This window comes from Trichosurus vulpecula, chromosome 7 (genome assembly GCF_011100635.1).
Source record: "Trichosurus vulpecula isolate mTriVul1 chromosome 7, mTriVul1.pri, whole genome shotgun sequence".
Taxonomy (NCBI): Eukaryota; Metazoa; Chordata; class Mammalia; order Diprotodontia; family Phalangeridae; genus Trichosurus; species Trichosurus vulpecula.
In genome coordinates this window covers 54,942,401-55,075,627 of record NC_050579.1, presented here as the reverse complement: position 1 = coordinate 55,075,627, position 133,227 = coordinate 54,942,401, and the positions used below count along the sequence as shown (strand labels likewise).

The 133,227-nt window shown below is 40.2% G+C and overlaps 2 protein-coding genes across 3 annotated transcripts; both read right to left on the bottom strand.

Moving 5' to 3' along the window:
- Positions 1-21,667: 21,667 nt before the first annotated feature.
- On the bottom strand, positions 21,668-37,418 carry BCAS2 (BCAS2 pre-mRNA processing factor). The gene is made up of 7 exons (XM_036765834.1): positions 36,989-37,418; positions 35,303-35,395; positions 30,896-30,966; positions 29,240-29,401; positions 27,352-27,402; positions 25,373-25,453; positions 21,668-22,127 (listed from the first exon to the last, which is right to left on the bottom strand). Exons 1-7 carry the CDS (start codon positions 37,079-37,081, stop codon positions 22,001-22,003), a joined length of 678 nt encoding a protein of 225 aa, XP_036621729.1. The 5' UTR covers positions 37,082-37,418; the 3' UTR covers positions 21,668-22,000.
- Positions 37,419-39,094: 1,676 nt separating this feature from the next.
- Positions 39,095-78,609, bottom strand: DENND2C (DENN domain containing 2C). Of its 2 annotated transcripts, none has more exons than XM_036765836.1 (18): positions 77,623-78,609; positions 76,851-76,987; positions 75,839-75,951; positions 75,340-75,510; positions 70,209-70,305; positions 65,708-65,752; positions 62,925-63,112; positions 60,944-61,053; positions 59,895-59,964; positions 59,360-59,437; positions 56,614-56,754; positions 49,712-49,860; positions 48,977-49,154; positions 48,554-48,595; positions 47,750-47,855; positions 42,793-43,032; positions 41,615-41,701; positions 39,095-40,503 (listed from the first exon to the last, which is right to left on the bottom strand). In XM_036765836.1, exons 1-18 carry the CDS (start codon positions 78,456-78,458, stop codon positions 40,472-40,474), a joined length of 2,820 nt encoding a protein of 939 aa, XP_036621731.1. In that variant the 5' UTR covers positions 78,459-78,609; the 3' UTR covers positions 39,095-40,471. The 2 variants fall into 2 exon arrangements, with proteins under 2 accessions (XP_036621731.1, XP_036621732.1); XM_036765837.1 differs by having other exon boundaries at positions 42,793-43,029.
- Positions 78,610-133,227: the final 54,618 nt, after the last annotated feature.

The window sequence follows — 133,227 nt, the reverse complement described above, 5'->3', positions numbered from 1 at the left end:
TATAATAATCATTCTTTATGGTGGAATTCTTTTTTGTTTGCTCATTCTTCCAGCCTACTTCCTGACTTAAGACTTGCTGTTTGTTGAGATTGGACTCTGAAGCACTTCTGGAGGGAAGGTCCACACTGATCCTCTTGCTGCTTTCTTGGAATATTGAATATTGTGTTATTTCAGGATCTCAGGGACAAGCTGGGGACTTGTAAGCTTTCAGTGCTCTTAAAGTGGTCTGATCCACAGCAGAGTCTGCTTGCTGCTTCCCTGATCTGAGCTGTGAGAGTTCCTGACCTGGGTTTGGGCCTGAGCAACAACAAATAACTGCTAGACTCTGACCCCATCAGCCAGCTGGAAAGCTCTGTTGGTTCAGAGTGGCAGAACTGTAGTCTCCCCTTTGATCTAGGATTCCCGCCATGATTAGTCCTCTGCTAGTGGGGCTAGATGCTGAAACTAAGATCCTGCTCCGTTCCTGGGTTCTGAGTCACAATGCGGCTACTGGCTTCGGAACTTCCTCCTTTCTTAGTGCACAGTTACATGGCACAGGGCCTCCCTGCCAGAGTATACCTCCTCCAAGTGCAAGTTCTCTTCTCAGTCCACCACCTGTCAGTTCACACCTACCCACTATGCATGAGTATAGATATGAGGGTGCTGTGGCATGGGTCCTCTTGCCTTGGTTCACAGCCTCTCCCTGGGAACTACACTGCTCCTGGCTTTTCTGATCCTTAGTCTCCACAGATGTCTCTAGCTTTTACTATATATCAAGTTGGGCTGCACAAATAACTCATTGTGACTTTTTCTGGATTTCCCCGTCAGGATTCGCTCTGGTTTGTTTTTCTAGATCTGTTTGGATGAGTTTTGTTGTGGGGCAGAGCTTGACTCTACTGTTTTCTACTACTCTGCCATCTTGGCTCTACTTTTAGCAAATAATGTTGTGTCCTAGGAAAAAACATAGGCTAAACTATGTTTTTGACTTTGTTTATGACTAAGGCCTGAACCACTGACATAATCTTTTAGTTTTCTAAATAAAAAGGTGAGTACATGAGGAATCGGGGGCTCTCCTCTTGGGCTTGACACATGCCTTCTTTTTAAAGGGTCAATGCAAATTTGACAGTGCTTCTGACTGGTATCAATCACCATGGCAATTCTGAAGTCAGAGAAGCTGCCCCAACTGAATCAATGTTGAATCTTTGTTGATTACTCCCTCTGCTTAAATTCTAAACAAACTTCCTTTTGTTAACTGTTAGCTTGTCTACATGCATCTCATTTTATTTCAGTACCAAATCCGAACCATCAGATTAGCCTGACACAGGTCCTTCCCCCTTCTGTCTCATAACTGTGAAGCTTCCATAAGGCTGTGTCTTTGATCCCATTCTCTTCTCTCTTGGCAATCTCATTTACTCCCTTGAATTTATTATCCCCTATATGCAGACAACTCTTTCATCTATGTCTCCAATCCCAGCCTCTCCTCTGACCCTAGTTCCCTGCTTCTAACTGCCTCCACTCCGACATTTTGCTGAGAGCTCAAACTCAGCATGTCTAAAATTGAACTATTATCTCTTCTCCAAAACCTCCTCCTGCTAATTTTCCTATTTCTCTTGATGGTCTCACTGTTCTCTCAGTATTTTAACCCTGGGGTCATTTTTGATTATTCATTCACATATTCTCCATATCATTCAGTTCCCAAATACTACTCTGATACATCCATTTTCTCCTCTCCATTCCCACCACCGCTGTTGATTCAGCCTCATCACTGTAATACAGACCAAAATAAAAGCCTTCTGGCAGGTCTGTCTACTACTCTTTGTTTCCCCCCTGCAAGCCACAGAATCATAGAATCTGAGAGCTGGAAGGGACCTCAGATATGTAGTCCAACATATATCTCAATAGGAATCTCCTTTATACTATCCCCTACATTTAATCATCCAATCATAACTTCAAACTTCCAGTGACAGGTAACTTACTACTTCCGGACATAACACATTCCATGGTAGAATAGTTGTAACTATTAGAAAAGTCTTTTCTTAAATGGATCAGAAATCTGTTTTTTTATATCTTCTGCCCATTGTTCCATAGTCTGACTTCCAGGGCCAAGAAATACAAGTATAATCCTGTTCTGCCAGACAGCCCTTCAGATTCATGAAGACATCTCTGACGTTCTCAGTAAATGATCTTCCTATGAAGGCTAAACCTTCCTATATAGTTCCTTCTCTACCTTCTCAATTGCTTCCTAAAATGTGAATATTCCAGTTGTGACATAAAATTGTAAGTAGCCCAGATAATTCAGATAAACTTATTTCTTAGGCTACGCATCCCTGGTGATCACTTGCATATACCCTGCAACCAATAACTGTTCCTGAAATGTGACAATTTGCATATGTACCTATTCTCAGAATATTTAACCCTATTCCTGGAGAGGTCTGCAGCTATTTACCACTTTTCAAGAGAAATTACTCCCTCATAGCTGACCCCTGTACCTCGGAGATAAGGGGGTATAATAAACCTCTGTGGGTCAAGTTTGCTGTCTGAGGGAACAGCTCAGCACCATACATGACTGAACCCTTCTCCAGGTATGTATGACTGTAAACCTAACTATTCCTGTCTTTGTTGCTTATTTCCTTGAGGCTGTTGGCTGTGCCCAGCTTCAGCCCCAAGCTCTTACCTCCTCCCCTGACCTCACTCTATCAATAAGCCACTAGCTGAAGCATCAATCCAGCTTGTTGCTCTCATTTCACTGGAACCAGAAACTCCAGACTCTTCCCAGAGCACCAGGGCAGAATATATCAGGATTGTCATCTGTTAAGGGACATTAAGATCACATTAGCTGTTTTGTCTTCCCCCTCATATTGCTGACTGATATACAGCTTGTGGTCCATTAAAAACCTACAAGTCTTTTTCACATGAACTGTTAATTTTATCTTTCTTTTTGTGTTACTATGGACATTTGTCACCTGACAACTATAACTATAATCTGTCTTTCACAGTACTATCTTCCTAAGGTGCATGTCTGATCATTACATTCCCTTTGGTGACTACCCACTGCTTTTGCTCAAACCAACCCACCCCCATAGCTAGAATGTACTTCCCTCCTTTACCCTAGAGCTTCTACCAGTTGACGCATTTTATTTTTTTCAAAGCTTAGCTTAGGTGTTAGCTTTTCCTTAAAGCTTTACCTGATATTTTCTCATACCCTCCATTTGGAAGTGATTCCTCCTTCTTTAAATCTTTCAGAACGCTCTGTATTATCCTGTATGCTAAAAAATTTTCTAACTTGTTTAGCCCCATTGGAAGGGGGTCAGAATGGTCCTCATGAGAAAGGGTAGGGGGTGTGTGCCTGTGTAGGAGCAGCAGCAGTCTACGACATGGCAGCACCGAGGTTCCCTTAGGTGAAAAGCGTCTCAGCCCCCACACTGCTCAGTTATCTGCTCAATTCCTTATAAGTCTCTCTTCTCCCCTTCATCTTTTTCCCTTCCTTCACTCCCACCCTTTCTCTTTCCTTCTCCCTCTCCCCTGCCCCCACACTCCTAAAGGAATAGTCTAAGGCATGATCTAAATATACCTATATGCACTCTGGCAATTATTAAAATAGCAGAAGCTCCTTTCATTGTCTTGATCACCCTCACCCCAGCTTGCGCTGAGGAAAAATGTCTCTCCCTTAATCTCCCTCTGCATTTTTATAAACAGACAGAATCATGGTAGGTAGCCATATAGTTTACTAGCAGTTTCAAGTAACATAGAAATGTGAATAACCAATGTAAAGGGTTACCAAATACCAGCTGTATTAGCCTTAGCCAAGAGGGCATAACTGTTTCCTCCTTCCCAGGCCCTCCTTACTGACTGAAGGAGAAACAGGAAGTGAGTATATAGGTAAACAGAGAGTGGCTTGCCCATTCCAGGAATGGAGGGAGGGAAAAGATTTTGTGGACTGAATCTGGGCATCTCACCAATCACATGTTTGCGGTTTTGGCCCAATTTCTTCTCACCACCTCAGTTCCCACCCCAGTCCCTCTGCTCCTTGATGCCTTCTGGTCACTACCTTAGCCCTCGTCCTAGTCTTGGTTTCCACTGTCCTCCATCAGGCAGGTGATGGCTGCTGGTCATTACCCCCCTCCCGTCCTGGTTGGTGCAAAATGGAGGGGAAGGTGCTCTGCCCTGTTTATGTATGCCATGCAGCTGCCTCCTCTTCCAAGGCAGTAGAAATTTGAAGGGCCTGCAGCTTCTGGAGTGATGACCTATGCCCTTTAGTCTCATCCTCTTGCATTTTTAACATCTGTGGGAGGAGGGGTTACATACGAATTATTATTATATGTTATATGTTATGTTATAGTTATTCGTGTGCATAACTCATCCCCTGTATGACTGCAAGATCTTTGTAGTTAGGGACTGTGTAAGATCCACAGTGCTTGGCACATAGTAGAATCATTGGAATTATAAAAGACCTCAGAGACCATCTAGTTGTTGGTATAAAAACTTATACCAGCTAGAAACAGTGTTAACATTGAGGAATGAATAGCTGAATAAATTACAATATATAATGGAATATCATTGCACAGTAGGAAAAAAAAGGCACGATCATGTTAATTTGAAAGGTATCTGTGGATTTGAGTGATTGGAAGCTCAATATAAGTAAACATTGGTATGGAAGTCAAGAAATATGATGATGATGATAGGTCTTTGCTCTAACTGATTTTCACGTGGTCAGAAATTACCCCCCACCCCCACCCCACCCGCATGCTGTGCTCTTTCCCTCAGGTTTGGTGGAATGCTGCACAGCTCCCCACGTGCCAGGTGTCCTTCCCTGGCTACCTTTCCCCCTCCCTCTGTTCCTCAGTTGTCTGACCTGGCACCAGTAGTTCAGAACCTGTTTTCCCCCAGCGCAGGCACTTCAGAACTTTCTAGCACATGTGCTTCTGGACTGCAGCACCTGGCAGGCTTTTGCTCCTGAAGGGTTGTGAGCAAGCTGACTGTGTAACCTCGAACAAACTTCAGCAGCCTGAAGCGGGGGTCTCCAGAGCACTGGGAAGAGATAGAGGGGATCAGAATACTAGGGTGGGTTTGGATGTAAGCCTGTGTTACGTCCTTGGGTCTGCTAGTGCTCCTTTGCTCCTTGTACAGTAGAAGATGAGGGAGGGACGCTGAGCGAGCTCAGGTCAGTGAGCATCAATCAGTTCCTGGCTTTGGGGATTTTTTCATCTTTTACTTTCTTTTCAATTCTGGTCCTAGACCCTGGAAACAGCTGAAGTTTCTTTATCTTTGGTGCATAATTTCTGTTTTGGAGAGGTTGGAGAAGTCATGGGGATTGGAAAATGTCTAGTCCTCCATCTTGTTGCCCTCATCCATTAGATCTCTTCTTTGTCTGCTTTCAGTTTTTGTGCTTCAGTAATACCAGTTTGTACGTTCTATTTTTCCTATTGTTTTCTTTAGCTTCCTCTTAGATTAAAAACACTTTTCCAACAGCAAAGCACTTTGTAAACAAATGTAAGGGAGAATTATTATTCCCCAGAGGACTTTAAGACAGTTCTATACTTTTTTGAAGTTATTTATCCACACTATTTAAAAATTGTTTCAAAACACTAAAGAATTTTAGTGCTCACATAGCACTTTTTATGAAACACATCAATTCCAAAAAGGGAAGCCTACATCAAAAATGCTAGGCTTGTAATTGCTACACTGCCAAAGAATAAATTACGTTCTACGCTATAATTATGTATTTGGCTATGATGAATACAAGGAGAAAACAGCAAAGTAATAATAATTGTAATAATTACTTTTGATTAGCTGGTATAAAGAGATGTGATCATTTTATTACACTCTCATAGGCCTATAAAAAAGCTGATGTTAAGAGGTCCGATCTTTGTTAGAGATTATATTCATACATTTTGCAAGTTTTAAAATAAAAAGCATTAGCAGTTAGACAATATTCACCAAGCTGTTAACTGGAGACTGAGGGGAGCAATATTTACAATTACATTACATAAAATTTCATTTGGTTATACCCCTTGTTCAATATCAACTCAAGCAAGTAGTATATGCAGCATGGCACTTACCTCTGGAATTAGACAGCTGGGTGAAATGGACAGTGTTGGACCTGAAATTAGGAAGTCTTGAGTTCATATTCTACCTCAACATTTAATTAGCTGTATGACCCTGTGCAAGTCACTTGACCTTTGTCTGCCTTAATTTCTGCATCTGTAAAATGGGGATAATAATAGTATCTATTTTCCAGGGTTGTTATAAGGATAAAATGAAATAATATGTATTTGTAAAGTGCTTTACAAACCTTAAAGCACTATATAAATGTGAGCTGTTATCATGTAAAACAGAAACTATGTTCCTAGGCAGCTTTCTGAACTGGAGGCTTGGCATTTTAACAAGAGTGAGATAATGGATATCCATTCTTTTTCTTTTTCTAAATTATGGACTTAACAAATATTCTATATTACCTAACAAACATTCAAATTAAAACTTTTTTTCAATTAACAAGCATTTTTTCCTTCCCCCTCCCCATTGGGAAAAAAGAAAAATGAAAAGAAAAATAAACTCTAGAAACAAATGTGAATAGTCAAACAAAATAAATTCCTTTATTGGCCATATTAAAAAATGTATGTCTTATTCTGCACCCTGGTTGACTTACACCCTTTAAGATATCCTTTACTGTATAGACAGGGACCTGTGTATGCTTCTTTGCAAATAGGCATTGTTTCGTTAATGGTGTCTGTATATGCAGGGCCTAGCACAAGTGCCTTTTGCATAGCAGTTAACAAATAGTTATTAATTGATTTATTATTTAAGTTTTTTTCCTGTTGTGCCTAACACAATACTCTTTGGTTAAATTGAATACAAAAAAAGATAAGCATTATCTGGGATAAAATGAAGCCCAGAATTACAAAACATACAGTCTGTAAGCCACTAGAACAAACTTGATAATGCTTACTTTCTTAAATTTTGGGAATACTTAGGAGCCAGCAATGCTGGGAAGTTACCAGGTTATATTTTATGGCACCCTCTAGTGGTTACTATAAAGTCAATCCAGAACAACACTATAGGAAGATAAAACTAAAAAGATTCGTGTTTTCTAAGTTTTCCAAGTAAAGTAAAACCTGGCCAATTTGAGCTAATTGTGCAAGCAGTTTGCACTGCTGAAGAATACAAACAAGTCCCAGCATAGTTTAAAATTAATGAGGTTTTGTTACTTCTAAATACACGTAACAGATGCCTCTTCAGACATTTGTAAGTAGAGCTCTTTAGGGTCTGCTGTAATGAATAGTTAAGGCTCAGTTATAATTACAGGTACAGTCCTATTACAGTTAATATCTTTTACAAATAATTCTGTGTGCCAAAACTATTTTCTATGTGCTGTCCACCAATATTCACCATATTTGGGAGAACTTAATCATAGAATGTGGAGCCTGGAAAGGACTTTAGGTAGAGATTGTGTAAGCAAGCATTTGACAACTTCATTTTACAAATTAAAAAAAAAAAACAACAGACAGGATAGAGGTTACAAAAGATAAAATAGTTTCAATTACATAAAATTAAAAAGCTTTTGCATGAACAAAATATAATGCAAATTAGGATAAGGAGGAAAACAGTTAAATGGGGGGAGCGAAGTCTATGTCAAATGGCTTCGATGAAACTCTAATATCCAAGATACACATATAATTTATGTAAGATCATAAGCTATTCTCTAAAGAAATGTGAACAAACGTATGAAAGTATATGAACAGTTCTGAAAAACAGTGCAAACTGTTAATAACCATCTGAAAGAATGCTTTGAATCACTAATAGTAAGAGAAATACAAATTAAAACAACTAACTAAACTGTCAATAACCAACTAAAATGTCAATATTTTTTGATTCAGAGAAAACACTGCCAGGCATATTCCGTAGGAAATCAGAGACAAAAGAGAAAGCTCCATATAGACAAAATTATTAACAAAAGTATTTTTTGTAGTAGCAAAGTAGATGTCCGTCAAGAATGTCCTTTTGTAAAAGATTTTACAGATTTCGAACTGTGTGGGGTGAGACCACCCGCCAGCAATTAATTAAAAGAATCAGAGGTCTCTCAAATTCAGAAACAGAAAACTTCTTTATTACGATCTCTCGAGAAAGGGCAGTAGACAATTGGTAGGGAGAGGCAGGGTACAGGAAGTGAAGCGTAACTATATACCTTAGCAGTTCCATCCTCCTCTCACCACTGACTTTCACCCTCATTGGTGGAGTTCAGGCTCACAATCTCGCGAGAAATCTAACGCAGGAACCAGGAAATGAAAAACACCTTTTTCCTTATTTGGCGAGGCTCATGCTGAGGTGGTAGTGGGGAGGAAGTGGGTCCAGATACTCTAAGTTCCAGATTCCTATAGGTCAGGTGATTTGAAACTTAGGCCTGACAATCAGAAGCCCTGAGCCACGCTGAAAAATCCCCACCCCCATTCATCCCGCTCAACTCACAGAAAGGCCAAGATCCAAATTCCATGAAAGAGCTTCACCATCCCACTCAATGTGGATACTGTTAATAGACTTTCTTTTCTCTTAAATTGGTTAAACATGCTGTTTAATTTTATTTTTTGAAGACCATGAAAAGAAAATTGGTTTTATACCAATCTGAACTATGGGGAATTCTAAATAGAGGTTTACTTTCCAGGAAGAGTCCTATGTGAGGAGCTCTCAATTGCTCTATTGTCTTCAAACCTCATTAAAATGGAAACTACTATTGCCATGTACTTTAAACTTTTATTCAATTAAAGCAGCTCAACACACACTGCACATAGTAGGCAGTTATGTTTGTTAAGTGATACAAATGTACATTGTATTTGCAACAAAAAAGTGGAGATAGTCATTTAAAGAGTGTTTTATTTGCTTCAAAGCAGTAGTCCCAAGAGGCTGGTGCTGTTCTGATATGAATGCACTGTAAGATATTTCCTCAGCATTTAATTGTGTGAGGTAAATAAAAGGTGAAGACTTCACAGGGAAGATATGTATAAATATACTAAGAAATGGTTAAAAATCAAGAAATAGGGAAATAGGGAAGTGGAAAAATCCTGAGGCTGTGAGAGTCTGATGGCTCAGCCTCTGGGAAAGTTTACCCTGAAACTTTTTGTTCTTTCTTCTGGTTCTCGTTTAAAGATTTGCTCAGTAAGAATAGGGTCACTGTGACCTGCTTTCCTTTACTGTAAAAGTGCCGTAGAAGAATGAAGAGGGTCTCCCCCTCCCCTTATCCTGTTCTCCTTCTTTAGATTTATAGATGTCACCTCAGTTGTAATCATTAACTAAGGGAATGGGAATTAGAGTTTCTGTGCCTCGATTTCCCGGTTCTTTGTCTAGCTTATCCAAAGAGATGAGACACAAAGAGAGCTGCTATAAATAATTTAGAACATATACGTTTTCTTCCTTTTTTCCCTAATCACCTTGGGAAATAGATCTAATAGTGTTGTGGCTTGGCCAAATGGTATGCAAAATTTTATAACACTTTGGGCATCATTCCAGATTGCCCTCCAAAATGGTTGGATCAGTTCAGTTTCACCAACAGTGAATTAGTGTCCCAATTTTTCATATCCTCTCCAACATTTGTCACTTTCCCCTTCTATCATTTTAACTAATTTGATAGGTGTAAGACTATATCTCAAAGTAATTTGCATTTCTCTAATCATGATCTAGAATATTTTTTCATATAATTACATATAGTTTTGATTTCATAAAAAAACTACCTATTCATATCCTTTGACCACTTATCAATCAGGGAATGACTTGTATTTTTATAATTTGACAAAGTTCTTTATATATTCAAGATATGAGACCTTTACCTGAGAAACTGCTATAAAATTTTCTCCCAGTTTTCTGTTCTCTTTCTAATCTTAACTACATTGGTTTTATTTGTACAAAATCTTTTTAATTTAATGTAGTCGAAATTACCTATTGTTTACCTCACAATGTTCTCTATCTCTTGTTTATTCCTAAATTGTTCTCTTTTTTCCTTTTCTTCCCCCCTTTTAAATTTTTTTTTTATTTTTAGTTTACAACACACGGTTCTACATAATTTTGAGCTCCAGATTTTCTTCCCTCCCTCCCATCCTCCCTCCCCAAGGAGGGAGGCATGGAATCCCATATAACTTCCACGTATAATTAATTTACACACTAGTCAAGTTGTGGAGAAGAATTATGACCAATGGAATGAATCATGAGAAAGAAGAAACAGAACCCCCCAAAAAACACAACCTAAAAACAAAAACAAAAGAGAGAAAAAAGGGGGGGGAGAAAACGGCAAGCATGAAGTGTGCCTCAATCTGCATTCATACTTCATAGTTCTTTCTCTGGATGTAGATAGCATTCTCCACCATGAATCCTTTGGAGTTGTCTTTGCACATTGTGTTGCTGAGAAGAGCAAAGTCTGTCAGGGTTAGTCCTCACAGAATCCATATATCTGTGGTTGTGCGTAATGTTCTCCTGGCTCTGCTCCTCTCACTCAGCGTTATGTCATGTAGGTTTTTCCAGGTTGTTATGAAGTCTTTATCATCCCCATTTCTTATAGCACAATAGTATTCCATTACCTTCATATACCACAGCTTGTTCAGCCATTCCCCAATTGATGGGCATCCCTTTGATTTCCAATTCTTAGCTACCACAAAAAGAGCCATTATAAATATTTTTGTACATATGGGTCCTTTTCCCACTTGTGTGATCTCTTTGGGATACAACCCTAGAAGTGGTATTGCTGGGTCAAAGGGTATGAACATTTTTTTATTTTAAATTTATTTATTTAACATATTTAGTTTTCAGCATTGATTTTCACAAGAGTTTGAATTACAAATTTTCTCCCCATTTCTACCCTCCCCCCTACTCCAAGATGGTGTATATTCTGGTTGCCCTGTTCTCCAGTCAGCCCTCCCTTCTGTCATCCCACTCCCCTCCCATCCCCTTTTCTCTTCTTTTCTTGTAGGGCAAGATAAATTTCTACGCCCCATTGCCTGTGTATCTTATTTTCTAGTTGCATGCAAAAACTTTTTTTTTTGTTTTTGAACATCTGTTTTTAAAACTTTGAGTTCCAAATTCTCTCCCCTCTTCCCTTCCCACCCACCCTCCCTAAGAAGTCAAGCAATTCAACATAGGCCACATGTGTATCATTATATATAACCCTTCCACAATACTCATGTTGTGGGTATGAACATTTTTATAGCCCTTTGGGCATAGTTCCAAATTGCTCTCCAAAATGGCTGGATCAGTTCACAACTCCACCAGCAATGTAACAGTGTTCCAATTTTCCCACATCCTCTCCAACATTTATCATTTTCCTGTTTTGTTATTTTAGCCAATCTGACAGGAGAGATATCTAAGAGTTGTTTTGATTTGCATTTCTCTAATCAGTAGTGACTAAATTGTTCTCTTATCTCTAAGTCTGATAGGTAATATGTTCCATATTCTTCTAATTTACTTTATCTCTCTTTAGGTCTAGATCATATATCCATTTTGACCTTATCTTGGTAAATGGTTTAAGATACTGGTCTATGCCCAGTTTCTGTCAGACTGCTTTCTAGCTAGTGAAGGGCTTTCAAAGCTAGAGGAATTTATATTTTACGTAGAGGCAACAGGAAGCCACTGGAGGGGTGTGTGTGTGTGTGTGTGTGTGTGTGTGTGAGAGAGAGAGAGAGAGAGAGAGAGAGAGAGAGAGAAGGAGAGAGAGAGAGAGAGATGGTCAGATTTGCACTTAAGAAAAATTACTTTGGCAGCTTCATGGTGAAGGGACTGGAGTAGGGAGAGACTTGAGGCAGGGGCATCAATTAGAAAATCATTACAATAATCTATGTGATGAGGAATGAGCAGCTGAACTAAGATGGTGACCAAGTAAAAAGAAGGGATTGAATGCAAGTGCTAAAGAAGTAGAAACAGCAAGTTTAACAATTTATTGGATATGTGGGAAAAGAGAGAGAAGAATTGAAATGAATGCCAAGCTGATGAAATTGAGAGATTGGAAGAATAATGGTGCCTTTGACAGAAATAGAAAGGTCTGGAAGAAAGGGAGGTTGTTAGGGGAATGATAACTCAGGACATGTTGAGTTTCAGCTCCCCCCAGGACTTCTAATTTGAAATGTCCAATAAGCAACTGGTATTGTGGGATGAAAGTTCAAGGGAGACCAAGACTGGATAGATATATGAGTCATTTGTACATAGATAATCATTAAACCCATGGAAGCTGATGAGGTGTTGCAACAATTCAGCTAACACCTGCTGTGGGAGTAAAAGACCAGCACAAGCCCAACAACAAGAATGCTGCCAGCACAGCATTCTTTTGATGATTCTTTGATCTGCTTTACTAAGGAAAGCAATGTTAGGGGGTTAACAGTCTTATTTCAATCCAACATACAAATATCATTCACTTAGTTCAGGTGGAAAAAGCCAGCACCCTGAACTTCAGAGCAAACAAATTACAAATTACAAACAAATTACAAACACACATTATAAACAGACCAAATACAATTCATAGTTACCAAGAAACCATCAACATCTGGGTGAGCCAGGAGGCTCTTAGAGCATCTGCCCAGAGTCCCCCGCCTCCTGGAGTGAGAGCCTCTAGCAAATAGCTCTGTTCTCTCTTTTTATACAGTCTTTGGATGTCATCAAACGTCATTTGAGCAACCAGAACTTAGGCGCATACTATTGGCTCTGGTCTTAGCAATTCCCCTTAGGACCCTGAGGGCTTCACTCCCACATCAGCTTAGCACCTAGTAATTAGGGGTTTGGGCCTGGGATTTAGCACCTAGTTAGACTTAATCAAAGAGACTTAATTAATTTATCATTCTAAAACAGTAAAAAAATCCCAACTTAATTTATATTACATGAGGTTACCAAGAAAGAATGTGTAGAGGGAAAAAAGCCTAGAACAGCCACTGGGGAACACCCACAGTTAAGAGTCTGGAGTCATATGGATGATGAATTAGCAAAGGAGACTGCAAAGGAGTGGTTAAAGAGGTAGGAGAAACCAGGAAAGTAGTGTTGGAAAAACCCAGAGAATATACAGGAGAATGTGGGCATCAGTGTCAAATACAGAAGACATGTAGAAAAGGGTGATGGTTAAGACACTTCATTTGACAATGAAGAGATCATTTGTAACTTTGGATTTTAAAAAATCCTTATTCTGAACTTAAATACAAAAAAAGGATTGTAAGCATTTATATATATACAATAGAACACAAAAAGAGGGTCTCCATGAAGTCTCCATTTCATATCATTTTATTTCAAAAAAATTGTACAATAAATTCTACACATTACTTTCAAAATTGTCCTGTTTTTGCTTCCTTCTGAACTTATTTATGAGGACTACGGAGGGAGGGAGAAAATTTGGAAAAATCTGGAAACTGAAAATTTTATTAAAAATGGATGTTAAAAATTATCTTTACATGTAATTGGAAAATCAAATAGTATTTCTAAAAAGGTTTTACATCATTGCACATATATAACCTACATTAAATTACTGTCTTAAGAGAGGAGGGTAAGGAGGGAAGGAGAAAAATTTGGAACTCAAAATTTTATTAAAAAATGTTAAAAATTCTTTACATGTAATAAAATACTATCAAACAGTTCTTTTCTGTGCACTTTTTAGAGAACTATAATGGTTCTTTTTTCCACCATAATTGCTAACCCCTCCACACCTTCTCTCTTCCAAATAAAAAAAATGAAAGCCGTGCAACATGGTCAAACAAAATAAATCTATACATGTTCAAAAACATATGTCTCTGAATCTTGTGTTCATCACCTCTCTACCAGGAAGTGAGTAACACCAGAGATCCTCTGGAGACATGGTTGGACACTGCACTGATCAGAGTTCTTAAGTCTTTCAAAGTGATGCATTGGGCAAGAGTTCTGGACTTGGAATTAGGAACACCCAAGTTCTAATCCTACCTCAGACGCTTACTGGATGTGTGACCCTAGGCAGGTCACTTAACCTTTATTAGACTCAGTTTCCATATCATAACAATAGCACCCACCTCCCAAGGTTGTTGTGAGGATAAAATGAGAAACTGTGTGGACAGAGCTTTGCAAACTCTAAAGTGCTATATAAATACTAGCTACTATTATAGTACCAGCATTCTTCTGATTCTGCTCACTTCCGGGTTAGTTCATATACCCAGGATTCTCTGGAGTCATCTTTTTTCACTTCTTACAGTGTAATAATAATATTCCATTACATTCATACATTTGTTCAGCCATTCCCCAATTGTCTAAGATTATTATAACTTTGGAGAGAGCAATTTCAATTGAGTGATGAAGTAGGAAGCAAGATTTCTAGGGCTTGAGGAAGGAGCGAAAGGAAGCAGAGAGAAAAACAAAGGAGACCTTATAGGACAATAGTTTGAGGAGATAATGGAGTCTAGTGAAGGTCTTGGGGGGATGTGAGAAGGAAAGGAATGAGTTGATAGGGAGAGACTGAAGATTAGAAAAGGGATGGTCAAGGGGGCAGTCTGCTGGAGAAGATGGGAAGGGATGCTTCAAAAGCACACGTAGAGAGATTGGCCTTGGCAAGAAAATTCACCTCATTATCAGAAGGAAAGGAAGTGGAAGTGGGGGATGATGTCATGGAATTTTCAGATGAAGACAAGGGAAAGATAATGGTGAATGGTCTTGATTTTCTCAGCAAATTAAGAGGCAAGGTCCTCAGCTAAGAGTATGGGCCAGTGGAGGACTGGAAAGCTTGAGAAGAATAGATGTTTGGAATTGCTTCTGTGATGAGTGAGATTATCATTCAAGAAGGAGTAAAAAGGCTGCTTTTGCGAGATTACGTAACAGATCTACATTGGACCCAGTGGGCACATTTTTATGTCTTCCTCCAGTTCTTTCCAGCCACATGTGTGTGAGGGAAGTAGATGGATAGTGAGTGATCCAACAATGGGATTTGGTAAGAATGAGCATTTGTGAGACAAGGGATGTGAGAGTAGAGGACATTGTAATGTTGAAGTAGTTAATTATATGTTCGAGATTAGGGAATAGAGAAAAGAGAAATCAAATCTGGGAGAGTACTGAGGAATTGAGGGACTGGAGATCATTGTGAGGTCAAAGGGTTGTTTTAAGAGGGGTGAGGCACAGGAAGAGATAGAAGGGTTATAGTCAGATTAAGGAACGTCATTTTTTGATCAAGAAAGTGGAACACTTGTGAGTAATGGTGAGAACTACAGTGCAGCAATTCCTGTTTGACTGAGGTAAAGCTGGAGTAGAACATGGGATTTAAGGAGATTGTGGGACCACTAACATGAATGTTGAAGTCCTCTGATCCTGGCATAAAGGCAGGAGATGGGAAGGAGAGGAAGACAGTGGGCTGCGTGCTTAAAATCCTTTAGTAAAGGAGGGAGAATGACCTGAGGCCAGCAGGCAATGGCTATCATGATATAGATAGGACCAGGCCTGTGATTTATTGGTATGGAGAATTTCCAGGTGTCAGTCACTAGGCCAGTCCTCTACTATGCCATTACTGCCGTGCTGCCTTTCATGATGTGTACAGGGTGAAAAGCTTTAATAAAGTGAACTTTAGTAAGTGAATGAAGGAGGAGAGGTTGCTGAATGGTGGCAGCTAAGGCACAGTTCAGAAGTGCCAACAGGGGACAAGGAATATTCCAACTCCTCTTTCCAATACCAGTGGGTTGTGAGTGAAGTTAGAGCAGGTGCTATTGAGGAGGGCTGGGGATATAGGAAGCCAGGTCTCAGTGAGAACAAGTAGATGGAAAGAAAGTTCCAGAATGAAGGGAAATTTGTTCATTATGGAACAGGAATTCCAGAGTGCACAGTGGTAAGGTGTGGGCAGAATTGGAGTGGGACATGGGTGGAAGGTTGAGGATAGGAGAGAATGAGAGATGGGAGTTGGAGAGAGGAGATAGTTTACTCCTAAGCAGTCAGTGATTAAAGAATTTAGAGACAGGGAAAGTAAAGAGTGGTAGGAGTTTGATAGCTACAGGGATAGCATTGGTTAGCAGAGTCCTACCCTCTGACACATACTGACAGTGTGGCTGTGAACAATTCATTTTACCTCTCAAGGCCCTAGACACTTCTCCAGTCAGACTATAAATTACAGATTAATTGCAGAGCTAGATCAGGCACAGAGGGTTTGGAGTTTAGAGTGTAGAGACAAACTGAAGTCACAAGTCCAGAATAAAAGAATGTTCCTATCACTTAAGGTTGCTGTGAGAAATGTTGGCTGTCATAACATTTTTCCCCAACTAGGCTGTGTTTGAGAATTGACTGTCTTTGCTGCTCCCTGTAACACAGTATTTACAAATAAATGCTTGATGAAGTTATTACGCAAATTGTTTCTATTTAGAAGTTAAAGTATTTTTGCTAAATAAACTAGAGACAAAACATCAGACTACTTCTACTAGGTAACAAAAGAAGAAACATTTTCCACTTCCTACATTATCAGAACATTTGGGATATTTTCTTGCCTTCCAATTCCCCAGAGTTTAGAAGCTTAGTTGCACCAGTAAAACAAGTTACTTTATATCTAGCACACCAGAGTAAAAAAGCATTTATAAAGTATTTTTTGCCCCATTTGTCCCATAGAGTTGTATACCTGCATCATCATTTCATAGACTGATATTTGGAGCTAGTAGAGATCTTGGAGGTCACCTAGGGCAGCTCCTGCATTTTACAGATGAATAAACTAAGGTATAGAAATTAACTCATCTGCCCAGGTTCACACAGGTAGGGAGGGACAAGTAGGACTCCAGACTTTTGACTAAATCCAGTCTTGGGCCCTAACACCCTGCTCATAACAAAGAAGCAGCAGTAACTAATTCACTTTTTGGGAAGCTGCAGGATTAAGTAGACACTTTGTCTGCGCTACAACTACTTAGAGGCAAAAATACAAAAAAGAAATCTCTAATAATTTAATTCACTGGTAAGGGAGTTTAATAAATCTTTTGGTGAATAAATGGAAGAGCTCAGTTGAGAATCAGGGAGTTTAATAAATCTTTTGGTGAATAAATGGAAGAGCTCAGTTGAGAATCAGATCTGGGATTCAAGTTCATGTCTTGGGGGGAGGGGAGGAGGAAAACAATCCATGTGGAACTTTACTTATGTAAGCTATCAGAAACTTTCGGTGTCCCATTGGCTTTAACTGGACTGTTTCTTGGTGTTTTTTTCCAATTAAAAAATAAATTTATTATTGATGTATTTTCAACATTCATTTTAAAAAAAATCTGAGTTCTGAATTCTCTCCATCGCTCCTGCCCCTTCCCTACCCAGTGAGAAAACAAGAAATGTGATATTAATCATACATGTGAAATCAAGCAAAATACATTAACCATGTTGAAAAAAAAGCAAGAAAAAGAAAGTGAAAAAATCATGCTTCCATTTGCACTCAGACTCCATCAGTTTTCTCTCTGGAGGTGAACAGCATTTTTCATCATAAATTCTTAATAATTGTCTTAGATCATTGTACTAATCAGAATAACTAAGTCATCCACAATTGATCATTATAATATTGCTATTACTGTGTACAGTGTTCTCTTGGTTCTGCTCACTTCACTCTGCAACAGTTCATATAAGTCTTTCTAGGATTTTTTGAAACCATGTTGTTCATCATTTCTTATAGCACAATAGTATTCCATCACAATCATTTGCCACAGTTTGTTCAGCCATCCCTCAATTGATGGGCATTCCCCTCAATTTTCAATTCTTTGCCAATACAAGAAGAGCTGCTATAAATATTTTTGGTTCTTTTTCCTTTTATATTTGGGATATAGACCGAGTGGGGATACTGCTGAGTCACAAGGTATGTATAGCCCTTTGGGTACAGTTCCAAATTGCCCTCCAGAATGGTTGGACTGGTTTACAATTCTACCAACAGTGCATTAGTGTCTTGATTTTTCCAATTCTCCTCCAACATGTCATTTTTTCTGTCTTGTTAGCCAATCTGATAGGCATGAGATGGTAAATGAGTTGTTTTAATCTGCATTTCTCTAATCAATAGTGATTTAGAGCATTTTTATTATGACTATAGATAGCTTTGATTTCTATTGCAGAAAACTGCCTGTTCATACCCTTTGACCATTTATCAATTGGGGAAACTTAAATTTGACTCAGTTCCCTATATATCTGAGATATGAGGCCTTTATTTGAGAAGCTTGTAAAAAAATCCTATTTCCCACCCCCCACCCTCCCCCCTGCCGTTTTCTGTTGTCCTTCCAATCTTGGCTACATTAGTTTTGTTTGTACAAAACCTTTTTAACTTAATGTAATCAAAATTATCCATTTTACTTCTGTTGATCCTCTCTAACTCATTTGGTCATAAATTCTTCCCTTATCTTTAGATGACAGGTCAAATTTTCCATACTCCCCTAAATTTCCCCTACTCATCCTTTATGTCTAAAACTACGTACCCATTTTGATCTTATTTCAGATGTTGGTTTCAGCTAAACTGCTTTCCAGTTTTCCCAGAAATTTTTGTCTGAGTTCTTTTCCCAAACTCTTGTATCTTTGGGTTTATGAAACACTATATCACTATGGTCATTTTCTACTATTATGTACCTAATCTATTCCACTGATCTACCAACCTATTTCTTAGCCCGTACTGGATCATTCTGATGATTAGGGCTTTATTAATACCATTTGAGACCACCTTCCCTCACATTTTTAAAAATGATTCCCTGGATATTCCTGACCTTTTGTTCTTCCAGAGGAATTTTATTATTTTTCTAGCTCTATAAGTTTTTGGTATTTTGATTGGTACGGTGCTGAATAAGTAAATTAATTTAGGTAGAATTTTCATTTTTATTATATTGGCCTAGCCTATCCATGAGCAATTAATGTATCTCCAATTGTTAGTATCATTATTTCTGTGAAAAGTTTTGTAATTTTGTTCATCCTGTGTGCGCTGTGGCAGGTTGACTGCCAAGTATTTTATAGTCTGCAGTTATTTTAAATATGTTTCTCTTTCTGCTTGACTTTGTTAGTAACATATAGAAATGGTGATAATTTATCTGGTTTATTTTATATCCTGCAACTTTGCTAAAGTTAATTGTTTTAGCTAGTTTTGTTGATTTTCTAGGATTATCTAGGCATACCATCATATCACCTGCAACGTGTGATAGTTTTATTTCCTCACTGCCTATTTTTCATGTCTTACAGCTATAGCTAGCATTTCTAGTACAATATTGAATTATAGTGGTAATGATGGACATCCTTGCTTCGAGCTATTGGGAAGGCCTATAGCTTATCCTCTCTACAGATAATGCTTTCTAATAGTTTTAAATAGATAATACTTAAAGAAAAGCTCCATTTATTCCTATTCTTTCTAGTGTTTTTAATAAGAATGAATGTTCTGCTTTGTCAAAAGCTTCTTCTGCATATATTAAGTTCATCATATGGTTTTTGTTATTTGATATAGTCAATTATGTTAATAGTTTTCTTAATATTGAATCAGCCCTGCATTCCTAGTATAAATCCTACCTGGTCATAGTATATCACCTTTGTGATATATTGCTGTAATCTCCTTGATAATGTTATTTACACTTTTTGCATCAATATTCATTAGGGAAATTGTTCTATAGTTGTTTATGCTCTTCCTGGTTTAGGTATAGAAACCGTATTTGTAAAAGGAATTTGGTAGAACTCTTGCTCGGCATATTTTTCCAAATAGTTTATATAGTATTGGAATTAATTATTCTTTAAATATTTGTCAGAAATCACTTGTGAATCCATCTGGTCCTGGGGATTTCTTCTTAGGGAGCTCTTTTATTGGCTTGCTCAATTTCTTTTCCTAAGATAGGGTTATTTAAGTATTCTATTTCCTCTTCCCTTAATCTGGGCAATTTATATATTCATAAATATTCATCCATTTCACTGAGATTGTCAGACTTATTAGCATATAACTGGGCAAAATAATTGCTTTAATTTCATCTTCATTGGTAGATACATTCACCCTACTCATTTTTAATATTGGCAATTTGGTTTTCTTTTTTTTTAATCAAATTAGCCAATGTCATCTATTTTATTAGTTTTTTCATAAAACCAGTTCCCAGGGATGGAGCCAAGATGGTGGCTGGAAAGCAGGGACTAGCTTAAGCTCTCCCCTAGGTCCCTCCAAACACCTGTAAAAAATGGCTCTGAACAAATTCTAGAGCTGCAGAACCCATGAAATAGCAGAGGGAAGCAGGTCTCCAGCCCAGGAGAGCCTGGATGGTTGCTGGGAAGAGTCAAAGGAGCTAGGATTAAAACCAAGAATCACCTACCCAGCAAAACTGAGTATAATGCACCAAGGCAAAATATGCACTTTCAATAAAACAGAGGACTTTCAAGCTTTCTCAATGAAAAGACCAGAGCTGAATAGAAAATTTGACTTTCAAATACAAGAATCAAGAGAAGCATGAAAAGGTAAACAAGAAAGAGAAATCATAAGGGACTTACTAAAGTTGAACTGTTTTGTTTACATTCCTACGTGGAAAGATGATGTCTGTAATGCATGAGACCTTTTTCTCAGTATTAGGGTAGTTGAAGTGAATATACACATATATATAAACAGAGGGCACAGGGTGAGTTGAATATGAAGGGATGATATCTAAAAAAATAAAATTAAAGGATGAGAGAGAAATATATTGAGAGGGGCAGAAAGGGAGAGATAGAATGGGGTAAATTATCTCACATAAAAGTGGCAAGAAAAAGCAGTTCTGTTGAAAGGGAAGAGGGGGCAGGTGAGGGGGAATGAGTGAATCTTGCACTCATCGGATTTGACTTGAGGAGGGCATACACACTCAATTGTGTGTCTTAACCCACAGGAAAGTAGGGGGAAGGGGATAAGAAAGGGGGGATGACAGAAGGGAGGGCAGATTGGGGGAAGAGATAATCAAAAGCAAACACTTTTGAAAAGGGACAGGGTCTAGGGAGAAAATTGAATAAAGGGGGACAGGATAGGGTGGAGGGCAATATATTTAGTCTTTTACAACATGATTATTATGGAAGTGTTTTACATAATACTACATGTGTGGCCTATGTCGAACTGCTTGCCTTCTTAGGGGGGGTGGGGAGGGAAGAGCAGAGAGAATTTGGAACTCAGAGTTCTAAAAGCGGATGCTCAAAAAAAAAAAAGTTGTTTTGCATGCAACTGGAAAATAAAATATACAGACAATGAGGTACAGAAATCTATCTTGCCCTACAAGAAAGGGGAAAGGGGATGGAGGGGAGTGGGGTGACAGAACGAAGGGCTGACTGGGGAACAGGGCAATCAGAATATGTGCCATCTTGGAGTGGGGGTAGGGTAGAAATGGGGAGAAAATTTGTAACTCAAAATGTTGTGGAAATCTATGTTGAAAACTAAAAATATCAAATAATTTTAAAAAAACAGTTCCTAGTTTTATTACTTACTTTCAATTTTTATTAACGTCTCCTTTTACACTTTCAATTTTATTAGTATCACCTTTGATTTTCAGGATTTCCAATTTGGTGTTTAATTGGGGATTTTTGTTTTTTTTCTCGTTTTTTTTCCCTTTTTCTTGTTTTTTAAATTGCATGCCCAACAGTGATCTGCTACTTCTCTACTTTATTGATATAAACATTTATAGAGATATAAATTTTGCCCTAGATGCTTCTTTGGCTGTATTCCACAAAAGTTTGGTATGCTATCTCATTGTTGTTATTATCTTTACTGAAATTGTTGATTTGAATTTTTTATTCCTTATCATCTTTATTGAAGGATAGGGGAGAAGTGGTATGTATACTTAGAGATACTGTGATATAAAAACCAAAGGCATTATTAAAATTCCCACTCAAGTTCAAGTTATCAAAATTTTTTCAAGGTAAAAATTTATTTATCAAAGAAATATACAAATAGAATTAAATATAGTACAAACAACCATTAATTCACACAGTCTGCAGAGTTTCTAAGTTTCCATTATACTCCTAAGCATTCAGCCAGGCTACTCAAGTCATTACACTCCCTCAGCAAGTTCTTACCATAATTTGAGGATCATTCAACTTCCTGATGCCTTAAGAATTCCTAAGATGCCCTTCTCTCCCTTCCCTAAAGTCCATTTTTTCAGAAATCCTGCTGGATGTTTTCTTTGTTTGCCTCCCCATGCTGTTGCTTGATTTGGAAGATTTCATTTTCTAGCTGTACAATAGTCCGTTCAATTTCATAATTTTTACTGACGAGGGAGACCCAGCTAGAAAATACAAACAGGAGAAAAAAATAATAGCACCAGGTTCAATGTTCTTTGAAGATTTTATAGTACATTCTCAATGATAGGACACTAGCTTTAGAGTTGGAAGGGACCTCAGAGAGCCCTGAATCCAACTCACTGAGGCAAAAAGAGATTAAGTGACTCAACCAGGATCACATTAACTATTAAGTAACTGAGAGGATTCTGGGAAGATGGTGGATAGGTCAGAAAATTCCAAGCTCTCAAGACTTTCCTCCATAAAAGAGTTAAAATAGCACTTCAGGGTGAACAAAGTGTGGGTGGAGACAAAGAAGAATAGGGGCACAACCAGGATCTTCCTGGGACAATATGAGAAGATCTGAAGAAAAATCCCAGGACTCCCAGGATGATGTTAGGTCCCTGCAAAGGGTAAACACCTCTAGGCTAGGTTCCATTTTAATACAAGCAGCAAGCCAAAGGAACTAGTGCCAAGTCCTGGGGTTAGTTGGTTTGAGAGGCTTGAGAAGCCCAGGAAGATTGAAGGAGCCTCTGCTGATGAGGAACATCAGACCCAGCTGTGCTGCGAGGGCGAGAAGGAACCAGAATAGACCCGGTGAGTGCAGGAGCAATGGGGCAGAAAGCTCCTGGCTGTGGGCACTTACAGGAGGTTGGAGATTTGGCTTTGGTTCCAGGCTAGGGGGCAGAAATGACAATCTGGGGCAAGAGGCACCATTTCCCATACCCCAGGGGTAGAGGTGACTACAAAAATCAAGCTATTACCACCAAAAAGAAGCATAAGCAAAGGAGAAAGAATCCAACCAGAGAAAGCTATTATGGGAATAGAGATGACCAAGGTTCATCTTCAGAGGAGGATACTGAAGTAAAGAAACCCACAAAAAATAACGTCAAATGGTCACTTGCCCAAAAAGAATTTGTAGAAGATCTTAAAAAAGACTTTAAAAATCAAATGACAGAGATGGAGGAAAAATTTAAAAAAATTTTAAAATCCAAGAAAAATAAGAAGGTTATGAAAGGAAAGTCAACCAATTAGAAAAGGAGATCCAGAATCTTAAGGAGAAGAATGACACCTTGAAAATTAGAATTGGACAAAGTGAAGCCAGTGAAATTGTAAAAGATCAAGAAATAATTAAACAAAACATGAATAATGAAAAAGTAGAAGAGAAAGTGAAACATCTTATAAGAAAAACAACAGATTTGGAGAATAAAGAATTACATATATATATAAAATTGAACTAACTGAAAATTATGATCAAAAAAAGAATATTGTTACAATAATACAAGAAATAATTAAAGAAAATTGTCCTGAAGCATTAGAACAAGGCAGGGAAGCAGAAACAGAAAAAATCCATGAAACACCACTTAAAAGAGATCCTATGAGGAAAACTCATAGGAATAGCATAGTCAAATTCCAAAAAACCCAGCTCAAGGATAAAATATAAAAAGCATCAAGATTAAATATGATGGTGCCACAATTAGAATTACACAAGACCGAGCAGCAGAGACATTAAAGGACCACAGGTCTTAGAACACAATATATCAAAGAGCAAAAGACCCGGGGCTCCAGCTGAAAATATCATACCCTGCAAATTTAAGTATTATCTGGAATGAAAAAAAAATGGACATTTGATAAACTCTCAGACTTTCAAGACTTTGTTAAAAAAAATCCTTAATAGAAGATTCGACATACAAGAACCAAGAGAAACATAACGTACATACATATCAAAGACTGACTATAAGGGATTCATAAGGACAGACTGTTTACCTTTTATAAAACACATGCCTAAGATTCTTATTAATAATTGGTGAGCTCATAAGAGGGGGGTAAACCTGACTGATATGAATTTAAAAAGTAAAACCATTTAGAAATAGCTAAAAAGAGTAACTTTTATACAAATGAGGTGCAAGAGGAAGAAAGGATACAGAGGAATTAGATGGGGAAGGAGGGCTGGTAGGTCTGGTAACCTACTTTCATTGGGAATGGGTTTAAGAGGGAACAATACATATATGTTTAGAAAAGTATGGAAGTCTTCTAAATTTAGAAGAAAATGGTAGGGGTCTAGAGAGGGGGGAGAGGAGAAGAGAGGGATTTTTAGAGGGGAGAATGAGGGAATAGGTAAAAGGGGGGTATAGAAGGGTGTTGAGAGTTATGGGAATGGGAGGATAGGGGAGGGATCCTTGGAGGGGAGTAGGCAAGTAATAGGAGGGCAAGGTAGTCAGTAGAAGTAAAGTAGAGGAATCGGGAGGGACAGGAAACAAGAGATATGCACAAATATAAAAACAAAGATCAGGAGTAGAGTATGTTTGGGAAAGTATATGTCTATATATGTTTATGTGTATTTATATATCTATAGCTATAAAGAAACATATCTAAACTTTATTGTAGCCTTCAGGGGAGGTGTGGGGAGGAAAAAGTGAAAAAGTAAAAAAGTACACAGCAGAGAACAACAGAAAGCTCACAAGGAAGCAAAGGAAAGATGGACAACATACAACATTTATTATTTATCATATAGGCTTTCTTGAAATGAAAATCTATTGTTATATATTTTGAAACATCTCTCACGTTCTGCTATGCCCATGCTTTTTTTTTCCCTTTTTTACTTTGTATTTAAAAGTTTCAGTATTTAAGTTTATGATACATTTTGTTCCTTTTCTCTATTCTATTTGTGTTCTGGCCCTTGAGTCTAAAATTAAATTAAATAAAAAAAAAACCTATTAAGTAACTGAGGCAGGATTCAAACTTAGGTCCTCCTGACTTCCAAGTTCAGTGTTCTATCCTCTATGCCATCTAGCAGATAAAGAATAATAGTCACTAAAGTTCTTTCTTGAAATATTCTGAAAAGGCAGAGAAGCTCTTTCAGGGGATGACAGATAGGCACAGTATTATCCCGAAGTAGATGAACACTCAAAGCACTTTTTAGTTCAGTTATTTTATAACCTTTGAGTTTACATCAATAGCACAGAGCCACTGAAAACAGATGCACACTGATAGTGGATAAACCTTTTGCTGACAGCACCCTGAAAATGGCAGGAGTCTTCCTTCCCCTTGGTTTCTACTGACTACTGGTTCCCTTCTCTGTCACTGATTCTCACCCTCCCCAAAGAGGGGCTGGGACAGGATAGGCGAAGGGCCTCAAGACTGGCAAAGGACTCCTGAGATCAGCTGGGCCATGTCATCTGAGAATTGATTCAAAGGTTTATCAAAATTTTGTGAAGGAGTTTGGGACAAAGATGAAATCTTGGATACTTACGTCGACTCCATTTCTCGTAATTTAGACCCAGCAGTGAGTTGCATGTTTTTCCTCTGCCAGTTTAAGTCCTGAATATGTTTTCTGTTAAAGAGAAATATAAATTAGTTTTGCTTTTAGATACTAATTTTGCTATTCAGTCATCCTATACAATAGCAGCCAGTAAATTCTTATAGGATATTTAACGGCCTGTGCCAACTTGTCCTGACAGGCTTTTTTCTCAGAACTTTTTCAACAGTAAAATGGATTTGTGATAGTAACAATCAGCAAGACAGGCTATAAGTCATTCATGTCTACTCACACTGTCCATCTCTTATCCACGTCCTCCTGTAAGTTTACCATGAGGTCCACCCAATGTACTACAAAGTGCCCGGAAAACATTCACGCTATCCGCCTTCATCCCTCCCCTTTGCCATCTGACCAACCCTTCTTCTCTCTACTACTAGTTCTTCAAAGTTCCTCATTTTGCATTCCCCATGTTACAAACTTGCTCATACCTTCCATACACCTTTCCATTGCTTTTGGTGTATATTAATTTAAAATCCTTAGAGACTGTTGTGCTTTGTTTCAGAGCCATTTAACAGTAGTAGAATATTAGTATATGTTTAAAAATAAGCCTTGTAATTTCCTGAAAGCAGTTCAGCCTGTTCTCCTTAATTCCGGGGTCAACTCACTATCCATCTGTCACACATATATGTAATAAACACATACAGACAGACACACATAGACACATATCTGTCACGCATATATGTAATGGACAAGCTCTGTAGGCTGTATAGCCACCTCATGTCATAATTTAGGCAACAGATATGCTTCATCAACTTGATTTTAACTGTGTAGATGGTCAAGCCAACCTCCTCAATGTTCCAGGGCTCAATGTAACCAGCACAATATCACCCACAAACAGAACATCTGAAGCACCTCGCCATCCACAATCTGAATTCTGCTTTGGCTCTCTCCATTTACAGCGGCAATGCTGGCAAGCATTTATTTTCGTTTTATACCTTGACTCATGTTTATGTTCAGAGGGTCAATGAACAAATACTGCTACATCTTTCAAGGAATACCAAATGATTTTTTAAAATACAAACAGAAGACTGGTTTTGGGGAAAAAAAAAAACCTTTAGGGCAGCATTTTGCTCTCCCAGATCAAATGCTTTTAAAATAATAAACAAATAAGCACTGTGGGTTCCTGTATACTCTACATCTTTTTGTTGATTTTGTGATGGTAAAGATGCAGTCCACTATGGAACGTCAACTACAAAAGCCTAACTATTCCTGAATGACAAAATGGGGATGGTATTGATGTGTCTGTGGAAATAATTCCAGGTAGCAGATATAGACACACAGACACACAAACACACACAATGGGTTTTGAGCAGACTGGTGACACGATCAGTTATGACCAGCCACAGCAAGTAAGACAGAAAGAAACAGAAGTTAAGACTGGAGATTATTAAAATAGTCTTCTTCTCGTTGTTCAGTCGTGTCTGACTCTTCGTGACCCCATTTGGGATCTTCTTGGCAAAGATACTGGAGTGGTTTGCCATTTCCTTCTCCAGCTTAGAGATGAGGAAATTGAGGCAAGCAGGGTTAAGTGGCTTGCCCAGGGTCACACAGCTAGTAGGTGTCTGAGGCCAGATTTTAACTCAGGAAGACTGGTCTTCAGGACTCCAAGCCCAGCACTCTATCCACTGTGCCACCTATAGTCTAGGAAAAAAAATATTCTTTCTATGTTATAGCTAAGAAAATCTCCTTTTGCTAACTGATGAATAACCCTTAAGTGTCTCATTTAATCCCAACGCTGAACCTGAACTAAAAGGATGCCTCTATAATTCAGTAAAGTAGAAGGACTGGCTACATGGTAAGACCTAGCAGAGCAAGGTGGGATGTGTGGAATGACTATCATCTGTCAACATACTCCCCTGGAATACTGAAGGTGTTCTTAGATAAAAATGAAGCCAATGCAAGGTAAAAGTTACCTTAACTTCTGCAGCTCCTTCTGGGCTTGTTCAATCATATGAACCAGATTTCTCCAAGTGAAGAAAAACAAAATGGAAATAAAAAGATTAGGACACAGTAAAGCCTGGTGATAATAGGCCACCAGTCAAGTGAAACACAACAGTTACATAAAAATGGCCAAGTGTCAATGCTTTTATATTGTTATACCAATAATAAATGAAATCAAATAAAAATCAACGTTAAAATATTGCTTATTTCATACTTATCTTCTTTTAAAATTTCTATTTAACAAGAAGACTCAAATTTGGAACAGCTACACAGTAATCTTAGCAGAGGGCCACCTAAGAAGCCATCAGCCCAGATTTGTGAATAACCACCTTTCAATATCCCACAAGCACTGTCCCAGTTGCGTGGCAATTATCTTTTGGTGTTACTTGAACGGCATGCTAGCTGCTTTTCTGAAGCTTTGCCTTTTTGGATCTGAAGGCATATACACTCAGGACTTTCAACAGCAGAAACCTAAGTATGAGTTAAATTACGTTCTCTAGGTCTCAGTTTCCTCATTTGCTAGGTGAGGAGATTGGGCCTGATCTATTGGGTTCCTTCCAATTCTAAATCCTATGATTCTTCCCGTGGCTTCCCTGACACTGGCATCTCTTGGCTATCCTCCTACCTGACTACTCTTTCTCAGTCTCCTTTTATGAATCATCTTTTACTTGCTAACCCCTAATCACAGGTGTTCCTTAAGGCTCCTTCCTAGACTGCCTTCTCTCTATATACTGTCCCTTGGTGATCTCACCTATTCCCATGGGCTCAAGTATTATTTGTACACAGACGACACCCAAGCCAATATTTTCAGACTTAATTTCTATCCTGAATTCTAGTTTCACATTACCAACTTGCCTGGACATCTTCCCCTATCTCAAATTTAACATATCCTCAATAGAACCCATTACTTCCTCCCCTTAAACCAACACATGCTTCCACTCCTTCAGTTTCCTAATCCCAGTTATCCATACTTCTTCCCTTTCAATCATCCTTCATGTCTAGCTGTCCAGTCTTGTCAATTTTAATCCCATATCTTTAAAATCCATCCCCTCCCCACTTTTGGACACATAGGTTCCAAGCCTCATTAACTCTTGCCTGACCTATTGTTAGTATCTAACTGGTATCCTTGTTTCCAGTCTCTCCCCCTCATTAGTCAAAAGACCATACAAGCGTAAAAATAAAACCCAGCACAATGTCTCATACATGGTGGGAAGCTTAACAAGCACTTGTCAAATTTAAGTGACTTGATTATGAAACTTACCCATTTACCCAGCTTTTCAGTAATTAACTAGGTTAGTCTCCCCAAAAGTCCATTAACAAGCCCTTTCGCCTTGATAGGATGAGCCAAATCATGTGCTCTCTCTGCTGCCATGGTGTTTCAAGAAACTAGGGACACCTATATGCCATGATGAAGTGTTAAGAAGAGGATTTTAGCAGAGGACTCAATCCCAAATATGGGTGAGCTATAGGTGGAAAAAATATATTAGCCCAAGCTCCCTTAGATTTCCTGAACCCAATGACTACTGAAGGAGGTAAGGAAAAGGGTAAGGAAAAGGTTAAGTGGAAGATCCAATGGATAGGCACCTCTCATGGCGGTGTAAAAGGAAGGTTCTTAAGGAAAAAAGAGAATGGGCTGGAAAAATGGTCTAGTGGCTCCCTTAGGGGACTGCTTCACTGTAAAGTAGGTCCCTGAAGGACATACCAGTGGTTAGATAAGACATCTTAATCCATCTACACATAATAACCCTTTTTGAGCACAGTGCTGACCTGGTCCGCTAGTATTTAACTTCATTCTGAATTCCTTTCTACAAAAATGTGATTTTAAAAACACCAAACGAGGCTGAAGATGTTCTTACTTACTCATTATATACCTTCCAGGCATTGCAACCATGTTGTGACATCAACTCAAGGTTTTCAATGCGAACTGCCTGATGCTCCAATTGGGCCATTGAATTGTTTACACATTCCTGCCATGCGGTGATATCATTTTTCTGCCCAGAGGAGGGAGCTGGAAGTTCATATCTGAAATTATAGGGCAGGAAAATAATACTTAACCATCTAATAATAGTGACATAGAAGAGAGTGTTAGGAGTTGGAATGAGGAAGACGTGTTCAAATCCTACTTATGATAATTAGCTTTTTGGTTCTGGACAGGTCATTTAAGCTCTCTGAGCCTCAGTTTTCTCATCTATAAAACAAGGATGATAGTAATAGCATCTGCCTCACATGACTGAGGCATGAGGATCAAATAAAAGTATATACATATATATATAAAAAGTGCTTTGTAAACCTTAAAAAACACTATTAAAACCTGAGCTATTATTTTAAGACTACAGAAAGATTAAAACAAGACAGAGAACAAGATGACACTTACTAAAATATTTTCTAATTCTTGATGCTATTTTCTTCTTATGAATTGTGTTTAGAATTTTGTATTTTCTATTCCTTCTTGCTATAGCTCTTTTTACCATTAGGTCAAAAAAAAAATCAATACGGATGCTTTTTAAAGGCATAGCATATTATAATCATGTACTCAATTTCATTTAATTAGTTTTACCAGATAGAGCTGCCTTTGAGTTTAACTGAAGAATTTTACCAAAAACTATTTAAAAAGAGGCTTTAAATTCACGTGGAATTGTGGAAGAGGGACCTTGAAACAAGATTTGATCACCACATTTCATGTTTAAAAAAATAAGACATCTAAACATATAATATAGTCTAGTAACTATTACAACCTTGCTTACCACTTAGAGAAAAGGCATCATTAGGAGATGTGAGGGTACCAAAAATAGCAACCTCATAATTTCAGCCTTTCCTCCTCCCCAGACCAGACAGGATTTGTCTCTTTTCCAGAAAATGGTAGCCCAGAAAAAAAGAAGGTAGTGAACAGACATGCCCCCTACAATTCTACCATTCTGACCTAACGTGGCAATGTCAAAAAAGTATCTCCTACATCCAGCCTACCAATTAGAGATGAGTTAAAAATATTCTGAATATGTGCTTAAATTCATCTCAGTTAATGAAGCTTCTCCCCCCTCCAACATCTCCATAACCCTCAACTACACAGAAGTTAGATAGTACCTTCTCACAAATTATTTTGAACTAGATAACCCCATTGCCTAACCTCTAATATAGGAGAGTAAGAACTCAGATGGGAGTAAAGAGGAAATTTTACAGTATATAGCACTTCTTCAGGGAGACAGCCCAGGCAGGATACAAAAGTGAGTGGCATAAGGGAAGAAAGGGAGGTGGGAGTACATCAAAGACAAATTCTGCCTACTCAGCAAATTTAGTCTGGGTCCTAGTGACTATGACCACCCTGTGAATCATGCTATTGTATATAGTGTGGTACATGAAGCAGGGTATGTACAAGTTAAAACAATGATTACAGTATAAAAAAATATACATGTAAAACAATATAGTTAAAATCCAAGTTTCCGGGAACCTCTACATATTTCTCCAGAGAAACTTGAAAATGCATATTTTAACACAAACCAACCCAGAAAAAGAACTTACCGTTTCATGCTAAGCAATTCAATTGGTTGCCGGGCAGCCAATCTTTCAAATTCATTTCTCATAATGTCAGTCTAAATTGAGAAGAGAATTATTTTTAGAAGACAATTGCAGACTGGATTCAACAACTAAACCAACCATACATCAACAACAACAAAAAAATCAAACCAATACACCTTATCCATCCTCTTCTCTCATCCTTATCTGTTCCCTCCAGGAACAGGACAGGAAACAGAGATAACTCCAATTTTAAATTCAGGTGATAAGTAACCTGCTGAGGATGGAGAGATAGCTAGTACGACCTTTGTATAACACAACTGCTCACCCTGAGAGTAAAAGATATACCTTGCCATATGTGATAGGAGTAATAAGGGATAAATCCAGATATTAAATTTTAGTGCTATATGTCACACCTTCAGGCCGCTGTGACTTCCTTGCTATTACTGACATTGTAATATTTACAGAATGCTCCCAAATTCTGCCCTTTGGCTTGAGAAGGTTGGGTAAACAAAACAGGCAGCTTCCCCCTAAGGTAAACTTACAGGAATTGCTCTGGCACAATCTTTCTAATAATCAGCCCTATTTAGCCTAATAAAAGCATTCCCTGATGATGTTCATTTAAAAAAAAATTCAGGTTATCCATTTCTTTCAAAATTGTCAAATCATAATAAAAAAGACATATTTTCAAACCAATCGAAGTTACCTGGTACTCTTGAAAGTCTAATGACACTGATTATGTCTCCAGATTTACACCCTGTATCTTCTGAAAAGTTTTATTGATGCTCTTTTTCTTTTACCACTGTCCTAAAGACATCTTAAACACATGTCCAAAATGGAACTCCTTACCTTTCAACTAAAACCCTCCCTTCTTAATTTCCCAATTTAATCACCCAGGCTCACAGGCAAGCATTATCCTCAATTCCTCTTACCCTGCCATGTCCAATCTGTTGCTAAGGCCTGTCCCTTCTACCTTCACAATCTCTCTCCCATATACTCCCTTCTCTCCTCTGACACTACCACCACGATGCAGGCCCTTACCACCTCTTGCCTACACTACTGCAACAGCCTTCTGGTTGTTTTTCTTGACTCAAGTCATTCCCCACCCCAGTCAATCTCCACTCTTACCAAAGTGATCTTCCTAAAGTACAGATCTATCCATGTCATTTTCCTACTTAAATAAATTTTAGTAGTTCCTTATTTCCTCCAGGATCAAATACCAAGTCCTATTTGGCTTTTAAAGCCTTTTATAACCTTTCCTACCATTCTTATACTTTACTGTCCTCCACTCAACCTACAATTCAGTGACACTAGCCTCCTTGCTGTTCTTCACATAAGATACTCTATCTCCTAACTCTGGGCATTTTCATTGGCTGCCCGTGCCTGAAATGTTCTTCCTCTTTATCTCTACCTCCTGGCTTCCTTCAAGTTTCAAGTAAAATCCCACCTTCTGCAAGAAATCTCTCCCGATCCTCCCTAATGCGCTTGTGTGTGTATGTGCATGCATGTACACAGAAAAACTTATTTAGTGAGATGATGCCAAAGGAGTGTGGGTCATAAAGCTGACACACCACCCTCCCTGAGCCCTCATCAAATAAATCAATGATTTGAGGCTCATGAGAAGTAAAAGCTGCAAAATTAGGGTCTGGTTATTGGCCCACTATGATTAAGTCATAACAAGGGTGTCATATCACCTTCCCTTTCAAGATTACCGTCAATCTACTACACGTTGTACATAAAAAGCCATTTTCATGCTGTCTCCTCTATCTGAATGTGTGCTCCTTGGAAGAAGGGCCTGTCTCTGCCTTTCTTTGTATCCACCGCACTTAGTATAGTGCCTGGCACATAGAAAACATCTTTTTTTTTTAAATTCTTTTTTTTTCTTTTGTTTTTATTTTTGAGGGGGGAAGGCAGGGCAATTGGGGTTAAGTGACTTGCCCATGGTCACACAGCTAGTAAGTATGTCAAGTGTCTAAGGCTGGATTTGAACTCAGGTCCTCCTGACTCCAGGGCCAGTGCTCTACTCACTGCGCCACCTAGCTGCCCCACATAGAAAACATCTAATAAATGCTTGCTGACTGACTCCTACTACCAGAAAATTCTTTCTTGAAGACAAATCAATACACTGGTCATGTCTGAAAACTTATGCTTAATTCTACTCCTCTAGTAGAGCACTTCTTAAACTATGGGTTGCAGCTGTACTGAAGGGATCGCGAATGGAAAAAGTTTAAGAAGCCCTGGGCTAGTATAACAATTTTCTGCTGAAAGGCATCATTAGAGTCGCATGTTATGACTGGTCACTGCATTGATTAGAGTTCTGAAGTCTTTCAATGCTATTTTATTTTCCATTACTGTGTTCTTTTCCTGGCACTGCTTACTTCCTTCTACAACGATCATGTAAATCTTTCCAAGTTTCTCTGAATTCTTCACATTCATCATTTCTTAATTGTATTACATTCATATTCCATAATGTGTTTAGCCACTCCTCAACTGATGGAGTTGTTTCCAGTTCTTTGTTAGCCTGAAAAGTGCTATTATAAATATTTTTGTGAATAAGATTGTCCCTTCTGTCTTTGATTCCTTTAACTGCCTGCGTATCTTTCCAATGCTGTCAGTGAGAAAAAAAAAATTTCAATGCAACATTCACTTTATAAGAACAAACAAAAAAATGTTGTCATAAATCCATGAACTTTACCTAAAGGAAAGTTTATCGGGCCCTCATGAAGGGCTTTGGAATTCTTACTTACAGCAGATAAGAAGGAAAAAGCTATGAAGGAAGAGCTGCTGGAAGCAGGAGCACAAACAGCAGCAAGAAGTGACGAGGGAGGAAACAGAGAACCAGGAAAAGGAGATACCTAATACAAGTAGCATGGCACAAGGGTAATTGCATGTGTAGTCTCTCGGTGCCACAGCAGAGCGATTTTTATAGTCATGTCATAAGACATGAAGAAAAAGTTAAAGTGTGGTCACCAAACTATTTATAAAGGCAGGAAATCACGTGTTATTTAAAGATTTCCATTAAAATAAAAAGTTAGTACGTTAGACTAAGATTCAGTTATATAGAAGCCTTTTCACTGCACTACAACTGCTCTCTCCAGTTAGCAATGATCTCATAACTTCCAAATTCAATAGATTTTTCTCAATCCTAATCATTTAGTCATTATATCCCCAGTTCCTAGCACAGTGCCTTGCATATAGTGATACTTAATAAATGTCTGTTAAAGACATCTTTAAAATGCCATTAGAGAAGGAAAGAAAAAGTCTTTCACAACTTTGGATGGGGGAAAAATCTTTAAACAAGAAATAGAGATGATTAAAGAAGATAAAATGACCAATTATGATTGCATACATTAAATGCCAGCAGTCAAAGGCAGAAATGCAAGCTGTAACAACCACATGAAAAAAAATGCTCCAAAACACTAATAAGAGAAATGCAAATTAAAACACCTCAGACCCATTAGGTTGACAAAGTAGACAAAATGTCAATTTGTCATTGGAGGAGCTGTGAGACAACAATCACTCTAATGCATTGCTAGTGAAGCTAATGGTCCAACTTTAAAATGCCTCAGAGGTCACTAAATTCTGCATATCCTTTGACCTAGCAATACTATTACTGGATATATACACTGAAAGGGTCAAAGATAAAACTAAGTAACATATACATGCAAAATATTGATAACCACACTTTCTGCTGTATCAAAGAACTGGAAACTGTGTGTCCACTAACTTGGGGATGGCCGAACAAATTATAGTATGTGAATATAATATTACTATACTGTAAGAAATGACAAAAGGGACAGTTTTAGAGAAACTTGAGATAATTCATGTAAACTCATGCAGACTAAACTAAGCAGAAACAGGGGACAATTTGCACAGTCACTGCAATACCATAAAATAAAACAATTCTGAAATACTTCAGAACCTTGATCAAAGCAATGACTAATTACAACCCAGTAGACTGGTACGGAAGCATGCTTCCCACCTTTTGACAGAAAGTCGATGGATTAGAGATATGGAATGAGATACGTTCTCAGGCATAATCAATGTGTTCACTTTTTTTTTTCCTAAGTGACTAATTTCTCACAAAGGAAGACTTCTATTAGAGTGGGACGAGTTGGTGGCTAGTGATTCAAAACTTTCTGTTTTGGTAACTGTTGATAGAGACCTGAATACCAAGTACACCGTTCCATGCTATGCCCTCAGATTTCTATTCTTTTCTTTCTGCTCTGTCTTCATGCTATTTAAAAACTGTTTCTGAAGTTCTGACCTTTGTGAAATCAACCATAAATGCCATATTCAGTTGTATTAGCTGAAATCCACAAGTTACAACAATGATCAGTAAGAGGAAGCTGGGATTCTATCCTATGCTCCCTAGCACTTTTCTAGATAGGAAGGCAAAAAGTTCACTCTCACCTCAAAGGCCGAGTAATCCGGAGCAGGCAGGTAGCTCAGATAGTTCTTGGTTGGCCGGTACCGACGTGTTTCCTCCTCTACCAAGGCAGCAGCCTAAGAAAAATGGGAAAAATCTCAGGGGAGTTTATATAGGTAGAATAAGCTGAAAGAAAGAGAGGTGGAGGAAAGAGAAGGCAAGTGTTTCTGGAGAAAACATTTCAAAATAATTCTGCAGGAGAAAGCACACTAGATCAAACGATCTGTTATTTTAATATCTATGCAGCTGTTAAAGTGATTTTCTGACCACATCACTTGACTACTCAAAGGCCGATGGTTCTCCATTGCCTTTAGGCCCAAGGACAAACTCCTTTGTCTGGATTTCAAAACCCTCCAAAATCGAGACCCTGGCTTACAGTACTGCCTTCTCACATTCTGTGGTCCAGGCAATGACCTTCTTGCTCCCTTTCCTCTCTCTGGGCCTTTGCACGGGCTGTCACCTTCGGCTGGAAAGCATTTGCTCTTCTGCCTCTTAGAATCCCTTTTTCCCCTCAATACTCAGTTTAAACACTGCCTTTCTACAGGAATCCATTCCTCATCATTCCAGATGCCAGTGCCTTTCTTCTTTTTTAAAAAAAAAGCCTTCTAGCCTTCCTTACTTTTTCCTACATTGAGCAGGAAAGGATTCATACTAAACTTTCATTAATATGGGGCTCCTGGGTGAGAGAACTCCCTCTACCAAATGAAGCTCTGCAATTTAGAGTACTAGAGTTGGCCTAGAGTCACGCACCTCCTATGTGTCAGAAATAAAACTTGAATCCAGGTCTTCCTGGCTGTCTTTCTCTCTAAGTCAAGCTGTCACTTAGTAGGCAATAGTATCACATAATAGGTGCTTAAAAAATACTAATTTGCCGGTTGATCAAAGATCAAAGTCCAGTCTGGTTGGATCTCAGAGAGTGTGTTGAGGAACAACACATAATTTTGGAAAGGTAGGGTAATGCCGGGTTTTAGGAAGGGCTTCAACTCAAGTCAAATCAAAAAGTATTAAGTGCCTTCTGTGTGTAAATGCTGGGGGTGCAAAGAAAAGCAAAAAACCAGTCCCTGTTCTCAATCTAGCCCAATTAGGGAGAGAGACAACACACAAACAACTGTTCATATATACAACACAAACCTATGTATTTATATGTAATTTGAATTGTGCATAATTACGGGATAAACGGGAGATTCAATCTAAAACCGAAGGACGGGGAAAGGCTATTTCAACTGGGACCTACAGAAGCCACGGAAGCCAAGCGCTGGAAATGAGAACTGAACTACAGCGCGGGAACAGCTCGTAAAAACGCACGAGGGTTTTGGGAAAGAACAGCAAGGACGTCCGTCTGCACCGCAAGTTTCAGGGGGACCCCGCAACTCGGCGAGGACAGAAGCAACACGGACAGATTAGGAGCCGGAAGAGGTTTTCAGGCACCCAAGCCCTTCACACAGCCAATAAGAAAGTTACAGTCGCGTGAGGGAACCAGGGCGGGGGAAGGTCCCCGTGGGGAGAGGCGGGCAGGGAGTGGGAGCGGGGGCGGGGCAGGCAGGCCTTGCCCGGAAGCTGAAGCGAGGCCAAAGAACAAGGGGGCGGGCGGGAGCGGTGGGGAGGCGGAGCTTACGGGACTCGGGTGCTTTGTAAAGCGAGGGAATGAAGGGGGGTCGTCCCGTACTCACCGCTTCCCGCACGCCAGGAGCTTCGTAACCCTGATCGAAGTATGGCAGGGCGTCCACCACTGCCTCCCCAGCCACGAGCCCGGTACCCGCCATCCTACGGCCTCAGCTTCTCGCGGAGCGCGCCTCCAGGCAGACCGTTGGCGCCGGTGTCTGCACGCCGAGGCAGTCACCGATCGTGCGCGTGCGCAGCTTTCCGGCGCGTGCTCAGATGCAGTTGCTGAATAGCTAACGAGGATAGACCTCTTACCAGAATTCTTCTCCCTGTTTTTTCGGCTCGACTTTCCCAGGCTCATGTGAAGGGATATGGATCCTTCAAATCTCTTTGATTCAAAATCCCCACTAAAAGCAAGTCGGAGACATAAAAAGTAAGCCCCGCCCCTTCCGCAACGTGGACCACGTGACCCGACGTCTGCGTGAGGCTCTAGGACGCAGGCTCTTTTCCCAGCATGCTCCGCGAGAAGCGGGAATCCAGTGGGATCAGAGGTCAAAGCCGCCACAGCCGAGTGTTTTTCTAAATCCCTCCTCTCCCTTATTACCGATTTCTTTCTTCCTTTCCTCCTTTCTTCCCCAACGCCTGATAAAATGACTGCAGCGGCAGCAGGTTTCTAGCAAATTCTTTCAACGGTCACATAGCGAGGAGCCCCGTTAGATTCACATCAGGACAAAACTCTTCATCCAGGCCGTTGCTCTGTCTCTGCGTGTAAATCCCCTCGTGTCTCATTTGTCACGTGCAGACAGAGCTGCCAGGGCAGAATGAGGGGGTGGGGGTAGGGAGAGACCCTCCCTACTATCAAGGCTTAGTTGTAGCTTAAAGGGACTTGGCTCATCATGGCCAACATTGCTCGTGGCATAGCAGTTATTTGTAGATTTTGAGAGCTGGAGAGAATCCGTGTTCATCTAGTTTAACCACCTCATTTTTATAGGTTGGGATGGAGGCCCGCGTGGGCTTTTTATTTTTAATAATCATATTTTAACATTCATTTAAAAAAAATTTTAGTTTCCAGTTCCCTCTCTCCCCAATCCCTCCAGAAGCAAACAATGTTATATCAGTTATACACGCGAAGTCATACAAAACATTTCCATATTAGCCATGTTGCAAAGAAAAAAGAGAAAATAAATGAAAATAAGTTTGCTTCAGTCTGCACTCAGTTCATGTAGATAGCCTTTTTCTTCTTGAATCCTTTGCAACCGAGAGACTGCTACAGTTAAGCATGTGATGTTGAAGAAAAACAATCACCCCACCCCACCCCACCCCCACTTAACAAAACCTGACCCAACTAAGCTGAACACACAAAGCTGTGCTGTGCACCTCACCCTTTGGGTTCACAGGACTCTACAAATATTGCATCCAGCAATCCCCATAGAGACTGTCCCTCCCTACTTTCATAGTTTGAGTGCTCTGTTTGACCTCCAGTCTTTCAGACCTGCTAGTGGATGAGATGTTCTCTGGGCTCTCGAGAAACAGGCTGAAAGTTTTCCCCTTCTGTAACTGGCAGAGCCAAAACAGTCAAGGCCACAGCCAGATCTCGTGTCTTCAGATCCAGTTCCCTTTCTACCACACGACACTTGGAAGGGTATTCATTCATTCAACATTGTGCCAACCGTAGGGCATGGTTCTGGGCTCCAGATGAGAAGAGGGCAGGAGATGGTATTGGAAGTAAGGAAATACGGAGTCTGTATTAGGTACAGTGGAAAGAACGTGGGGCTTGAAGCAAGAGATCCTGGGTGTGAACTTTGCCTTTGTTACTACCTGTGTGTTTAAACCTCAACTTCCTCATTTGTAAAATGAAAAAATTAGACTAACCGAACTCTAAAAGCTATGATCTTAAAAGTCAGGTTTTAGGTATTCCATGGCACAAGTACTTTGTATTTGAATAAAGTAAAACACTTCCCTAAAACATATGACTTTTATTCCATTCAAAGAAAAAAAAATTTGACTTTTTTTTAAAATGTTTTTATTCTTTGAAACATTATAAAATCTGTAAACAACTTTTTATACAAATCTTGAGCAATTCTGCTGTCACAGACGTACCCATGATCCATAGTACTTTACAAAAATAAAATACGACAGTCTAAGGAATCATCCTTAGTTTATAGGGTGTAAAGTTGGACCCCATCCCTGAGGCAGGGGGTCTCCTCACAGAGGGACCAACAGGACCCAGCCTGCTATATTTAACTTAGTTTATTTTTCCCCCCACCCTCACACCTACCATTTTATTAATACTCCATTTTCCCATCAGAGATTTCTTTGGGAATAGGCAGGGGGCTGTAGTTCTGGAAGGGAGCAACTAGACAGATGTTTAAGCTAACAGGGGCCCTGTTGGGATAAGATGCTTACTATACATTTTAAAATAGACACAGGGCTTCCTCTCTAGGCCCAGATTATAGGAATTATGTTACACAGCATCAGCCATTGGATGGTGTCTGCTTCAGATTTATACAGGTATAACTGCCTGGTTAGACTGTGAAGGCAGATCCTAATTTGCCAGAAAAACAAAAGAAAACAACCAACGCAAGCTCATTGCTTGTGAGAATAGCAATGGAGTTTATTCTGATAGACTGTAAGATTTTGTTAAGTTTGAATAAATATGTTTGTGCCAGTTAAATATATCCATATTGGATGGAGATTCCAGGGTCTGAAAATTAAACAGTGCTATTAAATGCCACTGATCAGTCCCTTTGTCCAAAGACTAGCACTGCTTTGGGTACCAAGGGTCCAGGTAGGTAAGTGGTATGACCCTAGAATGAGGTTACATTCCCATGAGGTTCAGCTCTTCCACAGCAAAAAAAACACAAGGTTTAAGAAGCCCAAATTTGGGGTCATTCTGTTGGGTACAGAGCCCCTTGTCCTGAGGGCTAGAAAGTGGAACTGGTTCATTTTAGTTTGATAGGAAACATCTCTAATAACCATAATCTCACAGGACTGAATACCTGTGTGTCTGGAGGAATGGACTGCAAGATGCCTATCCTTCTAAGTAAAAAGTGTTGAAAAGTAGGACTTTACCCACCCGAATGGGATCCCACAAAAAAGAACATCAGGAAAAAACATGAATATAATATGGGCCAGTCACGCCAACGTGTTAAAGCTGCCATAGAATTCAGTTAAAGACATCTTCCCACGATTCCCACTTACCCTAAAATTTACCACGAGGCTCATGCTCACCTAATGTGTTCATTTTAACTGAACATCAACAAGACTTTTCTTGAGAAAAACAAATTCCCTATAGTCCAAGCACCAGAGAATGAGCCTAAATATTAAGAAGCAGAAATGTTTTCTTTCCAAAAAAATTGGACGTAAAGGGAAGACAGCATTGATTTCAGACCGCCCTCAACAATTCTGCAGTGATTCCTAAGCCAGCATCAGACTGACTGCTTCCTTGAACCTTTGAGCTTTGCCAAGGATTCTGTAGAATCTTAGTACATCCTGGTACCTGGACCTGGACAGCATTTCCTGTTCCATTTCAGGTATAGAAACTCAGGTTTTCATTTCTTCTGCAGAAACTTCATTTTACTTCCTGAGGGGAGAAGTAAGCATAGCATATTCTTAAATCACTCATTTCTATCTACAATACGCCTAATATTTTACTCACTGTTAGTTCTGCAAAGTCCACAGGTAAGCCTGTTCATAAGTCTGTCAGTTGATCTGTATTCTTAGAATACAAATTCTAACATTTGCCCAATTAAAGCACAGAATCAGCATTTTAGACCTGAAAGATCCTTGTAAATTCAAAGATTCTTAACCTGGGTCAGTAAAATTGTTTTCCAAAATATTTAGGTAACTTTTTTATGAAAACCTATACATAATTCTTTTCTTTTGTAATTTTACGCATTTAAAAACATTCTGAAAAGAGGTCCTTACGTTTCACCAGACTGCCAAAGGTGTCCATGACAAAAAAAGGTTAACAACCTCTACTTTAGAAAGGAAGGAGGAAGGGCACAGGCTTTTATAGTGCCTACTATGTTCGAAGCACTGTGCTAAGCACTTTGAACTCTTTAGATTATCTAGTCTGTTACCTTGGTTTATAAAGGAAACCAAGGCCCAAAGAAGTTAAGTGACTTAAGTAAGTCTAATTAGTACAGAGAAGAATTAGGGACATATTCCAAAGCCAAATAAAAATTGTATTTGTTTTTGGGGGGATAGGTGTGATTTGGTATTTTGATGTATCAGTTCCATGTATGCTCTTCCATAGATGGAGATAATTAAGAATTGACTATAAGCAATTAGGAATCTGCAAATAACCTTGCTTAGATTTGGAGACTAAGGTAAGATTCCTCTAGAAGCAAGATTTCCTATTCTGTGCTAGGTCCCTTCTATACTCAGGTGTTAATCCTTTGCACGGTAGGGCAAGAGTAACTGTCTGAGGTAGGTGGCCCCAGAGAACCACCTTGGGAAGAGATGACTGATCCAGGCCTGAGAGGGAAAAATTCACAACTACTTAGCTGTTTTTTCTTCTTCAGGACTTGGGAACTAGGGAGTTATCTTAACCGGATGACACATCATCAGCATGACTTTTCTAGGTTATTAGCACTTAGACATTTTATGCATCTCAATATTTTATGGTATTTTTGGACTGTGGCATCATGAAGGTTTTTTTATCCACACTTAAAACAAGCATAATAGCTCACCAAGACTTCGAAGAATCTTGTTCACCCCACTGGGTTCTGACTCTGGAATTGTTTCCAAGTACTGAATGGCCCGGACTTCAAAAAGGCCTATGAGGGAAATTCATATTGTTGAAACCAACTTACATCCAAACACTGAACTAATGCAAGAGAACTTAATTACCTTTCTTTGGACATGCTAGATAATTAAAAATCAGGCCTCCCCCTAGAGCCAAATAAACCTCATATCTTACAAGCTCAGTTTTGGGCTAATGCAAGAATTAGCCATGGGCTTCTCTACTATTCTGGTTTGAATATTTTCACATTTTACGAATAGCTGTGTCAAAAAGTTTAATCAGTTTTCTAATAATGGACCTTTCTCTACTTTACTAGGCTGGTCCTTAGATTAGAGCTGTACGCTTTATCAGTGATCTAGCTACAGAATCTTGTAGGGATTAGAGTCTGCTGGCATACTGTTCAAGAATGAGTCAATTCCCTGTCATGATGGGGTACTGTAGTAGGACATTAGTTGAATATATATCTCTGTAGAAGATTTATGAGAAAACATGGACAAAAATCACACAGGATAGGAAGGATTTGTTGGTGGAAGGAATACCCTAATTGTAATATTTTTTAAAATAAGTGATTTGATCAGTGTAGATCTTCTTTCACCAACACAAATCACAACTCTTCCACACTTAATAAATGGTCTTCAGGAGTTGTAACCAAAAGAATTAATCACCTGGTAACCAATACTGGAGAGGTAATGAGCCAGGGGGACAGTTAGGTGGCACAGTGGATAAGAGTGCTGGGCTTGGAGTCAGGAAGACTTTTCCTGAATTTGAATCTGGTCTTAGACACTTACTAGCTGTATAATCCTGGGCAAGTCACTTAATCCTGGTTTGCCCCAGTTTCCTCATCTATAAAATGAGCTGGAGAGAGTCAGAAATGACTGAAACGACTAAATAACAATGAGCCTCTCTAAACTCAGCTAGACTAAATCTTACAACATATTTACAGTACTTCCCTAGGCCTGTATTCAAAGCCTTTTAAGTATGCCACAGTAAGACACTGGAATAAGACTATGGTGGAGGAAAGAAGGGATCCATATTAATAAAGTCATGGATTTTTCTAAATATTTTTCAAGCTTATCAAGTCCTTCAAATGGACTAAGGGGAGAGACTTTACTTGTAGAGACTGACCTTTAACCCCACTCTTCCTAAGTTCCCTGTCCTGGATGAAGCCAGCAAACATTTGTGTCTCCATGAACAGATCCAGGAAGTGACGCACACTCCGAGAGGTATGAGACTTTCGGAATGGCTCCCTCTGGAATACACGTTCTCCACGTTCCGTCACAGTCATGTTCAAAGAATAATGTCCCACCAGCTCCACAAAGAATCTGACAAAGGCTTCAGATACCAGGGTGTTGAGTGTCACATCTACTGCAAGATAGAAAACAAGGGTTTTTCGTGTGTGTGCTATTTGGATACAGAAATAGTTCTTGGTCAGGGGTAGGTAGTTAATAGGTCATACTAAGGAGTAGTTATTAGAAGAACTGGGAGCAAGATGTATAAGTTCTGATTTCCCTGTACCAGATCTAGAAGAGATAGCAGTCAAATTCCTTGAACAAGTACCCACTGCTTTATCTCCCAACAATTTTGTTGCTGAATCTTATAACCTACTACCCCTGAAACTGCTCCCTCAAAAGTCCTCAATGACTCCTAGCCACATCCAGGGAACTTTTTATGGGGCTCATTTGTGCTTCATGACACTGTTGATTGTCTCATTCTTGAAGCTCTCATTGCCTTCTCTCCTAGTTCTCTTCCTACCACTTCTGATTTCTTTCTCTTCTTAGCCTTTACCTATAGTTGTCTGTAAGGAAAACATGTTGTGAACCATTTGAAAGTGCTAAATAAACATCAATTAACTATTATAATAGCTCCCTAACTACCTGTAATATCAATTAAGTTGGGACTTGTTTTTACTGTTTTAGAATGATAATTAAGTGTCTTGGATTGAGCCTTACTAGGTGCAAAGCCCCCCAGGCCCAAACCCTTATCTACTAGGTGCTAAGCCTATGTGGGCGTTAAGCCCTCAGGGTCCTAAGGGGAGTTGCTAAAACCAGAGCCAATAGTAGGAGCCTGAGTTCTGGTTGCTCAGATGACATTTGATCACAGCTAAAGAGTATATAAGAAGAGAGAACAGAGCTATTTTCTTGAGGCTCCCACTCCTGGAGGCGTGGGACTCTGGGCAGGTGCTCTAAGAGCCTCCTGGCTCACCCAGATGTTGATGGTTTCTTGGTAAATGAATTGTATTTGGTCGGTTTAAAATGTATGTTTGTAATTTGTTTGTATTTGCTCTGAAGTTCAGGGTGCTGGCTTCTTCCCCTGAACTATGTGAGTTTATATGTATATGCTGGATTAAAGTAAGATTGTTAACCCCTTAACGTTACTTTCCTTAGTAAAGCAGATCAAAGAACCTGTGCTGGCAACATTCTTGTGGTTGGGCTTGTGTTGCTCTTTCACCCCCCACAATAGTTGCTAGCTGAATTGTTACAACACTACCTATCATACAATGCCCAAACTACTTAATTTGACATTGAAGATACTATCAACTGGCCCTAAATTATCTGTCCTACTTTTCCCATTATTCTCAAAGGATTAAATGTCAAAATAATTGTCATGAACCCTCTGCTTTTACTATCATCTATTATGCTAATTTTTTTTACATTATTCACTAGATTATAAGCACACTGAGGGCTGGAACTAAGTAAGTCTTAATCATCTTTGTGTCTTCCACAGTAGCTTTGCACCCAGTAGATGATCCATGACCTCCCACAGTTTATCCATTCAGTTTTGGGGCTCCACTCTGGAGCTAAGCTATCTTTATTAGTGGGTGTCAAGTGAAAGCTCACCTAATCTCATCACATCTAGCTGGCCTTAGACCATTTATCTTTTCATCCAGTAATTCACCAGAACACCATATCTTACCCTACCCCTTTCATCTCTTACTCTGAGTTAGTCAATAAACAAGCATTTATTAAGTGCCTGCTCTGTGTCTGGCACGAAGCTAAGTGCTGGAGATACAAGGAAAGACAAAAATATCATTGCTGCTCTCAAAGAGCTCACAGGGGAGAAAACATGCAAACAACTATGTACAAATAAAATATATATGAGAAACTAGAGGAAATTTCAGAGTGGAGGCTTTATAGCATTAAGAGGGAGCTAGAAAAGCTTGTAAAAGATGGGATTTTAGTTGGGACTTAAGAGAAGCCAGGAGATGGAGCTGAAGGAATGCTTTCTGGACATATGGAACAACCAGTGAAAATGCCTCAAGTTGGGGGATCCACTGTCTTTCTGCAGGAAGAGTAAGGAGGCCAATGTCACTAGACTCTAATGCATGTATTAGGCAGGGATGGGGGCAGTAAGGAAGGTGTAACAAGACTGGAAAGATAGGAGAAGGCCAGGTTATAAAGGATTTTGAATATCAGGGTCCCTGGAATTTATTAAAGGGGTGACTTTGTTGTGAAACCTGCTCTTTCGGAAGATCTGATATAACACCTGAGGGGAAGGTGGAATGGAATGGGGAGAGACTTGAAGCAGAGAGATAAATCAATAAGCTATCAGAATAGTCCAGGGCCTGTACCAGGGTGGTGGCAATGTCAAAGGAGAGAAGAGGTCATATACAAGAGATATTATAAAGTCAGAATCGACAGAACTTGGCAACATATTGGATATTGGGAGTGAGAAGCTGAGGAATGTACTTAGGTTTAGTTAGCCCAGGTGACTGGGTAGTTCCTTGACAGTAATAGGAAGCAATAATCAAATTAGTACTACCATCATTATTGGAAAGGTTCTGACGATCTACTGTTCTGTGCCTCCTTTCACAATTTCTCTGACTACCTTTGCCAAATTCCTCCTTCCTGGCCACTACCACCCTATATCTCTTCTATTTTCCTATTAAAATATGAGCTAGGATGGACCTAGCACAGTGCCTAGTATAGAATAATCTTTTAATAAATGGTTGCTTGAGAAAATTGGGAAAAAAATTTTTTACAGCCAGAGTCTCTGATAAAGGCCTCATCTCTAAAATATACAGAGAACTGAGTCAAATTTATAAAAATACAAGTCATTCCCCAATTGACAAATGGTCAAAGGATATGAACAGGCAGTTTTCAGAGGAAGAAATTAAAGCTATCTATAGTCATATGAAAAAGTGCTCTAAATCACTATTGATTAGAGAAATGCAAATCAAAACAACTCTTAAATACCACATCTTTCCTGTCAGATTGGCTAACATGACTAAACAGGAAAATTGTAAATGTTGGAGAAGTGGGAAAATAGGAACACTGTTACATTGCTGGTGGAGTTGTGAACTGATCCAGCCATTCTGGAGAGCAATTTGGAACTATGCCCAAAGGGCTATAAAAATGTGCATACCCTTTGACCCAGCAATACCACTTCTAGGGCTGTATCCCAAAGAGATCATAAAAATATACAAAAATATTTATAGCAGCTCTTTTTGTGGTGGCAAAGAATTAGAAATCAAGGGGATGCCCATCAATTGGGGAACGGCTAAACAAGTTGTGGAATATGAATGTAATGGAATACTATTGTGCTATAAGAAATGAGGAGCAGATGGACTTCATAATAACCTGGAAAGACTTACATGATCTGACGCTGAGTGAGTGGAGCAGAAGCAGGAGAACATTATACATGATTACAGACACACGGTATCTGTGATGACTAACTTTGACAGACTTGGCTCCTCTCAGCAATACAAGGTTCTAAGACAGCTCAAAATGACTCATGATGGAAAGAGCTGTCCACAACCAAAGAAAGAACTACGGAGTCTGAATACAGATTGAGGCAAACTATTTGCCCTATTTTTTTTTCTCTTTTTTGGTTTTGTTTCTTCCTTCTCATGGTTCATTCCACTGGTTATAATTCTTCTTTACCATTTGACTATTGTTAAGATAAGTTTAACGTGAAGGTATATTGTTTCAACAACCTGGCTAGCAGCTTCTGTGGGGGTATAAGATTCACCCACAGCCAGCACCCAGAAAGCTGCCAACAGTACAGGTTCTTTCATTCTGCTTAATTAAGGAAAGCAAGGTGAAGGGGTTGACAAGCTTACTTTTAATTCAAATATCATTCAGTTAGTCAGGGGAAAAAAACCAGCACCCTGAACTTCAAAACAAAATGCAAACAAATTACAGACATCAACAGACTTTGTCTGATTCAAGTCCCAACAGATAATTACCAGAGTTCAACAAAGTTTCAGCATCCGGGTTTACAAGCTGGAGGGCTCCTTAACTACAGCTGCCTGGAGTCTCCTCATCAACACCATCTGCAGAGCCCCACACAAATGGCTCTGTCCTCCTTTCTTATAGGGCTTCAGACATCAAACACCATCTAAATCACCAGAGCTCAGGCTCTGGTGATTGGTTCTTGAGTTGGCCCCTCCCCTTAGGACCCTGAGAGGTTCACATCCACATGGATTAACACCTAATGGGGTTTGGGCCTGGGGCTTAGAACCTAGTAAAGCTCACTGAGATAAATTGAGTCACTCAAAGAAAACAAAGGCCATTCTGGTTACATATATGTAGAACCTATATCAGATTGCATGGTGTCTTGCGGGGTACAGGGGAGGAGAGGGAGGGAGTGGAAATTTGGAACTCAAAAACTTGTGGAACTAAGAGCTGTAAACTAAAAATAAAAAATAAATAAAATAAAACAAAACAAACAAAAAAATGATTGCTTGACTGTTGAATGAATAGGATGCATTCCCCACTCCTGTTCACTAACCCACATCCTACACTTTAAAGACAAGTGCAAGTCCTGGCCTGCTCTAGAGAAGCTTCCCTTGATTATACCATTCCACATTGACCTTTTCCTTCCCTGAATTTTTTTAATCCTTTAAGCCTACCCCACAATCTGGCACTAGGTTCTGTGCTACTTCTTATGGTTCTCTAGTTGTTTCACGTAATATATATCTTTTGTTTCACATTTAGCTTGACAGTAACTTCTTGAGCAGCATAGCCTCTCTTCTTTGACATATTGAACGGGGTGCAAAGGTTTGATTAAGTAAGCATTAACTAAACACCATTTGACTTGGAGTCACAGAATCATATGATCCAGTCAACACACTTTCTTGTACCTTGGGGAGAACTCTGCTCTTGAGCCAAGATTTCATTTCGTTCTTCCAAAATCTGCACCAGAGCAGCCTGGAGTTTCGGTGGTAGAATTTCATCTTCATCAGAAACCTGTAAAGACAACAGTAGGATTATGCATGGATTTATGGATTGGAACTCAAACACTCACTACTGAGACCCAGAAAAAGCAGTGTTTTTTTTCTTCTTTGCTGTGTGGAAGACTATTTCTCCTAAACTGAGCAGATTTAAAACCAAAATATTACATAACAACCACTAATGTCAATCAGAAAAATCACCCAGGAACATCACTTCATTTTTACTTCATAAATAAGGTTCCATCCACAAGTTTCATGATCTCTGCGGATCTGATAAGACGTCCTCCGAACGAATGATGCTAAACTCTGAAATGCGGGTTGGTTTTGAAATGGAGTCAGAACTATTACGTAATGCTCAGACTTTGTTTTATGTACTGTCAGAAACCTACATCCTGACACCAATTATGTGATGTTTGGTAGACTGACATTTCACCTACACTTAGAGAAAGGCAATGCAAGGAGCAGCTCCCTTCGTAAAGATGCTATTTACACTGAAGCTTTCTCCTTGTTTGGGTTAGATTCCCGCAAAGCAGCCCAATTTTCTCAAACCAGCTTTGTATGATGGGCTGTAACCCTTAAAGTTACTCATTGTAAATAAAACCGAGTATGTGGAGGAGCTCAAAGTCTAACTGGGCCAATTCCTCTAAGAAAATTAGTTTTTCTGTAAAAGATCTATTGAAACATTATCATGTGATCTCCTTCTGTGTCACTCACCTCCTGCAGGAACTTGTCCGTACACAGATCGACAATCAGCACCTATTGGAGAAAGGCGTCAGGCAGGTTAAACTGGAGTCATTCACATGAAACTTGCTGAATCAAGGAGAGGGCTGTGGTTTTCATAAGCAATGGGAACAGTTTTCATGAAAGTGACTCAAAGTTCTGGCCTATTTAAAAGTCCACCCAGGGTATTTCTTGGGTTTTGAGCCTGTTTCCTTTTCAGCAAGCCATCCTATTCATGTAACACAAAAACAAGTTTGACCTGCTATAGTAAATATGACACAATGTGGTACTTACCTATATTATAATATTCTTAGATTCATATAATTTCTTTTTCAATTATGGGAAGAATATATTAAGAGTTTTCACATGTGTTGAACATTTAACTATCATCCCCACCCCTTACCCCCCTTCCCTTACCTCTTCAATGGGCAGGTCCTGGAGCAATGGTAAAGAGCAGGACAGGATGCCAATAAGAAATGGGGTGGGTGAGCACACAATGTCAATCATGGAGACTGGCAAGACTGGGATGTAGGTATGCTGCCAGGTGAAGGGATACAGGGTGGCCACAACAGCATGGCCACATTTAGACAAAGTGCTGGCCGGAGGAGAAAGTAAACAGTATTACACAGAGAGATTCACAGAGGCCCAGGCAAGTATGACATAAAAAGAGAAGTTACAGTTGACTTCTTATTCTCACAGATCCAGTCCTGATTTCTCATTTTTAATTGTGAATTAAATTCAATTACACTTAATTTAAATAAATTATCTTTCAAATTAATTCAATTTATAATGGAATTCTTAATTTGAATTATAAATTAAATTCAAAATTAGTTTTATTTTAGATTGTTGACTCTTCCCTATCACTAAACCTGTATTAAATTTATCTACTCAGGGAATGCAAACTAATTTAAACTGCCTAAACAAAACCAATTAGAAAGCCACATCTATTGCAAAAAGAGAGACTGTCAAAGCCAAACCTAAATGACTTCTGTATTATTCATTATTTTGGATCACCTGGTTTTCAAATACCTTAATTAGCTTAACTAACTGTATATATATATATATATTTTCTTTCAATAAGATGCCCAAATTTAAAAAAAAAGAATAAAGAAATAAAGAAGTGTAAAGCTAAGTATTATATTAATTTCCTACCTCAAATTGTTGGCAACAAATATAACCCGTCTCTCCAAAAGGAGGGAGGCACAGACTCGGATGAGTTGACATACACTTAAACATTTAAATAGACACTCAAAATCAACATGTTCAAGCCGAGAATCCAGTGGTCGGCAGAGTTCAATTGACTGTGAAGACAAGAAGATGTTGGAAGAGATGATGCAAAAACATTCTAATTTCACTATATCTACATTTATTAATAATACAAGGGATAAGTCTCTCTTGGAAGGCTTCTTGCTTTGGTCCCACAGTCCATTACTTTATGTTCCTGATCTAAATCCATCTCTTCCTTCTGACAACCAGGAGGACTCTATACAAATTTTTATTTTCCATACTAAATCATAATATTATTTTAAAGACCTATAGAAATATGCAAGAGTACTACTGCTTTCTTAGGTCTAGGATTATGCTATCTCAGAGATTAGTCAAGGCATTTAGCCGCTCAAACATCCTATATCTCTGCTTCACAGCCAATCTCTCGGAAAAAGCCATCTATGCTTTCTGCCTCCACTTCCTCACTATCTTCTCACCCACTTGTGGTATGATTTCCAATCCCTACTACACTGTCTCCAAGTTACTTACAATTACCTGCTCAGTCTTCATTCTTTTTGCTCTCTGTGTCAGCCATCTCCTCCCTCCTGGATACGCTCCTTCCCCAAATTCTAAAACATTATTCTTAGTTCTTTCTCCCTACCTGTCAGACCATTCCTCCTCAGTCCTCTTTGATGTATCAATATACCATTAATATACCACAACCTAAACATGACTATCCCCCAAGACTCTGTCTGAGGCCCTCTTTTGTCTCTATCTTCTTTCCCAGTGACCTCATCCACTTATGTGCTTATTTAATGATCATCTCTACACTGAAGACTACTGTCTATCTAGCTCGCTCCCATTCCTCTCCTGAACTCTAGTCTCACATAACCAATTGCCTTCTGGTTATCGCGTGCCTAATAGGTATCTCAAATTCAAGGTGTTCAGCATTACTCTATATAATTCTCTCACTTGATCCTCACAACCACCCTGTGATGTAGGTCCTACAAGCTGTTGTAAGGGTCAGATGAGACCACAAATATAATACACACAATATATAATATAATATATAATATAATATAATATAGACACACAACATAATACTTTGTAAATCTTAAAGTGATATATAAACGTTGTTATGGTTGTTATTATTTCTCTAGTACTCATTTTTAAATGGAATTATGATAGAAATGGTCCTGAAACATGTTATTATTAATTTACATTTTATATCCTTTAGATTTTTGCACAGGAGAATAAAACAACTGCTTTTTGTGACTGCGTAAAATACTGAGATTCAAACTTATCTTTTACAGACTCACTGACAGCAGCTTTGAGACAACTCAAGTAACAGACAGGAGGAGGAGGAGGAGATGTACCTCATCTTCTTCCTACCTGGTTTTGATTTCTTCTGCTGGGTATCTAGATTTTGAAAGCTTTTCATTCCATATAACTTGGAGATGATTAATATCTGGTATGGCAACATCCATTAAGAACACTGTTCATAAATTTTTCTGGATCGCTGTTATGTTCTGGTGATTATGGGCAATAGTTTTGTATATAATGATGCTCTGGTTCCAGTAGAGTTTATTTGCTGAATTCTCAAGGATATTTTAAGGTCTACATTTGGAGCATAGGGATTTGCCATCTGTTACTTTATGAGAGATGATGAACTTCTGATGTATAATTATGGCCATCAGATCATATATTATTGGGCATTTGGCAGGTGATAAGTTTCTGCAACCTGTAATGATGTGCTGCATTATTTTTATGATTTACTGGCAAAATATACATTGATCAGTAAGTCTGTGCTTCTTAAAGATAACATTTCTACAATTTCTCTTAGTGATAACCGGATCCTGAACTGCCATCATAAGGCCCTCCATTTTCATTATGAAAAATATGCACAATCATAGCTATTTGTCCCATTCTTTGTTGACACATTTTAGTTGCATTCATGTTGTTGTCTATAGAGGGACTTTTGATTCTACATCCAGATTTTAGCAATTTAATAAACTCCATCTGGAGGTGAATCTCTTTTGGTTACATTTGAAAAATTTGGCAGCATGTACTTATTGTCAGTCTTTACTCTCTTGCTCAGTAAAATGATGTCTATTCCAGAAGTATTTATGTTAAGTTTTTAACCTGTTTATCATGTACTCTGAGAAAATCTACCCATCCTTTTCCTTAAAAAAAAAATTGTTGGGGCAGCTAGGTGGCGCAGTGAGTAGAGCACCAGTCCTGGAGTCAGGAGGACCTGAGTTCAAATCCGGACTCAGACACTTGACACACTTTCTAGCTGTGTGACCTTGGGCAAGTTACTTAACCCCAAGTGCCCTGCCAAAAAACAAAAACAAAAAAGCAAAAAAATTGTTAATTGTACTATAGCTTCAGTTGGATAAAGGGCTCTTCATCCAATATCCAATTAAGATCAGATATGTTTTTGTGAGAATATTTTCCAGTTCTGTTATTGTCCATTTTACACTTCCAAAAGTCTATTTTTGGGTGGTTATTGCTTAGGTATTGTTGTGGGCCGCGTTAGAGCTGAGCCCTGTCCTCCTCGGACCTCCAGGCCCAGGGGCCTGCTGAGATAGACTCAGGGCTTTGGGATGTGGGTGGAGCCAGGAGGAGGGGTCTCACCTTTGTTGCCTCCCTAGCAATTCCAGGTCTTTGCCCAGACCTGCTTGACCACGTGGAACTTCCGGCTCTCTGTCTGGGCTTGCCAGAGCACGTGGAGTTTCTGGTTCTTTGCCTGGACTGCCTGACCGCAGGGAGCTTCAGGTTAGTGTGGGGAAGAGAAGGGGAGGAGAGTAGGTGGAGTCGGGGTGGTCCTAGTACCCAGGTATATTGATTTTTACCTGTCCTTCACCCACGTAACCAAAGAATGTACCTGCCTCACTAAAGATATAAAGGTGCTGCTTGCTGAAATAAAATTCAGAGTCATTCACCATCTTTCGGCTCCCGCCCCATTCATTGTCCGCGAGATCAGGTCTTTTGCTTAGGCAAAGGCCTGGGGCTTGGGGGGAACCCTGAGTATAGTTGCCAGGCTTCAGGAGCCCGTAACAAGGTATTAATTGATTTAAACGTGTTCTCTTCATTAAGCATTTCTTTCAAGGAAACAGTAAGTCTCTTGAAAAACAAGGCTACATAGCCTTCTCCTTGACAGCTTATCATTATTAGTCTATTTTTCCCACAAATCCAGTGTTCCATCAAAGTTCCCTGTATCTCTTGAGGGTTCTACCATCCTTCTTAACATCATCCTTGTCTCTTCTCTCTCCCTTGAATATTCTACTGCTTCAACATCTTTTGCATACATCTCCAAACCCAAATGGCCACCATTCTAGTTCGGGTTCTCATTGTTTCTCACCTGGAATATTCTAATTATTATCTAATTGTTCCCTCAGCTTTGGGTTTCTACCCTCTCCAATGCATCCTCCATGTGTCAATATAATATTCCTAAATAAAGCATAGATCTGGTCATGCTACTTTGCCTGCTCAGAAATCTTCAGTAGCTCCCTATTGCCTTTAAAATAAAATAGAAACTTCTTAACTTGGCACTTAAAGCCCTTCATGATCTGGCTCTAATCTATCTTTCCTGACCTATTTCACATTGCTCTTCATCATGAAATCTACATCCCAGCTAAAATGGTCAATGTTGGCTTCTTGTCTCCAGCTTCCATGACTTTGCTCAAGCCTTCCCCCATGCCTAGAATGCACTGCTTCCTTATTCCCACATCTTTAGCTTCCTTTAATTCTTAACTTGGTGCTATTTCACATGCAAAGCACTAAGTGGCGCCATAGTGCAATAGTGCACAGAGCCCTGGGCCAGGAGTACAGAAGACCTTAGTTGAAATAGGGCCTCAGACACTTAGCAGTTGTGTGATGCTGGGCAAGTCACTTAACCTCTTTTTGCCTCAGTTTCTTCATCTACAAAATGGGGGATATTAACAGCACTGACCTCTCAGGGTTGTTGTAAGGATCAAATGAGCTAATATTTGCACAACAATACTTAACACAGAGCCTGGCACATAGTAAGAACTATATAAATGCTTCTTTCCTTCTCTTCCTCCCTTAATAAATGAATATTATTCCCTAGTTTTTAATTCTCCTCAAATTATTGTATATTTATGCTTTAACTTTTTATTCCTCAGTAGAATGCAAACTCTTTTAGTGACAAGGGCTGTTTCTGTCTTTGTCTTTCTATTCCTATCACCTAATAGCGCCCTCCACATTGTGGATGCTTAATACAAATTTACTGAATTAAATTTGTTCAGCAGTCTGTGGGAGTAGCATGTACTGCTGAGATAGACTCAGGGCTTTGGGATGTGGGTGTTTCTTCTCCACTTTGTTAGAATGGGAAGAGAGGACATCTATGACTTGTTATACCTAGAAATTCTGCCTAAGGGCAAAAAAAAAAATTACGAGGATTCACCCCAGCTACTCCCTCCTGGGCTGTCTCCTCTCCTCCTTCCATACTATATCGCTTGGCAATCAGCTGCCATAGAGTCAATAATCATCTCACTTCTAATCAAATGACTTTCTCTTCATATGATACAACTAGGTGGCCCAAAAGATAGAGTGCTGGGCCTTGAGTCTGGAAGACTTAGGTTCAAATTTGACCTCAGACACTAGCTGTGTGACCCTGGACAAGTTACTTAACCTCTGTTTGCCTCAGTCCTCTCAGCTGTAAAATGGGGATAAAAATAGCACTTACCTCACAAGGTTATTTCAAGGATCAAATGAGATAATATTTGTAAAGTACCTAGCACATAGTAGTTGCTATGTAATACTTATTTTTTACCCTCCATGCCTTCTCAGATTTATTTATCCAGTTCTAACCTCTCTCCTGACCTCTAGTCTGCCTATTAGTATTCAGATAGATATTCAGCGGCGTATTAGATATCTCAAACTGAATGTCTACAGATGTCTTAAACTCAACATGTCCAAAATGGAACTCATTCTCTTTCCTTTTTTCTAAATATCGTTATAGTTCTATAAACATGATTTTTACTATGGTCTTAAAGGTCTGAATGACTGTTTCCTCAAATATCAGGGAAAAGTAAAAATAAATAATATATTTTTGTTATTTTTATCAGCATCATTTTCTGTCACTTAGTTTGATATTTGAAATTTAAAGACAAGGCAAAACTAACGCCTTTGAACAAAGATCAGATACCATTCCACAAGGGATTCTCTCTCATAAATTTCTCAAAATTTTAAGTCAAGCTTTTTGAGTTCCATAAGGCTCTAGCACAGGCTTTAGGGTGGAGAAAAACAACTGGTTTACCATGTGCTTCTATTCATCATGTAGAATACAGAACTTCTTTTTCTTCCAAACAGTCAGATTCACCTCAATGCAGATAGGATGCATTCTTCTAGCCTTGTTTTTCTGCAAAAAGTCTCCCACCGGACTTTCATTTCCCAATGAACACAGAAGTTCCAGCTTTGAATTTCCAAGTTCCATAAAAACAAGAGAGATACTACCATTGCAGGAAGACAGGCCACCTCACTAACCTAGGACCCTAGCATCATTCTTATAAAAAAGCCTTGGCCATCTTCAAATCAGCTACTACAGCTGCTACCTGATTTAGTCAATATAGATTCTCTGAAGTACCTAGGCCATTCTTAGACAAAGGCTGCAATGAAAAAGTTGTTAAAGTCAGAGGGAGAGTTTACAGGCTGGTGAAACCCCCTGCAATGGCATCACAGCTCCTAGACCACGTTCTGCACGTGTGCCATCCTGAGGCGAACCAGACTCGTTATTTTTTATTACATTAGAAAATAATATCACTTTATTATTGGAAAAGACATCAAAGAAGAAGCATTAACACCTGCTTTGCTGAAACACCTTCCATCCAACTGAAACCTTCCATATGTGTTGTCTCCCCCATTAAAATGTGGGCTCCTTGAAAGAGGGACTAACTTATTTTTCTATTTGTATCCTCAGTGCCCTCCATAAATGCTTCATTCATTCATTTATCTTTCTTTTCCTTCTTCCCAACTTCCCTATTATGTGAAAGGCACTATGATCCTCCCAGTCACACCCAGTTACAACCCAGGTATCATCCTTTACTCCGCCCTCTGTTGCCAAGACCCGGCATTCTACCTTGGTAACATCTTTCAAATATGCTCCCTTTTCTCCTCTGACACTGCCACCACCCTGGTTGCAGGCCCTTATCACCTCACACATGGACTACTGCAAGAGACTTCTGGTTGGTTTTCTGGCCTCAACTCTCTCTCCTCTCCAGTCCATCCTCCACTTAGCTATCAAAGTGATCTTCCTAAAGCACACATCTGACCATGTTACTCCCCTATTCAATAAATTCCAGTCGTTCTTATTGCCTCTAGGATCAAATATATAATCCTGTTTGACTTCCAAAGCCCTCTATAACCTGGCCCCTTCCTACCTTTCCCGTCTTCTTACATTTTACTTCTCTTCATTTCCGCTATGATCCAGTGACACTCACTTCCTTCCTGTTTCTTGCAGAGGACACTGTCTCCTGACTCTAGGTGTTTTCATTGGCTGCCCCCCATGCCTTGAACCGTCTACCTCCCCAAGTAAAATCCCACTTTCTATGAGAAGCCCTTCCTATTCCTCCTTAATGTTAGTGCCTTCACTCGGAGATTATCTTTAATTTATCTTGCATATATGATTTATACATAGCAAGTTGCATATTATCTCCCCCATTATCATTGTGAGCTCTTTGAGGGCAAAGAAGGGGTTTTTCCCCCTTTCTTTGTATCTCCAGCACTTAACATAGGTATTAGTACACAGTAGGTACTTAATAAATACTTACTGACTTGACTAGTTTTCTAGAGTTATCAAACCCTTCCAGGACCAACCAACTTACCCCATCTCCAGCTCCTGGGAGGTAGCTCTTGACAGTGATAGTACGTCCAGGAGCAGGGAAAGGTGCTTCCATGACGCTCCGCATGAAAGGATATACGAGTGCCGGAGACATCTCTCGCCTCTTCTCCACTTCATCCAGAATCTGTAGAAAAAAAATCACTCAGTTGCTGTCCCTGCAGAGTTAATTGCCTTTCCCATAATGGCCCCATGTAAGAGAGAGATCCCAGAATTGCCAGCCACTCTGTATACAGAACTCACACACTACCCAACCCCTCATCTGAAATCATAAATACCACCAAATAAGGCTCCCCCAGCCAACCAAATATTTCCAAAGGATTATATTCCAGTCATCCCCTTAGACAGAAACACACTCATTTTATCATTGTAGTGGAAGGATGGGGGTTGATTCAACCAATCACCTCACTTCACTTAAAGTAACCATCTTAATTAGTTGGAAATATATGTATTGAATCAATAAGTCAAAGGTATTTGATTTTCAAAATGTCCTTAATCAATTTGGAAGGAATGAGTTATTTGATGAAATGAAATGACACTACACAGGAAGTATATTAGGATTGACTGAAGAGATCCTATGTGGGTTATGGATAAAGAATAAGACAGTTCCAAACCTAGGCATCTGAGTGTCAAGCATTCTAGTAGAAAAAATTTCAGTCAAGTTCTGATCAGTAATTGCTTGGGGGAGGAGGAAGGGTACAGCTTTTGTCTCCTTCCCTGCCTTGACCAGAAGATGATATTGCAAACTTTGAAGGTGGGAAGATTTTGTTTAAATTTCTCATGGGCACGCCAGCAGTGACTCTGGAACACGTGGTGGTAGTGTCTGCATAAGGAGCCAAAGAAAATTTAGATGCTGTGGAAAAGTAAATTCAGGACTCTGCAAGGGGCCTGGAAGAAAGCTACACCATGTCTAAGAGGAAGGTAAGACCTCACAAAGGGAAGAAAATGACTTTCAGCAACTAAGAGCTTTGCTACATATGTTCTCTAGGGGTGAGCCCACCTTCCCCTAGATGCTCCATGTACCTGTGGGAAAGTATGCCCCTGGTTTACGGAGATGGTTGTTGCACCATATGGTTTTTTTTTCCCCCTCTGCCACCTTAGTAAATACCTGTTTTAAAAAGCTAAATAAGTGTGGAAGGTAATTGATATTAACTGATAATCAATGGGGGGGGGACCACACCAGTGGGGGCTCAAAAATAACACTAGAAAAATCACTCCACAATTCTTCAAGGTTATTCCTGGAATAGTGAGATAGAAGAACCCGCCACATTCTGGGGATTCAGCCTGCCAGTGATGGTGAGTTTTGGGAGCATGAGCCTTGGGGCCTATATTGCACTAAAATAATATTAGTAACAGTAACAACATTTAAAAATAGTTCAAATTTATGTAGGGTTTTGAGGTTTACAGGGCACTTTCCTTACAACACTGTGACATAGGGAATATAAGTTTTATTCCTATTTTATAGATAGTGGAACTAAGGCTCAGAGAGCTTAAAATGACTTGCCTATGGTCACAAAGATAATAATTATTAGAATCAGGACTTCAGTCCAAGTCTCCTGAATCTTGGTCAACAACAAGAGCAAAAGCCAATAATAATGGCTAGTGTGCATAGAGTGCTTTAAGGTTTGCAAAGTGCTTTATAAATATGTTTTCATTTGATCCTCACAAACAGCCTGTGGGAAGTAGGTACTATTCTTTATCCCCATTGTACAGAGGAGGAAACTGAGACAAACAGAGGTGAAGTAACTTGCCCAGTATCACACAGCAAGGACCGCATGCATCCTGCGGTGCTTCTTAAACTGTGGGTCGCAACCCCATATTCTTGACTCACAGTTTAAGAAGCACTGAGGGGGGTCATGAGTGAAAAAAGTTTACAAAGCCTTGCTCTACAGCAAGGGAATGTCATATTTTTGAGGAGTAGCTACTTCCTTTTCCCTGAAGCACTGGGATCACTAGGTAGAAGCGGAGGGTGTGGTAGCCTGAAATGTATAGTGTTAGAGAGTTGCCTCTGGGCGCTGACAAATAAAATGTCTTGCCCAGTGACACAGAGCCAGTAATGTGTCAGAGGTGGGGCTTGAACCCAGGTCCAACCTGAAGACCATTATCTACTATGCTGTGCTAAAATTCAATAGGAACAAATATAAAGTCCTTTTGTGGTTGTTCAGTTGCTTCAGTTGTATTTAACTCTTTGTAAGTCCATTTGGGATTTTCTTGGCAAGAATAGAGGACTGGTTTGCCATTTCCTTCTCCAAGTTCATTTTACAGATGAAGAACTGAGACAAACAGGTTGAGTGACTTGCCCAGGGTCACACAGTCATACACACACACACACACACACACACACACACACATACATCTACATACATACATACATACACACACACACAGTGGTTCAAAGAAGTTTTGTGGGAAGGAAGGATGGGGGCAAGTATCCCTAACGACCTAATGACCACATTTTCTCCTCGGCTGGAAATTCAACCACGTCATAGAAGGTGGAAATCTTACCAGGTAAATGGTTCAAATCTACTGGTCACTGCTTAGCACAGTGCCGAGCATATAGTAAATGCTTAATAAATGCTAGTTAAAGGATGACTGGTTATTTACCCCCGCTGTAAAGTAACATTGAATTCGGTGTCCATTCGCACTAAATAGAATATTCCTAAGAAACAAAAAATAGCCTCTTTAGAGCCCAGAAAGAATAACCTTCCAGACAATACACAGATTTCACTCACCTTTGAAAAGAGGTTGAAGCAGCCCAACCGACTAACCATGCAATACACCTCAGGCAGTCTCTTTCCTTTGCCTTCTGGCTAAAATACAAGAAAACAATGCAGAACATGACGTACCATCAATCCCCTATGAGGACCAGACTGGAGCCACAGCACTGTCCCTTATTACAGCAGAATTCTGGGAAATTCTACTAGGATACATTCCCTAGATTGCCAGGGCTCCCATGTAGAAAGAGCTGGGGAGACTAGTGAGTAGCTTGGAGCTGCTTTATATGGTTTGCTTTACTCCTAGATATGTCTGCAATGGAATTAAGCAACTGTCTCAGTTACTTCTTTCTTTCTGCATTACTACAAATCATTCTCTTCTAGCCTCTACCTTGCATTGACTGTCTAATACTAGCATAGTGGCAATATCATAAACAGACCACTGTGTGGCTGACCCACTCTCCCCCGAGACCTTGTACCTTTGAAAGACCTGCCTGGGCCGTCGCTACCATCCCACCTATCACTGCTCTGGCAGCATCAGCCTGAGACTCACCAAGAGCTTCTTGCAGTAACCAAACCAGCGACTCCCATCTTCACCCGTCAGCACAAAGGAGAAAGTTTCACTGTAAAGAAAGTCACCAATGGAGCATCAGATGTCAAGTTTGAAGCAGGTTTGAAAGCTACGCAAGGGGTTGACTGGGAGACGGGAGTGCGCGTGTGTGTGCGCGCGCGCGCGTGTGTGTGTGTGTGCATGTGTGTGTATGTGTGTGTATGGATTTGGAGCCAGAAGAATTGGCATCAAATCTGGGCTCTTGTGTGGCCTTGGGCAACTTTGGTTAGCTCATCTGTAAAATGAGAGGTATAGACTAGACAACCTCCAAGCCCTTGTTTGGTTCCAACGCTATGACCTGGAAATGAGAGCAAGGCCATTCAGTTTGAGGATAAGATGGGGCTGAAGAGTGTACCCACTTAGACAGCATGTCAGGCCATCATATAGTAGGGTATGGGTATTTAGTGTGGCACATACATCAAGGTTTCCAGACTCAAAAAGGCATCAGAGCCACATCTGTATACCCAGAGCTACACAGACCTAGGCAGGGTAGAGCTATCTACAAACACTGCTCTAACACTTTCTCTTTCCCACAAAGGCTGGGTGGGATCCACCTGGTCACGCCCTTCACACTAGAGTTCCACAGAATAAACAGCCTGAGTTGTGGTTCTTTCAAAAAGCCTGAGAGAAAAACAAGGTGGAGACACTTTTGATGCTGTCTCCAGACCAAAACCCAAATCTCCTTCCTGCCGCTGGGGGGCGTTCCTGGCTTTTGTCAACCAGAAGAGTAATTGTTGAGGCCTTTCTCAAATGTGTTTCCCTTCAGAGCCTGAAATATTCCAGTGTTTGGTTTGGTTTTTTGTTGTTGTTTTTTTTTTTTTAGCTCCCACTGAGGGAAAGTTCTAATTCTGTTTCTTCCTTTCCTCCCACTCCATCCTTCTTCATCAATGATGGCATTCACTTAAGCTCCATTCCCAGTCCTCTCAGGCACTCGGGCTCCATTTCCACAGTTCTAAACCACAGCAATTACCCAAGTACAAGAGTCCACTCACCTCTTCAGTTCTGATGTAGGCACCCAGTCCTTAGAATCAGGGAAACAGAAGCTGGGGATGACTTTGAGCCTCTCCTCAGTGTCTTTGGATTGCTTGAAGGATTGTTCAGCCTGAAAAAGACAACATCTTTATGATTAGAACCCTATACCTTTCGAAAAGGGGGCACAGAGTCCCAGCAAAGCCCCCCTATATAGTCATTCATAAATGGGGCTATGCATATAATATAGCTTGGTAAAAATAAGAAAGTCATAGCTGGTAATGACATAAGCTGTACTGATTAAGTTATACCAGAAATGAGAAATTCTCTCTTTGTACAGGATAGATTCCATAACCCTCTGTCAGAGACATGGAAGCAAATAATCTGTTTATTATTTAAAGATTGATTCTTTACTCAGTCAAATAGACTAACTCAGGAGAGAGATATAGGGAGTATTGGGATCCAAAATGAACACAAACACATTCCCAATTATACTGACAAAAGAAATTCTGTCAATTCCTGTCAGCGATCAATAATCAAAGACATTATGACAGGCAGATAAAAAATATCATTTTGGGGGAAGAACTATTTTGGGAGTCAAACCCATGCATAATCATTGCTTCTACCATATAATCTTTGCTATGTAATCACTGGTTTGTTGTTTCCTGTAAAATTTAGCATGAAAAGAGTCTTTTATGCAAGTCTGGCATTATATTTAACAAAATAGCCTAAATTGAGAAAAATTAACATTTTAAAATTCATTAGCTTGGCTTGTTCTGCCACAATAACAAGCCGATAATAAACCTGATTATTCCATTGCTTCTTTCTAGCTGATAAAGATGGTCTACCCGTTCACTCCATTTTATCAAGAAAACATGCCATCCTGGGTCAGGTTCATCCTGCAAAATGAATCCCAGGATTCAGTAACAAATATATTCTAGCTGGGTCTTCTATTTTAGCCTCCACCAAAGTTAAACTCCAAAGCCTCGTTATGGCATGGAGGTGACCCTGGGTTCGTGAAGAATATTCCATAAGAGTGAAAGCTCTACCAAATTCTACCAAGATGGAAAAACTTCAAGTATAAGCCTACCTAATAACCATCCTAGCTGAGATTAGTAAGGGTCATTGTCAACCAGGTCACCAGCTTAGGAAGTTTCTTGGTTGCTGAAACTTATAAAGACATCTCCTAAAGCACAGAGGAGTTCCTCTCTGAGTCAGGAGGGAGTGCTCACACTAATGAAATCACAACTCTTTTGAAGCTAACATCTTTATTTATGCAAAATGACTCCTACTCATCTTTAACATCTTTCACCCCAGCTTTTACCTCCTCTTAAAGTATAACCAAGACATTAAGGGAGAAGTCAAGTTACTTGCGTAAAGACATCCAATGAACCCAAGTTACTTCCTGGTCCAGTTCTGAACCCACTAATCCAGGCTTTGCTTAAAATGTGCTCATCTCTGAACTTTCTCACCCCTTAAAACAGAACTGACTTTTCAAAAGTCCATGATTTGGTCTTCTTATGTAGAAGATTTCTTGTAGCTTTATGTTGACATATGCCATATACCATCTCTGGTGGTACAGTAGATAGAGCGCAAGGCCTGGAGTCAGGAAGACCCGAATTCAAATCTGCCTTCCTATACTTACTAGCTGTGTGACCCTGGGCAAGTCACTTAACTCTGTTTGACTCAGTTCCTCATCTGTAAAATGAGCTGGAGAAGGAAATGGCAAACCACTCTAGTACCTTTGCCAAGAAAACCTCAAATGGTTCATGAAGAGTCAGACACAACTGAAAAATGATTAAACAATAACAAAAATAAACCACCTCTTATGGGTAAAAGTTAGTGGTGAAAAAAGAAACAGATTGAATAAGTTAAAAACTATACATGTGCATGTGTGCGCGCGCACGCACACACGCACGCACACACACACACACACACACACACACACACACACACACACACACGACTGCTGAATGACTCTAGATCTCCTTCCTTAAGAAGTACCTTGCTGGGGAACTGCTGTATGACCTGAGGAGTGTATGTCATCTCCAGTGGTTTCTTCTGCAGAGACACCACGACAAAGAGTTCAAATAACTGCTGTTCTTGCAGCTCAATGAGGTCCCTCTCCAGAGTCTGATAGTGAGGGTTCCTCTTGGATGACTGTTGTAGCTGTGCTATTCGCTTGTGGCGATCTATGATGAAATGGAAGAATGTTATTTTTCCTTTGCAGGGAGCCTCGCTTCCAGCATCTAGAGATCACACCTAATTTAAGAGTCTTCCTAAAGAGCATCTAATGAATGGTGAATAACTGATGTTTGCTAAATAGACATTACTTTGGACCAGAGGTTCCCAAACTTATTTGGCTTACCGCCCCTTTTTCAAAAGAAAAAAGAAATTACTTAGCACCGCCCCCCCCCCGGAAATCTACTTTCTTTAATCCTTTAATAGTTTTTTTTAATTTGCATTATTTTTTTAAAAATAGAAAATATATTTATTGTAAATTTGTGGGGTTTTTTTCCCTGCATTGAAATTTTGATGATGTACTATTGCAGCATGTAACTACAGTATCACATTGCAAACAAGTCATTACATGCACATACTCCTGCTGGACTTCCCAACAATGCATAATAGGACATGCTCGCCTGCCAACACTTGCTTGTTAAGACCTGTCAGTGGACTTGACCACTGATCAGTTATAACTTGCATTTTGTGTGTTTACTTGGAAAATAATGTAATCACTATGACTTTAACTCTGTTACACAATGGAAGAAACATGTACATATGGTTTTTCAAAATTTTCTTCTCTTCTCTTCTTTCCTTATGCTTCCACCACCCCCTTATTTTTATTCAATGCCCCCCAATTGTACCTAAGACTACTACTGCCCCCACCCCTCTGCCCAGATTGTTCTAGCCCCCTAGGGGGCAGGCGGTATTGCACTCTTTGGGAACCTATGCTTGCACTATAAAACACAAATATGATATCAAGGTCCTTTATGTTATCATCTCTTTAATGGCACACCAATTTCCTCTCAAGTCTGTGTTCTACCACCAAGGCCATCAAATCAGATGTAAAGCCTATGCAAAAAAAGGCTTTTTTTTTAAAAAAAAAAAGAAAATTTGATTAATGACAGAAGTCACTGTTAGGTCTATGGTATCTTTATTTTTAAAAAGGATGGTCCTGAAATTGCAGGGTCAGCTTTTAATAACTAAAACAAGATGCAACTTCTCACCAAAGAAATCTTTTTCCTTTCCCTGCTTTTTCTATGACACACATTGTTGAAAAGAATTCAATATATGCTTACATCAATGAACTGGAATATACCAAAAAGGAAAAACAGAGAAGAAAAAAACACATCTTTAAACTAATTATATCATGAAAGTACATACCACATAAAACTCTAACATCCCAGGAATCAGTGTATAATTCCCACGCAATTAAGACTAGACATGTCTTGTGACTCATCTTTTTATTTTAGAGTTACAATTCATTCTCCTTCCATTCCATAAGTTAAGTTTCATTGCTGATTAAAAGTTTCACTATGGAAATTCATACAAGATGCCTCAAGGAGTCAATAGCCCCACTGGTTCCAAATAGCTTTCATAGAAGTATTCAGTAAATCCCATGCTCTAGGCAAACTTCCATCCCAAAGGCCTGTTCCACTTCCAGCAAATTAGATATTCAGAGCCTGTTGCTATATGCCAGCAACACCGAATGCGTCACTGTAACACATCCAAACTGAACTGGTGATCATCTGAGTTTCACCTTCACCCAGGCTACAAAATGAAACTGCCTGAAGCAGCATGGTCCAGTGGAGGGAGCACTAGATGTACTTTCATAAAAATCCATGATGTGCTCTGATCTCTGATACCTATATATACTCTTTGACTTTTCTCCTGTTTGCTTGTATTCTTAACCTGACACGAGCTTCTCTTCCATTTCAGCCCTAGCATGACACTAGATTTCTAGACTTCTGGTCTTTAAGACTCATAGCAAAACATCTCTAATTTGTCCTATGGCAAATTAATAATAAACTCCTTGAGGGTAGTTTCTCTTCATATTTGTTTTCCCAGCACCTGGCACAAAGATTTGCACATACTCTTGTCCATATCATGTACTAAGTACTTAGTAAATGTTGAATTAAATCAAATTCTGGCATTTGGGTCCTATACCTGAGACTGTCTCATACCCAGCTCCCATTTCTGACCACCTCCACATCTCCTGCTACCATTCTGTTAAACAGAAACAAAATAATTTGCCTTGAAGCAACCATTTGAAATTAAATTAAATGTTGTTGTTGGAATAAACATGCCAGTGAGATAAGTCATCCCAATTGTTCTAGCAATGGGAAATAACTTCACGTAACGGTAAATAAAAAGGGGCTGAATGTAGTCTTTCTGAACTATGAGCTATCTAATTGGCTTCAATAAATGCATCTGGGTGCCTGAAAACTTGGGCCCTCACTGATAAATAACCAATTTCGATAATGATTCACCTGCTCTTCCTTGGATGCTAAGAACAAGACTACACAGGTACTCTGTGCCACTCCCATGGACCATTCCAACCTAAGTGTCATACTGGGCTGTCTTTCTCTGTTACCTGAACATTTTTTTCAAATGAAAAACATCCTGACAATGCACTATTGAGCTGCCTAGAACCAACAGGTATCAGTGGTAAGGAAAAAACCCAAAACATGAAACTCCATCTGATAAAAGTCAACTTAATCACAACTCCACACCTCTAACCCCATTCATCATGAAAATGGAAAGAGCTCCATTGACTCACTCACTCTTTGGCAGATATTCTGCATCACTTTCATTCCCACTGGCTTCACCTGAAAGGACAGAAAAAGGATTTTCATTTGTATATTGTACATTATGATGGGAAATTGAGGGAGTAAGGAATAACTGAGGTCCTAGGGAAGTTCATAAACTTTGAGACCCACTGTAAGGAGCAACATTTATACATGGCAGAAATAGACATGGCCTCTCTTCTCACCATTTCCAGCTGTCATCTCCTTTGCCTTCCAGTATTCAACAGTGAGGAATCAAAGGCTAAGAGAAGAAATTACAGACTAATCTAGTCTACTAGCCACTGCTCAATCCTAGGAAAAAGTTCAGTTCCAGATCAATTCTAGAAATGTAAGTCTAACTGAGGATGGGCCTGGCTAGTTCCCTTTTTGCCCTCTGCTATGTATAAAAGATATAGGAAAGGTAGAATGAAGCCTAGTTAGCTTAAAAAAAAAGATCTGCATTCATAGTTAAAACATGAATGGAAATGTCCAAAAAAGAGCAAAAGTGTGGGCAGACTACCAAGGAACTGGTACAAAGAAATACTCCACCTCCCAGAAGAAAGCTTAACCTCCTCTGGACCTACATCTTTCCCTTACCCTCAATTCCTTTGTTTTACTCTAATTATTGTGCGTTTGTATATGAGTGTGAACAGGCATTGTATTCTCCAGCTAAACTGGGAAGCCCCTTGAAGACAAAGACCATTATCTTTTGTATTTGCCATGTAGGATGACAGAATCTGGTTCCAAAACAAATCTGCACCATGGAAAAATGTGCCAAATCTGTAAGATGAAATTTAAGAAGACCAAGTATAAAGTCTTGATTTTAGTCGTTGTTCCTATTTAATCAATGGCACAAACAAAGGATGTCAAACGAGGAGTTATGGAGTTTTTCATCCCTGGAGGTGTTTAAGGGAAGGATAGATGACCATTTCTTAGCATGCTATTTCCTGGAATGCCCATGAAGGCATGGTGATAATCCTGATTCCGCCAGGCTCATCCTATGACTTGAATTGGTTCCAGGTGGAGCGAGCTAAGAGCAACAGAAAGGATAAGAGAACTCTTTTCATGAAAACTATTCTAAATCAGTATGGAATCCTTAGACCAGAATGTGGCGTAACTCAGTCCACAAAGTATCTCTCCCATCCTTACTCCAAGGTGTCCCTTTCTTCCTTCCACTGATTTTAATTATCTTTTGTACATGCTAATGACATTGCATATGTAGAAATGAAACATTTTCAAGGCCAAGTTTTAGTAGCATTAGATATGATAGAACAAAGAACACTTCTAATGCAACCCACTTTTCCCATGGTAAAAAATGCCCATGATAGCTATGTAGTTTGTAGTTTGAAAGAAAATTGCGAAATTTGAGGCTGGCTGGAAGAGGTGGTATATATTCCTCTTACCATAGGCTTAGGAAGAATTTCAGAGAGCATTTGCTTTCTCTCTTTACAGAAGATGGGCTTTAAGTTTGTCTTAAGGAAGGAATTGTGTTTGTGTATGTTTATCTTTCTTTTTCAGATTTCTGATACTTTCTGAGGGCTAGGCGGCTTAGGATCACAGAACTAGAGCTGGAAGGCACCTTGGAGACTGTCTACCAGGGGTGGGGAACCTTTGGCTTTGAGGCCACATGTGGCCCTCTAGGTCTTCAAATTTGGCCCTTTGACTGAATCCATACTTCACACAACGTTTGTTTGGATTCAGTCAGTGGGCTGAAATTGAGGACCTAGAGGGTCACATGTGACCTCAAGGCTGAAGGTTCCCCACCCCTGGATCCAGCCCTCTCCTTTTAAAGATGAGGAAACTGAGGCCCAGGGAAGTTAAGCAACTTGCCTACAGAGAAACAAGTCGGAAGCCTCACCCAGGTGGAATGTTGATCCAAGGTGTTGGTTCTCACTCCAGAGTCAGTGGCATTGACCCAGCCACGCTTAAACTCTTCCCACTCTCTGTCTTACCAGGGGCATCCCAGCGGCAACAGTCCTATGGGATTCCCTTCAAGACACCTCTGTCTAATCTTTCTGAAGATATTTTCCCTGCAAAGCTTCAGCCTTCACTTTGGGCCCTAAATTTCTGTTCTTGAGTGTGGGTCTTCCATCTCTCATAAATCTCAATCCAATTCATCTCCCTTCTGTGTGCATCTTCTCTGCCTGACTGTGATATGTAAAAGTTACTGCTAGAAATTGTTAAAGCTAAGTCCCCAAATTCAGCTAATATTTGTGAAGCACCTACTATGTGTAAAGCACTTTGCAGAGTTCTTCAGGCAGGGTAGTTCTAATTGAACAAATTCCCATGGTGATGAGCATTGCTTTGCATATCTATCTTTAAACTTAAATTTCCCCAACATCTAACTTAATTGTTTCCTTTATAAACTATTCTTGTTTTCAAGGGGAATTTTGTGCATGTAATTTTCCAAGCTACTCTATGGCCAAAATTTTTTTTAAATGACATGATGTCATAAGATATGTAGAAGCAGTATATGTCCATAGGGGAGTGTGATTCACAGTTCTAGGAGAAAATTCAGGAATTAAAAAAAAGTCTTGCTACAGCTCTGTTAGACAATTCAGGCATAGAATTAAAAACCACAGGATTCTTGATAACACACTTGTTGCAGTTGTTGTAAACAGGATTAATGCTTCAGGCAAAAACTGGATCAGAAATGACCTCTGAGGTCCCTTCTCACTGTTAGATTCTATGATGAATATGAGAAGAAAAATTTAAAAACCAACCCTGAGAGAGAATAGTAGATAATTCACTGCTTAATTCAAGGACAACTGATCAGAACAGCTTTGTAAAGACGTATCATACAAAGAATGCCCAATAGAATTGTAATCAATTAACCAAGAAGTATTTACCAAACACTTCTAGCTAGCCACAATAGAGGCAGCTGGATGGTGAAACTGAATAGTGCCAGGCCTAAAATCAGGAAGATCTGGATTCAAAACCGGCCTCAAACACTTACTAGTTGTGGGACCTTGGGCAAATCACTTAACCTGTCTGCCTTAGTTTATTCAACTATAAAATGAAGATCACAATACTCTGCAGGGTTATTATGGGGATCAATTGAAATAATATTTGTAAAGCCCTTAGCATAGTACCTGGCAGACACTAGGGTGCTTAATAAATGCTTATCTTCCCTCTACCCCCAACCTCATTATAAGTTCAGAACCTCATGAGGTGCTGTGGGAGACACAGCAGTATAAGACATTGTTCTTGTCCTCAAGGGGCTTAGAACTGAGACTATTGGGAGCTTACTAACTGAGGAAACAAGATGAACACAGGAAAGTGTATCAAACGATATAAGATAGGATTAAGTACTAAATTACAGGTATGATGTCTATGAACTACATACAGTGAGTATGTATCCTCTGTGATACAGAGGATAGCTCACTGCACTTAAGAGTTAGGACACACCTGAATTCAAATCCTGCCTCCGACACTGCCTGTATGACCCTGGGCAAGTCAACTAACTTCTCTCTGACTTAGTTTCTTCATCTGTCAGATGGGGATGATAAAATAGCACCTGTCTCCTAGGGTTGTTGTGAGGATCAAATGACATAGTGTGTAAAGTGCTTGGCAGACCTTAAATTACTATGTAAATGCTATTACTAGTCAGCATCGGTGAGGCCCTAACTAGAAGCCTTTGTCCAGTTTCTGAGCTTTATAGTTTAAAAAGGTCTGTGAAGAGCTGTGGGGAGAGACCATCTCATCTGCAGCTCCACTGAGGGCAGACTGAGAGGGAACTATCACCAAAACATCCATTCTCGGTCCTCCGAGCTAAAAAAGCATTTTTTATAGTGAGTTAAACATTAAAATGAGTTTTCAAGGCTTCATTCTTTGGAGGTCTTCAACATAATATTAATTTTCATTAGGCTTCAGTGATTTGGATGTCATCTTTTATGACAGCAGGAGGATGAGATGACCTCTCTTATTACTGACAGCACCTTTGGTAACTAAAATGTTAGAGTTCACTTAAGTATTGAGTATAAGGTCCTCAGAACATTTTTTTAGGGCTACTAAGCCAGTGGAGTTTCCATCTTAGGCCTCTTAAGAACGTAGGGCAATGGAGTTTATTAAATGACCACACAACACAGGGGTGGGGAGCCTGCGGGCTCAAGACCACATGTGGCCCTCTAGGTCCTCAACTGTAGCCCTCTGATGGAATCCAAACTTCTTGTGAAGTTTGGCCATACTTGAGGACCTAGGGCCCACAGGTTCCCCACCCCTGCGCCAAGCATTATCCCTCAAACATATACTAAATTGTGTTCCTTTGCCCTCTACAGCCTCTGCTAAGTTAGACCCTAGCTACACTGACCAGGATCTGAACCCTGTAATCTAGAAGGTTCCAAGTCCACAGCCCCATTCTGCTAGCTCCAAAGGAAAACCACTTTTTATTACTCTGGAGTTGAAGTTTCTTCACATAACAAATGGCACGCTTTGCTTCGGCATGCTCCGTCTCCCATTCAGGAAGCTGTGAGAAGCTGAGACAGAAAACTCTTCCTACCTTTGGCAGGGGGTGTTTCCTTCCCAGTGCAAGGATGCAATTTTACTCTCTTCTTTCCTCTCTTGGAATCAAAAATATCCTGTATTTTCAACACAAGCTGAAATCCCAAACAGAAAAGTATAGGTTACAAGTAGCAGCCACAGGCACCAAAACCCTGAGCTTTGTTTGAGTATCTGGGGCCCCTTGTTCTCAAAGGCCTTTCTTTTGTTTTCGGGTTGGAAGATTTTTAAACTCTTTAAATAAAAACTAAAGTTATGGTTAACTGTCACATGGGAGGGATGCAATTTTAACTGAAAGTGATTAACTCTGGTTTTGAGCGCTGATCTCATTCAGGCAATGAAAGTAGAAGAGGCCGAGCTTGTTTCTAGAAGAGCTCCTTTGGAGGCCCTTCCAGGATCCCGTGTCCCAGCATGTCAGTGAATCTGGTTAGTGTAGCTGTATCTAAAGTGGGCTTTGCTATGGAACTCAAGTTTCCTCTTGCCCGAAGTAGGAAGTGAAACATTCATTTATTTGGCGGGCAGGGTGGGGCTCAGTTATTTCTGTTCCCATCAATAACGTACAAAGAAGAGAATAACCATACCTTGTAATTGTTTGCCAAATTGAATTCTCTACCCCTTTTGTCTAAATAACGTCACAAGGCTATTTACAGACATATCCAACACCATTATGAACATGAAAGGCCCTCATCCCCTGAAGAATAAGAAGAGTCCAAGATACAACTTTTATCTTGCTTCTTAAGGGCTGCCTCAAAAGATAGTGAGTTCCCTGTTGTGGGAGATGTTTTCTACCAAGCTTCCTGACCAGCAGGAGGTGGAGTACAGGCAAAGGTGTAACTAGCCAAGCCTTCTCTGGGGCAAATTCAGTTGTTCAGGGCAAGGGGAAAGTGGGACGATGGAGACACAATGATGTGGGCACAGCTGGATTAGAAGGAGGTAGCCTAAACTCCACCTATAGTCAAGCTTGAAGGAGGTAGCCTGTCCCCACCTATGTCCACAGGGCTCGTTGTGCCCCATGCCTCTGGAGGATGACAGGGCAACGTGTGAAGAAAGTGATTGCCAAGGGGAGGTGGCATACTTCTCCCATCCTCCCATTAGCATCCTGGGACACAGCTCCACTCATCCCACACTAATTATGGCTCTGGCATATACCAAGTGCCATGCTGGACTAGAAGCCTTCTGAGGACACATCTAAAGTCTGGGATTCCATGAACATATTTTGCCATTTTTGTTAGAATTATGGAATCTTAGAGTCCAAAGCAAACTTAGAAGTCATTCCGGCCAACCACTACCTGAAATGTAAGTCCGCTTATAACAAACTGGGCAGCCATCTTGCCATTGCTTGAGCACCTTGGCACAGGACTCACGCTTCATTTATTACTTTAATCAATCTCAGTGAATGCAGCCCTGCCCATTCATTGTCAAAACTCTTGCTTAACTGCTTCTCTGCATTATCTGGGCGTGTCTTAGAATTAGGGACCTGACCCAGTTAAATTCTTTCTATGCTTTTGGGAGGAGTTGGGGGGGGCGGTTTGCTGGGGAGGAGCAGGATGGAGGAGAAGGAAGGAGGAAGCAGAGATAACCAACTGACACCTTTATAAGAGAATTTTTTTTTTTTTTTTACAAATTCCTCATTAATCAAATTTTTTTTTTTATTCTTTAGCACTTAACACAGTGTTTGGCTCATAGTAGGTGCTTAATAAATGTTTACCAAGTGACATTGTTAACCCATATTTGATATATTTAATACTGCGAATATACACTATTGAGAGCATTAAGTAAGAGCCCAGCCTCAAAATTGCTTGAGAAATATTCTAGTTGTTTTTTGGGTATTTTTCATGTTTCTGCAGCAATCTTGGCAATTGGTAAGCTGTTGAGTCATTTCAGAAAAAGAAAATAGTTCATGCTTCCAATACGCATAATGTTCCCACATTTTTGGATTATTCTGATTTCCTCAAAGTTTTTTTTTCCTGTGGATATTCACAATAAAAGCAAAAAGTTGCTGTTCTTAAACCTCACTATAAAAACAACCACCACCACCACCAAATAGAAATTTAGCAAAGACATGTGTAATGTAGTAGAAAGGGCACTAGACTTGGAGTCAGAAGACCTGGGTTCAAATCCTGACTTTGTCACTTACTAGCCCTGTGACCTAGAACTTTTCTCATTTGCAAAATGTACTACATACTTCATAGGGATCTATGCAGATTACTCTCAAATGAGAGTTCTTCACTTGGGATCAGTTTACTTTTAAAAATATACATATTTTGACAACTGTATTTCAATATAATTGGTTTCCTTTGTAATCCTATGTATTTTGTCTTATGCATCTAAAAACCATTCTTCTGATAAGGGGTCCACAGGTTGCACCAGACAGCCAAAACAAAACAGTTTTAAGAACCTTTTGTTTAAAACCTCAATAGTTACAGGAGGAGGAGTTCACATTTACAGGGCCCTTGAATAGTCACAAAATGCTTTGCTCACAACACACTGTAGAAGACAGCATAAATAAATAATATTTAGCCCCACTTACAAATGGTTAATAATGGAAACTGAGGCTCCTAGAAAAGAAGAAGCTTGCTCCTGGTCACACAAGTAGGGACCGTAGGAGTCAGGGTTAAAATCCACATCCCTCTTAGCTCCAAGCCCAGTATCTACCACCCTATTATTTGATCACACTCTTAAGCCTCATAAAGGACTTAGAAAGAGAAACATATTTAAAAAGGTGAAAGGCCAACATGGAAATTATCAAAGGCTGTCAAAATGCTCTACAAGTGTGAATTAATCTTATTAAAAATAATACCAATAATAATGAACATTCCTATCTTGTATAGATAATGACTAAAGAATAAGGCCTGCTGGTACAGGGTTAAAAAAAGAAGAATAAAAAAGCATAGTGATTATTTATAAGCACTCGAGGGAGAAGAGCTACTTCGCTTTTGGACAAAAGTAAAAAGAGGAAATCAGATGATAAAAAATTAAAATTTAGGTTAAAAGCTGGGAAGAGAAACCCCTGCCCACCTTTATAAAAAGAGGTTGTGTTTGTTAGAATATTCTCCCAAAGATATGATGGAAACATATTGCTGTAGATACTTGAACTAATAAACACTACAAAGCACTAGGAAATTTATTGTAGCAAATAATTCCACCCAGCCCGCCCTCCAATCCACAGCAGGGAAGAGAAAGGAAGGGTGGGGAAGAGGCATATGGACTAGATCAGGGATTTTCATACTGTGAGGCCAGTTTCTCTTCCAGGGAAGGCTCCAGTCAACACAGTCAACACACCAAATGCCATTCTTGTGGAATGCTGTTCCTGAGAATGCTCCAAAGTCAAAATCTCTATTACACATGCGGTGTCCCGAAAGGATTCAGCCTCCAGGCAGGGCTTCAGGTAGGACTATTAACCGTCCACTCTTGCCCACCTCTGAATACTTTTGTCATTTTTTCTCATTCCTACCTTTTCAAGAAAATTTTCTGGTTAGGCCAAAGGAAGAATGAGCCGATTCCTCTCCAGGCAGAATGAAACTCAGTAACTCCGAGTAGTTAACGTTAAAGCACGATATTAATGTCACTACCATAATTATTTTTACTTATTGGGAGGTGTCAAGTGGGAGCAGTGTAGAGGAGCTAGGACTCCTTTCTAAATTCTACAGGCCAAGATGGGGGAAGCCAAAATGCTTTCACACATGAGGATATCTGCTCTTCATCCAGTGAACACATGGTTGGTGCTTCTGGGTTGTGTAGGAGGCCACATTGTTATCTCAGCACGGTGAACACAACAGGCAAAGATGCTTGTCGGGTTCTTGGCACTCTTATTAAAGCCTTCAATTTACAAACATTTCTCAACATTTAAACAAGGGGGAAGAGCTCAAGAGAATATTCGCTAAAAAAAGACCCAAACCCCCTCCCAATTCTGAGATTCTCTGAACCCTGTATGTCCTTAACTCTTTCACAGACTGAGGAGGGAGTGGCAGGAAACATCAGAAGAATTAAGGCAATCAGGAAACAAGATCATTCCCACTGAGCCAATCACAGGTCACTGAGCCAAAAAACAGCTGTTATTTTTTTTTAAACATTAAAGTCAGCAATACAGATGAATGTGCTAAATGATTTTCTAGAATAGCCAGGGATAATTCAGTTTTTTTAGGTCACCCACAGGTCCCTCCTCAAAATTGTGTTTTTAGATAACTGACAGAAATGTTCCATTTCAGTTAGAGGTTAATGAAAATAAAAATCCAATTTTTTTTTTCCCCACACAAGTTCATGGACCACCTGAAACTGATCCACAGACTCTTTAGGGGTCCGTGGACCTTCTGAACTAGAACTAGCTCACAGAGAATTAAGATAACAAGCTAGTATTAAAGTGATCAGAATTAAAAAAGTACTACATGGCTTTATAACAAAAGCTTTAATTACAATTTTCAAAAGTACAGAGAAATTCAGAATGTTTATAAAATAGAATGATTTCCTATCACTTCCTATTTGTCCCACTGGCAACCCCTACCTTTTTAGCTTTTGTTTTAAAAGGGCTGCTGGGAGCTGGGGCCTTATCACTGTTATACCAGCAGGGCTAGTCTATAAGACTCAACAGCCACCATTCACTAACCTTCCTCCTTTAAGGAGGAAACATTTCTCCAGACCAAACCTTGTCTAGTTATCACCAGCTCAAAAAGAACAAACTTAAAAAAAAAAAACCCAACCAACTCTGCCTTCCTTTCCTCCAAGTGAAATTTGCATTGTTGCAGATATATTGAATAAAGTCATAAAAAGCCATCCTCATTTGAGAGATAACAAAAGAAACTAACAGAACAGGAGCGAAATGAAGGCAGATGTGTTTCTAATATATGAGACTCCAAACTCTGAGATATGAGCCTTTGGAAAGGCCTCTGATTTTTATGTAAATTGAGCCAATTAGAAAGAAAAACTGAGATTTAAAACATCTAAAATAATCCAGATCTGCCAAATACACAAAAGCAGCTTTGCCAGAAGCCACTTATTTGACTCTCCAGCCTTGGCTTCAGGAGGTCGGGTCTAACCCACTAGCCATTTTCAGAGACAAGTTTGTTTAATTTTGGTCTTTCATAGAACAATGCTAAAGTGTTAAAGAAGAAGGAAGGTATTAGAATCCTCTTTACCCTTGGGAGGTTTTTTCTTTTCCTGTTTGCAACTTCTCCAGCTCGGAATATTTTCCACTCCGTTAAAGTGACAGGCAAAGTCGTGTCTTTTGTGAGCTTTGAACGTGAATAGGTTTGTGAATTCTTCAGTTCCATAGTCTTACGATAGAGGAATGGAGGCTTTGGAGGAAGCTAAAGAAAGGGAAGAAAGTTCATTGGTAAAGGGCACACAATTTGAGTATCCTCCATATGCCTAAAGAGTTTCATAAAATGTTAAATCCTCTTTAAAATTTTACAAAGTCCTTCTTGGTAAAAAGAATCATAGTTTTTTGTAACTTAGGAAGTCTCTCTCAGTTCCAATTGAAATCCCTCCTACTTCAATTTAAGTATCTTCCCAAAGAACTGTCTCACAGTCATACATACTGATGAAGACTCTTCTAACACTTTTGTTTGGATTAAACAGATGTTTCTTACTAATGTTTCTTACTAGTAGTCAATCCAACCAAATGTTGTCACATACCTTGGGTGGCTTAAAAGTATTTTTAGATGGTGGCAACTTCCATGTTGAGGGAGCCCTCCACACAGGTATAGGTGTTACTTTGATATCGTCATATGGATTCTCCTTGGCAGGATCTTGAAAAAACATGAGAAAAATTACAGAAAATAGTAGTTAAAAGAAATCAGAGTCACCACAGCTAGCAAAGGCAATATCAATCCATCGGAGATATGTAAAGATTTCTTGTTCTATCCTGATGAAAAGATTTGGGCTTATAATTCAAGCAACTCCACTCAACCCCATAAGCTACCCAGGAGTGAACACCTATAGATAAAGATATGCTGGTAAACATTTAAGAAGCAGCTTTGAGAGCTCGTAGTAGAAATGGCAGCCAGCTTCAAAGCTGGTTGTAACATTTACCAGCATAGTTCACAGGTGTTCACTCCTGTGAAGCTTACAGGGTTGAATGGGGTTGTTTATACATATAAGCAATATTATACATATACACACATGCATATATACATAATGCATTATATATGCATATACATATGTATATAAGACACACATATGGACACATACATGTACATACCCAGGGCACATTTTAAAGTTTAATCTGCATTATTTTCTCCATCATTTTCTTAAGTTTTAAATCAACAAAACAATAAATCAAGCCCTGATTTATAGTGTTTGCCAACTTCCAAGAGGTCAGTACTCACACTGAAAATTTAACAATTGGCCCTTCAAGGCTGATATTGGCTTTTAGAGGCTGATTCTGAGCTGGCTTCACTACATCCCTGCTATTGATAAATGTAAACAAGATACTGTGCAAAGTTTATCAACATTCTATTTGGGTAACCTACTAAGGCAGCTGTAAAAATCCAGTACAGAAGGGAAAAAAATTACATTTGGGAGGTTCAGATTTTTTTTCCTTTAGGGCAAGGAGTGACTGATTGTGAAAGAAACCACCACCCTACAGTTAAGGGCTTTGCCAAATTCATACTTATTAAATGTAATCAGGCAGATTGTAGATACCTACATATGATATCCTCATAGATATTGTCCTCTGACTGTGTGTAATAAAGTGCTGACCCAGAGCTTCCTCCAAGTTCTTCATTGATCTTGGGTGAGTTCCGATTCCGAAAGTGCTGGATATCTTCAAACTCAAAGGATTTCCTAAAAGAAGACATATTTCCTAATAATTTTTCACCCAAATCTCACCCTCTGTCAGTATGGGAAAGATCAAAGAAAAGATTAAATTTATAGAATGAAGTTTGATAGCAAAAGTGTTTTCATTAGCAGATAGCTATGTGTGACAGATTAAGCTAGCTATATACTTTGGACACACTGTGGGAAAATTTTTTTAAACTTTCAAAAAAATTTTATGCAATCATGTTCTTTTTTTAAAAGAATGCTCCAAATCACAGTTAAAAAAATTGGAATTAAGTTCTGCATGTTCCATAGAGTGAGTTCAAGTATGTGCTTCATCTATACTTTTTTAAAAGCTCAGAGCTGCTAGCTAGTCTGTGCGGCTGGTTCCCAAGCTGGTACATTAGCTAGTTCCTGTCCTTCCACTTTTTCTTGTTCTACTTAATTTTTTTTCTCTCAGATAATTAAGTGTCAGTGTATTCAGAATAGGACTGTAATCAAAAGAAGGAAAATGGTACCGAGCCTGTTGTGAAGAGGAAAACTCTGCAAATACGAAATCAAAACTCAAGCAACACAGAGCCTCTGGATTGGAAGGGACATCAGAGGCCATCTAGTTCAACCCATAAAGCTTGTAATCACTTATAAAATGACTTGAGACAAACCTTTTAGATCTCCTTCTAATTTTTCCACCATATTTCTTTGTTTCAAGACCCGGAGCAGGGGGTATAGGGGGCTCTACAAACAACTTATCCAGTGGCTGCTTTTCACAGTTCTCTCTTCTACAGTTATTTTCTTTAAGTGGCATACCATCTGATTCAGATAAATATCTGAATGTCCTACGAGGCTTTGGCAGAGGGTTTATAGAAGGTCCAGCTTCTTGTCCCTCAGGATCAGAGTAAACATTTTCTAAACTCTTGGCTATTCCATTTGGCCTATCCAGAACTCTGAAATTCAGTTCTTTCGCTGGAGAGCCACAGCTTTCTAAGGACAAATTCAAGACTTTATCTGGAGGAAGTGCTTCCATTTTCTTCCATAATACTCTTGAGGTATAAAAGTTTCCAGGAGGCAATGTATTCTCTGGATTCAAAACATCATCTTTCCAGCTTTCAATTTGTTTGACCTGAGAACATACCATGTTGGTTTCTGTTTCATTGTTAAATAAACTTGAATCATATTCATGCCTCTCATTTTCTTCCTCACTTTGATCACAGCTTTTGACCTCTTCTTCCCTCAGATCCAGTCCCAGATTTGGAGAGTTAAGAGGTCCCAAATTTTTACTCTTTCCCACAGAAGCAGCCGTTGTCTTAGAAAGACCATCACGATTACAGTTATATCTCACTCCAAAGTCCTTCAGTTGCTGGTGTTCTGGATTAGACCCACCATTAGTCCTTCCTTCCCACTGAGAGATCTTCTGTTTGATGTTCTTGCAATGGCTTCTTGACAGTGTCTGGACAGTGGAACGGGAAAAGCCAAGCTCCATATTCCCTATTGGGCGCATGTCAAATGACTGAATTTTTATAAAGGTTTCATTGCAAGAACTGGTCCAGGACTTTTCTCCTCTTCCCCTTCATTTGTAATCCCAATGATCGCATTATTTCCATTTCGTCTGCAACCTGAAATGGCTTTTAAAAATTCTTCCGTAGAAAAGTGCCAAGAGCTTGATTTGAAACTGTCCTATTCGAAAGGGAAAGGAAAAAACAGAATGTAAAACCAAAAAAAAGAAAAAAAAGGGATTTTAAGGTCCCAGTTTTAACTACTTTGGTAGTGATTATCTTCCAACTATGTCCTATGGTGTCTTCATACGTCCTACTATGTACGATACCTCATTGTGGAATAGAGGTGACCTCTCACTGGTTCTGTTCCACTCCATCCTATCAAGTTAGAAATGCCTCCAGTTCAGATCTGACCATCCAAGGTCAACCATGTCTGCTACCCCTGGTTTAGCTAAGGGGTCAATCATCAAAATGTGTGCTGACAGCAAGCAAATGATTTTGGCCATGGCAATTCATAAAGGCCGTCTGCTATGCCAAAACAATGGAAGGAGTAGACACACTGATAAAATCACAGATCTTTGGAAATACTGAAGCACACATCCCTAAATAGCATACTTGCATTGCTTATGTAAAAATGTCCCAACTGCCAACAAGCCCTACAAGGTGTCCCTTGAAAGAGGTGCCAACAATATTATGAGAACCTTACCTTTGGCATTTCCCAATGTGATGAATGTAGATGAGCATTAATTAAAATAAATGACCTTGTAACTCACTTATACTTTTATTATAATAATAATCTATTCTGCGCTGTTTTAGTCTATACTTATCGTATATCACCGGTCATTTATTTCTGTTATATTTTCCCCCTGTGTGATTCCATGAGGGCAGGAACACATCTGTCTTATCTTTGAGCTTAGCACAGTGCTTTGCATCTGTATAAAGGGTTGTTGAATAAATGAATATATGAATAATGAATGGAGTGAATAAAAATATGAATAATGAATAAAATTAATAAATGAAATTTTAATTTCCTGAAACAAGGCAGTCCCACTTTTTTTTTAAAAAAAGAAGCTGGTCATAAAAGTCTACACAATTAATTTCATCTGTAACTGTTTTTCTCCCAAAGATTTTTCATATTGTCATAGATTTGGGACTAAAAGGAGCCTCAGAAGTCATCTTGACTGAAACCTTCATTTTACATAGGAACCCAGAGGCTAAATGACTTAAGTGGCAGAGCCAGCCCCACTAATCACACCCAGAAAAGAAAAAGGAAAAAAAAGACGGATAAAAATACATCTTAGTGAGCGAAAGGTTGGGGAAGGAAGGAAACAAGCAATTATTAAGCACCATCTATGTGCCAGGCGATGTGCCGAGCACTTCATAAATATCATCTCGTGTGATCTTCACAACAACCCTGTACGACTGGTTCAATTATTATCCCCCTTTTACAGCTGAGGAAACTGAGGCAGACAAAAGTTAAATAATAATAGTTAATAATAGCTAACATTTAAATAGCACAAATGAGATAAAGTACCTGGTGTCAACCTAACCGTTCAGCAAATATCTTGCTTGGTCCTCACAACAACCTGGGGAGGTGGGCACTATTTTTATTCCCTTTTTATAAATGAGGAAACTGAGGAAAGCAGACGTTAAGTGACTTGCCTGGCATGGTGATGCTAGTGACAGACTCACAAGTCTTCCTAACTCCAGGCCTACTGCGCTATCCATTGGGCCTCCGGGTTGCCTAGGAGGAGAGTCAAATGAGGCGGGACAATCTGGGAGAAAGATCATTGTTATGAGGACCAGGAGATCTGGGTCTGGGTTTTGGCTTCCACACATCCTAGCCCTGTGGCCGTGGGAGAAGCTTCAGTGTTCTCATCTGTAAAATGGATCTAATACTGCCACTTATATCCCCAACCTCTGCAGACCTTTAAGTACTGTATCAGTTATAAATGTCAGCTCTTATTTTATAGAAATAACTCAGCTTGGAAGGTCTAGTCAAGTGCTTTTGGGAATTTCTTCACCTTCTGCAATGGCTGTTGGTGTATCACCCTCTCCACTGCTTCCCTTCCCTAAGTGACTATTTTACGTACTTATTGCCCTTCCTGTCCCCTCCCCAGTTGAACATAAGTTTCTTGAGGGAAAGTGCTGTTTTCATTTTTGCCTTTATATCCCCAACAACACCTGGTACACAGTAGGCGCTTAATAAATGCTTGTTGCATTGAAAATGCATAAATGGAAGGTATGTAACCAGCTGAGTAAGGAGGCAGTTTGGAAGTGGGCTCACTGGCTGCCCCTCCTATTTTCCCTTCTATGTTAAGATCGCTTTAATCCACCATTAAGTTTTATTTCCATCTTGCCACCAGGAAGACACATAGAGAGCCGAAGATCCCAGTGTTCCTTAACAGCCTTTTTGTGCCCCAAACCTGAACTCCTCACCACACTGCTACCACGCCCACAGACCAAAACAGCCAACGAGGCAGAAAAGGAATACTTACAGTGACTCTCACATTCCTTCCTTTCACACAGAGGTCTCACTCAGTCAGGCCCATTAGCCGTTTCCTCACATGTAGCATTTGGCTGAAAACTTTCCCCTCCTATCCTGAATGGAGACCTGAGCTCACGTCCTAGTGTATACGACTTATAAATAGCAATTGACTCAAAACTTCCTGAGCCACGGGTCATCCTTCCTTGAGCTTTGTCTGTGCGGCCTTGATTAACAGGCAGGAAAGCATCCTGGCCTCCCTTGTCAGGGCAGCTGACCACGATTGATAAAAGAACACAAAAAACTGCTTGTCATTGTAGCACAGGAAACGCGGATGGGAAGTAATTGTAATCAACTTTCCTCAAAAGATGGCACTTGGCTGGAGGGAGGATGGGATACTGCTAAAAATGAGGCAAAATGAAAACCATGTGGGTAGAAGAGGGCATGAAACAATCGCACCAGGGTGCAGTAGCTACAGTTTATCCCTGCAACTCCCTCTGGGGAAGCTAAGTGGCACAGTGAGTGGAGCACCAGCCCCGGAGTCAGGAGGACCTGAGTTCAAATCCAGGCTCAGACACTTGACACACTTGCTAGCTGTGTGGCCTTGGGCAAGTCACTCAACGCCAATTGCCCTGCCTTCCCCCCTCCAAAAAAAAAAAAAAAGAATGCCCTTCTTTGTTCCAGTGGTTTTGGTTGGGCTGCTCTTGGAAAGGAGATTTTTCTTCACCGCCTATCAGTCTCATAGATGAGTATTTTTCCCTTCATAACTTGTGGGTTTTTAATAGCCTGGAAACTTTTTAAAATAGTCTGACCCCCCAGGCCTTTCACCTTTCTGAGACTCAGTTTCTTCATTTGTAAAATGGGAACAGTATCTACCTCAAAGGGTTTTTCTAAGGTTGAAATGAGATAAAGTACCTCCAGCACTCTGCTAACTTTACACCACCCTGCATCCACAGACATGTATGTATTTTACTATGGTTGGAACTAGATCGAGTATTTTGGAAAGAGAAAAAGCAAATAAAATGACTCCTTAGGCTGCCCTAAGAAGAAAAGAATTTTAACTTTAAAACAACCAGAAAATAACACAGTCCAGGCAAATCCCATCTGGGGGCCCCAGCAAAACCCTGCTAGAAACAAGTAAATTGAAGATAGTTTTTAACATTAGCCTAGTTTATCCTAAGGAAGTCAAGGCAGAGTGCTGCTGAGGATAATGTGCTGGGCTTGGAGGCAGGGAGACGGGTTCAAATCCCACTTCTGTCATTTAATAGATGTTCGCCCTTGGTAAGTCATTTAACCCCTATGTGACTCAAGCAGCTCTCCAGGATTTTCTGCAACTACTATGTCCTATACCTGTTTCTATCTGGGTCAAGGGAGAGAGTTTTCTCACATAAGATTTCCTTCACTTATTCCTATATTATCTGGAAAACTTATCGATAAATCTAAGTTGCCTGTACCAATGTGTCATGATAGGTTAGTTTTATAAAGTTTATTGTTTTATGAGTTTAAGAAAAAAAATACATGCTGCCTTTTCTCTTTTTTTGTTTTTGTTTTTGTTTTTTTGGCCAACGTACACTTTCACTGGTATAGGAAATTCCCAAGGTGGAAACTTTCTCCACCAATGTAAAATGACACTTTCTCTGCAATTTATAATCTTAAAGAGCTGTTGCTTGGGACACAGAGAGGTTAAGTGATTTGCTTACAGTCACACACACAGAATATGAATGAGGTTACATTTACACTCAAATATTTCTGCCTCCAAGGCCGGTTTTGTATCTGCTATGCTGCCTCTGTTTTCTCTTTAAATAAGAGCTAAATCACTGTCTGATAGTAAAGTAAAAGTTCAGAACAGTTAAAAAAGCAGCTGGCCGAAAACCAAGAGACTTGATTTCTAGTCCTAGCCCTGGTATTAACTGGTGGTATAACCTTAGACAAGCCACTTAGTTTCTCAGGGATTGAGGCTGGTTTGGTGGTTGGTTTGACTATCTATAAAATGAGATTGGTGATTCTCAATTTTTTTTCTCAGTAGATTTTCAGTCATTCAAACCAAAGTTCAGTGGAGCCCCCAGCAAGAGAATATTTTAAAATAAATTTATTTAAATTTCTACTATAATGATACCAGACAACGTGAGGTTTTAAAAAATTATATTTTCAGATCAATTCTATTTTGTAAATAATTCTATTTACAAACAATTTACTGACTGAAGACCAGATCAGTCAATCAATCGACCAGAATTTATTAAGCACTGACTGTGTGCCAGTTGGAGGCAATGAGGTGGCTCAGTGGATAGAGCACTGGGCCCAGAGTCAGAAAGACCTGAGTTCAAATGTGGCCTCAGATACTTTTAAGCTGTGTGACCCTGGGCAAGTCACTTAACCTCTGTTTGCATCAATACACCGGAGAAGAAAATGATAAAACATTCCAGTATCTTTGCCAAGAAAACTCCATGGAAAATGTTGGCATGGTCCATGGGGTCACAAAGAGTCATACCTGACTGAATGACTGAACAACAAAAACAAATATACCAGTGTGTGAGGAAATAGAGATTTAAAAAAAAAAGAGATAAAACAGATCCTACCTTCAAGGAATTTACATCCTCATGGAGGAAACAACATGCGTATATAAAATTACAGACAAAATGCATACAAAGCACATACAAGGCTTCTTGAAAGAGAATTCAAAAGCAATTAAGACAGCAGCCAGAAAGGCCTCCTGGAGAAGGCTCACCCATATTCTAGAATGTAATGAAGAACAAATGAAAAGAGCCAATATTTACAAATTTTACGGTTTCAGAATTATCTATTGGACTGTCGGTTTCTTGAAGGCAGGGACTCCAACATTTTGTGTTGCTTTGTCACTTTGAGTCAGAGGTAGCAGGCATCCTAGAGGGTGAAGGTAAGAAGAGAATGCATTCCAGGGATGGGGTCCAGTCCACTGAAGTGCTGTAGGAGAGGAGAAAGCTGGTTGGCTGGACCATGGAATATGTGGGAAACATTATGTCATAAGTATGAAAAGGTAGGATAGGGCTAGCCAGTGAAAAGCTTTAAATGCCAGATGAGTTCATAATTGATATTAGCCATATCTGGAGTTTAATGAGTAGGGGAGAGGTGATAGGGTCAGATCTGTACTTTTTGGTGGTCGTGTGGATTGGAATGGGGGAGAGACGAGGACGGGGGATCAATTTGAAGGCTATGGGTGAGGGAGGGCCTAAGCTAGAGTGGTAACTATGTGAGCGGAGACAAGGGGACAGACGCAAGACATATGGACGAGGAGAGGACAAGATTAGGCTGACTGGATATGTGGTGCGAGTGAGAGAGAGGGTTGGAGGTGACCCTGAGACTACAAAGCTGGGTGTCGTGAAAGATGGTTGAATCCCCAACAGTCATAATTTTAATTTTTTTGGCCACCCTATAATTTCACTACTATAGGGAATTCTCAGGACAGAAACTCTCTCAACCGATGCACAATGGCACTTTCTTGGCAATTTATAATCTTAGCGAGCTGTGACTTAGAATACCCCTCAAAAGAGAGATGGCACTGAGGGAAAAGATAAGGAACTCCGTTTTGGCCATGTTCTTTTAACATATCTATTTGACTCCTGGTTTGAAATGTCCAACAGGCCAAAGGTGATGTATGAGACTGAAGCTCATAAGAGAGACTGGGGCTGAGATATGTGGACCTGTGAGTCATTTGCACGGAGATGGTAATTAAACCCATGGGAGCTGATGAGGTCACTGAGACAGAAGAGAAACTCATGGTATGATTCAAGAAATTTCATTTTCTCCTTTACTTACGTAAGCTATTTGGGGGTGGGGGGAGCAGGCAGTTTATCTCATCTTCATTTAAATTCAAGAGAATTTTTTCTTTGTACTTTTTCAGTTCAACGACAAAGTAGATGCCCATTTCATTCAACTGTACTCGGCGCTGGGGACAGAGTGACAAAACATAAAATGGCAGAGTTCCTGCCCCCAAGAAGCGTACAATCTAATAGATAATTTTAAAGCCAGAGAGTCTGTAAGTACTGGCTTATTTCATTTGTTCTTCATTAAATTCTGGAGTACGGATGAACATTTAACTTCAGCAATGTATGAAGCGTTAGTAAAGAGAAAAAAATAGAATATTTTCCCATGATGACCTTGCAATCTAGTAAAAATGAAATGTGCACATAAAATTACTTGAAGACATAATTAAGCAACAAATCAAGAAGTGTCAAATGGTTCAGAAAAGCAGAATGCGTAAGAGCTAGAGGCACGTAAAAAATGACAGTCAAGATTTGAAAGGCTGGAGAGAACACTGGGCGGGGCTCAGATAAGATGAAATAGGATGAATGTAAAGCCTTACATTCACTTTTGAAAATCAACTTTACAAATACAGGATGGGGGAATGTGGCTAAATATTAGTACATCTGGAAAATGTGGAATTTTTACAAAATTAGACTCACAGACAAGCTCAGTGAGTCAAAGCTGAGGTAGAATCCAAAAAAAGCAAATGCCATCTGAGAGGCAGAGTTAGTATCCGGCACTAGGGAGGTGATAGTCTGCTTGCTCTGATCTGGTCAGGCCACATCTGGAGTTCCGGGTGACACATTTCAGGAAGGATGAGCTGCATACAGGACCATAATTAGGAGTGATTTCTTCTGGGAAAAAAGGTTGAGTGAGGTCAGCATTGGGGAAGGGAGGGGTGCAGTGACAAAGAGCAGTCAGAGAAGAGTCCAACCACGGGTGCTGTCACACCAGGACATGAGGGTAGGGGGCAGGGGGAATGGGGAAGGCTGATCTAAGAGACTAACACCATGTCTGTGGGACACTGGTAGCAAAAACCCAGAAATGCCTGCTCTGCTTAGGGGTGTGGACTTGCTCAAGACTTGTAAGGCAAGGTAATGGGAAGAGAGGCCCCCTGGATATCAGCGCCCTGGGACAAAGCCCCATCAACCCCACACTAGCTGAGTTTTGTTATTTTAGTGGTAGGGAGTACAGCACTTGGGGCGGGGTGGGGGGGGGAAGGGTGGGGAGGAGGGTAGGAAAGAGGTTACCAGCCTCAGCAGCTTCCCACAGCCCTAGTCAGTCTTATTCCCAAATTGATTTGCATGGCAACTAGGGTTATTATGGGGGTTGAAAAGAAACTTTTCACTCTGGCACCTCTAACTCTTCACACGCAGACCCTTTTTGGTATTTACTGAAGTACAGTCCCCTAGGACGACTCGGAGATGCCCCAGGCTACTTACCCAGGAGGATGAGAGTAGTTTAAAGGAATTTTGGACCATAATTTAAATAGGAGTTTGGACTGAGAGAGTCGGAGAATCACCAGAAGACAGGTGTTGAAAGGAGTCACTGTAGTTGCAAGTGTTCCCCATTCATACTCATTCCTGACGTGCATCCGGCCATGTATGTTGCATGTATATTTCCCTCATATACTGATCTTGTGCCAAAATCACTACTGTTGTTTCAGTCCTTTTCAGTCACATCTGACTCTTCCTGACCCCATCTGGGGTTTTCTTGGCAAAGATGCTGGAGTAGTTTGCTGTTTCCTTCTCCATTTTACAGATGAGGAAACTGAGGCAGAGTTAAGTGGCTTTGCCAGGGTCACACAGATAGTAAGTGTCTGGGGCCAGATTTGAACCCAGGAAAATGAGTGTTCCCTCTTCCAGACTTAGAGCTCTATCCACTGTACCAACTAGCTGCCCTAATGCTCTATACTAGACCACTATCAAGCAAGAAAGCAATAAGCATCTATGAAGCATCAAGTGTGTGCCAGGAACTGTTCTATGGTACTGATGACCTAAATATTTTTTAATACAAACACTTAAGAGAAAAAATAATCATCCCACTTGTGGAGAAAACAAAAATTATCATTGTATTGGGGATAAAAGAATATGATTTTTTTAAAAAAAATTTCATACAAAAAAGCACAAAGCAAATTAATCTGATTAAAAGTAAAGGGATTTTACATGCACACACGCACACACGCATGCACAAGGTGTTTCCAAAACAAAAAGGGAAAAAAGTACAGTAGGAAAAATGCCTGCAGTCATTATTTTAGAAAAAAAATCCAAAAAATGCAGAATCTGAAAGAAACTGATATAAATTTGTGCAATATCTATTTCCCAGTATATCAGCAGACAAAAGCTAAGGACAGGTTTTTCAGGGATTACAAATTGTTAGTAATCACTTGAAAACTTCTTCAAACTCTTTAATAATCAGAGAAATACAAATTAGAACTGCGACACCACCTTATTATGCCCATGAAATTAATAAAGAGAGTTCAAAACAATAAAATTGAATAGTCAGGGCTGTGGGTAACAGGTATGTTATTACGTTGTTGGTGGAGCTGTGAACTCAGTTTAACAAGCATTTATTATGGTGTCATGGACGGAGAGGTCATATACTCCAATGCCCTAATTTTACAGATGAGGAAATCCAAGCCTGGAAGGGTTAAGTGATTTATCCAAGGTCATATAAGTGGTAAGTGGCAGAATCATAATTTGAACTCAAGTCTTCTGTTTCCTAATCCAACAGGCTTCTCCTTATAATACTTAAGTCTTTTTTTTAAATGCACATTTTATTAGTTTATTACCAACTTTATAGTAGTCATACTAAACTTAAGGCCCACTGACTATTAGATGCAATGCACAAGGCACAATCTTTTGAGAAAGTAATTTAAAAGTATACAGTGAGAGTTTAAGGCAGCTAGGTGGTGCAGAGTTCAAATCTGGCCTCAGACACTTACTAGCTGTGTGACCCTGGTCAAGTCACTTAACTCTGTTTGCCTCTGTTTCCTCACCTGTAAAAAGAGCTGAAGAAGGCAATGGCAAACCACTCCAGAATCTTTGCTAAGAAAATCCCAAATGGGGTCACAAAAAGTCAGACACAATTGAAAAATGACCCAACGACAAAGTGAGTTACCAAAGTGATCCTATCTCTTAACCCAGTAATCTCACTACTAGGCCTAAATGCTAGAATATTATTTAGAAGAAGAAGACTTGTCTAGATTCATGTGCTTGTGATAGCACTTTTATTCGTAAAAGTGAAAGACCCAAAACAATTTGCATCCAACAATTTAGGAGGAGTAGAATAAATTATGGCATGTTGCCATGTAATGAATATGACATATGGAAGAATTATATAAAGGGATATGGTAACTTATTTACTATACATTTATTAAGTTCTACTATTAAGGAAACATGAAAGATACTATATATACAAAGTTACATAGGACACATCCAAAAGGGGCTTATAACCTAACGGAGGAGGGAAAAAAAAAACATGTATACAAATGAGAGAGAGAGAAAGAGAGAGAGAGAGAGAGATGAAAAGGAGAGGTCCAGGTCAAAGTATTATGAGCAATTTGAGGAGGAAGTAACTGCTTTCATCTAGAGAGGGTAAGAGAAGGTTTCATGGAGAAGACTGTGCTTAAGCTGGGCTTTGAAGCAAGGGAGAAGTTTCAAAAGAAGCCCATGGGGAAGGAGGTCTATTTAGGCACAAGGCAGAAGAGAAAGCCGAGGGACAGGGCAGAATGAGAACAGAGGGTGGAGAGTAATATAATTTGGTTGGAATGCGGGGGGGGGACGGGACAGTATGAGATAATGCTGGGAAGGTGGGTCGATTTCAGATTGTGGAGGGCTTTGAATGTCAGAATCAGTTTATATAATTTCTTAAGTAGGCAATGAAAATGGAAAAGAATCAGAACCATATATGTACTGACTATAACTATCTAAATAAAGGACGCTTGACACCAACAAACTGGCAGAGATACAAAAAATGGAAATAGTCAAGGTTGGAGAGGTTGTGGAAGACAGGCTTAAGATTACACTGTTGGCAAAGTAGTAAACTGGTCCAACCATTTAGGAAAGCAATTTGGAATTAGGCTAAAAGAATGACCAAAAAATTCAGGCCTTTGATCCAGAAATTCCACTGCTATGCACATACCCAAAAGAGATCAAAGATAGAAAGTTCCCATATATGCCAAAATATTTCTATCAACACTTTTTTTGTTGTAACAGAAAACTGGAAACAAAGTAGATGCTCACCTATTGGGGAATGATCAATCATAGCACACAGTACATAGTAGGTGCTTAATAAATGTTTATTGATTATCGATTGAGTGATGGATGAATATAATAGCATATTATCAGGAGTACTCTGACCTCAAATAAGATAATAGATATAAAGGACTTAGCTAACCTTAAAGTGCTATGTAAATGCTAGTAGTTGTTGTTATCATCCTACAGCCACAAGGCCTCCTGTCAGGAGGAGTCTTCATTCCCCAAGAATTCTATTGCATTACTGCTGACCTCGAGCAATGTTTATAGAGCATTCAGAAGTGTGCTGGTAAATGTTTAACAACCAGACTCTCAAAAAAAAAAAAAAGAGCATACGCATACTTTTAAGTTTACTCTGCATTATTAACATTTTCTTACATCTAGGCAATCAACAAAACCATAAATCAAGCTCTGATTTGTAGCTAATTGCCAATTTCTGAGGTGGAAATGCTTACACTTAAAATTTAACAGTCAGGCTTGAGCCTGTTAGAGATGGCTCCAGCACCCATGAATGTTGCTGTGCTATAAGAAACAATGAATATGAAGAATGTAGAGAAGCATGGGAAGATTTATATGAATTGATGCAAACTAAACAAAACAAGAAAATAGTATGTACAATGACTACACAATGTACAATAGAACAAAAAAAGAAACAGAATCACATAATTATAATAAGCAAGTTGATCCTCAGAAGAATGAGAAAACATACCTTTCTCCCCCCTTTTTTTTTAAACAGAGATTGGGTATCTATGTGTGTCAAATACTACATTTATTGTCAGACCTAACTGGTGTGTTTGTTAGAAGGCATGGCTTTTGGATAGTTGATGGAGAAGAGATACATTTGGAACTGAAGGTGATATAAAAATAAAAGAAATCAATAAAAATGTCAAAACTGAAGAAAGCCAGAAAGGAAAAGGGAAGAAAGAGAAAGAAAGAGCAAGAAAGGAAGGAGGGAAGGAACAAAGGAAGACAAGAAGACAGGAAAAAAGGAAGGAAAGAAGAGAGGAAAGAAGGAAGGATGGAAGGAAGGAAGGAAAGAAGGAAGGAAGGAAGAAAGAAAGGAAGGAAGGAAGAGAGGGAGGGAGAAAAAGGAAGAAAGAAAGAAGTAATAAAACTTCATGTAAATGTAGGGGGGCATCCCAAGAGAACTCTCTTTTTTGGTTCCCTTTTGAATGAGGGATAGAAGTTCTCCCTAGAGTCACAAACATGCAGGGAAACCAGCATCCCGCCCCCCACAACATGTCCCCTTGATTCCTCAGTACCTATACCCCTTGGAGACTGCCAAGAATGAATTCCCCTGTAAGGCTGTTCTTTACTTGATATCAAGCTGGGATTTTATCTTGCTCCAGAGCAGAAAGTTAATTTACTCTTGTGTATTCTTTTATCTACTCTAATCTATATAACTTCCCCAATTTCTTTTTACTATTTGTTCTGACAAATGGGCTTTTTCACTATCTGTGCGCGCACGCTGTGCTTGCATGTATGGTGTGTGTGTGTACACCAAGGGTTTTATGGGAGGTAAGTTAGCTGGTGAGTGAAAGCTGTTATCCCCTTCAGAATGACAAGGAAAAGTAGATTTATTCCGATTACAAATTACAAATATTTTGAGGGGTAGTGGCTAGATCTAATTCTAACCCAGTGCTCCTCCTAGAGATAAAAGAAGGAAGGAATGAATATCCCCTTGCTCTCCAAAGGCAGAAACTGCAGTAATCCCCTAGAGACAAGGTGGGTCAGATTCCAGATCATATCTATCTAAATATATCCAAGACACATATAGGTCAGCCACTCTCTATCAGAGGACCCATCTATCTATATCACTTAGAACCATGACAATCTGATATAATAATCCCATACTTGGAAGCTACAATAATTCACCTTTTGACTGACAGGGATCATTCCTGGAAAAGAAATACCAAGAGCCAAGTGACAGAGTTATTTTTAAGTATCAAAATGAACTCAAAAGTTTGTTTTTTACTAAAAAGAAGAATACATTGAAAACAATAATGTTTCCAGCAAAGGTCCTTTTTTCTGTTTCTCTCAGAAGTTCTGCTGAGATGTATAAAAGGTCTTTCTTGAGGTTCTACTCCAGCAGTAGGGAACCTGCAGTCTCAAGGCCACACATGGCCCTCTAGGTCCTCAAGCATGGCCACATCACTGAATCCAAACTTCAATTCCGTCAAAGGGCTGCACTTGAGGACCTAGAGGGCCACATGTGGCCTCGAGGTCGCAGGTTCCCCACCCCTGTAATCATTGCCATTAACTTTTTCTAGTATTCTTCCGGAATATACATTTACACAAGAAAAATACCATGAGCAACTCATCATAGGTTGATTGTGAAATTCAGGAGAAGGACACCCTTCTAGGAGTCTTGAAGTTAGTTTAACGGGTCAATAGAATCAAGCTTAGTCCATTCTAAGCATGCACAAACACCACAATGAGACTGTCTCTGGGAGGCAGAAAAAATCTTAATGATTAATTTTCTATTCCAAATCCTACACTATCAAAGAAAGTTTCTGCTCAACATGGTATGTGAGCTGATCCAATAAATATCTAGCACAGTAGGGAAAAATCAGATATTTGATACCCCTAAATGAAAGGTAAATAAACTTTTCAACTTTTTTTGATGTCTTTTTCTTTACATTACTATACTTTGTGCTAGTATCCTTCCCTTTCCCTCTCTCAAAGAATCATCCCATGTCGTATATTATAATATATAATATGGTATATATATAAAAATATATAAAAGTTGTATATTTTTAGACATAAAAAAGAAAAAGAAAAGCCAGTATACCTGATCAATCTATAGGAAAGGCCTGAAAATATGCACAATGTGCTACACTCATGGACCTCCCACCCCTCCAAAGGGGTGGAGTGAGGGCATCTTCTCATATCTCTTCTTTTGGCCATGCTTGTTCTTTGCACTTTCGCAATATTCACTTTTAATTTTTTGTGGGGGTTGTTCTTCCCATCTACGTTATTGTAGCCACTGTTTATACTGTCTGCTTGGCTCTGCTCACTTGGTTCTGCGTCATTTCACTAGGTTCTTTCCGTACTTCTCTATACTCATCACATTTGGCATTTCTTAGAGTACGGTGGCATTCCGTTTCATTCATGGGCCACAATTTGTCTAGTCATCCCTGGCCCAGTTGATGGGCATCAATTCTGTTTACAATTGTTTGCTATCACCAAAGTGCTGCTAAAAATATTTTGCAACTTTTAGATTTAGGATGACTCAAATTTGTTGATTTTGTATTTGATAATTAATGAGAAAACCATCCATAAGACTAACAAAAATCTGTGCACTTCTTTGTTAATTGCTAATGATTGGGATGACCACTTTCAATTTGGTTTCACTTTATCAAAGCCTGAGAGGACTGCAAGCATTTCTCTATGCAAAAAAAAAAAAAAAATCCCATTAAGACTTCATTTTTTGAAGCCAAAAGTCTGAGAGAAAATAGTGGCAGTATTATTTCAAGAACTACTTAGGTCAAGCTAACCCAGTGTTAGTGCTGGTTGCCTTATTTGTACCTTGGATTAATGAACTCTCTAGCACTGGTAGCTGATGCTAAAAATTTGAGACCAAAACAACAGGGACAAACTCTTACTTTTGGGATCTTGTTAATCTTCCGTAGAAAATCTTTTACTTTGCTTGCGAAGAGTATTTAAATGTATTATAGCATGTTGTTTTTATTTAGTTGTTTCAGTCATATCTGATTTTTCATGACCCTATTTGGGTTTTTCTTGGCATAGATACTGGAGTGGTTTGCCATTCCCTTCTCCAGCTCGTTTTACAGATGAGGAACTGAGGCAAACGGGGTTAAGTGACTTGCCTATGGTTACACAGCTAGTAAGGGTCTGAAGCCAGATTTGAACTCACAAAGATGAGTCTTCCTGACCCCAGGCCCAGCACTCTATCCACTGTACCATCTAGCTGCCCAGATTATAACATAACATATAATATAACATGGATATAGCTTGATAGGTCATGGATTTCATGAACTTGAGGGAACCCCGTATTTGTGAGGCATATTGGGCCTCTTGCCTGTCAGGTAGTGATTAAAGCTTGGTAAAGGTATCTAAGTTATATGTTCCTCCTCCTGAAATCAAACCAACATTCAGGGCTGGCCACCAGAGAACCAGTCATCCTTCCTGGTACAAGCTTCAGGTCACGCGATGTAGAACAGGTTGTCACACACTGACATTCTGACACATTTGATCCGTCCAATATCTTATTTAGAGAGAGGAAAAATATTCTATTTAATTTTAGGTTTGCAGCAAAACCACCAGTTTCAAGTTCAGTGTCAGGATGTTTATCAGGAGTAAATAAGTGCCAGTGGGATTCCAACTATTCTGCTGTTGGAAGGACCACGGCAAAATGAAACTGGGAAGTAACAACAGGTAGCATTTCTATAAAGCTCTAAGCCTTACAGAGCACTTGATCAATATTATCTCATTTCAGCCTCACAGCAAACCTGTGAGGGAGGGGCTCCTATTATCCCCATTTTCCAGATGAGGGAACTGGTAAACAGAGGTGAAGTCACATAGCTAGCTGGTAAGTGTCTGAGGCTTCATTTGAACTCAGGTCTTTCTGACACCTGGCCTGGTGCTCTATCCATGACTATTAGAGTCATCAAGGTGGCATGTTTCAGGACAGAGATAATATTGAAATTAAAAATGTATATAAAAGACGGCTAAAGCTCTCCACAGAAAAATACAAAATCTCTAAAATATAAAGAGTCATTGCCACGCAAATACTGTTCTTTGAAGAGAAAGGGCCTCTTGCCACATTTTATAGGAACATTACTAGCCTCCCTCTCATCAGTTTGAGAGAAACACTAAAACTTAATGCAAATTTATATACACTGGCATGATGAATTAGTAACTACAAATGCACTTACTTTACACATAGCTCCATATAAGTATGGTTATCTAATTCTCTAATCCACAGCAGATTAGAATAGACTGAAGAGAGTAGAGGGCTATTGTGCGGGCAATACGATAAAACCCCGGCTCTCTGGGACGCTCCAGGTACAGTGTTGTGGAAAGATCAATTTTCCAGGTGGTCAGGTAGACAACATGGCCTAGCGGAAGGAGTGATGAATTTGGAATCACAGGAGAGCCGGAGCTGAAGTATGCCCTGGACCCTAGCGAGGTGACCTTGGACAAATTGGGACTTCTTTTAGTCTCAATTTCCTAACCTGTAAAATGGGGATAATGTCTGTGGCACTTACCTTACAAGGTCATCGTGGGGATTAAATGAAATCAGGTCTGTAAAGGGCCTTGAAAATCTAAAAGCACGACATGAGTGCTAATTATTATTACACCTAAAAACTTATGAAGTACCCAAGCTTTGAAAAATTTTAACTATTCTAGGTGGACGTCGTTCTAAAATATGTCATACCAGGGCAGCTAGGTGGTGCAGTGAGTAGAGCACCAGTCCTGGAGTCAGGAGGACCTGAGTTCAAATCCAGCCTTAGACATTTGACATACTTACTAGCTGTGGGACCTCGGGCAAGTCACTTAACCCCAATTGCTCTGTCTTGCCCCCTTCAAAAAAAAAAGTCACACCATTTCCCCACCTTCTAAAATAGTGTAATTTGGACTTTTCTTTATGACCTAGGATCATCATTTTGGACATTAATTACTATACTGAGCTGCAAAGGGCAGTTAGTGATGCCTTCAGGGCTTCAGGGAAATATATATGTACATATAATCTATACGTGTATGTATACATATCTATTTATATATACTCTATAGATATATATGTCATTGTTCAGTCATTTCCATTGTGTCTGACTCTTCGTGACCCCATTCAGGGTTTTCTTGGCAGATACTGGAGTGGTTTGCCATTTCCTTCTCCAGCTCATTTGACAGATGAAGAAACTAAGGCAAACAGGGTTAAGTGACTGGCCCAGGATCACACAGCTAGTAAATGTCTGAGGCTGGAATTGAACTCAGCTCTTCTTGACTCAGGCCCAATACTCACTGGTGGCATACACACACACACACACACACACACACACACACACGCATACATATACATATATGGCATATATATAGTATGTCTAAATCCATGCAGTATAGAACACTATGTATAAATCTATAAACTATATGTAGCATGTATAGATCTATACCATATGTACACACACATAAACATTCATATCCAAACATATATGAGTATGTATATATTTGTCTGTTGTTACACTAAATGGCCTGAGTCTTCTATGCTTTTTGGAATCCCTATGTATGCCTTTTCAGGTTTCTTCTATGTCTTCCTTTATAAGCTGTCATTTAGTCCTGCCTGCAGTATCAATCTCCCCTCCCTCCTTTACTGTTTCTAATTTGCTGCAGGTTGTGCTATCAGTACATGAGTACTTGGTTCTTTATGAGGACCTGAAGGATCTTCTTTCATCTTTTACACTGTTTTTTAATTTCAGCATAATTTTTATCCAGTGATGAGCATAGTACCTAGCACACAGTAGGCACTTAATAAATGCTGGTTGATTTCATGATTGAAGAGATAAAAGTATAGGGTCTTTAGTAGATGAACCAGAACACCTATTTTGGCAGCTGAGAGGCCTTTTTTGCTTACTTAATGATTCATTCAGCAAATACGTATTGAACATCTATGATGTTCAAGGCACTGTGCCAGGCATAGTAGGGGATACACAGACCATTTCCTCTTGGACTTTACTATCTGAAAAGAATCATTAGATGTTGAAAAATAACTCCTTCACCAAAGTCCTACTCCAATAATTCACCCTTATTGGGTGACCCATTGATAGCCAGCAAAACACAAGTAAAAAGAGCTTTGGGCCTAGGTTTGGTGCAGCCTTAGACAATCTGCGAACCAAGGATCATTCTACCAATTTGAATAAAGACTCTTCCCCAATCCTGCAAGGTCCCTTTCCTCTTCTTCAATAACAGTCAAAGTAAACAGTAAGTTAGAAGAAAAGGCAAAGATGAGAAGAAAAATACTCCAACTCAAATCTAATTAAACAAACTTTCAACTCAACAGAAAGGAAGGGGAACCAGGTCAATAACCATTTTCTTGCCACAGAGGTCACAGAAATAGCCCAGAAACTGCCTCAGTCAGGAAACCTAATTTCCTATCCAAGCAGAGAGACATTCAGGCAAAAGGACAATACAAATGTAGATTTAGAACGGGAAGAATGACACTATTTTAGGGCACAAACTCATTGGCAAAACACTACAGAGGAGGAGAACCCAAGACTGTGAACAATACTGTGTCACAAAACAGTGAAAAGCAGATGAAGAGACATTTTGCCTGTTGAAAAGCTTGGTGTGATTCATGATCTGGCTAAGCCAGATTATCAGAAGATCATTTGCAGATGAAACCAGAAGGACAGCAAATAAATCTTAATTGGATGGATCTGTCAGCATTTTCACAATGCTCTATTCTCATCCACACTCATGGTGAAACCACTACATTCGGATTTTGCCATCTTTCTTCCTGATCAGCTATGTGAAGAAACACTAATGTCCAGGACTGAAAACCACATTCCATGTGTGGTCTGACCAGGGCAGAGTGCAAGAGATCTATCACTTACTATTCCCAGAGGCTATACCTCTTAATCATTTTAATTAATTTTAATAAAGTCCAAGATTGCATTAGCTTTCTTAGCTGTCTCATCACACTGTTGACTCACATTGGGTCTGTAATCCATTACCTCCCCTTCAAATTTGTTTTCTATGAACTGCTCTCTAGCCCTGTTTCCTCCATTTTGTATTTGTGAAGTTCATCTAAAAAATCTTTAGTGTAAAAATTTACATTTTCCCTATTAAATATCAATCAATAAGCATTTTTGAGCACCTACTATGTGCCAAGCACCATGCTCAGCATTGAGAATTTTTAAAAAATGAAAACGAGAGCTGTTCCTGCCTTCAGGGAGCTTAGAATCTAATAGGAAAAGACAAAATACAAAAGGAAGCTAGAAAGGGGGAAGAGAGACAGGGAAGGTGCCCAGACTGAGGGCATGCTGGCAAAGTCCACAGGAGCACAGCCGGATGGGAAATGAAGACATGGCTGGTCCCCCTCAAAGGAAGATTCTGGGAGGAGAGCTCCTTCACCACCCTCTCCAATCAGAGGGGCCCAATGAGCAGGGCCTAAGAGGAGGTGTGCGTCCCAGGGCTGAAGTGATCTTATGGGATGACGAGGTTCCTGGAACACTATGGGGAAGGGCAGCCCTCTTACCACCCCCTTCAAAAAAACAAGTGGTAATAGCACTTATGAGAAGGAAGTCAGGAAAAGAGGGCTGACTTGACAAATATATACGGGAGAAATCCATGCTGTACGTGTTGACTTTAAAGACATTCAAGAATCAGTTTTCAAGTTATCTTAAGGTTAGGAATACTCTAAAAGAACAGGGAGAAATTCCCAAATGGTGCTTTTTGAGAACAAGGCAGGGAGGGACTCAACACAGCATTAGAAACTATTGATCCAAATGCCTCCTTTTTTTTGGCCAGTATTAAATATGAAAGTGGTTTGTGCACACAATAGGCAGTTTTCCTAGAAGACTTCTATAGCAAACTTCACAGTGCATGTAGGTGGCTTTATCAAGACCAAGGTCATGCAGACCTATCTCACCTCATCTCCCCTCCCCCCCACCTTTTTTTGGACACTAGTAAAATATGATTTTTTTTCTTTTTTTGCTAGATTTTTAGCAAAGAATAAGTTTTCAAGCCATTCTTACAGAATCAATGAAAAAAGGCAGGCTAGATGAAAGTGACATTGTTTTACATTTATATACTTTTCCAAGTTTTGCAGACACTTTGTATACATTATCTCATTTGGTCCTCACAACAGCCCTGTGAGATGGGTGAAATCTTAATTTTACAGATGAGGAAACTAATAATAGCTAGTATATTATGTAGCACCTGCTCTGTGCCAGGCACTGTGCTAGCAGTGCTAATACAAATATTATGTCATTTGAGCCTCACAACAACCTTAGGAGGTAGGTGCTATTAACATTTCCATTTTATAGATGAAGAAACTGAAGCAAACAGAGGCAGTGACTTGTCCAAGGTCATACACATAGTAAGTATCTGAGGCTAGATTTAAATTCAGGCCTTTCTGAGTCCGAGTCCGAAGCTCTATCCATCACATCATACTCGTATGGTCGCATGGATTGAGAAATAATGAAACAGCTGAATCTAAAGAGTATTCCTTAATGGTTCAATGTCAACTTAGAAGGAAGTGACTAATGGTGTATTCCAAGGACCCGTACTTTTTGCGGAGCTGAATGTTGAAGGTGGTGGAGGCAGGGTGAAACAGCAGTTGTTTTCAAAAAGATCTGGGAATTTTAGTGGGCTCCCTATGAGTCAGGAACACAACGTGGCAACCACAAAATGTAACGTGATCTTTCAGGAACAGGGAGGTGATAATCCAGCTGCCCTCTGCCCTCTTCAGACGTCATCTATACTATATTCAGCTCTGGGCAGCCACTGATAGGGTGGAGAGTTTTCAGAGGATGGTCAAAGGTCCTGTACAGCTCAGTTGAAGGGGATGCTTAGCCTGGAGACAGGTACAGCTAGGTGGTGCAGTGGATAAAGCACGAGGCCTGGAGTTAGGAAGATTTCATGCGTTCAAATCCTACCTCAGACACTTACTAGTTGTGTGAGCCTGGGCAAGTCACTTCATCCTGTTTGCCTCAGTTTCCTTATCTGTAAAATGAGCTAGAAAAGGAAGTGGCAAACCACTCCAGTATCTCTGCCAAGAAAACCCCAAACGGGGTCACAGAGAGTCAGACACGATTGAAAACAACTCAACAACAACATCCTAGAGACAAGTCTCAGGATCTGAAGGGCTATCATATGGAAGAGAAGTTAGATTTGCTCCATCCGGCCACAGAAGTGGAACTAGGAGCGATGGGTTTAAGTCACAAAGAGACAAATGTAAGCTTGATGCCAAGGAAAACTTCCCAGAGTGAAATGGGGCTGCCAGGAGAGAAGGCGGTTCCCATTCCTTGGGGTTCTTTAAGCAGAAGCTGGAAACCATTTGTCAGGCATGTTATAGGGAGGATTTCTTTTATAAATAGACTGGACCAAATGGCCACTAAGGTACCTTTCCAATCTCAAAATCTGTGATCTTGGGAATGGACAGTTGGAATACTTACAGAATTATGGACATTGCAAATGATACAAAACTGGGAGGGATAATTTTTAAAAAATGTTTATTCATTTTGAACTTAAATATAAAAATTACATTTCCATGTACACAGCACAACATAAAAAGAGGATTCAACATAAAACCATGAATCTCCATTTCACACTGTTTACTTTTTTAAAAACTATGTAATAAATACTACAAAACTACCCTGTTTTTCTGTGCTTCCTTCTAAGTTTTCTTTTGTTCTGTGCTGTGTACTGGGAGGGATAATTCACATTGGATGAGAGAGACAGCATATAAAACTATCTTGAAGGACTAGAACTTTGGGCCAAATCTAATAAGATTAAACTTTACAGGGATACATCTAAAGTTTCACATGTGGTTTAAAAAAAATCACCTTCACAAGTACAGAATAGGAGAAATAGGACTAAATCACAGTGTAATATGACACCCCCCCAAAAAAAATAGAATCTGAGGCAGTATCAAGAGTAGGCAGTATTTATAGACTATAAGACTAGGGAGATGACTGCCCTCCTCCATTCTACTCTAGTCAGACCACATCTGGAATACCACGTCCAGTCTTGGACACCATATTTTATTTCATTCATTTACTTCTTTATTTTTAATTTTCAACATTCACTTGTATAAGATTTTGGGTTCCAAATTTTCCCCCTCCCTCCTTTCCTCTCTCCCCAAATATAGGCTATACATGTACAATCATATTAAATACATTAACATATCAGTCATATTGTGAAAGAAAAATCAGAACAAAAGGGGAAAGCCACAAGAAAGAAAAAAAGACAGAGAGAGAACATAGTATGCTTTGATCTGCATTTAGACTCCACAGTTCCTTCTCTGGATGTGGGTAGCATTTTCCAACATGAGTCTTTTGGAATTGTCTTGGATCATTGTATTGCTGAGAAGAGTTAAGTCTATCATGGTTGATCATCACACAAGGTTGCTGTTACTGTGTACAATGTTCTCCTGGTTCTGCCGACTTCATTCAGCATAAGTTCATCTAAGTCTTTCCAGATTTTTCAGAAATCTGCCTCTCATCGTTTCTTATAGAATTTAATAGAATTTATTTATAGATTTATATATCTATGTTATATAGATATTTGTAGCTTTATAGAATTCTTATATAAATATAGCATTCTGTTACATTCATAAACCACAACTTGCTCAGCCATTCCCCAAAAGCATAAAGCATAAAGCTAGGAGAGATTGCTAAGAGCAGAATCAAGATCCAGAAGGGCTGATTATCCAGTCCATCTCCATCTTGTCTACCTGGGTTGTCAAATGCCTTTCTGAAATCTGGGTATATTATATCTATGGCTTTCACTGGATCTCCCAGTCCAGTAGGCCTGTCAGAAGAGGAAATGAAGTTAGTCTGGCATGACTTGCTTTTGATACATAGTCATGCAAGTCTGAAGAAATACCTTCTTCCCTTTTGTGAGAAATGGGACATTTGCTCAATTCTAGTCCTAGGGTACCTTTCTCATTCTCCATTAATTTTTTTTGACAAAATCTATCTATTCATTTACAACCCAGAACTGGGTGCATATTGTATATTATAATATGTCTCCTTACAGGATCCTTGATATGAACAGAAATGCAACATGGACCATGCAGATTGCCTTTTCCACTAGGATGGGAAGCCCTTTCCCCAAATTCTTTCTACCTAAGGAAAGTTCTACAGAGGAGAAAAAAAAACACTAAGAAAGATATTTCCCTGAAATTTAGGCACAGGAAAAAAGTATCTATTCTGTTGATCCTTTTTAAAGAAAAGCTTTTCCATTTCTGGAAATGACTTGCTTGGTTAATCCACTCTAGTAAATAATGCTCCAGTGACCACGATAGGCATTTTAGCTGCTGCTTCCACTCGACTTGTGACACTTGTTAAGTGTAAAACACTAGGTCTGTTTCCTATACAAAATGATATCAACCCCTACTCTGAAACCATCTGCATATTTGAGAACTCTGTTCATTATTTTTTTTTAAATTTTGTTTTTGTTTTTTTATTTGGGGGGGGGCTGTTTTTTATTTTTTAAAATTTTTTTTATTTTTAATTTTTTTAAATGTCTTACTTTTAATTTGCCATCAAATTAGGAATGGCGATGGGGGATTCAAACCCACAGCCCACTTCTTCCTAGGCTGACTCCCTCCCCACTTGGCCATTTCATCCTTTCTTCTGTTCATTCTTAACAGACCAGTGAAAGGGTGCTAAGTTTTATTCGACTCTCAAACTCAAGACCTGAAAGCTTATTTAATATAAAAAAAGTTTCTCAGAGATAAACTATTAGCAAAAGCAACCTCAGACAGGACCCACCTAAGGGGGTCTGCGGGGAGCCAGGTGCTCTGCAACATTCACCGCATGAATGTTAACTAGGAGGAGAAGAGAAGAGGAAGAAACCAATTTTAGGTGTTGTTTTTTTTTAATTTGAACCTGCTACCCATCAATTAATCCCAAAACCTAATTACCCTAGAATTCTGGTATGACTCTTCCCTCTCCAATATCTTGGACATACCAGTAGCAAGTACACATATGATCTCCACAACACGTCTTATATCTTCTCTCTCCTTTGTATTCCCACTGCCACTAAAATAGGTCCAGGGGTGGGGAACCTGTGGCCTTGAGGCCACATGTGGCCTTCTAGGGCCTTGGGTGTGGCCTTCTGATTGAGTCCAAGTTTTACAGAACAAATCCTTTAATCGAGGAGAATTGTTCTGTGAAGTTTGGATTCAGTCAAAGGGTCACACCCAAGGACCTAGAAGGCCACGTGTCCTCAAGGCCGCAGGTTCCCCATCCTGGGTTAATCTATTGAGAGCCAGGATGGAAGTTTTTCACTAGTTGCTTCAGTCATGTCTGACTCTTCGTTGACCCTGTGGAGTGGTTTGCCATTTCCTTCTCCAGTTCATTTTTACAAATGAGGAAACTGAGGAAACCAGGGTTAAATGACTTGCCCAGGGTCACACAGCTAGTGTCTGAGGCCACATTTTAACTTGGTTCTTCCTGACTCTAGGCCTAGTGCTCCATCTACCGCACCACCTGGCTCCTCCAAAGAGAAGTTAGAGGCCATCTAATCCAACCCCTTAGTTTCACAGATGAGGAAACTGAGTCTCAGATAGTAAGTAGCTTATGAACTTATGTCCTTCAGCTCCAAATCCATTGCTCTTTTCACCACTTCACCTCTGGTACAGACTCTCATTGCTACTGACCTGGCTATTATAATATTACGTAATAATATTATAATAAGGTTCCAAACAGGTTCTTCCACTTCCAGTGCTTCTTCCTAACGATCTCAGAATAATATTTTACACAGATCAGGCCTTGCTATTGCTCAGCTCAAAAATCTCCAGTGCTTCCCTGTTGCCTATCAATTAAAATACAAATTCCTGTGACTGGCATTCAAAGCCCTCCACAATCAGGCACCTGTTTAACCCTTCTAGAGTTATCGCCTGTCACTACCCTCCTTCATCCACACTACTTCATCCAGATGGTATGTGTGTCTGAGGAAGGATTTGAACTCGGGACTTCCAATTCCTCTTTAGTCCTTCCTGTAAGCTATGCCTCTCTTCTAGTAGCCCAAGATCACACTGGCTCTTTGGGCTTTCTGCCCTCAAAAAATGCACTTTACTCTCCCATGGCTTTGCTCATGATGTTTCTTATGCCTGGGTCCAATCCTTCACATTTTGAATTCCTACTGATTTTTTTAAAGCCCATCTCAAATGACTCCTCTACGAAGCTTTTCCCAATTCTTCCCACTCAACAACCTTGTTCTTCATAAGGCACTTTGGCTACAATGCTAATGCATTCATAATATTATATACTGTATTTATAAGTGACTTCTAAACTTTATCCCTGTGCCCCTCCCCCATGCTCAGTACACAGTAGGTACGTACGTAAATGTTTATTTAATTTGTTTAAAGAAAAATTCCTCAGAGAGACCTCAAGGTCAATCATTCTCATTTTAAATATCAATCTAACAAGCTCAGTTCATCTTGGCATCTTACCCCTCAAAAAGACTAGAAGCAGCCAATTAGAAATGGAGAGAAGGGGGTGAAGACATAGTCACACTGAGACAAGCAAGAAATGACAGCTTATAATGGGAGAGGAGACAGAAAAAAAGAAAAAAAAAACGTTTAAAAATAGACACAAAGACTTAAAAAGCATAGCTGCCTAGAGCTATGCATCATAGAACCAAATAGCTTTTTACCTTAATAGTACATCTCTATATTCAGCACAGAGGAATAACTTTTATTCATAACAATGGGGTCTGAGCCATTAAGAAAAGGCTAAATTACGCTCAGCACAGACTGTTCAAAAAAGCAGGAAAATGAAAGATGCAACGCAGAACAATTTCCATCAATAATTATTAAACAATAAAAGTCAGAATATTACGATCACAGCATATCAGAGACAGAAGGGATCTCGGAAGCTACTTAGCCCAAAAGAAACACTTCCGTAACACACCCAACAAGTGGTCTTCCAGTATTTGCTGAGAAGCCTGCAAGGAGAGAGAAGCCCCCACCTCCCAAAACTTCCCTTTCCAATTCCAATAGCTCGGCCTCTTTACTTATAGCCTCTACCAGTTACTTCTAATTCTACCCTCCAACTTAACAGGACCAGTCTAACAATCCCTATCCCATATGACAGGGCTTTAAACAACAATCAGGTTCCCTTGGAGTTTCCTCTTCTCCAAGCTAACCATCTCTAGTTCCTTCAATCAATACTCCTATGGCCAACTCAAGGCTCTTTACCATTCTGGTCCAGCTTATCCATGTCCTGACTAAAATGTGGCACCCAGAATTTAAGTCTATACTCCATATATGGTCTCATCAGGGCAAGGTACAGAGAGGATGATGAGGATGAGGATGATGATGATGATGATGATGGTGATGGTGATGGTGGTGATGGTGGTGATGGTGACGGTGATGGTGATGACGATAACAATAATAACAGCTAGAATTTATAGAGAGTTTTAAGGAATCTAAAGTATTTTAATATGTTCACTCATTTGATCCTTAAAACAAGGTGCTATCTTTAGGTGCAGGTAGGTGGCACAGTGGATAGAGTGCACAGCTCAAAGTCAGATTCATCTTCTTGAGTTCAAATCTGGTCTCAGACACTTACTAGCTATGTGACCCTGGACAAGTCACTTAACCCTGTTTGCCTCAGTTTCCTCATCTGTAAAATGAGCTAGAGAAGGAAATGGCAAACCACTCCAGTATCTTTGCCAAAAAACCCAAATTGGGTCATGAAGAACTGGACATGACTGAAACTACTTAACAACAACAAAGGTGCTATTTTTATCCCCATTTTACAGATAAGGAAACTGAGACAGAGAGATTAAATGACTTGCCCAGGGCCACACAGAACTCAAGACTACTTTATTCCTGTAAGCTATGCCTTTCTTATAGCAGCCCAAGATGCATTGGCTCTTTTGGCCACCATATCCCACCATATGTATTTTCTTATCGAGCTTGTAGTCCACCAAAACCCCAAGATCTTTTTCAGAGAAATGTCTATGCAACCATGCCTCTGTAGTATCTAACACAATAGATCACTACATTTATTACTGTGGTATTTCCTGTTTATAGATTCACCCCAATGCTCTAGCTTGCTAAGTTTTCTTTGGATCCTGATGATTCAAATCACTGTCGTAGGTATTCTTTCTAAAACTGTCACCTGCAAATCAGGGAAATGCCTATACTTTTGACCAAACCACGGAAAAAAAAAAACAGATCATCATCCCAAATCTTGGACTGGACACATCCTTCCAGAATGACAATGAACCATTAATAACTACTTTTTTTGAGTCTCTTTTTTTCAACAGTTCCAAATCCTTTTCTATCATATAGCCCACACTTCTCCATCTTTTCCACAAAATATCATGATAGACTTTGATTAATGCATCGTTGAAATTGAGGCAACCATATCGACACCATCCCCTGACTAACTACTTTAGTAAAGGTGTCAAAGAAGGAAATAAAAGCTGTTTGGCATGACCTGTTCCCGACTCTCTATGGCCACCACGCTTTCTTCTCTAAACGTTCACTATCACTTCTCTTTTTTGGAAGCCGGGACAGCATTCATCCTTCTCCATTCCTGGGTTAGGTCTCTCTTTATTTGCAGTCTTTCAAATGTGAGGGCTCAGCAGTTACATCACATCCATAGGTTATCTCAGTATCTGAAGATGCAAGTTAGCAAGATCAGGTGACACATCAAGGGCATCTTATTGTCGCTCATTTTCTCACGTATCAACTCCATGTTTGTTCTCTCTTTCCCAGTCCAAAGATCTTTCTCTTTCGTGGAGAAAAACATGAGAATCAAGTAGCTCTGCCTTCTCTCTGCCACCAGTCCTATCCCTTTTCTCGTCCTCTTTTCCCTAATAAAACAAAAGTTTTGACACTGAAAGGAATATGCATCCCCATGCGTCAGGAGCCCCTGAGTTCCAATTTTTCTTCTGATCACTACTGTCTGTGAGGCAAGTCATTTCATCTCTATGTGTCTTGGGTAAAATCCCAAGAATCTTTCTAGTTCTATGCTCCTATGAAATTCTCAAATGCGGCCCTCATATCCTCCCTTCTTCTCTAGACTAAACATCCCTAGTTCCTCCATCCGGTCCTCATATGACATGGACTCAGGTCCCTTTGCCATTCTGGTTGCCCTATCCTGGTATATCATCCTGGTTTGTAATAAAAACTAAAGGGGAGTCAACTCAATACAGTCAGAGCTGTAGAAAACCAGTGCCAAGGCGTAAAAAAGAGGACAAAATAGAACAGTAAACGACTTGTTTCTAAGATTTTTTGGCTGTCCCTTGAAAACCACATCTTCAAAGAAAATACATACAGGATATCAGTCTGTTATCCATCTCTATCAGAGGAAACAGGCTTACAGGTAGCAGAAAATGGTTCCTAAAATAGCAGAGGAACTTTTTTTTCTTTCTAAGGGGAAAAAAAAGTTGTCGTCTTGATTCACAATGCATAATACACACTACTCAAACAGTCAGTGAGCTGCGATGCATAATAATAAGTAATATCCTCTCAAAAATGAATTCTGTGTTGGTTATTGCAAACGTTAGACCTTTTCTTGCTGAAGACCTCTCAAGATTTTAAAAGTATAACGGAGGAAGAAAAGCTAGCTGATTTCATGCTATCAGATTTATAATAAGGATTCTAGCTTGCCACATCAAGAATGCAAAATAAAGCTAGCCTTGTGCCTCAACTCTCACTGGCTTCACCCCACCCATCATCCACAAAACCATGTCTTTACATGACAGCGTCCAGATATCTACAATTCCTCTTTGTCTCACAAAAATAGCTGCCTTATTCCATTCTGTTCAGGAGACTTATTGACCATGGAATCTTCTGGCAGCGAATTCTCCCCAAGATGATACAAAACCAGAGAAAGATGTTGAGGGAAGCAGCTCTCGGTTAGATCTGTAAGGTCCTCTGTGCTTTAACTCTGCCCCATCTGTGAAATGGAAAACGTGATGCTTGGCATTTATCCTCAAAGGAATGATAAGGCTAAATGAGTGAATGAATGCCATGCCGATGATTTGAAAATTAAAAAAGAAAACACAAAAGAACGAACAGGAGCCTCCATTATCTCATTTTCACTTAAAAGCCAGATGACTATATGAAGAGATATGATTATGCTGTGAAAAGGTAATGCCTAAATACAGGCTAACATGCTCCTGTGCAAGCGGGAATTTCAAAAACATTTCTTTAAAAATATCTGCGCTTACTAAGGAAAAATACTATGGCTTAGGGGTTTGCTGCAGAAGTAATCTAAAGGCCTGAAGTCCTAATACTACAATAGCAAAGTACGAGATCCTCCTGAGATACAAAAAATTAAGGTGGATATTCACAGGAGGGGTGTTTGAGTGGAAACAGGATAGTACATGCCCATTGGGGTACATTAATATCTGCTTAGTCTCAGGTCAGTGGGTAAGTTAGTTAATTTCTTCTACTGACTGAGAGAACATAAAAATCAAGACCAGACTGGGCAAGAAGGGCTCCCACATTCCAAAGAAGATTTATAGCCTTAACTAAGGAGATGAATATGATTCCTTCAATAAAGTTCGATTATTATGAATAATCATAATTAATTATTATTATAATAATAATACCAAGAGGCAGCAGTAACAAAGAAGCAGTACAGTACAATGAACTAGAGGTTGGTCTTGGAGTCAGTCAGGAAGACCTAGGTTTAAAAACCTTTGAAACATACTAGCTGTGTGACCATGGGCAAGTGACAACCTCTCAGTGCCTCAGGTAACACTTAATTTAAGATTATAATAACGTAAACACTACAGGATGTTCCTAAAGTCTGGACACATAGGCGAAAATGCATATTTTCAAGAAATGAAATGAATGAAATTTTTATTTAGTTGGAATATTAACAAATAGCATCTTCAATATGATTTTCATCATTTGTGATGCGAAGGTTGATGCGCTTTGCAAGATTCATGTGAACTCGATGCAATAACTCCACACTGTCGTCAATTGCCTATGTGTCCAGACTTAGGAACACCCTGTACATTGGTAGAGAAGGGTTCCCTAATGGGAATTTCCCAAAGAAATCACAGGTCTGGATGACTCCTAACCCTCCCCCCTCCCACCCCAAACAACAACTTACATTTTAAAGAGCTTTGACGTTTTCAAAGAATTTTTTCTCATCTCAGCTGACCCTCATAGCCAGCCTGTGAGGTTGGTTCTACAGGTATTATCATCCCCAGTCAATTAACAATCATTCAGAAAGCCCCTACTGTGTTCAAAGCTCTTTGCTAAACACTGAGAACATACAGAAAGGAAAGGACAGTGCCTATCCTCAGGAAGCTCATAACCAAAATCCTATTTTATAGACGAGGGAACTGAAATTACTACTTCTCTGGGGGTTGGCAAGTAAATTTTTCCTTTTTTTTTCTTTTTCAATTTTGCCTTTGAATTTTTCTTCTTTGTGAGAAAACCAGGAAACAGATTTTTATGTTTAAAAAAAAGAAAGAGAAAGGAAACACGGTTCAGTGCAGAGAGGGCAGGGACTTAAGAGGCAGCTCCTCAGAAGCTTTTCAATCTCCTGAATCTTGGCTTTCTCATCTGTAAAATGGGCATAATCATGCTTTCATTATTTACCTCGGAGATTTGATCTGATGAAAGTGTTTCGCAAACCTTCAAGTTTACAGGAGGGTCACCGCGAAGACCAAAATATACAATGCAAGCAAGAAGCTCGCTTGTCTCAAATTGCTGCTGGTAAACAATATAAATGCTCTTGAGTGTTTCCTATAAAATATAATGTACTAGATGATTATGAGCTAATAAAATAGTATGATGTTATCAGATGCTTCTTGAAGGTGATTTCTAGTTGACAAAACCAGCCACATTGCTGTCCTGGCAAATGCAGGGTGTCCCTAAAGTCTTAGTGTAATTTTAAGCTTGAACAGCCCTAAGACTTTTGGGATACTCTGGACTTGTTTTACTTGAGAAATTATACTGATGAAATTAAGGCACTGGCGGGGAGCGGGGTTGGACGGCAGCACTTCCCATGGAGATGGCCTGTTCTGGTATTTGACATGTGTTCTGGTTCCTTGCTAAAAGACATGGAGTGTGTATGTCTGTATGTGTGTGTGTGTGTGTGTGTGTGTGTGTGTGTGTGTGTGCGCGCGCGCGTCTGTCTGTCTGTCTGTCTGTCTATGAGGCTAAGATGATTGATGACTGAGTCAGGAAGAACAGCCTGGGCTCTGTGGAGTAGTGAGAGATGGCTTCCAGTCTCTTTCTTCTCTTTATTAGAACAGCCAATGGAGGCTGTCTGGGAGGGGAAGGAACCAATCTCAAGCCCCTGGTCACGTAATGTCCTTTGTCCTTTAGCAAGTGCCCAGAGCACAGGCATCACAGGGAGAGGCAACCTAGAGCCTTCCTGGAAATCTCCAATCCACTCTCCCTTTCCCCTACTACATTCAGAATTGCTATAAAATTAACTTCAGACATCTCCAAGCATATACTCTATTGTCAGCTGAAAATCTCACTTCCTCCAAAAGTTACATGAGGAAGCGATCTTTCTTTTTCTTATTTGCACAGTGCCTGACACCTCGTGGGTGCTTAATACATGTGTCCTGACTGAGTTGCTTTAAATTAAATCATATCAACCAATGAAAAACTTAAGAGCATCAGAAAACATTTCCCTTCAGGCAAAGGGAGCCAAGATTAAGGCTTCCCTAGGAGCAGGGGTCTTACTGCTGACATTTTTTGTTGTTGGTCCTTCTGGAGAACCGATGACATCAAGACGGTGATGTCTTGACGTGTGTGTACTGCTCACATAAAGAACTGGCAACAGAAGAGAAGGAAATGAATTGGGAAAACAATTAATTTCAATCTAAATACCATCAGGGCTGGGGATCACAATAAGAATGCTCTTCCACAGATGCAAGGTCTGAAGTATTGCTTACGGTAAGCACTAACCACATTGCACAAAAAAAAATCAGCATAATTTTAACTTTGCCCTAAACTGCAAATGTCATTAAACTAAAGAGTTTTACTGACTTATCTCAAGAAACAACTGGCCAGAGGTTCCCTAAAAAACCCTCAGATTTCTCAGTGATAGGAACAAAAACCACAACTGCTGTCTGAACTCTGCTTCCCGTGAGGCTGTGTGATGTACTAGCCCATTGTTAGTTTCCAAATAGCTAAGTGTTGGTGGGATGATACAGCCATTGGGCCATGTCAAATGGCAACGTGTTTGGACGTGGGGTCACTCAGGTCAGAGAGAAGTAGAAACATGAATCCCAGGGATTCTCCCGCTCCTCTGGAAGCTGTGAGAGAAAACACAACCAAAGTGGAAGCAATTCCCTGGTGAGAAATGCGAGGGCCTCCTGAGGCCAGAAATCCTTCATCTCCAGCTAAACAGATCAGAATTGGTAGATTAAGATACTGAGTGGACAGTTGTCAGTTTTCATCCCAGAGGTGTGCTGGACCTATGTCTTCAAGGTGGACATTTACAGCTTGGAAATCAGCAAAAGCTGTAAATTAGGGCTTGATTTGTTTTGTTGATTGTCTCAATTTAAGAAAGTGATAGAGAAAAAATGTTTACAATGCCTATTAAACCTGAAAGTATAGCATGAGTACATTCCCAGCCCCCCCCCCCCAACTGGATTAACCCCTGAACGAAACACAGCAAACTCAGTAGTCTGTCTTGGCAGAATATTCTTATCCTGCTGTGCCTGGGTGCCCTCCCTCCTTAGCACACACTTTCTCTTCCCTTTTATTCACCCTCAGACAGACACTCCAGACCACAAGGACAGATATAAACTGAGCAGATCCCAAAAGGCTACATATCATCAAAAGTATGTAAAAGAGCTAAAACAAGTATCACAAAGAAGGCATTGGAAAGGCACGTGGCAGACATGACCAGGCTGCAATACACCACCAATGGGGACTCTGAAGAGTTCCCATAAATGATGTCAGCAGGGAACTGTATGACAGGAAGAGAGGAAGGGTCATCATGGAAAGCGGAAGGCTGATGAAGGAATGACGGGAGGGTTCCAGTGGTACCCTCGATATCAGGAGGAAGAGAAGGCTCCTAGAACATAGGATGGATGCCCTGTGCTGAGCTTTCAGGAGGGCGCGGGCAAAAGTCACACAGGACAATGGCCGGCATGGGATGGGTGCAAACTGCATCACTGGAGGGCACTCCCAAAGTGCTAAGTTCACAAATCCATTTGAAGCTGGAGAATATAAAAGATATCTCATGCCAGTTGAATAATCCTATCCTATGCTGAAGTAAACAAGAAAATAAATACAGGATTAACCTCTTAGGCATGTAAATGGCAGGGTACATGGTACACAATAAGGAATATAGAGGAAAATAATATGAAAGATTTGAAGTGGCTTCAAATTCAGAAAAGACACTTAGACATATGGTCCATAAGCAAAACATGACCCCCTTTTATTTGTTTACTCAACAAACAGCTATTAAGTATTTTTTATGTGAACAGGAATATGCTAGGCATTGACATTCCAATGACCATAGGCCAGATCTAATCTATGTCAATGGTATGCTTAATGGAGTCCTGGCTATGGTTTGCAACTTGGCCATAAAATACCCTGTAATTCTTGGTTCATCCACTTTGAATACAGAGAAAAGATCTAGCCAATTCATGCTGGTAGTTCCCACACTGGCATATATCATATATAACATATGTATATGTTATATATGATATATATATGATACCAAGTACTCTGCTGCTGAACTTTGAATAACATTCTACTTGCCTATCACGGGCCATTCCAAGAACTGACCATGTTAGCACGGTGTAGCGGAAAGAGTGACATATTAGAAGTCAACACGTCTGGGTTGTGATCCCTGCTCTGTGGTTAATTAACTCTGTGACCTTGGTCAAGTCACTAAACCTCTTGACTTCAGTTTCCTTACCAACAAAGTTAAAGTATTGGACTAGATAATATTGGAGAAGTCTTTCATTTAAAAGCCCATTTATGACTCAGTAATTACACACAGCAGGTCTTCCATAGCTAAAGGGTTGCCACAGTTCCAGGACCAAATAAAACTTTTTTGATGTATATTATATGTGTAGAATTTTTTAAATTACAGAATTCATTCAATATGAAAGGAAAAGAATAACTAATGGAAAAATTCAAATAAATAAACCTCAATTTACAAGAGAAAAAAATTCTATCTAAGCTATTTTGAGCTAATTAAGGTTCCTTTGCTCATTCTCTCTCTCTTCCTCCCTCCCTCCCCCTTCTTCTGCTTCCTTCTGTCTCTCCTTCCTCTACCCATCTCTTTCTCTCCCTTTCTCTATTTGTCTCTCTCTTTCTCAGACATGAACACACACACACACACACACACACACACACACACACACACAGAGTTCCAGATGATCAGTTCCTCTGGACTTAACCAAAAATGGTGCCTTGTCCCCAGAACAACCACCACCACCACCACCCCTGCCCTAAAATACACTTGGGGCTTGGCCTACCCAGCCACACCCTTGAGGAGCCTATTTGTGTATTACACAATCCCAGACCAAAACTCAGCCAATCCCTGGGCATGCTGGTCACTTTCAGACTCCCAGTGCTCCACTCCAATGTTCCTGGTCATCCCTCAACATTATTTCTGACTCAGTTCTTTCAACTGTAAAATGGAGTTGTTGCGAGTATCAAACGAGATAATACTTATAAATTGCTTAGCACAGTGCCAGGCATATTGTTGTTGTTGTTCAGCATGGTCAGACTCTTCGTGACCCCATTTGGCATTTTCTTGGCAAAGATACTGGAGTGGTTTGCCATTTCCTTCTCCACAGGAAACTGAGGCAAGTAGGGTTAAGTGACTTGCCCAGGATCACATAGCTAGTATGTGTCTGAGGCTGCATTTGAACTCAGGTCTTCCTGAATCCAGGCCCAGCAATCTATCCACTGTGCCATCTAATATAGTAGGTGCTTAATAAGTATTTGTTTTCTTCATTCCTCAGGCTAAAGTCAGAATTTTAGGAGGATTGTAATCCCTACGGATCTGGCATAAGGTTTGCCTGCTAGACTTTCCAAAGAAGCTAGTTTGGATACCCTGCTGAGGTTGGAAACTAGCTTCCTATGAGTTAGGTCCTTTATGCAACAGATGAGGAGTAATGGGGCTGTCTCTCTAATAATCCCTGCTATATCCCCAACAACGGTCCCACTATAACCCCTCAAGGACTCCCTCAGGATACACTTTTTAATGTGGGGCAAGGATCCCCAGCAAAAGGTCATCGATTGTGGAAAGTACGGCATCAGTTAGGCTGAAGAGAAACATAGAAGCACAGTTTCTCTTGGCCCATCTGCCTGGAAGAGAGGAGGGCAGTGTAACAAGTTTGTGGGTAAAAACCAATAACTAATTTTCTCTAATTCATTTCTATATTATCCATTTTGTAGATATGCATGGAAATCCTTAATGCTGGACTGGTTTCACCCTATCACCCCATTGGATTATGACTCACTTAGCACTGCTATTTGATAGATGATGTTTGTTACAGGAATGCAATTTAATTTTTATATAACAGAACCCTTGTTAGAACATGTTTGTTATTACCTGGATGAAACCACATCCCTGGGCTGAAATCGAACTATTTTTGTTGTTCAGTCATGTCCAACTCTTCATGACCCCATTTGGGGGTTTTCTTGGCAGAGATACTGGAATAGTTTGCCATTTCCTTCTCTAGCTCATTTGACAGATGAGGAAACTGAGGCAAACAGGGTTAAGTGGCTTGCCCAGGGTCACACAGGTAGCAAGTGTCTGAGGCCAGATTTTAACTCAGGAAGATGAGTCTTCCTGACTCCAGCACTCTATCTACTACACCCTAGCAGCCCTGAAATTTAACTATACATTGGCTCAAAATACCATTACCCTGTAAGTCTATGATTATTTTTATATCCAGCAATGTGCTGATAAATATTTAACAACTGGCCCTGGTGGGGGTATAATAATTTGCATTATTTTCTCCATCACTTTCTTAAATCTAGACAATCAACTAAACAATAAATCGAGGCCTGATTTGTAGTGTTTGCCAATTTCCAAGGAGTAAATGCTCACACTGGACATTTAACAATCAGCTCAGAGCCAACTGGGCACGTCCCTGCATATCCCTATATCAACACTATAAACATCAGTATTGTATCAATAGCACGCTATGATGGAAAAAGAGCTGGACTGAGTTAGGATGCCTACATCAGAATTCTGCTTCTAACATTAAACTAGCTGTGTGACCACAGGCAAGCAACAGATTCCCTGAGCTTCTGTTTCCCTTTCCATAAAGCTGGAATAATAATGCTTAACCACTTTCTTCTCAGGCAGTGAGGTGGCACAGTAGATGGAGCTTCGGTCCTGGAGTCAGGAAGACTCATCTTCATTAGTTCAAATCCGGTCTCCGATACATACTGTCTGTGTGACTCTGGACAAGTCGCTTAGCCCCATTTGCCTCAGTTTCCTCATCTGTAAAATGAGCTGGAGAAGGAAATGGCAAACCACTCTGGTATCTCTGCCAAGAAAACACCAGTTGGAGTCACGAAGAGTCAGACATGACTGAAAATGACTGAACAAAAACCTTTCCTCACAGCACTGTTGGGAAGAAGGTGCTCTGTTAAAACCGCAAGCAGTAGGAAAGCAAAACTGAAGCAAAAGACCTTCTTGGAAGGTAAATAAATAAAAAGTAAAATCATATAATTTGTCTCTGCCAAAGCCAGAGAGAAATTATTCTTGTTTACTTTATAGTATGTATTATTCAGACCATCATATGCAGCGTTTTAATGCTGTGATTCCTACAATCAACCAAAGCAGAGAAAGGTAACTTCCCTCCTAAGCCAGTTCGATTTTTATATCTTTCTGATCACAAATATAGAGCAATTCTCTCCCCAGAGGTAACAGAATGCAAAGGGGAAATCTATTAGGTACAAGGCAGTAAATTATCAAGACAACAGAGATTCTAAAGGGGCTGAATTATCATGTTGTCTAGTGATCGTCATTGGCTTCTATTTCCAGCCCAACCAGGAGATCATTTACTCCCAAAATATACCTTTGTAGTAAATATTTAAATGTTTCAAGGGTCAACGTACTTCCTCTACCAACACCAATTGTGGCTTCTTTTTTCCCTTTTTTTTTAAAAAAAAAATAACCTTTAATTGATGTCTCTTATTTCATACACCATCATAGTTTTCCCTCAATATTTTCCCCCATATCTCCCCTTCCCAGACAGCCATTCCATATAACAAACAGTATTCTTTAAAGATGGGGAAAAAAGAAAAAGAGGGAAAAAAAATCAACACAACTGATCATTACATTGGAAAAAGTCTGAAAACATGCACTCGTACCTTCTCTGTGAATTAGCAGGTAGTCTTTGAGAATTTCTGTTAAGTGAAAACATGATCACTATGAGGCCTAGTCAGTTCTTGGACATGCGGTCCATCACTGGCCTCATACTTGGTGACTTTCCAGCCTGGCAGCACCCGCAAGAGCTTATGCTTGAGAATCCAGGGGCAGCCCCATGCTGTGACCAGACACTGAAGTAGGGCTGTGGCAGGGTGTCGCAGTAAAACTTTTTAAATTCATGTGGTCATCCCAATCAAATTTATCCCCAGTAGCTGCTCTGAAGCTGAGCAGTTTACATAATGCTCTCCTCCAAGATGCTATGTGATTTCAAGTCATGGCTTCAGGAGAATCGAAATTACAGGAATTTCCTAGAACACGGAAAGGTTCGTGCAGTGGGTGTTGGAGGAGGCCAGTCATCACCAATGACGACTTAAATGAGAGAAACTGTGTAAAAGACACAATCAAGACATAATCAAGAACGGAAACTGATTCCTGAAGTGGGAACAAGGGCTAAAGAGGTGGGCAGCCTCAGTGCTGCACAAAAGGTCAAAAGAACCAGAGGAAAACTTGCAGTATGCTCAGGCAAGCCCCCATGGAGGAGCTAGAATGACAGAAGGCATGAAAAAGTTTTGACCTGCAAGGGGAATGGGGCTGGGGTGGGAGAAGGGGATGGTTTACTAAAGTCTGCTAGCTCCTAAGCCAATAGTTAAATTTTCAGTGTGAGCATTTACACGTAACTCTGCAAATCAGGGCTTGATTTATTGTTTTGCTGATTGCTTAGACTTAAGACCCTGATGGAGAAAATGTAAATGATATAGTTTGGACTTTAAAGTACATCCTACAGGTTTTAAACATTTACCAACATACCCCTGCCTATATTAGATCTGCACTAGCAAGAGGGAGTAACTATAATTATAACGAGGACAAGACGTTTCTATATCACGTCAAGGTTATCATCTCACTTTATCCTTACAACATGCCTCTGAGGGAGATACTATAGATGAGGAAACCAAGTCTCAAAGGCCCAAGACCACATAGCTAATAAGTAACTGCTAAGATGAGGAAACCAAGTCTCAAAGGCCCAAGACCACATAGCTAATAAGTAACAGAATAATTTGAACCCAAGACTGCCTCTATGTCCAACACTCTTCCCCCTACAACACACTGACCCACATTACCTAAGTATAATTTACACAAAGTACTTTTTCCCCATCATTCTTATAATCTTAAAGCAGTGGAAGGAAAAGAAAAGAGAAGTTCAAAATTCAATCTTACAGTTTGGCCCAGGAAACTAGCTTTATTGTAAAAGGGAGTTGTCAGAATGCCATGTGTAAAAAGTTCTATTGCGAATTAACTTTAATTATACCATGCCACCTCAGTGGAGTTCAGACTCCTTAATTAGCATCCACATAATTAATTGAAATTTTCTCTTATCCTGGATAGTGTCCCTAATTATTATTTTCTTTGGTGCTTCCCTCAAGAAATGACTGTCCCCAAACCAGTCTCCTCAGCCACACAAACCTGCTGAGATTGGAGACACAGAGCTCTCACTGAGCTGCTGGTCCCCTCTGGGGCAAACGGTTCCAAACTGAAAGTAGCAAAATCCTTATTCCAAAGCATTCTGAGGTTTACTTTTCCAGACACTCAGAAAGAACCAATGTGAGAGGCAGTGGATATAGACAGTAGGCAGGGAACGGCAGATAGGCAAACCCTTCTTCCTAGGCCATTCCTGGGGCCCTGGTTCTTCTGGCCTTCTGGGTTGCTTCCCATCTGATTCTGAAGCATCATCAGATTGATTCCTCCAGTTTTCAAATCACACTCCAAAAAGTGTTCATTGCCTTATTTATCTTTGGAGCAGCCAGGTGGTGCAGTGGATAAAGTACTGGGCCTGAAGTCAGGAAGACCTGAAGACCTGAGTTCAAATCCAGCCTCAGACACTTATAAGCTGTGTGACTGTGGGCAAGTCACTTAACCCTGTTTGCCTCAGTTTCCTCATCTGTAAAAAGGCGCTGGAGGAGGAAATGGCGAACCACCGTACTATCTCTGCTAAGAAAACCCCAAATGGGGTAAATGAAGATTTGAACCCGACCTGACTGACTGGACTAAACAGCCCTTATCTCTGTACCTGTGAGAAAAAACAGGGGAAAAGCACTTTCTTTACATAGTGGTCCAAAGCACCTGTCCCCAGATCCTCTCTAGCCATCATGTTGTCAGTCCTGGGGCTTCTGGCTCACTCTGCTGCATATGACCCTACTGTCTACTTTCTCCTCCTGGATACACTTTCCTAGCTGAGAGACACTACTCTCTTCCATTTCTCCTTCTACCTCTCAGTCTCCTTGGCTGGCCCATTATTTATTTAACAGGTTCTGAGGGTGGGTGAAAGGTCAGTCTTAGTCTTCCTCTATCCTCTCTCTCCTTAATCTCATCAGCTCCCAAGCCTTAACTGTTATCTCTATGAAGATATTCTAAGGTCCGTATGTCCAGCCCTCCTTTCTCCACCGAGTTTCAGTCCCATATCAACAATCCACCAATGGGCATTTCAAACCAATTGTACCCAAGACTTCTACAGCTCAACATGTCCCAAACTAAACTCATCTTCTCCCTCACCCCCACTCCCATCCCCCAACCTCCTATATTCCAAATTTCACTTTTTCTGTGGAAGGCACATCTGTCCCTCAAAGCTGCTCTCAGCTTTGTAACCTTGGCATTATCCTTGACTACTCACTCTCCCTCACTTATCCAGCTGTCAAATCTTGCTGTTTCTACCTTCAAAACGTCTCTTGTCTCTGACCCCTTCTCTCCACTCGCATGACTACTACCCTAATTCAGGTCCTTGTCACCCCTCTCCTAAATACTTACAACAGCCTCCTCCCAGCCTCAAGTCTCTCCCCATTCTCCTCCATTCTTCACACAGCTGGCCGCGCTATCCCCCTCCTCAAACAACTCCAGTGGGAACGAGGATAAAATATAAAACTTCCCCTGTTTAGTTTTCAAAGCCCAGCATGACCTGGCCTCAACCAATCTTTCTAATCTCAGTAGATATTACTCCCCCTCCCCCACTCTATGACCCAACCAAACTGGCTCTTTCTCTTCTTCTCATACATGACACTCCCTCTCCTGGTCCTTGTCTCTGCATCTTTACTCATGTTTGGAATATTTGTTCTTCAGTTGCTTCTGTCATTTCTGACTCTTCATGACCCCATTTGGGGTTTTTTGGGCAGAGATACTGGAGGGGTTTTCCATTTCCTTCTCCAGATCATTTTACAAATGAGGAAACTGAGGCAAACAGTGTTAAAGTGACTTGTCCAGGTCACAGAGCTAAAAAGTGTCTGAGGCTGGATTTGAACTCAGAAGATGAATCTTCCTGATTCCAAGCCCAGGGTTCTATCCACTGGGCCACCCAGCTGCCCTTCTTTTCACCTTGTATAGTATCTTTCCTCCTATAAAATGCAGCTCAAGCACCATCTTCTGTAGGAACCCTTTCCTAACCCCTCCAAAAGTTACTGCCCTTTCTCCCAAACTACGATATACATACATACGTGTGTATATGTATATGTATATGTATGTGTGTCTGCATAGGCATGTGTGTATATACATGTATGGATACACACACCCATACATTTTTTATATATTTGTATTTATTATCTCTCTGAGCCTCACAGCAACCCTGGCAGGTAGGTGCTATTATGATGCCCAATTTACAGTACAGGAAACTGAGGCAAAAAGAGGTGAAGTGACCCGTCTAGGGTCACACAGCTAGGAAATGCTTGTGGTTGGATTTTGTGGTTGTGGTGGTCTTCCTAACTCCAGGCCCAACACCCTATCCCAGCTGCCTCTTCGTATTTATTAACTTTATGCTGCATATATTTTTAGACAGACTTGTCTCCCCTATCGGAAGATGACTGCCTTGCCCTTAGATATTACTTAATTCTTTGTATTTATATCCCCCCTGCCTGGTACATGCCCAGCATACAGTAGGTGCCTAATAATGCTAGCTGATTGACTGACCTCTAGCACACTGCAGGATATCAGGTCTGGGATATGCTAATTAACTCCATTAAGAAGGTTATCTATCCACTCACAACCAAGTCATTTAAGAGCAATACACACTGTTAGCATAGGACAGGGGTGGGGAACCTACGGCCTTAAGTCTATACATAGCCCTCTAAACCCTTAAGTGCAGCCTTTTGACTAAATCCAAATTTTACAGAACAAATAAGGCCATGTGTGGTCTTCTAAATCCTTCAGTTCGGCCTTTTGATTGAATCCAAGTTTTCCAGAACAAATAAGGCCAAGGAAGCCACAGGTTCCCCACCCCTGTCATAGGAGCAGAGGTTTGGAGCTGGAAGGGACCATGGGGGCCATGTATCCAACCAACATCATATTATAAAGGCATGAAGACATTAAGTATCTAAGGGAGAATTCAAACTCAGATCTTCCTGATTCCAAGTCCAACTTCCATCCCCAACCACACTTGCTGCCTCCTCATTTGGACAAACCTTATCAACACAGAAACCTATTTCTGCGGCACGGGATATTCCAAAAGTGTTGGTGTACTTTTAAGCTTAAATAGCTTTTGTAGCTTAAGCATCCCTAGGGCCTTTGAACACCCTGCTGGGAGGCCCACCATTCTAAGTGCTTCCTATAAGGAATAAATGGTATTCTCTATTTACAAAACAATACATGGAACATGATTGGGAAGCCATGAAGAGGATGGTGCTTCTCGAGCTTCAAAGTTGCAGCATCTAGAACGTAAACACTGATATGCTTGTAAATATTATTAATTATCATCACTAGTAGGACAGGACTAGGGCCCTGCTAAGTGGCGCAGCAGACAGAGCAGGAAATCAGGAAGATTATCTTCTGAGTTCAAATATGACCTGAGACACTTACTAGCTGTATGACCCTGGGCAAGTCACTTAACCTGTTTGCCTCAGCTTTCTCATCTGTAAAGAAGGAAATGGCAAAGCACTCCAGCGTCTTTGCCAAGAAAACCCCAAATGGGGTCATGGAGAGTCGAGCATGACTAAAAATGACTGAATAGCACAATAGTGGGACCTGTGGTTTTACTGGCACAGGGAACGAAGTTCAGCGCCTTCTCTGACACCTCTAGTTTTAGAATTGCCAATAGCACTCAGAGCTTAAGGGACTTGCCCAGGGTCACACAGATGGTATGTTTCAGAGGTAAGACACAACCCCAGATATTCCATGAAGCAGATCTCCTCCTGTGATTTTGCTGGAGCAGGAAACTCCCAAAGAAGAACCCTGCCCTGCCCACCCCATGTACATTAGCAACTGTTCTGTAACTTACATCTGTAAAGCTAGCATTTCTACTGGGGAGCACTTTAAGGCTTGCGAAGCGCTTTACAATTATTATCTAGTTTATTCTCCCAACAACCCTGGGAGGGAGGTGCCATGATTATCCTCATTTTACAGGTGAGTAAACTGAGGTAAACGGGGCGAAGGCACTTGACATGGTTCACAGTGCTCGTAAATGGCTGAGGCTAGATCTGAACTGAGAGGTTAAGTGACTCAGCCACGGCGGCCCGGGCAGGACACAGAAGAGGGGACCAAGGTCCTCCTCACTTGAGACCAGCTCTCTACACACTGTTTCTCAGTCTCTCCCAAAGACAAAAGCAATAAACTGTCAGATTTAACTGGAAAGGTACTTAGAGATCTACTTCAAACTCCTCATTTTACACACTAGGGAAAGGATTCAAAGGCGAACTGTCTTACAATGAGCTAAGAATAATGATTACAGTTTATATATGTGTATATGCAAATATGAGTATGAATGTATATTTACACACACACACACACCCTCACACTGATTTAAGGTTTACAGAGCACTTTACATCCATTACCACATTCGAGCCTCAGAACAATCCTGGGAAGGAGATTATCCAGGCATTAACATCCCCTGAGTGACCCTACTCCTTGAGAGCTGGTACCGTTTCTTGCCTTTCCTTGCATCCCCAGCACTCAGCACAGTGCCTACCATACAGTAGGAGCTTTATAAATGCTTACTGACTGACTTGACTTCTTGGTGCTCTAGGCAAGTTAATCAAAGACTGTGATGGGGCAGAGGCGCAGAGAAGATGCTGACTTGGGTTGACAAAAGGGAGCTTTTTCACCAGGAAGTTCCTGCCACTAATGAAATCACAGGTCCAGTGCCTCACACTATTCTGTTTTATAGATGAGGAAGCCGAAGCTCAGAGGGGCTTAGCAACTTACCCATCCATGGTGGCACTACTAGTTAGGGCTGAATGTAGGATTTGAACCCAGGTCTAACAGACTCTAGGTCCATCTACTTTTTTATCCACTCTATCATACTTTCTCCCTGATAAAGTATAAATATGAACCCATACCTACTTTTAATTAAAAAAAATCATTTTCAGTTCAATTTAGCTAGAACAGTGCTTAATGATTCACCCCAATGTGTCCCCTCTTGAGAGCAAGCAGACTGCTCTCACTATCACCCCATTCTGAACCTAATCTTCGATCTCTCAGTATCTCCTGCCCCTCGCCTCCCCCATCCTTAAAAAAAAAGAAACAAAAAACTCCTTATTTCATCCAGTCTTCCCTACTGGCTACTGTCCTGTATTTCTCCTCCCCTTCTCAGCAAAACTCCTTGAGAAATCCATCCACATAAAGTGGCTCCATTTCTCCCACTCACTTCTAAACTCTCTGCTGTCTGGCTTCCAGCCTAGCCTCATCACTCAATTGAAATTGCTTTCTCTCCAGCTAACAACGAGCTCTTAATTGCCAAATGTAATGGCCTTTTTCCAAGTTCTCATCCTTCCAGAGCCTTCTAGAGCATCTGACCCTGATATTCGTCTTCAGGATACTCTCTCCTCTCTTGGTTTTCCTGGCATTGCACCCTCCTGGTTCTTCTCCTACCTTTCTGACCATCCCTTCTCAGGACCCTATGCTGTTCTTCATCTATGTTACATGCAGTAAGTGTGGATATCCGCCAAGACACTGTCCTGGGGCTCCTTCCCTTTACCCTCTGTACCAGGGGTTCTTTTGCAAGGCATATATTTGAAAATTGAGAATTGCCATGATCGACAGAAATGCCATGTTTCTAGACCCAACGCATTGTGTACTGGCAGCACCCATCCAAGAAAAATAAATCTTGCCAAAAATTACACATATAAATGTATAGATGTTTATCTCCATACATGTCATCTCTCCATGTGGCGTAAATATATATCATATCATATACTATTTATGTATATATTGTATTATATATTATATATTATTTTATGTATTTTACATATTACATTTTAGACATATTTTAGAAATAGGTACTACCTAGAATTAAAAAGGTAGAAAGGTCTGAATCGCATTTTAGAAACTAGCAATCCCAAGCTGCTCTTTGGAAAACAAACAAAAAACAAACACAAACAAAAAAATCCTAAAACAAAAGACCTATTTTTTTCATCAGCATAGTTTTCCCAGTGATGCTATATGGCTATAAATCATGGAACACCCTAATCTCCAAAGAATCAAAATTTTAGGTGATGGAGAGACTAGACTCAAAGTGGATCCAGGCACATGATCAATGACCATCTCAGGAAGTTGTGGAAAAGATAATATCCAAGAAATAAACAATCAGTCATAACAAGAGGAAAGGATGCCAGATGGATAACCCAGACACCAAAATGGCACTCACAAAATGTAAAAAAAAAAAATCTAAAGAATCTGGGTATATAAATTCAGGTATACACACACACACACACACACACATACTTATGTATATGTGTATGTATATATATGTTTTTATTTTTTTAAGTAAAATATATTAGCAAGAGTTTCATGAAATGGGTTAAAATCAGCTTCATTGGAGAGAACAACTAAATTGACAAGGTCACAGATCAACCTGACAGTTACCCACCTATAAAATATGTACTCCACGTGTCCTTTGTGCCCAAAGTAAAGTCTAAATAATAAGAAGTACTGGTAGAAAGGACCAATGTGTTTTTTCTTTATGCTAGGTGATATTTTTGGCCCTTTTTTTCAGGATATAAGTATCAAGTCAGTTTTCAAAAATTAAAAACAGGCCTTGTACACTGGAAAATGGAAGATCTGGGAGCAGGAGGGCCCACAGCGCAAGCTGCCAAGAACAAAACTGCACACTTGCCTGCAAAAGCCAAACAATGACTGCTGTACTGAAAATTCCTCTTCACGAGGCAGCTGTGGTCGGCTCCACCAAAGCAGATACTTGCTGACTTTCGGCCCTGTTGAAGCTGAGTCATTCAGTGATTGACATGCATCGCTTTATTCCAAGGGAATGGCTTGACTCAACCTCCCTGATGATTAATGTGATTTTTATGACCCAGAAAAAGATGGAATAATCCAGTTTTAGAGAGAGGGATGGTATAAGGCGTTTCACAGTCTGTAATACTACCCTGACCAATGCTGTTTCACAGTAGTATCATTTATGCATAATAACTCTCAGTAGTTGCACACTCCGATGGAAACACTCCTCCACTAATCATCCACGTAGTAGAATATTATTTCTTTCGAAAGTTCCCTGTATCTTCACCTGGAGCTCCCCACACTTATGAGTCTAATCTCTATCCAAGCCCTAATGCCTGGCACATAGATGGCACTTTGAAGGTGCTTGGTGATCAACTGACCTAAGATGTCTAAAATTGGAGCCTTGGACTGAAGAGCTAATAGGATAAAGTTAAATTGGAATGATAACGTTAGCAGCAGGAATCTTAAAATTAAAATTTGTGGGTCCTGATTCCTCCCTCTTCAGATTTCTCATTCCTCTCATCAGATACTCAAATATTAAAGATCATTTTTCTCTTTTAAAAAAGTACACCTTTATGCACTCAATCACATTCTCACTTGTGTAAGGTCATTTTTGCACACAGCTTATCCCTCCTACAAAACTGTACATAAAATACTTTTTTTCATCTTTGTATGAAAAAAACAAGTCGTAGGTCTAGCATATAGTAGGTGTTTAGTAGATGTTTATGGCACTGAATTGATAGAGAAAAGGGGAAAGAAAGAAAAAGGGGGCAAAGGGCAAAAGGGGACAGAGAGGCTTTTGTATCATATAAATTTCCTCAGTACTAATTTATGATGATATTAGAGCTTGGGCCAGAGGAGAGGGACTGGACAGTTGGGGAGAAAGTCTCCAAGTGTCACCAAGGCATGAAGTCAATGAGGCTGCATAGTATGATTTTAAACAGCAGAGCAGTTGAAGTTGGCCCACGTTATTTAGTATTTCAAATCTCTAAAGTTTTCAATTTTCTTTCAGAAGAGCTCAGCTTTTGAGGTGTAGTACAGAAGATGGACTGGAGGGGCAATGGAGGAGTTTGGGGAAGTGGCATGATAATAAGCCCCATATAAGCTATGGGGCCAACAAAGGAGGGTAGAGTGTTGGTGAGCGCAGCACTGAACAAGTACCTGTGGAGACTATAGGTTCTAAGCATGAGAAATAGTCTAGTGTTCACAGGAGGGGGCCAATCATAGTGAAGCAGAAAAGGTTAGAACCAGAGTACTGTGGGATTTTAGAATGGTAAAGCCCATAGAACTCACCTTGTCCAGCTTCCCATGAATAGAGGGGCTGGGGGATAACTCTATGGGTCTAAAGGAATGGGAGATGACAGCTAAGGAGATTGTGGCTGAGGTGAGTGTATAGGCTCACAGAAGGAAAGAGGGGGAAGTGGTGAGATAGAAGAGGAAGTAAATGATGAGCAGAATGGGATGTACTAGGTCTGCTGAATGATTTTACGGGAGGAGGTGGGGAACTTTGACACCGCCTCTCCCATTTCTGTGCCTTTTCACAAACTGTCTTCCTTGTCTGGGATGCACTCCTTACCTCTTAGAATCTATGTTTTTGTATCCCCAACATCTAACATTGCCTGGCATACAGTAGACATCTATTAAATGCTTGTCACTAGACTGACAGGTCAGAATGTACCGCAGATTGGAACAGACATAAACCCAGGACACGTCTAAACTAAAACCAATCTGGATCCCAGAAACATCCAGCAAATGGAATCCTGGCTACCTGTGGCCTCCCTAGTGGAAGAGAAGCGAAAGAATGCCTTGATGTTGAGGCGGATTCAAAATGAAGCCTACCCCTCAGACCACAAATCCATGCCTTTGTTTTTAAGCTGTCTTATCAGTGGTATTCAAGTGATTCCCGTCAAAAGAATATTTGATAACTTCTTTGGCTTTGCAAGGAAGGGGATGGGGTCAAGTCTGCAAACATTTATTAAGCATTTATTATACGCCAGGCACTGTGCTAAGCACTGGAGCTACAACTGAAGGCAAAAGACAGTGACTGCCCTCAAGCAGCTCACAGTTGGAGGTGGGGGGGGGGATGGGATGGGACAACAGTCAGGATAAAGTGGAGGCAATCTCAAAGGGAAGACAGTACCCTAAAAGGGAGATAAGGAAAGGCTTTTTGCAGAAGGTGGGATTTTAGCTGTGATTTGAAGGAAACCAGAAGGTAGGGATCAGGAGGGAGAGAATTCCAGGCATGGAGAAAGCCAGTGAAAATTGAGAGATGGAGGGGCCTGTGTAAGGTACAGCAAGGAGGCCAATGTCACTGGATCAGTGTGTGGAGGAGGGCAAAGTGTAAGAAGGCTGGAAACATATGAGAGGGCTAGGTTATGAGGAGCCAAACAGAACATTTTATATTTGATCCTAGAGGTCATAGGGATCACTGATTAGGGGGTGATGTGGTCAGAAGATCAATTTGAAACAATGGATATACCGTGGTGGCTGAATCAACTCTTCAATACTGACACGCTCAAATGATCTCATCCTTGTAAATGGTCCCTCCCATGATGCCGACTGTAACCCATCCACGCTTGCCCATCCTGTGTAACTTTTGTCCCATGAATCTGACACAGAGCATCCACCCAGTGTATTGAGGCCTTCCTACTTTCTCCTGACATTGTGAAGGTGCCTGTGAACTCTGACCAGCCCATCTCCTCTTCCTATTATACTTTTCCTTATAGTTCAATTTTAGTATATTGTTTCATTCCCTATCACCACCACCCCCGGCTTAGAAACAAAAGAAAACCAGTCACTCAACAGGGAAAATATCCTTATACCTATAAAGTATAATTAAGTTGTAGCTTGAACAAGTCCTAACCTACAGTCTGGTAATACCAGTTTCTTTCCAAGACAAGTACTTTACCACCCTCCCCACTAGTGGAATAAAGGCAATGAGGGAAACCAGAGAAGCACCAAACTCCTTTCGGTAAGGTAAACAAACTACAAACCACTGCAGAATTTACAGGAAGGGCAAGGGTTTACAACTACCGTGATTTCCAAAGATCTGTGATTTCAGAGGTGTGGCTACTCTCTCCACTGACACGGATGACAACCCCTCCACCCTTTGGTGAACATCTTTGTCATCAGCCTTCACGCACTTAACTAGGCTTGTCTTCAAAAGAAGAGAGTCTCCTGCACTGGGCTAGCATGGCTTTTGAAAACCCCAGCTGCCTCCACCTCCTGATGAAGCACAAGAGTGGGTCTTTAGTGGAGTGTTATTAACTGGACTAGCTGCTAATTAGTGTAATTACATTTTTCATCTTCCATTAAATCTTTCAAAAATGCTTTATTTTTTTAAATCCACTAAATGCATTTAAAGCTTTACTAAAATTATCATTTGCCAAGAATTTTACCACCATTCTCTCAGTGTTAATGAGCTAAAAGATTCCTATGTATAACCCATTTTTTCTTAGGTTCCACCACACAAAATTATCCAGAAATCATTTTAAAAGAAAAATTAATATCCCTTCCTTTGTTTCTATATTTAAGCATTTCTACTGTTAACATCACAAAAATTAATATTTCTTCCTTTGTTTCTTCTGTTTTGAAAAAAATTCTATTGTGTCCACCACACAAAATAACGAAAGGTCATGAGACGCTATTATTGTGTTTCCTGGCTTCTGGCTGTGAAACTACTTCAGAACACATCCACAAATGTCCCCGACAAAAGTCCACTAAAAACTTCCACTCCCTTCTTGAGTTTTCTTTCTAGCAGCCTAGATCACAAATGCAGAGACAGTCCAAAACATGTTAGCATACTTGGGTTTGGGGTTTCTTTTGTAGAACTCTACTTCTGTAAGCAGTCCCTCTGAGCATACAAATGTCTTTCCAGACCCGGTGTGAGGATCCTTGCTTATCTCTTTCACTCATCTCCTGTTCTCCTAACCCACAACTAGTCATCCATGACAGCGTGACCTTATGGAGAGACCGCCAATCTTGGTGTCAGGGACACCTGGGCCCAGTATCTGCCTCTGATACCTTCCAGCCGTGTAACCATGGGCAAATCACCTAGACTTTCTGAATGTCTGTAGTATCTGCCTTTTGGGGTTCTCCCTGAGGCTAATAGGATGACTTGAAAAGTCCTTTAAAATACTTTTTAAACGTGAGTTTTTAATCGTTGGTATATACCACCACAACTGGCTACAGTAAACAAGGAATGGAGTATCAATAGGCATTTGCTGTTATCCAGGATCTCATAAACCTGTTAGAATGGACCACATCTCAAATAAAGGTGTAAGTGGTACATATACTGTATATGGTATATATACAGCTATGTATGTATATATTATACCATATACGGTATATATAGTAATATATAAGCAATATACATGCAGTATATATGTATGTGTGTATAAATAGCCAGTATATATGTTATACATATAGAGACATAGAGTAGCCCATATTCATAATGAATTTCCGGGAAAACTAGAAAATGGGTAATATATCTTTCAAACGAAGTAGGTTAAGTCATGGCTTGACAGCAAGTATCAAATTCAAGTAGAATGGGGAGGGGGCACTTATCCAACAAAAGAATCCCTGAAGGCCTGCGCACGTTGAGTTAGACAACCACAAATTAACATTATCTATGTTCTATTGTATTTCTATTTATCTTGTTAACTATTTCCCAATTACATTTTAATCTAGTTCTGCAGTTGGAGAGCACGAGGTGAGTGTGCTAGACAAACAAAAGGGAAAGATACGGTTTGGAACTGAAAAGAGTGGCGATGCTCCTTTATAGACACTGTTACAATTTTTATACAAAAGCTTGTTCCATGGCAGGATTTAAAGGGGAAAAGCCCCACTAGTTGCATTCTATGGCTTGCTAGTTTCTGTTAAGAACCCCAAACCAACAGCCTCAAAATGGTATCTGGATTACCAGGTCAAGAGTAAAACATTACCAGGTTAAGCTCAGGAGTAAGGCAGCATTTCAGGGCCAGGAAAGCTTCCCTCCCTCCCTCCTTTTTTTCCTTCTCCCCAACCTTCCCCCTCCTCTTCAGAGGGACCAACTGGTTCAGTCCCCACGCTCCCAGACTCGGTGCTGTCATCTGCCTCACGGAATAGCTCTCTGACAAAGGAGATCTGGTCACCAAGGCCATTTGCTGAACCTCACTGTGAGAAGCTAAAGAGCTTTCCAGGGTTTCACGCGCCCTTTGCGAGGATCAGGGAACGGCGAATCAGCCAGCAACTAATGAGCCGTTTTCTCAGTCTGGTTTTCCACTCGGCTCACGGGCCAGGGTAGCAACACAGATGGGGGTGAGGGGAAAGAGAGATAGCGAGCAGGGAGACACGCAACAGGGCTAAGGCACTCGCACACAACCAGCCACCCCAGTCCGACAGCCGAAGAGCGAGCTTCGGAAAGCGTCTGGGCTGGGAGGAAGGGCGCGCACTGGGCTGGACCCGACCGGACCGGACCGGCGCGCCCGGGCTGCGACGCTGCTTTCCTGGAGCTCCCGGGCAGAGGCAGGGGCAGGCAGGCATGGCATCGGGGAGCCCATACGTCCAGCTGCCAAGCACAGCCCAGAATGCCACACAGATCCCCGAACCGCTAGAGCTCCAGTCCCTTCTACTGCTACCCCTGGCTCCGTCCTACCTGTCCTCGGCTGCAGGACTGCGAGGCTCCGCTCAGGTCGCGGGCTGCTGCAGGTCCCGGCTCCCAGGCAGTGGCCAGCACAGCGGCCCCTCCAGCCCCAGCCCTACCCCCCGCCCCCGCCTGTTCTGCCCGGGCCGGCCGGGCTCCAGGTCCCGCCCTGTCCCGCCCCAGCTGGGTGGCTCCTGCCCCGCCCCTCGGCTCTGCTCCCGCCTCTCGTGGACCCAGGGTCGGGAAAGGACCGCCGGCTGGCGGGCTGGAGGCTTCGGTCCGGGTGCGCACCGGGTATCCCAACCGCTTCCCTGCTCTCACGCCCCGGGCCCTGCAGCCCCGGCTGCGGGCCCTCCTCGCCGCAGCGCCTCATCTTAGCCAAGGAACCCCAACAACCGGACGTTTGGTGGTCCAAAGCACGCAGTAGTGACCCTTTGCCCAATAGCACTTTCAAGTTTGCAAAGTTTTGCAGAGTTTTACAAACGTTAGCTCATCTGTTAATAATATTATATAGTTAATGGTTAACATTTACATAGCGCTTCCTCCACGCCAAGCAACTGTGCTAAGCGCGCTACAATTATCCCGTGTGATTTTCACAACACTCTTGGTAGCTCCTTCACAAAATTAAGGAAAGTGCTTCATAAAACTTGAAACCTATATAAATGTGCAGTTATAAAGCCTTCGTGGCATTGAATTACAATTTTCCCCTGTTGCACTTGTGGTAGTAAGCGTGGAGCCTGCTGAAAAATCGAGCAGATACACAGTAACACCTTAGGCTTGGAATCCCTGGGAGAGGGAGGCGGGACGGAGCCTTTGATCCTCCCAGCACCTGAACCGTGTAGCCCCCGCCCAGCCTTGTGACACACATCCATGATGACTCTGCCTGCAGTTAGGAGACAGTCACACTTAGGTATGCAGCGTGGCACCGTGCCCAGAGCCAGCAATGGCCCAGTTTCACTATAGGATTAGGGCCAAGGATGAGTTTAGCATGCTTCCCAAGAAATCTCTTCTCTCCGGAGGCTCCCAGGGACGTGGGGCTGGCCCCCAAGCCTTCTTCGAGCCCACTCACATCTGTTCACACAGAGACACCAAATCTGAGAGGAAGGCCAGAACGAAAGGTGTTTGGTTTACAATTAACAGATGGCTGTTACAAAACAGCCGGGTAAAGCAAGAACAGCAGGGGGTAAGGGAGCTGTGGAGGAGACCGGGACTGATATTTCTAAAAATAAATTTGGCCCATTTATCACAGCCCAACAACTACAAAAGCAACAACAACAAATAGTTTAATGAACATCATTTGTTCCTTCTTCGTGAAAATCTGCGCCACAGCGACAAGTCTCCTTTAAGGAGTGAAAGCTGATCTGGGAATGAAAACAAACAAACTCTTGGATAAGATGCTGTTGGAGTTTTCTTCTAGATATCTAGAGGAAAAGCTTTGCGCCAAAGCAGTTTGCTCTGGAATCTACTTAGAGGAACTTTGCATTCGGGAAGTTTATTTGGCAAAGAGGAGATTGAATGTCAGATACCTGTGGAAGATTAATCTCTCAGTTGCTTCCTCTGTGAAAATGAGAGGATCACCAAACTTCCCTCCAGCTCCAGATTCTCTAACCCTAAGAAACTGAGCTCTCTGGGGAGGCAAAGGTGTTCGCCTATGTCCTCTACTGCCCCCTCTTGGGTAGAACTGCCGGAACATTTCATTTGTGACAAGTTGTGTTAATTCACATATTAAGAGAAGCTTTGACAGAAGTAAGTCTCCAGGATGAAAGGAAATCACCTTCTCTGAGGAGGAATCGCAGAGTCGGCCCTACAGGTCACTAAGACGTCAGAAACCACAGGGAGGATACTACCAGCAGGACCTTCTTAAAACAAGGTGAAAGGTCACACCTATGCTTGAGGGTTTCTGCAAAGTCTGGAGAGAGGCAAGGATTTCTTCTCCTTTGTTTTCTATCAGGAATACCTGTACATCCTGAGATGGAGTTTTCATTTTGAAGTTAGTGAGTGTATAACATCAGAAGCAAGAAAGCTGTGTCTTGCATTATAGAAATGGCCACGGGATTTCTACAGCAATATATAATTAAATGGCAGGAAAATAGCAGATTCAGACAAATGGATGTGATAAACAAGTGCTAAAAGTTGGCCACCCAAAACATGTAAAAATTAATTTTTAAAAAATTTAAGGTACTCTTAGCCAAAATAATCAAAATTGAATGCTGGGACATTCTGATGACCAAATTTGGCTCCAAAGAAGAGATATGTAAAAGGATCCGTTCCCTTCTTTGAAGAAGTGAAGGATTGAATGTAGATAGAATTGCGTGTAATACCAGCCTTTTTTTGAGGCAGCTAGGTGGCACAGTGAATAAAGCACTGGCCCAGGAGTCAGAAGGACCCAAGAGCAAATACGACCTCAGACACTTGACACACTTACTAGCCGTGTGACCTTGGGCAAGTCACTTAACCCCAATTGCCCTGCCTTCCCCCCCTAAAAAAGACCAGACTTTTTCAATGTGTATTAGTTTTGATGTGTCAGTTTTCCCCTCGTTATACAGTAACAGTAACTGGTTTTGCCTTTATTTGCATCCCTAGCATTTAGCAAGGTACCTGGCACATAGTAGGCACTTAATAAAATGCATATTGACTTGTGAAGCATTCCCCCTCCCCCCTTTTAAGTTTTTTGTTATAAGGGATGGCTGTGGGAGGGAGTTGTATTAGAAAATATAAGTGATATGAAAATGAAAGATTCTAATAAAATGTCTTGTTATTCAGTCCTGTCTGACTCTTTGTGGCCCTATTGGGATTTTCTTGGCAAAGATACCTGAGAGATTTGCCATTTCCTTCTCTGGCTCATTTTACAGATGAGGAAACTGAGGCAAACAGGGTTAAGTGACTTGCCCAGGGTCACACTGCCGCCAGTGTCTGAAGCCAGATTTGAACTCAGTAAGATAAGTCTATCCACTGTGCCACCTAGATGCTCAAATGAAATGTATGGAAAGTATAAAATTTAAATTAAAAAAAAGGTATTGCTGGAACTCCACTCCATAAGTCAAAGGAGAAGAGCAGCTTATTCGTGAAGAAATAAATACAGACATCACCTGGTAAAAAAAATGCATGATCCCTGAATAGTAGAAGAAAGGCAAGTTGAAACAACTTCAAGGTTCTGCTTTATACATGTTAAAATAAGAAAGTAAATGAAAATGGCTATGAAGAAACAGATTTATTTATACTTGACACTGAAAATTGGTTCGGTCTTTAGTAATTTACTAATATGAAATTAATTTTAAAAACCTGTTTACATGCCCCTTTGACATAAGAATTCCACTTTGGGAAAGTTTATAGGACTGCTATTCCCTCTACCAGGGTAGATTTTTAGTCCAGTTTGACTTAGAAATTAAGTTCTAGCATTTTGTGAGGCATAATGAGGGAAAGTGATTTACTAAGAATCAGGTAGAAATGTAAATGTCAGGAGAAGGCTTTGAATCCAGATTTTCCTGACTCTAGGTCCAGTACCCCATCCTCTATACCATTTCGCATTGGGCACAATTGTGTGTGTGTGTGCGCGTGTGTGTGTGTCGAGTCATGTGGATCCGTGATTTTGATACGGAGATCTCCCAATGTGAACTTCCCATGCAAACTTTCAATTCATCTTTAACTTACATTTGACAGTAAGAAGTGACTTGTCCATGGAAATACAGCCTTCTGTGTCAGAGGCAGGATCTGAACGTGGGTCTTACTGAGTCTAAGGCCAATGCCTTATACACCACACTGCTTCTCTTTGGCGACTATAGCCAAAGCAAGTTATTCAAAAAAGGGCAGCAGGTTGTCATTTGTACAAAATGGTTATACCGGATTTAAAATGGAATCTAACCAAATAGCGGGATGGTTATATTAACAAAATGAAGAACTACATAGCTGTGAAAAATACTAGTATGTAGGTTATGCTAATACATGGAACTATGTATATGAAGTAATGTAAAGGGGGAAGAAGTAGCTAGGTCTGTTGCTACATGCCAGGGAGGCTGAGGTTGGTGGATGGATGGCACTGAAGAGTTCCAAGGTGCATTGGGCTAAACCAATCAGGTGTCTGCACCAAGTCCAACATTCATGGGGTGGCCACCAGGCTACATAAGTTGAGACAAACCAGCTCCTGTGGGAAATGCAGCAGGTCAAAATTCCTGGGCTTTTCCATGGTGTTTTCCAATCCATGAGTGGCCATAGTACTCCCAACCTGGGTGAGACAGGGAGACCCAGGCTCCGAAGAAAAGAAAGAAAAGAAAAGACCAGAATACAGTTAGGACAATAGTATCATACACTATCTATCCAAAGCTGTTTTTAATATAAATTAGCAAAGATTGGAACGATGTTTGTAGCAATGTCAATAGAATTTAAGAT

Bases quoted from the DNA above. Each gene is read 5' to 3' on its own strand.
- BCAS2 (XM_036765834.1), bottom strand. From the start codon at position 37,081: ATGGCGGGTACCGGGCTCGTGGCTGGGGAGGCAGTGGTGGACGCCCTG. The intron at 30,967-35,302 runs GTGAGAGTGAAC...TTCTCAATTTAG, and splicing joins CGGATTACTCGGCCTTTGAG to ACTGACATTATGAGAAATGA. The intron at 25,454-27,351 runs GTAACTTTTACC...TCTCTTTAACAG, and splicing joins AAGGAGCTGCAGAAGTTAAG to AAAACATATTCAGGACTTAA.
- DENND2C (XM_036765836.1), bottom strand. From the start codon at position 78,458: ATGCGCCCAATAGGGAATATGGAGCTTGGCTTTTCCCGTTCCACTGTC. The intron at 63,113-65,707 runs GTGAGTGAGTCA...ATTTCATCATAG, and splicing joins TGCAGAATATCTGCCAAAGA to ATCGCCACAAGCGAATAGCA. The intron at 59,438-59,894 runs GTGAGTCTCAGG...CTTGTATTTTAG, and splicing joins GTTACTGCAAGAAGCTCTTG to CCAGAAGGCAAAGGAAAGAG.